Source organism: Sebastes umbrosus, chromosome 3 (assembly GCF_015220745.1).
Source record: "Sebastes umbrosus isolate fSebUmb1 chromosome 3, fSebUmb1.pri, whole genome shotgun sequence".
Taxonomy (NCBI): domain Eukaryota; kingdom Metazoa; phylum Chordata; class Actinopteri; order Perciformes; family Sebastidae; genus Sebastes; species Sebastes umbrosus.
The window spans coordinates 12,927,705-13,066,404 of NC_051271.1; the positions used below are offsets into that span (position 1 = coordinate 12,927,705).

A 138,700-nucleotide genomic window follows, 5' to 3' on the forward strand; every position below is an offset into this window, starting at 1 on the left:
TTTACATTTTATACTTTGGCCAACATCAAAGCACTGTCAAAAGTTTGTTTTAGTTAAGAAAGCTACTACTAATACTTATAGATAATTAATACTGACAAGCCCATTGACCTATCACATTCAGACTCTGGTGGTGGTTTGGCCCCGCCCCTGAGTACATGGACATGCATGCAAAAACAAGATAAGCTGGAGGATGTGTGTGTATATCTGTGTGAAAGAGAAACAAGTTGTCTAGGACAGCGGGGGGTAGGAATGCAGAGAGGAGGGGGGTGAACTCAGCTGGAATGACAGAAGTGGGCGTTTTTCTGGCACGGACTCATCCATGCTCGGGCACGGAGCCTTCATCTCCTCTCCACAAGCCTGCGTCTCTTTTGCCTATAGGTGTGAGAGCTACCGGTTATTAAAACTTGCTGGTTTCCTGCCAGTTCGCTGCCTCATCCTTCCTTTCATGTGTTTCTCGCTGGGAGCTAGGGAGCGGCCTGGCATATAACCTCATCCTCTTCATTCCCAGGGTTTGACCCTTCTTTCCTCTATCCGTCATGTCTTCTTCAATTTTCTTCTTTCTCACTGACTATGTGGCACAATAGTTCTTGGAAAATGTTGCTGCTTCCCTGTAAGATGCATTCCAGTGAACACACCAAGGAGTGATTAAATATGTCTTAGCCTGTCATACCAAAATTTATGTACATTTATGACCTGTGTGTTTTCTCTCTTTGCCTGGGAGGAATTGGCACATAGATCTTGCATGAATCCAATGCAGATTGACAATTTTTCAGTCAGAGTATTATTCATTGGGTGAGAAAACGCTCATTTGCAACATCCGTTTGATTATTAAATCATTTTCAGCGCCTACCACGTTATCATAATTCACAGTGATCCATGAGGATATTGTCCCTGGTTACAGTATCACTTCCCGGGGTATCCATAACTGCCTGAATCCCATTTCCTCTGCAGTCGGAGCCGTGTATACATTAACGCCCCCCACCCCCCGACTCTCAGAGCGTACAGGTCACATTAGGCCACTCTGTCACTCTGGTACTAACTTGCACGCAGGGTTCAACATTAACGCCTCGGTATAATGTCACAAGGAGGCCTCTGGGATTCACAACTCACTCAAGTACTAAAAAGCCGATGCCAGCTACAGTCACGCCTGCAAAGTGGCACGTCAACATCATCACACAGATCATAATGCCGGATCGTAACGTAGAGTATAAAGGCGATATCTTTGTTATATGCTGTTTATCAAAGGTAGATATACAGTATGGATTTTAAATGAATGTTATGGGAATAGTTTGATATTTTGGGAAACAGGCTATAGGGAATGGGAATCGCAGAGCGTTCTAGGGAGGGTAGGAGGGCAGCGTACAGAGCTACAGTAGTTGTCATTATCTGTCAATCGTTCATCATCAGAAATGTATAAATTACATGTGAAAGACATATGAAGAGAAGCTGACAGAGGCTAAGGGGCGATATATTACAAAACTGAAGTTAGTTAATGATATTGATCCTTATGAATTAGGAAGACCTTGACAGCTTGCCACCCATTACGGTCACTGATGTGTTCTGGCGTTAGTGAACACCTGTCAGCAGTTCAAAATATGTAAATCTTTGGAGGTCGATGTCCAGTTTACAAACGGGTAGGTATATGATATTAAGATCTAAATGCCAACTATACAGTCATCTGGACAAAGATAAGCTGGCTAATGTTATGTTAAATCAATACGAACAAAACGTCGGCTAATACTGCATATTTAATCTACCGGTATCTTGCAAAACCATGACGTTAACCTTGTGTCTGGTTGTATACTATATATATACTACATTTCGTGTTTTGAATCTTATTCACTGTATACTGTTTTGTGTCAGTTCAGCAGTTCTTTTGAAACTTGCAATAAACAGCCAGCGTGTGGCACGCCGACCCTTTATCCTCCAAGAATGGCCGACTTTCTGTCGATGACTTCACGTTCCCGTTCCGTATTCGCCTTCTTGCAGAGAGTTACATGAGAAGATGAATACCACTCTCTTCAGTATGCTGTTGTTTGTTTTTCTCCTTTCTTCTGTGTTATTTTAACTTGCTCACTTTAACCTTTAACTTGTTGACTTAATGAAACCTCGCTGGAATCAGGCTTGAACATGAATTCCTCTTCAAAGGAAATCCTTTTCCTGAGTTGGGTATATTTTATTCTTTGAAGCAATATGAATGAGCCTGAATGAATTCCTGTTGCAATAGGAGAAAATCCCTGTTGCCTCATAGACAGTGATCTCCAATATAGTGCCAAACTGCTGTCAACAGTGACGTCAGTGTGGTTAGCATTCTTCAATCTCCCACTTATGCACTTCACTTTCCAACTCCTCCTCTTCTTCCTTCTCGCCGTCCCAAATCTCACTCCTGTTTTTAATTTTCATCCTCTTTGTTTTCTCTCTTTCCCCCTCAAGAAAAAGAGGGAGAGCTTCACCGCAGACCTTACGCTGACCGACGGTCGTCTGGTGTCCGTCCCTCCTCCTTCCTCCCAGCTGGACACCAGGGACAAGCTCTGGCGTCTCCACTCTGCTCTGCTACAGTGCCGCAGCTTGCTGGAGCGATCCATCGCCAAAGAGGATGAGGAGCTGGGCGATGGGAAGAAGGGTGATTATGAAACCCGGAGGAAGATGGTGAAGGACAGGCTGTCGCTTCTCTTGATCACCACTGGAGAACTCCTCAAAGCTGCCGACGGCGCGGCGGCCCTGACTCCCAGCGTGGAGGGATTAGAGGTAGGTGCTGATGTTGACAGATGATGATGTTAAAGATCTGGAGAGGAATTAAGGCAGAGCTTGGTGATCTCTCCCCTTCTTGTTGACAGTTAGACGTTCCGACCGTCACGTTTGAGCTGAAGCTTTGGGTGTACCGGATCTACAAAGAGGTGGACTACTGGACCAAGACGGCCATCACCACCTTGCAAGCCCTGCCCACGGTGATCGCCAAGGAGCGAGCGAGGACCACCGGGCGAGTCAGGAGCACGAGAAGCGCTCGGAGATGAGACGTGAGAAGAGTGTGTGGGTGAAGAAGAGGACTAATGAGAGAGAGGTTAGGGAGAGAGAGAGAAAGAGGTGAGTGAAGGAATCAGAAGATGAAGCGAGGTGTTCAGCCAGGAGCCAATAAAGTGAGAGGCTGACATATATGGTGTGAAAAAGAAAGAGATGAGTGAAAATAGCCAGCCGAGAGAGACACAGATCCCCACTGACACGGGGAGATGAGAGGGTTGGGTTATTTTTAGGGCATGAAGCCCCCTTTACATGAACAGAGGCCTCAGACAAAGAGGGAGCGAGAGACAATAACCACGTTTATCAAGTTTATTTTAAGTATGGCAGAGTCTAATACAACTTTATATTTATTGTTTAACTAAAGTAAGATGAAATTCAACAATTCATCTAGATTCAGAATTTCTTTATTTCTTTCTTTCACATTTTTGAGGAAACATAACATCATTAACGGCGACTCAAAATGCACGAAAATGTTGTTTTCTCACATGCTAACATCAACATCTCACGTTTCCCTCATGCATGCCCTCCTGTGATACAGCTGAAGTGATTATTTAAGATATACTGCCTGCAGCTGGTGGAGGAAGCAGTCAGCAAGGGGAACATTCAGATAAAAATGAGAACATTTGAATTCACGCCATGCAGCGCTGATATGTGTAGTTTTTGACTGCCGTGGGTATAAATCATTCCACACATAGGTTATTATCTGAGGATGTTCAGTGTATGAAGGGAAGACACAGGTGTAACAGCACCCTCTAGTGTTTACATACATGTATTCCTTCTTTCTTTCTTGATTTTCCTCAGTAATGCTTATGTCAATTTATTTGTTCTTAAAGTTTTGTTATGTTTTTAGGGCACTTTATTAGCAATGAAATCATCATCATCAATCATCAAGAGTCCAAACTGATGGGAATGGGCACATAAGCAGGGAGCGTAGTGGAAATACGATGTTAATAGTAGAAGTCTGCAAACGTAATGATAAAAGAACATTTTCATGAAAATCTTAGTCTACCTTCATTTATTTGTGATACTGATTTTGATTGTTTAAGGTGAGACACTACAGGCAAACACGTCTTTCAGATAAGTGGAAAGAAAATATCCAAAATACACATTTAGGTGTTTATTTTACTACACTTTGTCTGTTTCCGTTTGTAGATTTCTCCTATATTCACCAAAAGTCATCATTAGATAATGCTTCATTTGTATATTTAAACATAACATTTCAGAAAACTTGTAATACAAAATGTATGCATTTTACAATACATATCTTTAAAGGCCGTTCTCTCAAGATGAGTTATTCTTACTATGAGCCATTAATCTCCACTTCAGTAGTACTTACATTCACCAAACTTTCCAGTTTCATTCCCATCTACAGTATGGAGGTTTTAACAGAGGGATTTGATCATATATCATTCATAGCCTGATTTATACAAAATTGCTTCTCTAAAAACATGGCGAAAATAGATTTTATTTATGGCTGTTGACAGTATTTTCTGATTTATGGAGTTGTAAAAAGAGATTCTGTCTGTAAAAACCTTTGACTCTTAATATGTCAACAAACCTGGCTTTATCCAATGTTCAGATTTCTGTTATGGAAATGTATGCAAATCGGCATATATTTGATAAGAGAATGAGAATTTGCATAGTTAAACATAAAGTTCCAGAAAACATAAGTAATACAAAACAATAATTGCCTTAATTTAAGAAATCAACCGGGGAAGTTTCATGCTTTCATTCATATATATTAGTTACATTTTTACCCTATTCACCTGTAGTGTCTCCCCTTAAAATAACAGAAAAATGTAATTCATAAAGTGAAATGGAAAAATTAAATGTTTATTGATAAAGATATTTGTTTGTTATCAGCAGGTCATGCTAAAAAGCCCAGCAAGAGCGACACAAAAATCATGTTCTGCACCACAATGGTCAATATGAACATATATTTTGACTGGTTCTGAATTCAGTCAGCTTTCCAATGATCCGTTATCTATCCGTTGGGCAGTTGAAGCTTGCAGTGCAATAATCAAATTATAGTTGATAAATTAACTTGTAGTAGTTTGGTTGAATTGTGATAACGTAACAGAGAAATTAATTAAAAAAATTACCGTCAACGTGTAACTCTGTCAGTCTAACCTGGACTGCGTTACTAATTAAATATGCATCAGCCGTAGACTCTAGATGAGATGAACGGCGCTTTGGGGTAAGAAAAAGAGAAGATACTGTAAATGAGATTGAATCCTACATATAGAAGTCTTGCCTCGATAACCAATAAGATCCATGTTAATGTGGAGCACAAAGCAGGAAAAAAAATATACCAAGAGGTGTTTGTGTAAAAATCAAGGAAACGTTTGCAGTGTTTACATTTTTACGATGAGGGGACCATTTGGTCATTTTACAGTTTAACGTATATTACTGTGATTAATTCATGGGCTGTAGATTTAATTGAGTTCAGATGTGCCGTGTCACATGCTGTGTTTAGTTTATGTAGGTTGATAAACTGTTGGTAGGTGCACTGGGAGTAGAAACAAACCTGTGTGAGATGTGAGTGATGCAGGGCACTCTAAACTGAATGTTGTTACTGAACGCCAACGTGAATGCATTCGGTCGTTTGATCAGAGTCGCAGTGATTCATTTCAAAGATGAAATCTCAACCCTAAGAAAATAAGAGCTACTGTTCATGTTGTGCATAACAAAATACATCATAGAGCACAAATGCATCCTAGATATATAATGATGCACTTTTAATGTGATATACTGTAAATGCAATATTACACTTACTGCATTTACTTGTTCTGTGTACGGATTTGGGAGGTATTGTTGTATCTTTCCTCTTTTTCCATCTACTATAGAAGAATCACGCTGTACAATATATTACATCAAGACTGGGACTGCGTCCAAAATCGCATACTATGCATTTGATACTCAATATACTATCGTTCAACATACTTTTGTGTGAATAAACAGTAGTATGTATCTTTTCGGAGCTGTAATTTACGTAGTCACTTCCTGAGAGCCTCCTTGTCATTTGGAGATGTGTAACCATGGTAACCCGTACCAACCTAATGTGACAAAAAAACGACCGTTTGTGAGAATCAAAGTCTGAATTAATTTAAAATATATATAATGCCTAGCAGAGTGGCATTTTATACTTACAGTTAAATTGAAGCGTCATTGATGTTACAGAGCTGTCTGTCAATGTTTGTTATGAACTACCGCATTGCATTATGGGATATTTATGCCGCCGTAGTGTCCAGCGTTGCATACTGTAATATTTCACAGGAAATAGTATGCAATTTGTGTAATATAGAGCTTCAGACTGAGTAGTTAGAGCCCTGTCTGTCCTCTTCCTACAGATTACAGGAAGTACAGCACCGTGGTTACATTCCTACCCAACAACATGTTTTTGTTTGTGTTTGTTTTATTGATTGATTATTTTCCCAACTAATTATTTGACACTTTCACTGTGTGGGTCTTCTTTACGAGTGTCGTTTGTTGCACCACTAGGTGACCTCTCTTTTGACCTCTGGTGGTGAGAGAGAGAGAGAGAGCCGTGCACAAATGGCTCAAAGCACAAAGAGAGGATTAGGTTTCCATCACATCTGTCTATGAGCAGCAATCACACTGTAGGAAACAGCCACACTCATTAGAGTCGTCACAACAGTGGTGGGATTTCCACATCGTAAAGACTGTATGATTAACAGCTTTGTCATAACGAATGTGTGATTAACCCCCTTTTATCCGCGATGGTTTACCAAATATTTGGATGTACTTATGAATTGTTCTCTTCTGCTGTTTATCTTTGGAGTTTATGGTCAAGCAGCAATAATCCCCCGTCCTGCAAATGTGGCGTTATCTGTGCAACTATTGTCTTGCTGGATACACTTTTGGCCCTCGATAAAATGTTGACACAAGAGACCAGACACCAAAGCTAGATTTAATCTGTGGGCTGACAAATTTGTTTTGTGTTTCCCTACATCACTGCAGTCCAAAAGTCTCTTTGGTGCCTCAAATTAAATCAGTTTCTGTGGAATGAAAACCATCTTCTATTGAGCTTTTTAAGTTAAATTCCCTTTCAGACATGGAATCTTGCTGGGTTCATCTATCTGTTTAAGTACTGGCTTTTAAACATACAGTAGGCCTCAGTACATCACATACAGTAGGATACAGGATGGATACAGGGATGCAAGGCAATGAGGCAATGTCGTAGGGCTGCAGTTACTCATGATCATTTATTACCAATTATTTTCTTTATTGATTAATTGTTTTGTCTAGAAAATGTCAGAAAATAGTGAAAAATCACAATTTCCAAGAGCCTACTGTAAGTTGACATATTTCAATTGCTTGTTTTGTCCAACGAAGGCAAATATTCCTATTTTAGAAACTACAGTAAGTGGCATTTTTGTTGAAAAATTACTTAAAAATGCAACTGAAAATAAAAATGTCAGCTTTGGATCAATGCACCACTGAGTCAAATCTGCTGCATCAAAATGTCCTCTGTGATCAAAGCGCTCTAAGCTGCATTATCTCATGATTGTTTGCACACGACACTCAAATGTCACATGTATGTAAGAACACTGTAGTCCTGACTTTGCCTTCACTGGTCTGCTTTTATTCAAACTGCAAGCCACGAAGAAGAAAATGTTGCCTTGTAAACGATTCAGGCCCTTTTTAGAACGGGGTTGGTTGTCATATTCATGAGATCTCGCTCCCTAGAGGGCACTGTTAAACATATTGGTACTGAAATTTTCAGAATTGGGGTCAGAGGTCACTTACAGGGTCATTTCAGGACTAAGACACTTGACATTGAGGTGAGAGGACTTTTAGTGTTTCTCCATGTCAAAATGTAAACAGCTGTTTCTCTTCTAGGCTTACACAATGAGTTTATAATAATACAATTCATCACCATTAAAAGTATGAAGGGAGAGCTAGAGTCTGGATAGGTTCTTTTTCTTAGCGAGGCTACAACATGTGGTTGTTAGCTTAGTCGCTAGCAAAGAATCCCAGTTTGGGATGCTTGGCACATTTTCTTTGGGGTTGGTTGTCACATGTGACTGACATAAAGAGTTGATTATTATTATACTGTATAAGGATATTTATATTCTGTTCATGCAGGAGATGTTTGGTTGTTTCATTTCAATTAAATGAAACTTTTTAAATTGCCTCCAGTTTTTTATTTTTCCCCGTTACAAGACCAGTGCATAACATTTCAGGGGCTCTATAACAGAAATTTAATATAATATTCATAACTATGTTTTCATTAGTGTATAAACACCTGAAACTATTTCACGTTTTTACGTTAGCTGAAGGCCACCGTATTTCTAGGTCTAGTATCCTAGTTTGACAGCTATAGAGCCTAGAAGAGAAACAGCTGTTTACATTTTGACAGGCATCGCTCTGGACGGGCTCATTTGCATAAAGGAGTGTTTCCCTGCCTTTTAATTTTGAAAGAGCAACGGCCAATGAGAGAACTCCAGCACTCAGCTGACCAATCATGACAGACTTTTGCGTCTGTAGAGCTGGTTTGGTTAACGTTCTTTCTCAAACAGAGAGCGGGGGTGTGGTTAATAGTCAGGTGTAATTTATTACCATGGCAACCAGATTGCTTCGTTTTTCAACCCAGTTTAGATGAAACAAGTTTAGATGAATTTACTGTTTATCGGCCCACGAATGAGACAAGAATTAGCGCAACACACCAACCGTCTCATTCGCTCTCTTCTTTACCGTCTCCTCCTGGCGAGGCGGCCGTCTGGCTGCTGCTGCTGCACCGAGGAGCCGCACCGCCACCAGCAACAGTACACCAGAGGATGGATAGACATGTTGCTGTGGTCCGCCGTTTGAATGCAGTTTTGGAGGTGCACTGTCCACCAGCACTGGCCGCTCTCCCCTAAGCTCCAGCACCGACACCGCACCTGGCTGCACTGTGATTTCCTTTATTTCTCTAACAGAACTTTTCTCTTGTTTTCTCTTGAGCTGAAAGTTGTGCGCTCCCGTCGTTAGGACCTGTTGGAGGCTGGCAAACCTCCAAAACGGCATCGGCTGCTTTCCGTTAATTTATCTCCAACAGGAGACGGTCAAGAAGAGAGCAAGTGAGAGAGACGGTCAGCGTGTTGAGTTAATTCTGTCAGTGGGATTTCGTGTAGACTAATTCACAGCGTTGATTGCACCAGATCACCGCGCACACAAATGGCATTGTGAAAATAAACACACTAAACTAAGGTGGAGGAAACTAAAAAATAAAATGAAAACCCTGTTAGCTAATGCAACAAGTTGGGCTAGCTAACTACACTTAACTAACTAGAAAGACAAGCTGACAGACAGAAGAACCGATTTGCCGCTGCTCAGACACAAACGAGCACGAGTGCGCCTGCGCAAGCTTGGAGGATGACGTATGACCTGCAGCTTCTACTATAGTCATATGTAAGATCCCCATTTTAGCAACAACCTTCTTTTTTAAACTTTGAGCACAAAATGTTGTTATTTTCGTCAAAAAATGTTTGGCAAACAGTGTGGCTAATCAACTTAGTCAGGAAATGACTCAAATAAATATGACATATCATAGGAATGTCAAAATACACTGGAGGGGGGCTTTACAGTTTTTGAGGGATCAAATGAAAGTAAAAAGTGTGATGACCAACCCCGTTCTCCCCTATCACATTACAAATAATTTTATGTCTAAAAGAGGCTTAAATCGACCACCATAGAAAAGCACCAGAGCAGTTTATTTGTGAATATAATACAGGGTCAATATGGCAACCAGGACATATATTTTTGAATCTAACCTAAATAAATGATTACTTTAGATCACAGAGAGAGCATTGGTCAATGCATTGTGAATATGAAATGAAAGTAATGTACAGTCTTTAATGTATTTTTCTGAAACTTTGGTGGTGGTGTAAAACATATTTATTATTAATTGGATTCCTGAGTGGGTTGAAATAAATTGACCTTGGCTATAATGTTGAGTCGTCTCTTGTATCTGTGTGACTTAACAGCAGATTGGCTCCCAACTGTTGGTGATGAGTCGTGTGTTTTGAAAGATTGGATGCCTTTTTTTTTTACTGGTGCAAGAAAAAATAATGTGAGGAAAATGTGTTATTTTACATTTTAAGTTTGAATATGAGCAGTGTGTGTGTGTGTGTGTGTGTGTGTGTGTGTGTGTTTATGTCTAACTGTAAGAAAAGGCAGGATGTGTGTTTGAGTGAAAGGGGTGGGGTATGTGTTTAAAAGGGTGTGTGTGTGTGTCTGTGTGTGTGTGTGTGCGTGTCTGTGTGTGTGCGTGTGTGTGTTTGTGCATGCGTGCGTGTTTGTTTATAAGTGTTTATGTACATGTGCACGTGTGTGTGCATCTTTTCGTTTGTGTGTGTGTGGTTGTTAGGGAAGGAGTGGCAGCCAGGATGCCTGTGGAAGAGGGGGGAGGTGTGTGTGTGTGTGTGAGAGAGAGGGAAAGAGAGAGAGAGTGTGTGCAGCGAGCGAGAGAGAAAATATGCGTGTGTGTTACAGAGACAGAGAGAAAATGTGTGTGTGTGTGTGTGTGTTGCTCTGTATGTGCTTGTGCGCATGTGTCTGTGTGTACTTGTGCATTCGTGTGCATGTGGGTGTGTGTGTGTATGAGAGAGATGAAAAAAGAGAAGGGGAGAGAGGGCAGGAAAGAGTGTGTGTGTGTCTGTGTGTGTGCGTGTGTGAGAGAGAGTGAGACAGACAGACAGACAGACAGGGAGGGAGGGAGGGGAGAAAGAGCAAGCAGGAGACAGACTGTGTGTGTGTGTGTTTGTGTGTGTCTGTGTGTGTGTGTGTGTGTGTGTGCGCCTGTGAATGTTTGCGCAAGCGTGTGTGTGTTTCTGAGTGTGTGTTTGTTCCTGTGTGTGAGAGAGTGAGAGAAGCAGAGCAATAGAGGGAATGTGTGCGCATGTGTGTGTGTGCGCATGTGTGTGTGTGTGTGTGCTCACATGTGTGTGTATGTGTGTGTGAGAGAGTGAATGAGCGAGCAAGGAAGAGAGAGAGGACGTGTGTGTGTGTGTGAGAGTGAGAGAGTGGGGGAAGGGTGTACAAGAGAGATGTGTGTGTGTGAAAGGAAAGAGAGGCTGTGTGTGTGCGTGTGTTCGTGTGCACGCGCTCACTTTGTGTGTGTGTGTGTGTGAGTGCGCCTGCGTAGGAGGGAATGCGCGTGTACTTGTGTGTGCTTGCGTGACTGTGTGTGTGTGTGTGTGTGTGTGTCTGACAGAGATAGAGGGGGAGGGGTGTGTGTGTGTGGGGAGAGCTAGGAGCAAGCTCTGCAAATGGTGTGTGTGTGTGTGTGTGTGTGTGTGTGTCAGTGTGTGAGTGTACGTGTGAGTGTGTGTGTATGTGTGTGTGTGTTACAGCAGCACAATATGTGCCTGTGCTGAATGAAAGGGAAATGAATGCGGTGTGTGTGTGTATGTGTGTGTCTGTGTGTGTGAGTGTGTGCTGTGGAAGAGGGTGTGTGTCCTTTATTGGAACTGTGTGTGTGTGTGTATCAGTGTGTAGTTTGTGAGCACTGTATAATTGTGTGTGGCTGAACATGTGCACTGTGAGTGAGGATTGTGTAGCTGTGTGTGAATGTGTGTGTGTGTGTGTGTGTGTGTGTGTGTGTATTTGCGTGTTTGTGTGTACGTGAATACACACACACACGTATTGGGGGTATTGGTGCGGGTGATGAAGTGTTCATGATAGTGTGCGCACGCAAACAGAGCAGAATTACAATTAAACCAAAGTCATTCAGCAGCTCCCAGATCTCCATACATTTACTCTCACATCCTTCTTCTTCTTCTTCTGTCTTATCTCAGCAGAGCATCATCTCTGAGCTTCTTGATGACAGTTACATCCTCCAGTGTGCTTCACTATTCATCAAGTGGTTCCACCAGTTCAGGATCTTCATCATTTATCATCATTATGAGAAGTTTTAAGTGAGTCTGGTGAAGCCGACAGCAGGGGTTGGCTGTTAGGTTCAGCCAGAGGCAGGTCAACAGGTGCAGTGGAGACACAGCTGGTTGTATGTTTCACATTCTCTTCTTTATTTGAATTATATATTTTTTGAGATATAAAAAAATAAAAGAACGATGTTGGCTTCTGTATAAGTCATGGCCTGAGACCTGTAATATAACTTCTAACTATAACGCAAGAAATCTCTGACTTTCCGTATTTCCTTCAACACGTTCTCACTCCCAACTCGTACTGCTTGACACATGGGTTGCGTCTGAAATTCCTACGCTTAAACACTCTGTGGGATATTTTAGTATGTCCAAAACCTTCTTATGAAACCAATATTGCGTGAATTGCAAACTATTTCCTGTGAAATATTTCAGTATGCAACAATGGACACTACGGCGGCATAAATATCCCACCATGCAAAGCGGTAGTGACGACAACGTTCACAACAAACGTTGACGGACAGCTCTGTAACATCAATAACACTTCAATTTAACTGCAAGTATAAAATTTCACTCTGCTGTGCGTAATATATATTTAAAATTAATTCAGACTTCGATTCTCACAGTCGTTTTTGGTCACATGATGTTGGCACGGGTTACCATGGTTACACGTCTCCAACCAGTAAGGAGGCTCTCAGGAAGTGACGACGTAAATTACAGCTCAGTGCGTTCGAAAACATACACACTACTGTTTATTTACACAAAGGTATGTTGAATGTTTTGAGTATGTAGTACATTTCGGAGGAAGCCATGGGGTAGCCCTTTTGCATTAGTCACGTGATTAACGACTGACGTGACAAAGTAAGTTACTTTTAGTTTCACACGGGACACGAACAGCGGTCTCCTGGTTGAAATCCTGTGTTTGTTTGACCCATCCACCATCCCTCGCCCTTAGCAGACTCTCACGCTATTAATACTACGCCACTTGCTCTGACCGTTGAATAACGCCACGGGTGGGTTTACATTGGAGTTAGTTGAAAACCCGGTTCGTCACATACTGTCGCTAAAGGGTGCCTCGTTGCGTCGATCTCCGATGCCGAGGGGCGCTGCCCAATCGGCGGTATTTGAAGAGTTGGGAGTGAGACCGGGTTGGCATATCTCGAGAACCACTCGTCAGATCTACTTCACACATGGCTGATGTATTGCTGGGGATCCCGTGGAGTGCGATGTCGAATTTGGTGCAATTTGGACCTGTGACTTGTTCAATATTAATAAACTTTGAATAAACAAGCGACCTCAACTTTGTGCAGCAGCAGAGGCGGGGCTTCAGAGTTCTACAGACTGATGAGCATGTCGTCAGCAGCGGGCAGACCGCGGCTCATTGACTCATTGACTCATCGATTGATGCTGGATATACTAACATTACAACCGACCTCTCCTTCACTTCCCTCGAGTCAACGAGCACAGAGCGGTTTTTGACAACGCTGCAAGCAGCACTTCCTTGGGGCCAAACAATCGGCATACTCTGGACGAACGGCATACTCCGAACGGCCATAAGCCCTCGACAACACTGCAAGCAGCAATACTGGGAAGCTACCAGGGGCCAAGCAATCAATAATAAAAGTTTGTTTGCCATAGAGCTTATTTTCTGCAATAATCCAAAACCCAATAGAAAAATCTCATTGGGTTTTTGTCGAGGGAACCAGGGGGATGCTAACTTCCTGGTTGGCCTACAAAAATACGTCATCCCTGGAGCACTCTATTAATTGACAGTGCCAGTGACATTCCTGATCGGATGTGAATGCAGCCTTTATAGAGCACAGGCACACTCATTCTGGATATTATATTTGTAACATTAGCGTGTGTGAGAATTCTGCTGTTTCCTCAAAACATACCAGACACTAGATACATGCCAAATGTGTTCACTCACACAAGATCATGAAAAGAGACTCTGCACACCTGTTTGATTCTGATTGAATTATAAGCATAGCAACATGATACATCTTCCATCCAAAGTCATCAGTTTCCACTGCTGTCACCAAGTTGCACATTGAAACACTAAGACATGTCAGGCTGATCACCAAAACATTGATCACAGAGCCTGACAAATGGTCGCACAATTCAATAAACAGCCGTTACAGTGTGAGCTGTCTTAAAATAGGCCTTTCTTCCTCTCCGTATAGAACACATGGCTCTGACCACATAGCTGGAGCTAATGGCTAATTATACTCTCTGAGCTAACGAGAGGTTTTCTTCTTGCGATAATGAACATTTTCCAGCCATTACTTTTGCGATTCATGGCACACAAAAAGGTTTGTTTTCTACCCTGCCTGCATGTACATCTTGTTGATGACGTCGCTCGTAATCCCTTCTGTGGGTCAAGCTCCAAATATACTGGGTCTTTTATAATGACATCATCAGAATCATCATTGCATTATTTTCAATAAAACTGTTGATGCGTCATTTGTATTTGTGAAATGCTTTGTTTAAATAATACTGAGGGATTAAATATGTGTTTGAATTGGTTTAATCATGAATCTGTTATCTGATAGTTTATTAGACCTAATTTTGCAGGTTGTTCTCATTCACTGTTCGTAAAAGTAATACGCTGTAATTTGTACAACCCACGTAATTGTGTGCCAAGATGTGCAGGGCTGCCGCTAAGGAAGGTATGTGACGTAGTATTAAGAGCGACAAAGTGCGTAGGAAGAAGGGTGGGCGGATGGATGGGTCAAACAAATACAGGACTTTCACCCAGGAGGCCGCTGTTCATGTTCTGTGTGAAACCAATTAACGTTGACTTATTTTACCTTACTTTTGTTACGTAACTTACGTACTTAACTGACGCTACCTACATAAGTTACGACAGCGGAGCTGAGGGGTCTCTCAATGCCTTGAAGGGGATTCTTTCACAACAATGACCCGCTGGCTGTACATTATCCCATTTATTACACGACTACTTACTTAAGAAATAAAAAATTTGACACAAAAACGGTCCGCCAGAGTCTGACATCAGAACTGCGCCCATAGCAACGGTCTGCTATACATAGCAACGGTCTGTTATAAAGAAATAACAGACCGCAGAATGCTGCGATTGACCAATCAGAATCGAGTATTCAACAACGCCGTGTAATAAACATAGTTATTTTAACCCAAACCACGGTCTTTTCCTAAACCTAAACAAGTAGTTTTGTTGCCTTTGGTGGTCCCCTGGGATCCTTGAGTGGGTTCCAGGGGGTCTCCAGCAAAAAGGGGAATACTTTATTGTCACTTTAATTCCATCTATAAGTAACACAATGACAGAATGTATGACTATTTTGATCATGAGGTTCATGCACTTTCTGTAATAAAACATCTAAAAGCAAAAAAAACATCAGATAAGGGGACCCTGGGACAAAATCTTATCAAATGGGGGTCCACAGTTTAGGGGTCCTTGATGTGAAAAAGTTTGGGAACCACCGGCCCAAACAACAGGTTCTACACTGCTGGGGCTTACACAAGCACACTGACTGCTCGTGCTGCTGCCGGACATTCGTAGGAGAATACAGGAAAAATTTGAATTTACTTTTCATAAGATATCATACGAACCGTTGTGTGAGGACGTTGACTTTTGGCACCATGATCTGTCTAGTTGGACCTGTTTGAGTCCAGAACAAGGAACATTAAAAGTTTGGTCAACACATTGGGATTTTTTATTTCTAGGCTATTATATCTACAGAACATTTCTGAAACTTCATGTGGAAATGCCTGAAAGTTTCCATGTAGCCCTCTAGAGTTGCAAAGTACTGCAGGTTCTGCAAGTATACCACTATAAATTCCTCTGGGAGTTCTTTTATTGATATCCTCAATGTTCCTCAGGATAAATGAACAATGGTATCGGTGACTTAATATCTGTGAAACAGAATTTGAAAAAAAAAGTTGAATGAAGTTGATTTTTTTTAGAAATCATGGTGCTTTTCTCTGAATACTACAATAGCCATGAGTCTCAGCTGCCGTTGCTATGGCGACGAGGCCAAACAGGGCAAATTCAGAACCCTTTTGTTTTTACAATTGAGAAGGAAACACGGCACCATATCTGCTGAATTCATACAAAATAGACCCAGAATCACATAACACCGGTCTTTAACTGCTGAATGAGGGCCAATTATCAGGTTTCCACAATGCATAATTTTTTTCCTTCCACACACTGAGTTTTAATTTAGTGTTTTTTCTAACAGAAATGCTTCCTTAGGTTTTTGTGTACACTGGCTTACCTTTGATATTTTTCAAGGATATTTTCTTACACAGTTGCTCATGTTTTGTATTGATGATTCATGAAGGTTTCAAGTCCATCCAAGGCTTGGAAGGGCTCCAATTGCCAGTCGCCCACCATTGTCTATGCAGAAAAATGAACAGGACTTTCATACTGGATACCTGAAATAAACCCTCCCGCTATGATAGTCTGCGATAGCCCACCAATAAAATTCAATCTTTCATTGGGGGGGACCAAACATTTTTGATGAAGAGCCAGATTTGGCCTATGGGCTGCTATTTGCTGCCTCCCAGCCTTCAGTATTATTTTTTGTGTTTCTAAATGGGATACTCTGAAGTGGTTTAAATCTTCAACTGGACAACATTAACATTAAACATTAAAGTCAACCTGTCTGCAAACACCTCACCAAACCAGCCAACCAGGAGTTTAACAGAATCCGTCACATGGACACCGCTGTGTTTGCAGTTTTTAACGTCTCCAGTGTTGTCCAGTTGAGGATTTATTGATAGGTCCCAGATCAACCAGTTTGGAGACCATGACTCGGTTAATTGACAGGTTAAATTCAATCAATAATCAATCAATTAATCTATCTTTTTTTCTTTTTTTTACCGTTATTTAACCAGGCAAGTCAATTAAGAACAAACTCTTATTTACAATGGCGACCTGGCAAAAGGCAAAGCCTCTTGAAGGAAAGAAATATCAAAAGTTAAAAAGACAGCACTGGCATATATGACAAGCATTACATAAAAGAAAAATGCAGACAGGCACACAATCGACACACAGTACCACACTGTTAAGAATTTCCCAGTAAAATAACAGTAAAGAACTGGCAGCAGGGTTGCCTTTATGTTACTGTAAAATTAACATTATTATACTGTCGCTGAAATTTACAGCTTTTTACTGTTAATGAAAATTACAGTTTGAACTATTTTTTTTAATTAATTTCACAATATTTTACAGTTAATTTACTGTTTAAAGATACATTATATAGCGGTTTTTCACCTTTCTTTTACATTATCTTACTGATTTGTTTTAATGCACCATTCAGGTTGTATTTTTTACATACATTTTAATAAACATTATTTTTTTTTGCCTAGACTTAGCAGATTACAGACATAGGAATAGTCACACTAAATACAATTAAAGGCACTTGTTAGGAAAAAGGCTATAATAGACTTGTTGACACTTTTCCCAAAATGTCTGTCTGTAGCTGGCTACAAACACAGAATGAAACCAGAACAACATGTGAGTGAAAAACAATAAAGCTAATTCACTGATTTTACAATCATGTACAATGTACAAGCCTCACATGTGCAGATCTGGTCCCAGAATTATAAAAATACTGCATGAAACTGTTACTGATGATACTTTAGACAGCTGATCAGCAGTAAAGTGCTGTTTTTTAAGAATGCATTATAGTTCAGTTAAAAAACGGCCTATGAGCGTAATTTAACAGGTTTTCTTTTGTATTAACAGTAAAGCACTGTTTTTAGCAATAACAGGTTAATACTATTGAAATCCTGCTGCAAATTAACAGCAACTGTTTACAGTACAAACAGTATATAGGCTATCAGGCAATACAACAACAGAACAAGAGTATAGGACGAACAGGCAAAGACACATGGCAACAACCAGAAAACAAAAACATGCATGGGTTAACAGTAAACAGCAGACAGACAAAGTTTGGGGGAAATTATTTAGTCGGGAAACAGCTGCATGTATCAGCCAGAATGTCCATAATAGAGTTTTTGAAAGCTGACTTTGAGGATAAAATTGTCCAACTTTAGTGTTTTTTTGCAGATCGTTCCAGTCTTTGGCTGCAGCAGATCAGAATGACGACAGACCAGATGCAGTATTTGTATTAATATTCTATGGCTCTGTTGTGGCACCACGTGAACTGTTATGGGTCGTGATTTAGCATCAAAGGTCAGAGGCCACAGAAAAAGTTTAATTTGCCTGACAAGCATCCGTCCAAATGCATGTATTTGGGATTTTCTATTATATTGTAAGACCATACAACAACCATGTAAGGGATAATGTACAGCGAGCCGGTTATTGTTGTGAAAGAATCCCCGACAGCGGAGCCCTGAAGGGGTTTCTTTCACAACAATTACCCGCTAGCTGGACATTATCCCGCTAATTACACGGCTACTTACTTAAGAAATCAATAATTTCACACAAAAACGGTCCGCCAGAGTACGACATCAGAACTGCGCCCATAGCAACGGTCTGCTATACATAGCAACAGTCTGCTATAAAGAAATAACAGACCGTAGAACGCCGCGATTTCACCAATCAGAATCGAGTATTCAACACAGCCATGTAATAAAACTACCTTACAACACAGCTTATTGTGGTCTGGCAATGCCGTGGATGAATTAGCTTGAGACTGTTCCGTAGATCTTTAATAGTTATCTCAGTTATTTGAAAAACAAAACATGATTTATAATGTTGATCTCTATATGTAGGGTAATATGTAAGGGATAATGTACAGCGAGCCGGTCATTGTTGTGAGAGAAACCCTGACAGGGCGATGCCGCACAAAAACGGTCCTCCAGAGTCCGACATCAGAACTCGTCCATAGCAACGGTCTGCTATACATAGCAACGGTCTGCTATATAGAAATAACAGACAGTAGAACGCTGTGATTGACCAATCAGAATCGAGTATTCAACAAAGCCGTGTAATATTTGTATATGTTGTCTCTCCTTCATTCTGGTTTACCTCCTTATACATTATTAATGAGCCTTTCAGAGCATTGATGGAAGAGTTTGACCGGTGTACCAACGGCCACAGTGTACAATGTATTTCTATGGTAGGTTACTCTGTCAATATTATGGCTTTAAATTTGACATTGAGAACAAATGGGTGGTTTAATTAAAAATCACAGAAAATTCACTATTGAAATAAAGCCTTGAATGGGATGCAATACACTCAGAAAACTATACCTATAATATACAATTAAATAAGATACATCAAATAAAACCACCTTTTACAGTTTTCTTTCTTTAGTTAGTTTTTATATTGATTGCTTTCTGTTGAATACTGTATGGTTGGAAAAGACATTTACAGCTATGTGGCAGTTTTATTATACAATAAGCTAATAACACTAACAACTATAATTACTGCTCAAAGCAATGTGAAAAGCTTGATAATTGGGACACCCTAAGTGCCCTGAGAAAAATAATATGACAATATATCAATACACTTTCTTGCAATATTTTACTGATACCTGCAGTTTGCCATTTGGACTATGGATTTTACTGTTTCTCAAGCAGTTTTTCAGTAAAAAAGAATAGATTTGAGTTCATTTGAGTAATATTTTCTATATATTATGATTGTCTTCTGTTCTCTGAAGCCTGATTTTACATTTGAATGATGGAGGACATCCACACATGTTGCTGTGTGGGTAGTATGTGTTTAAAAACAAGGTTGTGCACTGTTACAGTACATGTCGTTTCATCTGATTTCCCAAAAAACATGTAGTGGAACAAATATATGTATATAATATAATAAATGATTGATTTGTTTTTTGAAAGTAGCTATTTTGTCATTTCAAATATGCCCCCCTCTTCAGGCCCAGAGGTATCATAACGGATCATATGATTTACCTGCAGTACTGTGCAAAAGAGAAATGCCTTCATTATTGTTAACGTAGGCAGTGTATTGTAACACTATCATATTGTGAATTACCTTTTGATTTTCATCCTTAGTCCAGAAATCAACGTCTTACAACATAAATTAGAGGTAAAGGAAGTAGCTAATCAGTGTTACTGCAGTCGGCTCTCCCCAGTGATTAGCATTTCATTAGCAAACCCCTGGAACACAATGTAATGTAAGCCACATGTCTGTCCAGCCTTATTCTTTCCCTTTTAAAACCAGTTTATTGATTAGGCCACATTTTTTTTTTTTTTCAATCCTCACAACTTTTGAGACCCTGTCTTGCATGAAAAAAAAAAAATCACATTTCAGTGTCAATAGTGAAGCTGTGCCATATAAATACAGCCTGGCCTGTGTTTCAATTGTATTCTGCATACTAATTCCCTAATAGTAGGCCAGTGGTTCCCAAACTTTTTCATGTCAAGGACCCCTAAACTGACACAAATTAGACCACAGACCCCCATTAGATGGGATTTTGTCCCAGGGTCCCCCATCTGATTTTTCCCTTTTTTTTCTTTTACATGTTTTATTACAGAAAGTGTATGAAACCCATGACCTACAGATGGAATTATGGTGAAAATACATTTTATTCTCCTTTTTGCTGGGGACCCCCTGGAACCCCCTCAAGGACCCCCCTTTGAGAACTGCAGTAGTAGGCTACGTTCCCACTCGAAAAATAAGAAAATCACAAAATGGTGTTTAATTGTAACGGTCAAAATCAGTTAAAGCTGCAGTAGGCAGAATGTTTTTGGCATCATTAGGCAATAATAACCTTTCAGCATATTGTGATTCAAGTGTTCTGAGAGAAAACTAGACTTCTGCATCTCCTCATGGCTCTGTTTTCAGGCTATAAAAAAATCTAGTCCGTGGCGGGAGACTGACCAATCACAGGTCATTTCAGAGAGAGAGAGTGTCACTGTTGAGCGTTCCTATTGGCTGTGCTCCGGCTGGTGGGCGTTGCTTGGTATTTCCTCAACACCCACCCCATGCAGGGCACCATCTCAGCACTGGAGAGCTCCTTCACCGACAGGCTGCTCCATCCGAGGTGTGTGAAGGAGTGCTATCGCAGGTCCTTCCTTCCTGCAGCTGTCAGACTTCACAACCAGCACTGCTCCCAGTAGACCACATACACTTACACACCAAAAACTGACAATAACTGCACTATACTGTACACCGACTGTCTATCAATACTACTCAGGTGCAACTTCAATCATACTGTGCAATACTTTGAGGTGCAATTTCATTCCAATCACTGTGCAATATCATATTTCCACCTGTGCAATTGTGTTAGTAGCCTGTTTATTGTCAATACTGTATATATTGTTCCAATTTTGAATATTCCCCTTGTTTATATTGTTCCTATTTTTTATATTCCTACTATTTAAATTGTTCATATTTTATATGCCTGTCTACTTTGTTTTGCTTTTTGCCCTGTGTTGTATCTTGATTTTTGTCTTTACTGCTGTTTTTTGTTTCTGCACTATCCCCTTTGCTGCTGTACACTGCAAATTTCTTATCTTATCTTAACTGTTCTCAACATGACTGCGGGGTCACAAACGTTCTCATTTTACAGCTAAACAGTACACTACAAGATGTTTCTGAAAATATTTGAGGCGAGAAATAGGCATTACAGTAAAAGAATATTGATTCACATTTGATAAGCGCTGCCTAGTTTTACCGTTTGATCGGAGTTTGTGAGTGATTGACAGCTGCTCAGAGACGGCAGACTCCAGCTCGGCTCTGATTGGTTGTTTTCCTCCGGTTTGTGAAATCTTGTAGACGTCTTTAGGAGCACCGGAGGACACCAGATATTACCTGTCTCATGCACTACTGTCAGGATATAGTGACCGTTTTATAAAAATAACTTTTTTAATCATATTTGCTCCATTTACCCACTGCTGATTTAATCGTTTGGTTTTAAATAAGGTGTTGGATGCTGTTGTTAAAGACAATATGGTGTGATGGCCTGGCACTTTCTGTTTTTTAAAAAGAAGATTTATCTAGATTTTTGAAAGCCTAAATTTCTTCCCCAGAGTACAAGCTGCAGTATGGTTTCTCATAACTAATAGACTAACAGATTCTTCTACGCATTGTTATGAGGGAAGGATTTAATAATTTATTCCTTCGTAGTTAGCAAATGTGGGTGCCAAATCTCTGAAATCTTTGAAATGTGTCACCTTTGAACTGACCTTTATACTCAAACGTTTCTTAAAGGTGCTATTAATAACTTTCAACCACTAGATGTCGCATTCTCCCTCCTCTCCTAACTGGACGCTATGTGCACGAGCGAGCGAACCTCAGATTGTTTTAGTTTTTCCCAATGAAGATGTCCTAACCTGCTCCGTGCGTCAGCGAACAAGCAAAGCGATGTGTTGCTTGTTTGACAAATCGCTCGCCCTGTCTCTATTTATGCAAAGTTTCCCACACCTCTAACCTATTTTCACTTGTCAAAATCAATGCTGACAGTAACTGACAGTCAACCAAATGTCAGATATCTTCCGCAGAGATAGACAAAACATTCATTTTGGACCCACCAAATTTTTTAAATTGATTAATTCACAAAGAGAATAAAGTCATATTACGAGAATAAAGTCATAATATTATAAAGTAGTAATTTTACGTGTTATTTTCTTCTTTTCTCGTAAAGTTATGACTTTATTCTCGTAATATTCCGACTTTTTTCTCGTTAAGTTATGACTTTATTCTCGTAGTATTATGACTTTTTTCTTGTTAACTTATGACTTTATTCTCGTAGTATTACAACTTTTTTTCTCGTTAAGTTATGACTTTATTCTCGTATTATTATGACTTTTCTTTCTCGTTAAGTTACATTTTGTATAAGTACATTTGCACTTTGGCCCTCACTGCATTAGACTTATTTACTTTATACTTAGACTATAGACTGTGTTACCTTCATCACAATGCTCAAATGTTTTGTGGCTCCAGACAGATTTTTTTTGTTGTTGCCTAAAATGGCTCTTTTTATAGTAAAGGTTGCTGACCCCTGGTATAAGCTAATACTACTGTGGTATATTTTAAGTAATATTGATCACATTATAGATTCTGGAAAAAATGTAGCCTAATTTTTATGCATCCTAATGTTAACTGGGAGGTCAGTAATCTTGATATACACAAATCACACAATTTATGGATGAGGGTAAACCTGTGGATAAAATAAGGAGTGCATATATGCGTGATACCAACGTTGTTATACTATTTGCTCACAAGTCATGTTAGAAGTGGGAACCAAACGTCAGATATTTTCCACAGAGATAAACAAAACATTCATTTTGGACCCGCCAACATTATTAAAATGATTAATTCACAATCACAATATTTTTATTTTATTCTGTACCTTTCTAAAGGCTCTGCAGATGTATTTTTTTTATTTAATATTCGTCTACATAACAATGTTATCAAGAACATCTTTAATATCATATTGAAATGTTTTTCCTCATTTGAGGTATTTTGACATAAATTGTGACAAATTTCTAACAAAAGTTTATCCGAGCACATGTAACAGTTTCTTAAAATCTGTAGATTTTTTTTTTTAATATTCGTCTACATAACAATGTTATCAATAAATTCTTTAATATCATATTCAAATGGTTTTTTTCATTTGAGGTATTTTACACAAATCACACAATTTGTGGATGAGGGTTAAAACCTGTTTCTCAGCTTAATGTTATTCTGTTTAAAAGAAAAACTTTGACCTGAATTTGGCTTAATTTCCATGATTTCTTCTCTAAAATAGGGAGCTAATTCAATTCAATTCAATTCAATTTGCTTTATTGGCATGACTGTCAGGTGAACAATATTGCCGAAGTGTCAATTCAATAATAAATAATAATTAAAAAAAACATATGTATACATATATACAATCCATTAAGCAAATTATAATATATAGATATTTAAAAAGAACATGCATGTAAATGGAAGAAAACAATAAAGAAGTAATTAATGTTTATTGTGTCAATAAAACAAACAAACAAATAAAAAACTAATAACAATATATTGCAATATCAAAGGATAAATGTAAAAAACAACAAAAAAAAACCATGAACAGGTTTTAACCCTCATCCACTGGTGGATGAGGGTTAAAACCTGTTGATAAAATAAGGAGTGCACATGTAACCAGTAAGTTGCTGTAACATGTTTCTCAGCTTAATGTTATTCTCTTTAAAAAACAAACTTTAGCCTGAATGCCACTACTTAATTTTCCTGATTTCTTCTCTAAAATAGGGAGCTAATAATCACTCTTCTAAGAAACTACTTTTTTTTTGCATCTGCTTTGTGGTGGGCGCGTCCATTCTATTTCGTAGGGGTGGCCAACATCAACGTATTTATTAAAAGTAGCCCACAACTTGATGTTGATGATTTAAATATATTGTTTAAAAATCACAACTTAGTCGTGTTTTCGACACGCTAAAAAGAAGGCCACGTTAACCGACCTTTAACTATAATGTCGTTGCCTTGCCGCTCGCCGCCACCCCTCCGCCTCGCCGCGCGGTGGGAGCGGCTGTAATAACCTTGGTTGTGCTGCTAGTAGCCGAGCGGCTGGAGAGAGAAGAGAGCGACAGAAAGAGGCTGAACGGTGAAGCGGCGGCGGCGGAAGATCAGCGACTCGCTGCTCGGTGAACATGGCGGAGACCGTACGCTCTCTCTTCGACTACAGAGAGCAGACACACAGCCTGGACAGCGACGGAGAGGGCGTCAAACCGACACCACCACTACGAGGGTGAGAGGAGACTCCTAATATTAACATATATATATATACTATAGTATAAGTGTTGTCATGACAATGTTTTCCTGCACAATGACAGTTGTGGTGGGTGTGTGCATGTATGTGTGTGTGTGTGAGGGTGTTTTTGATGGAGCTAAAGTTGTAAACAAACGTTATTTAGTCAGTAAAAGTCCAGTTTAATGAAAATATGTGAGAAAAGTGGCTGGTTTGCGTCATGCAAGCTTGTTTTTTGACCCTTAATTCCACCTTTACCAAGCAGCAGCAGCTCTGGAGAGAGGTGTGTGCACTATGTGTGTGTGTGTGTGTGTGTGTGTGTGACACTGAGTTCACCTTTTTGAGTGTTTTTTTTTTTTGAGTGACAGGATGAAGCAAATTTTAATAAATACACACTATATCAACAACAATTAACATGCACTTTTTAATAGAGTTTTTAATAGCATAATGGTGTTGTGTCTGTGTCTAAACTGTTTACCAAGTTTTCAGGAACATAAAACCCATAATGCATCTGTACAATATGGCAAAGTTATAAAAAAATGTTGGGATCAACATACTGTCAGAGCTTGTGTGTGTGTGTGTATGTGTGTGTGTGTGGTAGTGTGTGCGTGTGTGTCTCACTCTTTCTGTAGTGCACGCTCACGCCTGTGTGTAGTTTGTGTGTGTGTGTGCATATGTGTGTGGTTGTGTGAGAGTGGGAGAGAAAGACACACACACACACACACACACACACACAGGGAGGGAGGGGGGAGAGCGTGAGAGAGAAAGGAGCAGCTCTGTGTGTGTGTGTGTGTGTGTGTGTGTGTGTTTGTGTATGTGTGTGTGTGTATGTGTGAGAGAGAGAGAGAGAGAGACACACACAGAGGGAGGGGGAGTGGTGTGTGTGTGTGTGCTAAAGCAGAGGAAGGAGGAGGGAGTGTGTGTGTGTGTGTGTGAGAGAGAGAGAGAGGGATGGGAGGGGGAGAGAGTGTGTGCGTGACAGAGACAGACACTGTGTGAGTGTGTGTGTGTGTGTGTGAGAGAGTGAGAGATGGGAAGAGGGAGGGGGGGAGCACAGTGTGTAAGAAGTGTGTGACAAAGAGAACAGGAGTGTGTGTGTGTGTTTGTGTGTAGTATTGAGTGAGTGAGTTTGTGTGTGGTTGAGAGAATGAGTAAGTGTGTGTTGGGAAGACAGGGTGTGTTTGAGAGAAGGGAAAATGTGTTTTTAAATGTGTTTTTCAGAGTGAGTGTGTGTTTGCACGCATGTGTGTGTGTGTTATTGTGTGTCTGTGTGAGAGAGTGAAAGAGTAAAGGTGTGTGTTTACTGTAAGGCAGAAGAGAGAGGGACTGTGAAGGACATATGTGTGTGAGTGTGTGTGTGTGTGTGTGTACGTGAGAAGGAGCATATAAAAAGTGTATGTGTGTGTGTGTGTGTGTATGTGAGAGAGAGACAGAGATAGAGGGGAAGTGTGTTAGAGGCACAGGGAAGGGGAGGGGAGAGTGTGTTTGCGCATACGTGTGTGTGTGTGTTAGGAGAGTGGGGGAGGGAATGTGAGTGTTTGTTTGTGTGTGTGTGTGTGTGTGTGTGTGTGTGTGTGAGGGAGAGTGAGAGGGATGGGAGGTGTGTCTCTGTGTGTGAGCATGAAGGATGGTGTTTATGTGTAACCAAGTGGTGTGTGTGTGTGTGTTTCAGTGTGTTTAATAATCACATGTATGATTGGTAAAGAGAGAGTGTGTGAGTGTGTGGTGTTTTGGATTGTGTTAATTATGTGTGTATGTGTGTGTGTGCGTGTGTGTTGCCTTAAAAGTAAAGAATTTCTGGGGTGCGAGAGACGATGCTGTATTTCCCGATCCGATACTTGGGCGCCGATTCGATATGTATTGCGAATCTACAAATATTGAGATTCGATTTTAAGATTTATTGCGATTTTTGTTAACTTTTTAAACACTAGACGATGGGGAAAAAGTTAAATCATACACTTCTAGGGACTCTTACTTTGGAAAATATCTAAATTAATACAGTACAAATTTTTGATTTTCAGTATGTATGTAGTCAGAGATGTCCTGAGGTCAAATACTCTATCAGTCATTGTCAGGAATTATTTATTACATTTTTTCCAGCAACCCAAAAATCAAAGAATAAAGACTTTTCTCTCACAAAGTACTGGTATTTTCTTCTTAATTTATAAGGGTCATGTAATGTTTTATACTTTTGGTGAATACAATCCAATCAATCTTATTTCTATATATGTATTTTTATTATACAGTTCCCTTTGTTAGCACCGTATTTTGAAAACCGGACGTAGTCACATGTGTAGGGCTGACCCGAATGCTTTGAAACTTCGACCTTTGCCATGGTATTCATATTCAACCTCCAAATCAGTATTCAAATGCATAAGTATGTAATAATAATAATGTATAAATCTCCAAAATAGCCCATGAAATAAGGAATAATCCCACAACATTATTACTTATTATCAGTTATTCTCAGATGGATATCGCTGTTTGTTGTGTGTAGAGGTGCGTGTGTGTACAGTAGTGCGGCAGCGGCGCCGACACAGGGGAGATGGAGACAGACTGACAGAAGAACATGTGATGTCATGCCACGCTGTGCTGCTCCGCGAAGCTTTGAATAACTTCGAATATCTCTCACCGAAGCTTCGAAGCCCAAAAAAATGGTATTCGAGACAGCCCTACGGGCGTGTATACTTCCGCTAACTTCGCCAAGTCCGTCGCTAGCAGCTAGCAGCTTCCGTTCTTTATACATCCATGGTCAGCTCGGTTTGAATGCATTTAACATAAATGTCAGTATATGGGTGCTCTACTGTTGTAGCGTCGGCCAATCTGACCACGGAGATGAGAGTGACTGGCTGGCTTTACAGCACGTTACCGCAATGCGATAACGTTTCCTGTCCGTGACAGAGTTAGCGTGCAGCTCTAGCCGTGATGTCTAGCTCTGCTTTTCCTGGCAATGTGTGAAACCCAAAGTGTTTCCACACTTTTACTGATTTAACATGTGAGGGTGCAGGTCGTATCCACGCAGACCCTCCGCTCCGTTTTCTACTTTCTCGTTTCGGCTCACTGCTGCCGACTGCGGTTCGTTTTTTCGAAGATGGATACGGAGCGGATATGACATCACGTTACTAACAATAAAAGTGGTACAATCAAAATCGAGTAAGTAAAAACAATACAGAAAGTGTTAAAGGAAAGGGTGTGTGTCTGTCTTTAAGAAACTGAGAGATGTGTGTGTGTGTGTGTGTGTGTGTGTGTTTGTGACGAACAGAGAAGAGAGAAGATGGAGGGTGTGTGTTGCAGAGAGATAGAAAGAGAGCACAGAGTGAGTGAGTGTGTGTGTTTAAGAGAGGGGAGTGTGTGACAGAGGGTGAGGATGAGTGTGTGTGTGTGTGTGTGTGTGTGTGTGTGTGCATTCAGTTGCGTGTGCAAGCTTTTGAAACAGAAGGGGAGGGTGAGTGTGTGTGTGTGTGTGTGTGTGTGTGTGTGTCTTGGAAACTGAAAAAGAAGGCTTGGTAGCTAGTGCATATGCCGTGTGTGTGTATGTGTGTGTGTGTGTGTGTCTTTTCTGTGTTTGTGTATTTGTTCTGGAAGGAGAGGTGTGTGTATGCCTGTCTGTCTCTGTCTGTGTGTGTGTGTGTGTGTGTGTGTGTGTGTGTGTGTGTTTGTTCTGCAGTCAGTAAGAGAGGGAGGGGTGTGTGTCAAGGGGGAGAGACAGACACAAGGTTTGTGTATGTGTGTGTGTATATGTGTGTGTGTGTGGCTCCTAGACAAGGGCAGTGTGTTTGTGTGTGTCATAGGAGAGAGTGTTTATGCATCTACTTTGTTTATGAAAGAGGAAAGGACAGTGTGTGTATGTGTGTGTGTGTGTGTGTGTACGCATGCTCAAAGGAAAAGTATGTTTGTGCGTATGTGCACACTGTGTGTGGGTGGTATGGTATATGTGAGAAGGGTGGGGGGGTGGTGGTGGTGGTGTGTGTGTGTGTATCTGCTGTATTATTGAGGATGGTGTGTGTGTGTGTGTGTCTGCATGAAGGACGGAGTGTACGTGAGGCTTATTGAGTGAGTTTGTGCATGTGTGCCTTGTGTGTGTGTGTGTGTGTGTGTTTGTGATCCAGACGTATGTAGCAGAAACAGTTGCGTGACAAGTGGTTGTGTGTGTTTGTATCCGCAAGAGAAAGAATAATGTGTTTGATGGAACGTATGTGTGTGTGTGTGTGCAATATATTGTACCAGATATGCATGAGTCTGAGAATCTGTAATGTGCAGATTGTATGCGTGCTTGCCTTTGTGTGTGTGTGTGTGTCAGAGAGGGAAAAAGTGTGTGTGGAACATGAGACTGTGGGTTTGGTTATGTGAGAGAGAGAGAGAGAGAAAGAGAGAGAGAGAGAGAGAGAGAGAGAGTGTGTGTGTGCACTCGAGTGAGCTTTCCTAATGTGTGTGTGCGCATGTGAGCTTTACAGAGAGGGGGAGGGGTGTGTGTGTGTGTGTGCGTGCATGTGAGCTTGGCTAGAGAGAGGATATTTGTGTGTACTCTGTGTGTGTGAGTGTGTGTAAGCCTGAAAGGGAGGGGTGTGTGTGTTTGCGTGCCTGTGTGTGTTGTGCATGCATGTGGGCCAGATAGGGGGAGGGGTTTGTGTGTGTTTGTGTGTGTGCACATGTGGACTGTACAATCTGTGTGTGTGTGTGTGTGTGTGTGCTCACGCATATGTGGGTCTTGACTTGTTTGTGTATTTGTGCATGCATGTGGGTTGGCGGGAGGGGGCTGTGTGTGTGTGAGTGTGTGTTAGTTGGAGTGAAGGAGTGAAGAATGAGAGAATCGATCGGGAGGGTGAGACAGACTGAGACAGGATTGGAGGGAGAGACAGAGGGGTCAGCTCACTGAAGGAGTGGAGGTGAGACAGATTTTGGTTGGCAAGAAAGTTCCCAGAAACTCATTGAACCAGAACTGAATACACAGACACACATAGACACACACAGACACACGCACACACACACACTCGGAAGACCCAAAATAATCCAGCAGAATATAAACTCTGAAGAAAACAGTGTTTTTCTGGGAAAAGCCGGTGACCTGTTGGGATCTAAGCCTGTCTGTGTGAGCACGTACGGTATGTCAGCGTGGACAACTGTTGAAGCTTCACAGCTGACTCTATTGTTATTTTTCTTGTAGGTCTGGGCAATAATTCAATATTATCACGAGGGGTGTCCTCGACCTGAGAAATTCTTAGTCGACTAACACTTAAAGCTTCAGCAGGCAACAATTTTTTCAACATCATTGGGCAAAAAATCCATAATAACCTTTCAGCATATTGTAATTCAAGTGTTCTGAGAGAAAACTAGACTTCTGCACCTCATGGCTCTGTTTTCAGGCTTTAAAAAATCCAACCCGTGACGGGAGACTTTGACCAATCACAGGTCATTTCAATGAGAGCGTTCCTATTGGCTGTGCTCCGGCTGGTGGGCGGTCCTTGATATTTTCACAGCAGATCTCAACATGGCTGCTGGGTCACAAACTTTCTCATTTTACAGCTAAACAGTACACTACAAGATGTTTCTGAAAACATTTGAGGAGAGAAATAGTCATTACAGTAACAGAATATTGATTATTGAATATTGATCAGCGCTGCCTAGTTTGACCGTTTGATCAGAGTTTGCGAGTGATTGACAGCTGCTCAGCTCATCTCTCATTGGCTGTTTTCCTGAAATTCTGCAGATGCCATTAGGAGCACCGGAGGTCACATGTTTTTTTTTTTAAATTACCTGTCTCATGTACTACTGTCAGGATATAATGACCGTTTTATAAAAACAACTTTTTAAAATCATATTTACTCCAATCTCGCCTACTTCAGCTTTAAACGATTTTGTCGACTAATCAGTGAATCAATTGATTAATCAGCAGATCTGTAAAACTGAGTTTCGCCATAAAGAATCACACAAAAGCACCAGTTTAAATCTTGTATTTACCAGAGATGTGCTCATAAGTCATTCAGCATGAAAAAAGTAGGGATGCATCGATCTGACTTTTTCAGTCCCGATACAGATAGCGATACCTGGACTTTGAGTATCTGCCGATACCGAGGACCAATCCGATACCGGAGTTTAATCAATAAGCTGTATGCCTCACTGTATGAAAGTTACTGGGATCATTCTTTTATGTGCAAGGCAACATCAGGCTTGACTTAAATATTGCTTTCTTAACCTTGTAAAACAAAATGTAACAAATAAATTGTTATTTATTATTAAAACAATAAATCGTACACCAGCAACTTGGTAAAAAAATCTTCAAAATGAACAGGAACTACAATTCAAGTGTAAACCTTTTTAATGCAGCAACAAATTGGTTAAAAATTTAAACAGGAATTAAAATTCCAATATATAATGTATATAGTATATGAACATCGAATTGAAATGAATAGATCAGCCCCACTATCACCAAAACCCGAACCAGCTATTTGAGTCGGTATCGGTCAGATATCGGTATCACTATCGAAGCATCCCTAGAAAAAAGCATTAAAAATTACTAAGGCTGTCGGTGTCTACACAAATGTAACCTGATAGCTAATGTAATGATTCAGGGAGTTTTTTAAGAAATTTCAAAGAAGTTATTTGCTAATTATTATTATCTATTTATCAGCAGACATGGAAATAAAGCATATTAATTAAGTTTGTATTCTTTTCCTGGAAATGTATTAAATAAATGACCAGCTATTGGGAAACAGCTCCCTGAATCATTACATTAGCTACCAGGTTACATTTATGAAGACAATAAGTCACACAATGGTGAGATTTGTGCCTGATCAGAAGTGTCTTCTATTAGTTTTGGTTTTCCAACTCTGATGAAGAGCAGCTGCTTCTCAAGCTTAAGGGCCCTATTTTAATGATTATATGCTATTTTAGCATATAATCATTAAATAATGTTCATAATAAAGTAATGTTTGATAAACTTTGAGGTAATTTGACAGTAATTCCAAAGAAATTTCAAATAGGTTACTTGATAATTATCACCTAATTACCATGACATTTGCGGACCTGTGAAATGAAGTGTTACCGATGTTTCAAAGCAGATATTTTTTCTCATGATTTCTTGATAGTTATCAAGTTTGATTGTCTATTAGATTTGTGTCGTTGCGGAGGAAGAAGGGGGGGAAATCTGTACATAATGTGAGCACAAAATGCTGCACACTCTTCTTGTGCACTCTCTCAAACACACAGCGAGAGACATGCGCGCAAAGTATCACGAGTCCAGATGAGAGCGGAGTGGATCAATACAAAGACAGTGGGTCTGGTTGATATCTCTGCTGCTTCTCTCTGTTCTCTCTCTGTCTTGTTTTCTCCGTTTGCTCCCTTTTCCTGTTTCTCTCCCTCCGTCTGTTTTCTGCTACTTCACTTTTTTTTCTTTTCCATCCAGTTTTTCTTCTTGCCTTTCTTCCTCTCCTCTGTTTTTTTTCTCTCTCTTGTCTGCATGCAAACACACACGCGCACGCACACGAACACACACACACACACACACACACACACACACGCAGTAATGAACACCTCAAAATCCAAAGCACGATCTTCGTATGGCCTAGATTTAAGAGCCTCCAATGTCATGCGAGTAAAAAATAGACTGACGGAAAACAATATTGAGATCTGTGGTAGCAGAACAAGCCTAGAATCGGCAGAGGCGGGATCAGTTTGGCTCTTCTGAGCGTGGCGGTTTTGGCATGGATTTAGTCTGAAGAAGATAATCTCGCCTGGCCACGCTGGGCTCACACAGGTGGCTGCGTTTGAGCACCCTGGGGGTAACGGCACACTCCGTAGTGGTGATCCAGGGTCAGAGCACTCAACTATGAACACTAACTAGATGGCATGAATCTTACTACGGTCGGTGTGGTCGTTATTCAGAGGTTACTGTTCACGTAATCATCATATCAAGATGGATTCAGTGTGTTGATTTGCCTCAAAAATGTTCTGATTTGTGCTGAAACTGTTGATTTGTGAAAAGATGATAGTGTGTGGCAGGTCATTTTTTACTTTTTTGCCCTATTTTCTGAAGTATTTAAAGCTGCAACTAACGATCATTTTTATTGTTGATTAATCTGTTGATTATTTTCTCGATTAGTTGTTTGGTCTATAACATATCAGAAAATGGTGAAAAATGTCTATCAGTGTTTCCCAAAGCCCAAGATGACGTCCTCAAATGTCTTGATTTGTTCACAACTCAAAGATATTCAGTTTACTGTCATAGAGGAGTAAAGAAACCAGAAAATATTCACATTTAATAAACTGGAATCAGAGAATTATACTAAAAATCTGGCATTTTATAAACGTTCAAGGGTACTTTTGCCCTGAGCTCTTTATACCTTAAAAGAACAGTGTGAAGCATTTAGGGGGATCTATTGGCAGAAATATTATAATATTAATAAGTATGCTTTCTTAAAATTAGAATCGTGTTTTCGTTACCATAGAACTGACAAACCAGACACTGGCTCCAGAGAGGGCCATTCGCATTCTTGTGTCAGCCTCCGTAGTTCTCTTACACGCTTGGCGCACGGGAGAAGTTTCAGTTTGTTGCAGTCTGCAACCTCACCGCTAGATGCCGCCAAATCCCACACACTGCACCTTTGACATTAATCTGGTGTGTGGCGAGGAAAGATGGCAACGTTTAAAATTCAGTATGTTCAAGAATCTCTTTTTCTGGACTCAGACTGAACTAATTTCCTCCTGTTCAGTCAGTGTAGAACATATAAATCTAAGGCCTTATCTGCCTTATCAGCCCACCTGTTCACACCTGGCACTAGAATGCATCTCAAGTGACCACTGCTCTTTTTAAAAATATTTTGAAGTGAAATAAAATAGAAAATTGTGAAAAAACACATCACAATCTCCCCAAACCCAATGTGAAGTCTACAAATATAAAAAAAATCTAATATTTTGAAATGAAATAAAACAGAAAATTGACTTCACAATTTTTTTCCCAGAACCCAATTATTAGGCTATATCAAAAGAAAAAAAAGAAGACTTTTCTTGCAGGATTTGCTCATCTTTCATTTGAAAAAGCTGTCAAAACACTGTCAAAATAAATGTCGCACAATCATGAAACCAGAGTTTTTCCTTATCTTGGGTTGGTTGCTCTGTATTTATTTACAACTTCTTCACTCTCCTCCTCCATGTCTGCCCAAATCACATTACCTTATGAAGCAGCATCACGAGATCACGCAGTGGAAACGGTGTTGCCAAATCACATTTCTGTAGTACAGTATACATACCGTCATATCGTCCAACGCTACAAGGCGCATGTTAATGCCAGGTATGAAAAAAGGCCTGAAACCACGCTCCAGTCACACAGGAAAGAGCAAGACAAGAGTCGTCTTTGTTTCAGTGTTTTTTTGGTATTTTGTTTGCCTGTATGGGAGGGCTAAACACAGTTTGTATTGATCCATTAGGTGGCCATCAGCTTATTGATCACTCTCTGACCTGATTGAAGTTTGGCCAGTTGCTCGATTGATTAAATGATAATTGTGTGTGTGTGTGTGTGTGTGCGTTCTCTGCAGGCGCGGCTGTGGAAGGAAAAGGAAAGGGACACCCGTGAAAGTCTTTGTTACACACACGGAGGAAGAGAGCGTGCCTGAACACAGCTTCAGCTCAGGTCTGTGTTTCTGTGTGTTATATCTGCATGCCATATTCTCACTGCCATCAACTGTGTGTGTGTGGTGTGTGTGTGTGTGTGTGTGCGTGCATCTGTGTGTGTGCGTCTGTGTGTGTCTGTGTGATTGGTATGGGGGTGGAGCGTGTGCAAGTGAGTGTGACCTACTTTTGTGCATGTGTGTGTGTGTGTGTGTGTGTGTGTGTGCTTGCCTATGTATGTGCTGCGATGTGCACCTGTGTGTGTGCTCCAGGAGATGAGGTGATGACCTTTGTGTGTGTGTGTATGTGTGAGTGTGTGTGTCCCTGCATACTTGTATGTAATCCTTTTATACTGACTGTTGCTGTGCTGCTCTCAGGTGATCGTAAAGAAGCAGCAGAGAATAAACGGCCCATGCTGGATGGGCCTTTCTTCAACACAGAGCCGGCTCCACACAACTGGTGAGTGTACATTTGTGTATTTTTTTGCTGTTCATAATATTATGTTCAACGTTTTGTACATATATCAGTGTGTATGCAGGCTAAAAAAATGGTTAACGTCCCTGAAGACTACTTCTTTCGCTCAGCTTTTAGATTTAGAAAAGAATGAATGGCTGCTGATCTTAACTCAGCACTCGAGGACAGCTTTCTCTGAGAGCAGCACTTCAGAAACCCGGTCCTTAGGACTCGCCAAGCCTGTAGGTTTTCATTTTAGCCACATAATCAGGCTGATTTATACCTGAGATGTCAGAAGACTCCAGTTGACTAGCCAGTGGGATAGAAAATCGGCAGCACTCTGAGGACTAGGATTGAGAATCACTGCCCTGAAGCTCTGGCATGAGCTTATATGTGTGGATTCTCGCTGTTTGCTTTGCACTCATTCAGCTGCAGTGGATCCCTACAGCAAAGAAATGAACCCTACGGCTAGAAGAATGTAAATACGATGAGAAGACATCATAATTACAATTATGTCCTTCCTGCTCATACGTATACCTTGTTTGACACACCCCTATTACTGCTATTTTTGACGCACGGCCAAATCATGGAAAAGCAAAGCTGGTTCTTAGAACCAGTATCAACGTTTAACCCCTCTACATACGGTTCATTCACATTCATTTATTTCACAATGAAATGGATAAATTAGAATATGACAAAACAGAAATTAATAGGGCTGCAACTGATGATTATTTTCATTATCGTTTAAATAGGACAATTATTTTTCTGAATGAGTCACTGAATCACTCATTTAGTTTTTTCACAGAATATTGTGCAATAAACCCCCATCACAATTTCCTAGAACCCAATGTGAAGTCTACAACTACAAAAAAAGCAAACATTTTGCAATGAAATAAATCAGAAAATTATGAGAAAAATAAATCACAATTTCCCAGAATACAATGGGAAGTCTACTAATACAAAAAAATAACATTTTGAAATGAAATAAAACAGAAAATTGTGGAAAAAACAACCCATCACAACTTCCCAGAACCCAATGTGAAGTCTACAAATACAAAAACCAAATATTTTGAAATGAAATAAAACAGAAAATTGTGAAAAAATACTATTTGCCAGAACCCAATGTGAAGTATACAGACAAAAAAAAACTAATGTTTTGAAATGAAATAAAACAAAAAAACAGCAAACTGGAATCAGTAAATGTTAAACAATTAACCAATTGTAATCAATTATTGTTGATTCAATTTCTGTCAATCAACTAATTGTTTAAAAAATAAAAATGCATTATAGATACACAACACCAAAAAACAAAGAGCATAGCATTCGAGCAGAATAGAAATAGACCAACAGCACATATTGTCTGATGAATTTAACTTTCCATCCTCCCAGCGGTCCATCAGCGCAGTCTCATGACAAGGTCTCCACCGGATCCAAGACCGGCTCCTGCTCAGCCTCCACACCAGCTCCAGCTCCTGCCGTTTCCTCTGCCCCAACCCCGACACCGCTCTCTGCTCCCGCTCCGGCCACGGCGACTTCAGCTCACGCCCCGTCTCTGACCCCTGCGTCCACGGCTCCGGCTGCCCCGACGGCTTCGGCTCCAGCCCCGACGGCCAGCTCCTTCCCCCCCTCCCCTAACTGCCGCATCCGAGAGGTCCACTGTGGCAGCCAGGTGCGGTTGGTCGTCATCGCCATCCGAGACATCACCAAGGGGGAGGAGATCACTGTGGACTACAGCCTGACAGAGTGGGGAGAGAACATGGTCAGTGCCTTTAAAGACCGATCCATACACACTTATGTTTCTGGTATTACACTTGTGACCACCTTTGAGGACAATTAGTCATTCATTATCAAGGAGAGCAACGTTATAATAGTTTTTATTTTCAATTAGTTTGTTTTTTATTTAATTTTAGTTTAGTTTTAGTTAGTTGTCAGAGCACGCAAACCCCACACAGAAGGGCCCCAAGCCGGGTTTGAACCTGCGACCCCCTCTTGTTTAATATTTGCGCTACTTTATTGAAGCAATCGCGGCATAGCGCCGTCTCCTGGAAGGTCATGTCCGTTCAATTTCTGTGGTACGATGTCACGAGAGTTGACAGAAATTCATGCTATCTCCTTTTTTTCAGTTGTGATATATTAGAGCTTAAAAACTACAACTGAAATGAATTTATGTTTATTTTAATTTTATTTTCATTAATTTTTAACCTGGAAATATAGTTTTAGTTAGCAATATTTGTTATTGTTTTATGCTGTTAATTGATATCCAATTATAAATATATACATACATTTGCATAAAGTAAGCATATTTGCCCACTCCCATGTTAAGTAAGAGTATTAAGTACTTGACAAATGTCCCTTTAAAGTACATTTTGAACAGATACAAAATGTGCGATTCATTTGCGATTAATCATGGACAATCATGTGATTAATTGCAATTAGATATTTTAATCAACTGACAGCCCTAATCAGAACACAATGCATCTACAGGACATTATGTTTGGATTGAGCAGAGCTACTCCTGTATGATCTCTCTTTATGGTCTAATTTTCTTGTTTAATTTCTCTAAACCTAGCCTGAACCAAAACCTAATTTGAACTATAAATTTCTAATCCATAACCTGACACGTCAGCAGGAAACAATCTCACTCTTCTTCACTTCTTTTAATCTGTCTGTCCTCGGCTACTTGGTCCTCATAAGTATAGAAATACATGTGACTCACTGTGCATATCTCTGATGACTTCACATAGCCGACCATATGTGTGTTCACACACTGTTGGTCTGCTTCACAAACTCATTGTCTGTCACACACACGTATTCACACTACACGCTGCGCACACACTCATGCTACACACACAAAGCTAAGCAAGGCATGGGGTTACCATGGTGATGGTTGAGCTCCAGCTCTCTCTCTCTACCTATAGTGCTTTAGCAACAGTAACCATGGTTATTACACGACATCTGTTCCTTTAATGGATCTCATTAGATTGGATCAATTTACTCAACAGAATGATGATACCAGAATCCACTTAAGGAAATGGAATTGACAAAATTGAGAAATTGACATCAATTCATCATCTAAGTGGAACCACAGTTGCTCACAGGTCCTTCGAAGCCAGATTTTAATATCTTAAATTTGTCTGTGATAAAGTCCAATACAGCTTTTTTTTTTTCTATTACTGGCTGATGGATTTGTTCTGTACTTAGTATTCCAGTCTGATCGATGTGTATTGCTCATGAGATGTTGTTTGAGAGAATATCTCTTTTCACGTCTCGTTAGTGGGAGATATGGAGTCCTAATCAACCTCTGTGCTTGTGACCGACTGTGGAGGGGTGTCCTCCCGCTCTCTGAGTGACAGCTGAGGCTGATTGTGATGGCAAACATTAATGAGCGGCTGTTTTAATGCGACTGCTTTGTGTCTCACAGGGTTTTCGTGGAACTGTGTCTCCAGCGCAACAAGAGTGTAACTCAGACACTGAGAATAACAACAATATTAAAAAGGTAAGAGAAAAAAACACCAACTTTACCCTAAAGCTGCCTTCAGATGATACGAAATTTGCTCTTCGCTCACTGCGAGGTAGGACGCAGAGCATAGTGCAGAGTAGGGCTGGGACGATTCACCTATCTCCCGATTCAATACTATCACGATACTTGGGTGCCGATTCGATATGTATTGCGACTCTACAAGAATTGCGATTTGATATTACGAGTTATTGCGATTTTTGTTAACTTTTTTAACGCTAGATCATGTGAAAAAGTTGAATCATACACTTCTCGGGACTTTTACTTTGGAAAATATCTAAATGAATACGGTAAAAATGTTAGATTTTCAGCAAGTATTTGGTCGTAGATAGATATGTAGAGATGTCCTGAACTCAAATATATCAGTCAAATAAAAGAATAAAGACATTTCCCTCACAAAATAGTGGTATTTTCTTTTTAATTTTGAAGGTGTATATATATATATAGTAACGTATTTTTGCAAAACAAAAATCTAATTTGTCAGAACCTTCACTGTATGAGGGACTATATTGAATACAGTAAATACATGCATTGCATCTGATACTTAGTTCTGCTCTGCGATGCATTTCTCACAAGTGTTGTTGCCTGACATCTATGCAGTAAAAAAACAGCACTGACGGACTGTACAATACAAACAGAATATTAGCGAGCAAATGTAGATGCGGTTGTGATGCGCTGCTGTGCCGGCAGGATGCCACCTGTCTGGATGTGGGTGGACAACACTGATGTTGGACTCAACATGATAATTATCATCAACTCTTCCTCACCCTGCTCTGGATAATTGTTTTACTATGTGTGTTAATGATACAAGACGTCATCAAGTTTTACAGTTTTACTCCTTTAAAGTAAAACACACATAAGTAACGTAACCAGCTTATGCTTGTTGTCATTGTGCTGTCTGCTGTCTGTCACTCACTCAGTGGTCTGGTTCACTGTCGATTCTCTTGCCGGTGATGCTCACCTTTTGCTTATTGCTTTGAAATGTAACGGCTCTCCTGACTGTGTATCTGATTAATCTGCTGAAAGTTTATCACATCCGTGCAGTAATGTCAGTAACGATGGAGCCGGTCTGTGACATGGTGGGGACATCTTTGGGCAACGGTTGTGATTTGAGCCCCGTTTCAATCAAGAAGTTCCTTGTAGTCTTAGTCCCAAAACTACTTTTCCTTCAGCCCATTGTTGTCTGCGTTTCTATAGTGATTTAAAGACCTGCTAAGATTAGACAAATTAGTCCGATGACGTATGAAAATACATGACTTGCCGCGAAATACACTGCAGCCGGCAGTTCAGTGTGCCCGACCATTTCATCTAAAAAACATGTTGAAACCCCGCCCCCATCAGCCCGCTCGCACGCACGCACAATCTCTCTTTCTTTTTCTCTCTGTCTTTTTTTAAAAGTAGTTAGGAAGCCGACAGCAGAGCCTAACTTTACTTTTAATATTATCAAACAAAGAGAAATGCTCTCCCCTCGTCCTAAAATGATCCGAAATCAATACTAGAGTACTTCTTTGTTTATGAATGAAGCGGTACACAAGTTGAAGCCGTTTAATCCGTTGAAGCAGCGGTGCTGTGTGTGTTTTGCACACTCCACACTGAAAGTTCCAATATTTTCAGAAAGTACTACCTCCGGACCAGGGCCTTTTTGGGGGGTAAAAAGGCCCCGGAAAATGTCCCCGGAACTTAATTTGGACCCTGGTTCCTGCGGTCGTAACGCAATGAGTTCCTCAAAAGGTTCCTAGTTCCACGGGAAAATTCCCGCGGTCTAAACGGGGCTTTGTTGGGTAGTTAGTTTAAATATCCTATCCCAGTGGTTTACAGTGAGCGCTGTTGTTTAGGAAAAACACCTCTGGGCAGCTGGGCAGTAGGTTTTCCCCCCAGATATTTAGCGTTAAGGTCTTATAATACTTACTATATTTATTTACTCGTTATAAAATCCATCCATATTAAAAAAGTAATTTATTAGGTTGTTAAAACCAAAAAATCATTTGAGTTGAACATGCTATTAATACTACAAAAATGTCTCTGGACAGCAGCTGACATGTTTTTTTTCTCCAACCTGTCACTGTTGCTCACTTCCAGGAGGATGAGCCTCTCTCTCTGACAGCCCAGCAGCAGCAGCGGCAACAACCGCCGCAGCAGCAGCAGGAGTACGTCACCCCATCTTGGTCCCTCTCCCCCTCCTCCTCCCCCATCTCCCACTCTGACGCCAGTGACTCAGACGCTGGAGATGAAGATAACGCCAGCCCCCGTGGGCGGGCACCACGCCGGCGCAAGAAACGGCGCGGCACTCCTTCAAAGAAAAAGACCCCCCATCGGACTCCACCTGGGCGGCCTCCGCCGGTCTCCCCCGCCAGCGTTCCTCATCACAATCGTCCGCTTTCCTCATCCCACCCTCCAGCGCAGTCCTCCCCTCCCTGCTCGTCCTCCTCTTCAGCTAAACCTGTGTTCAAAGCTCCGGCTCCGCTGGGCTCCAACACCAAAGGCAACGTCAACATAAATGTCCCCAGAGGAGGAGTGTCCATAGACTCCATGCGCCAAACCTGTGAGCACTGTGGACGCCACTTCCGCTCTCTGGGACGCCACTTGGATAAACACCATGCCCACCAACCAGAAGTGTGCTCCGCCCTGGTGGAGCGCTACACACAGATGCCCCGTCTGCAGGCACAGAACACAAACCCTACCACGGCTCACGTACACACTCCGCAGCACTCAAAGTCATCACAAGCCACGGGACAGAGCCGCAGTTTAGATCTTCCACAGATTGGCGTCCAGGACCTCTCCATGCCTCCGCCCACACTCACAGCAGCTAACCAATCCCCCGCCTCCTCCGGGAGAAACTCCACTTCACCTGTGCTGACTCCTCCACGAGGACAGAACGCAGTGCCGGTGTCGGTCCTAAAGAGAAGCCCGCCCCCCGTCGCTGTGACGCAGTCCAGGAAGGGAGCAACGAAGAGGCTAAAGACAGAAAGACAGGAGGAGGAGGACGAGGAGAACGAAGATGAAGACGACGTGGAGGTCGTGGAGGTAAAGATGCCCAAAGAGGAGGAGGATGTTGAGGTGGTTTGCCCTCAGCCCTTCATCAGCAGGTTGGCCAAAGAGATGGAGCCACCAAAAGAAGAGGAACAGGAGGAGGAGGAGGAAGAAGAGGAAGAGGATGAGGAAAATGGAGTGATGGAGGTGGAAGATGAAAGTGGGACAGAGGATAAGGACAAGGACATACTGAGGTAACCTGAGGTCTTTGCCTGCTTTGTGAGCAAATTTGAGAGTAGGGCTGCAACTAACAACTATTTTCATTGTTGATTAATTAATTAATAATTTTGTAAATAAAAGGTTTTGTCCAACCAACAATCCAAAACCCAAAGATAGTTTACTATCTACCAAAGATTTAGTTTACAATCGTGTATGACAAAGAAAAGCATCAAATTATCACATTTGAGATGCTGCAACCAGTGACTGTTTGCCATTTTAAAAAAATGATAATTTGATCATTAAATAATTTGCTGATTAACCCTCTAAAGACGGACCTTCTGCGGGCGGCCGAAGGAGATCGTTGTTTGCATGATCCTGTTTAAATCGATGTAAAATAAAAACCATAATAGCTAGAGCATTCATTCTTTTTGCAGCAGAAATCTAAGGCTTCTGTCTTTCATCATAAGTTAATTGGAACTAGTACTGTTAGAATGAATGAATGAACTAATTGCTCACCCTCTCTGTTGTTTCAGTGGTTCGGGGCGTCACCACATGCTGCCCCTCCTCTCGTCCTTGTCCTCTCTGGTGCTGTACCTCCGGCGGCTGCAGCACTCGGCCTTCTTGTCCCTGTCTCGGCAGCTGCAGTCAGCAGAGGCCTGGCGCCTTCTTTGCCACTCCAGCCTGGCCCTCCTCATCCTGTACAACCGGCGACGCGAGTGTGAGGTCTCCAAGCTGTCCATCGCCGAATACCGCGCTCGCATCACTCCCCAGTGCCCCGTTCCGGTCCCACCTGGTGCCCCTCCAGCTCTCACTCCACTGGAGGCCTCCCTGTCCCCCTTTGAGCGCCTGGTGCTTCCTCACCTCCCTAGAGTCGGGGTCCAGGGTAAACGGGGACGAGTGCAGCCCCTCATCCTCCCCCCTCACTGTGAGCCCTGCCTAGAGCTCCTCCTGCAAACACGGCAGGATGTGGGAGTCGACCCCACAAACCCGTACGTCTTCGCCAGGCCCTACCACTCCCCCGCCACACCACTGCGAGGCACCGACCTCCTCCGCAGCCTGGCCCGCTCAAGCGGTACCCGCAATCCCCGTGCCCTGACCCAGACCAGGGTTCGCCGGCAGGTAGCTATACTGACCCAGCTGCTGCTGCTGGGAGAAGGAGAGGAGCCCGGGCAGCCTGGTGGCAGCGCTGTCGAGAGGCTGGAGCACTTCCTGGAGAGGGAGTACCATGTGACACAGAACTGTGCCGGTATTGGCCAAGACCCAGGCCTGATGGGCAGAGTGGGCCGAGTGGTGCTTTGTGGAGAGAGAGATGGAGTGCTGTTCAGAGGAATGAGCCTGAACCACATCTGCCTGGAACTGGACGGTGAGATGTGTGAATGAATGAGTGGGACTCTTTTTCTGTTGTCCAAGACGAGCTGTACGATCCCTCCCTTCATGGTGTCAAACATCCCCTCGCTGGAAAAGGATTATGAACCTTCTTCCAGTTTTTGTGGATGTTTGTGTGTGAATGGGAGGAGTGTGACAGGAGAACATGGGGAGTAGTGACAGGTTAGACTAATTCATTTCTGCCTCCTCTTTCCAGTTATGTCAGGAAACTCTGCAGACTCGTACTCGGAGGCAGAGTCTGAAGGGGAGCAGGTGAAGGAGAAGCCTGAGGCGCCCGCCCCGGCTCCAGCTCCGATCCCGACGCCCACCCTGCTGTACGTCAGGAAGGGCAAGAATAACGGGCGGGTGGGACGACCCAAGAAGATCAAGAACACCCAGCAACCCCCTCCAACTCCTCCTCCTCCACCCGCTAACCGCAGGAGAGGCTCAGGTCAGCCCGCATCAGGTTTGTTTGGGTTTCAAGTAAAAGTGTAACTGCACAATTTAACAAAAACAGAGGAAGATAAATAAATACAATTGTGCAGGTGAGATTTAAAAAAACTGTTTGACACAAAAGTCAAAATAAACAAAAGCAAAATAGAGACGAGAAACAAACAAAAAACTAAATAACAGTGGAAAAAAGTAAGAATAGATTATAGAATAGTTGTGTGTGTTTTTGTGCGTGCATCCAAGGAGAGAGAGAGGAGAAACAACATTCACATCATGGGCAGTTCAAGCCGTTTGCTTCTTCAGACAGACTCCAAGTCAATAACTGAAGGTGAAGCACAAAGTGTACTGGTACATGTTTATCCCAGCAGGCAAAGTTCACCGGTCAAATTGCAAGAAATGCACACAGAAACAAAATAGTGTGTGATGTTGTCGTGTCAGGATCCTCTGAAGAAGTTTGATATCCTGGAAGATACAAATTAGTCTTCATAGATAAAGGCATTTTTGATGTTCAGTGACTTCAGAGATTCAGATTAATTGTAAATCTGACGCCTGGGACACACTGGGAACATGAGCAGCGTGTGTGCGTTGAGGAACCTCTTGTTTTTATTTTGGCACCCATGTAAACAGGTTAGAGCAGCCACAATGCTCGCGTGATTAGGGTGGCTCAGGCAGGTGGCTCTGCTGCGTCTCAGCTGCGTGTCATGTGTGCATTTCTGCAAGTGAAAATGATCTTTTGACTGTATATTAACATCATACCAGCAACATCACAACAGTTTCAATGTCCACATCTGTAGAATATGTCAGACATGAAAAATAGTAAATAAAAAAGAAAAGAATATTTATTTTTAACATCACTTTCTGTTCATTTCAAAATAAAAGCCCTCTATTGTTTTTCTGTGGACAGAATTCCTTCATTTGTTAACACAAGGCTTTTATTCTGAAATATTTACCGAGAGTGTTGTAAGAAATGCAGTGACTTGCATGGCTCCGTATATGAATAGAGAAATCGGCTTTTAATTGTGGATTATTACTATTATTTACAAATGAGCACACAATTCTTAACCTTTTTCTGTCTAAAATAAATATAAATATAAATTATATTTATAATGAAATGAAATGGCCATTATGAAAGGCAAACTCTATGTAGAAAGACACCAAACACGTAAGAGACGCAGCAGTTTAACGAGGCAGCCGCCACACAGTCACGGATAAATATTTACAATTTAGAAACTGGAACCAAAGAATGTTACAAATTCTAATTATTAACTAGTCAATGAGATTAAGATTAAGAGATTAAGATTAAAAAAGTAAGGGATATATATAATATACAGTATATGAATACAAATGAAGTGAGGAATGCTAGTGACTGTAGTTGATTGAAAAATGACCTAGATCTAACTGGAAGTGGCCTAGATCTTCATCAATCACTACAATGTGCTGTAACTGTGTCATTTAAATGTCAACATTAGAAGAAATTGCCATCCCTAGTTCTAATATTAATATACAGTCAGTTCTTTCTGACCTGAGAGCTGAGGGCAAACTACCCTGAACTTCAAACGGCCAAAACCATGAAGAGTTTAAACTCGTGACAACACTGTTGTTAGGCAACCGTTAGACACACCGTTAGATTCCTCCTTGTCTCAAAATTGTTGATCTTGTATTTTGTTACAGTACCGTGGAAAGGAACAAGAAGGCAGCAAACAGCAGTTTTAACTTTTAATGTCAGCAGACATCAAAACCACTGAATGTGGAGTTCATAGCCAACATTTATACAGTGAACAGAGTAAAAAAAAAAGCCTACTTGAAGGCTCCCGTTGTTGCAAAACAAGCAGCCTGGAATCTCAAAAGTACAACTCAAAGGGATAGTTTGGGTGTTTTGAAGTGGGGTTGTACTGTACGAGGTACTTATCCACAGTCAGTGTATTAACTACAGTAGATGACGGTCGGCACGCCCCCAGTTTGGAGAAACAGACAGTAGTACCGACACGAGAGCAAAGCAATGTACTGCTGTGGACGGGGACGGCAGCAAAACATATTTTAGCCACATATCCGTTTAAGTGTACACTATATTTAGAATATTTCTGACTGGGAACTCTGCTGGCTTTGAAGAGAGCATAGATAAATTTCACTTTAAGTTCAGTTCCCCCTTGGAAAGGGCTGTCTGACGGCAAGGTAAAGCAGTGAAAATATTCTAAATATAGCGTACACTTAAACTGATATTGATTTTTTTAGGAGAGTCTATCTTTTAGGTGGCTAAAATACGATTGGCTGCCAGCCCCGTCCACAGCACTTTATTGCTTTGCTCCTGTGTCGGTACTCCTGTCTGTTTCTCCAAACTGGGGGCGTGCCAACCGTCATCTACTGTAGATAATACACTGACTATGAATGAACGTTTCACTAACCTCGTGCCAAATGAGAGAAGCTGTTAAAACTCACATCATCTCTCCTCCCTCGTAGGAAAGCGAGGCGTCCTGAAGCGTCCCTGGTCAGAGGCGGAGCGTGCGGCAGTCGAGGAGCACCTGACCCAAAACATCACCGAGCTCCGAGTCCCCGCAAAGGCCGACTGTGAGCGCTGCCTGCAGCAGTGTCCCCTGCTGGTCAGCAACCACCGCGACTGGCGAGCCATCAAGTTCTACTGCCACAATCGCATTCAGCTGCTGAAGAAAAACCAGCGGCGTGAAAGTGAGCCCCTATCCCTGGCTGTCTGCTGAGGGAGGGATTGAAGGAAGGAGGCTAGAGGCAGGGGGGGGGTGTCTGGTGTGGTGCAGCTGATCAGAGCAGATTCTCAAATGGTACCCTGCTGCCCAGGAAATGCACTAATTTTGAGAGGACGGTCCTAAATTTCACTCTTCTGGTAGCGTAGTTTGTTTTTTGACATGACTTCTAATTTGACACCTGATGGCGGTTTTATTTTGAGCCACACAAGAACAGAAATCTGAATTCACTTTTTTTTTTGCTGCTCTACTTTAAGGTCTTAAAAGAAATGACACTAGAGCCTTTATGGTGCTCCTGGTTTGAGGGTTACGGCGCGAGTCTTGTCAAAAGCAGTGGACGGGTGCCGTTTGAGACATGCGTTACGGGGACTTCAGAGACCACGGCACCGGCCGCAGCCTGTGTCGTGTTGTACATGGACATTTCTTTCTCTCCTCCCAAAATGGATACACTAAACTGAAATGTAAACAAGGGAGGCAGTTGAGCCCTACAGTGTTGTTGAGCGTCGTGAAGTAGCATTAGTGTTTTATGCACTTGGAGACGTTGATAGGACAAATGGCCCGTACTTGGGCCACACTTTTCTTAATAGTGGATATAATTAGAATAGGCCTAACTACTGCTAACCTAGACGAATAACCACATATTTCTGCTTCTTTTCATACTGTGCAATTCTGACAATGGTTTTATTATATTTGGACCATCATTTACATGTAAAGGTACTCGGTGATGATTTTAATTTAATGTGGAACATTACGATGGAGACGGTTTTTTCGATAAACTCCAGAGTTTGGGTTTCACGAGAGAGACGATTAAATGGCCGCAGAATGTTGTGAAGTTACTTATCTAAGATGTTTAGTTAAACCACAAAGTTCATGTTCAGAAAACCCGTTGGACTCAAGATGTCAACAGCTACCATTACCCCCCCTCCCCCCAGAGCAACAGTATGTTCTCTTTCCTAATGTTTCTTTTCTGCCTGTTGCACATTTGTTATTCAAAGCAGGTGCCACAGGCTAATAAGCTGGATATCACTTTATATGTGGAGAGGAGGTTTCCCTTGGTTGTGTTAAAAGTTTAAAAAAAAAGTGGGCATTTATCAGAGAAGTTGATTGTTCTGTCGCCGCGTTTGTTTCATCGTCTGTGTCGTCTTTTTCCAACGGCTAGAGCTCCTCCTGTCCTTTCCCCGCCACACTACACGCCGCTCGACCAGATTTGTTTGATTTCTTTTCGGTGTCGCTGAAAATCTGCGTCCAATCAGACTAAAAACCTCCGTGAAACCTCAAGACAAGATACTTGAAGTTATTTAAAACCTTTTTGCAGAATCTTTATGTTCCTTCTTGCTCTAGCCTTTGCCAGTTACATTGTACATAACAAATATATTATCATTATGCTAACTGGTTGTTTGTGCTAGACTATATGTAGCTTTTCTTTTTTTTTTTTTTTTTCATTTCTGAGTTATTGCTATCTGTAAATAAGCCTGTTTGTAAATACTCATCAGAGAAACAAAGGAAAAACACAATGTATGACATGCCTTGGTTATTGTGTTATGTTTTTTCTTTTTTTTTATAAGTCTTATAAAAATTTAAAGCTCCAAGTTTGTGGTGTAGTTCTTTATTTCAATGCGCCTATTTCACCAAGAATTATGTTGAAAACGTTGCAGTGATTTGTAATGTATTACTTAAATGTTTAGGATTTATGTTACTGGAGCGTTTGTTGGCAGTAATGGCCAGAAACACGGTATTTCCGAGTATTACAGGAGGCTGCAGTTTCAGAACCGAATGTCTAGGATGCTAGTTTTTCACAAAGCCTACTGTCCTCAGTGTAAACAATACTCATTGTTTTGTCATTTTATATATAATATATTATATTGTTTTCGTGGTGGTGGTATTCTGTGAGATCACGTTGCAACGGACAGAAAGTAATATTTGGGTGGAGTAAAACTAGGTTCCTATAAACTGTGGTCCTGAAACTGCAGCCTCCTCTATTACAGGGACATAATATTGGTATTTACATCTTTGTCTCCCACATGCAGTTCACTGGTAAAGACACCAGATGGAGCTGATGGTTCATAAACTATAAATAGTTGTGAGAAATCAAAGGTCGGCTCTGAGAATACAGATTCCTTCTACAGTGAGAGGTTCTCAGTTAAAGAAAATGTTTTTTCTGCCCTGGTTGTAGACCTGCTAACTGGATTCATGTACTGTCTGTCAGTATGACTCATGTATAGATGCGTGATAAAGCAGCACAAGGTAATATCAGCCTCTGGCCTCCATCCTCATGGTGACTCACATATTGTCTGTGTGTAACCAGTAACCTTGTTTTCAGATCCAGCCTATGACTTCTTAAATGAAAGCCAGTGTGTGAAGTTGTCATCTGAGGCAACAAAAAAAACTCCCGTTACTTTGGAGAGGACCAAAATTCTCAAACGTCCCAGCTAAGTAGCCTCCAGGTGAGGTTAAAGGGAAAATTCAGCATCTACATTTGAGAGACAGGTCTTAATCCCCCCAAAGAGAAAGACTGAAGTGATGTATGACATCACTTGCAACAGCTGAGGGGAACCCTACATCAGTGAAACGACGGGGACGTCCTGGTGGTAAGAAGTTCAACCACTGGAGGTCAGCAAAGACTAGATTTTCAGTGGCTCTCTATGACGATTAGAGAGTTAGTAAAGCACACAAAAACCATTAAAAGCTGATCACTTGGGTTGTCAAACTCACAGGAATCCCTGAAGATTAACAGACTGCTTAACAGCTGGAATCACTGTGTTGAGTTCCGTGTGTTTTGAGATCCTGTCTTCTATTTTCTCTGTTTTTTTTATAATACATAACAGGTATTACAATAATTTGCTATATTAACACAGACAACACTAAGTATCATTACTTAATCAAAATACACATTATTTTTGGTGTATACTCTTGTATAGTTTTGTATAGTTTCTACTCTTATACTAGTTGTACATTCCTCTTATTTTATTGTATTTATTATTATTTTTAGCTTTACTTGTCTGTTTTTTTTGTATTATTCTGTCTCTGTGCTGCTGTTACACCTGAATTTACCCTCTAGGGATCAATAAAGGCTTATCTTATCTTATCTTATATGTTATATTTTATTTTGTGTTGTGTTATGTTGTGTTATCTTATATCTTATCATATCTTATATCTTATCTTATCTTATCTTTTATCTTATCTTATATAATCTTATTTTATCTTATATGTTATATTTTATCTTATCTTATATGTTATATTTTATAGTATCTTATATGTTATCTTATCTTATCTTATCTTATCTTATCTTATATGTTATATTCTATCTAATGTTATCTTGTGTTATGTTATCTTATCATATCTTATATCTTTTACCTTATCTTATAAGTTATATTTTATATTTTCTTATATCTTATCTTATCTGTTATGTTATGTATTATCTTATCTCATATGTTTTATTTTATCTTATCTTATATGTTATATTTTATGTTTTGTCATGTTATGTTATGTTATGTTATCTTATCTTATCTTATATGTTATATTTTATCTAATGTTATCTTGTGTTATGTTATCTTATCTTATCATATCTTATATCTTTTATCTTATCTTATATGTTATATTTGATCTTTTCTTATATCTCATCTTATCTGTTATGTTATGTATTATCTTATCTCATATGTTTTATTTGATCTTATCTTATATGTTATATTTTATGTTATGTTATGTTATGTTACGTTATGTCATCTTAGAGCCAGGGGGGCCTTGAAAAAGCCTTAATAAAGTCATAGCCCCGGGGCCCATGCAGCGTTGAGCAGCACTACATGGTGACTGACTTTTTCCAGGGACCACACAGATGAAGTTGAAGAACTCAAGAACTCTTTTTATCTATGATTCATGAATATAAGATGTTCTCACCCAAAGCTGTCAACAAGGTGAGTACAAAAGCAAACTCAAGTGCTGCAGCAAAATACAGATTAGTGTCAACGAGGAGGGTCACCGATTGTGTTTAGCCTACAATCAAACTCAAATAACAGAACTGAACAGTGGATTGGCAACGAAGTCACTTCTCAAGAACTATGACATTCAAGAGACGTCCAACTTTCTCATTATTAAATGTCAGCGCTTTGCTTTCAAAAGAGTTTGAAAGGACTATGATTATTTTTGAAATACTGAGTGAATAATGTCAAAGAATGTTGTTTACCATCCTCAGAATACCTTAGCTAGAGACCTTTTTATTGGCATTCTGGGCAGCTGCGGCTCAGAGGGTAGAGCAGGTTGGTCGTCCACCAATCGGAAGGTCGGTGGCTCGATCCCTGGCTGCTCCGGGTCACATGTTGATGTGTCCTTGAGCAAGACAGTTAACCCCAATTTGCCCCCGAAGGCATAGCCATCGGTGTGTGAATGAGTATTTATGTTGGATCCTGATAGGCAAAGTTGGCACCTAAGCAGCCTCTACATCAGTGTGTGAATGGGTGAATGCTGACATGTAGTGTAAAGCGCTTTGAGTGTTCAGAAGGTTAGAAAACAGGAAACAGCTAACGGATGGCACTCTTTATCCTCCAACAATGTCATCACATTCCCAAGTCATAATCCATGTATGCTTATGATGTGTTTTCTAGGTTCACATTTCAAGGTTGTGATTTGGACTGTTTTTTATTGAATTGGCTGGGTTTTAAAGGTCCCATATTGTAAAAAGTGAGAAAAAGTTTTCATGTCTTTTATATTATAAAACAGGTTTAAGTGCTTTATAAATACTGTTAAACTATCAAAGCACTCAATATACAGAGAAATACACACAGTCCGTATTCAGAAATTGTGCGTTTGAAACAAGCCTTTAGGATTTCTGTCCATTTGTGATGTCACAAATATACAATATCTAGATCATCACACGGTTCTAAACTTAAACATTCTAAATGTGTCCCAGTTTATTTCCTGGTTGAAGTGTATGTAAATAACATCAGCTGACAGGAAGTAAACATGGACCAAAGCTGTTGCCTAGAAACGCAATTCCGTTGCAATTCCATTGAAATGTACTAAAACGGAGCGTTTCAGACAGAGGGTGAATAAAGGTATATTCAAGCAGACCATGTGAGGAAAATAAAGGGTTTTTAAAACATTAAAGCATGTAAACATGTTCTAGTAGAAACCCAAAATACAAGTTTGAACCTGAAAATGAGCACGATATGGGACCTTTAAGTTGTGATTGGGCTGGAAACTGTCTGATCTGGCAACCCTGGTTGCCATGTTGGAGGGTACCAGCAGGCGGCACTAGAAACAAAGAGAGGATGTCCTACGGTGGTGGTGTGTGTCCACACAGGTGCTCTTTGGATGCGCTTTTTGGGTAGTTTACAATCAAATATATAGCATTTGTTTATGGTCTTTTCTTCAACATATTTTCAATAGTGCAGGATTGTATTCTCATCCATAAAGTAGACTACTAGTGATGGATAAATGTCAACGACGTTTACTTTCACCTGCAGCCACCAGCAAACAGGAGACATGTTTCAAGTTGTACATATCAAGTTACATCCACAATTAAGAGGGTGAGTATTAGTAATTAGTCTGTAGTCTAGTCTGTAGTCTAGCTTGATGTCTGTAACTTATTGTTTGACATTGAAAGACAGAGGAGGGACAGTTTGTGCATTTTAATGAACCGACTTTGTTTTGTTCTCAGTATCAAAGAAAGACCAGACACAGGTGTAACATTAGTGTGTGTGAGGGCTAATTTACATTATCTACATAATTTAGTAAATGAACATCATGCTGTATTGAAGAAGACTTGAAACTAGTGATAAACTTATGTTTACAATGTTTACTGAGGTAATTGGTGAGGTATTCAGTTAGATAGATGCCACTAAATCCTACAGACTGGTCCTTTAAAATAGCACAATAATATCAAACACATTAATACAAAGCAAACTAAAAGTATTTTGTTTTCTTTTCTTACAGGTGCGGCTGAAGGACTGGACTCTGTTGAGCTGGTGCATCATAGCTGCACATGTGTGGATGGATCAGTGTTGTGTTTCTCTCCTGGTCCAGTCAGCCCATCGCTATCAGTGGTTCCCCCAGTACTCACCTGTACAGAGGCTGAGCAGCAGGGGCACAAACCAAGAACTTTGGCAAGTGTGAGAATAATGCAATTGTGATTGAAATACTAAAACTACACCCACATCATGTTACATACACTCATCATCTCATAACATCTATATCTTGCTTAAATTCACAGGGTGTAAAACCAGACCCCGGTAGAGAGAATGGCTGTGATATCCGCAAAACCAAAGCAGAGAATAACGACAGAGTGAGTAAGGTGAGAGATTAGTAGTTATGTGAATATGAACATCCACTCCAATTAGACTCCAAGTAATCCACGTAGTACATTACTCTGTGCTTAGTGGAGATTAAAAACGCTTGAGCTCACTGTAAAAGATCATGCCAGTCAGCATCATCATATGAGCAATTTAGATCCAACTCCAATTTGTGTTTTGAGAGAGGTTTCTCATATTCAGGATGATCTTTGTTGAGGATATTATAAATATCTGACATTAGACCTCTGGTGTCTCCTCTGGTATGCCAGGAAAGGTGAGTTTGCTTTCACCTCAGTGTCTGATTTTCAAGTACTTAAACAGGTTGTGATGAGGCACGTTGTATTTTCAGGACAGTTGCTGGAAACTAGAGAAAACACCCTCTGTGTATAACTATTTTAATACCTTTATCCACCCAACTTTTGAGTGTGCTGTCTGCTATGGGGTTTGGGATATTTGGGTTGTTTCATGTTGGAGTGTTTTTAAGTAGTGACCCTTTAGATCCAAGAATTAGATGGGTCTCCGACAAAGGTGTTTTGTATTATTGGGTTCTAGGTAGGGGTGAGGGAAAAAAATCAATACAGCATAATATCGTGATATTTTGCGTGGCAATATTGTATCGATACACAGATGATATTTTATTATATAGACTATTAACCTCTTCAAAATCCGACGCTATTCTAGGTCGCAGCGGACTCAGTCTTAATGCTAGAGTGAAACTAGAAAAGGAATCATGTGGAATCATGTTAGGTTGTCGGGAAGAACGCTAAATAACGCTCCAAAATTACGCTAAATTTTGGCGAGGAAAACTGGCATGGCCATTTTCAAAGGGGTCCCTTGACCTCTGACCTCAAGATATGTGGATGAACAGAGTGAAAACTGTATCTTATTAGGTAAAACAGATGTTGACAAACTGCATAATCGTAATCATTCGTATCATGACTTTAAGTATCGTGATAATATGGTATCGTGGGGCCTCTGGTGATGTTCTTTGTAATTGTACTTAGTTTGTTTTTATTATCCCAAAAGAAAACTACATTCAGCGGAGTTGTTTGCAATTCTTGTTTTTCCATTGATATTCATCTGCGTTCATTTTCTTCTGAATGTCCATATGGGTCTAAACTGTGACACAAGATCATTTTGTTTTTTAAACTGGGGAGATTTAAACCACCTTTTGCATATGTGGGCTCTGTAGCGTCGTAAGATTGACACATGATTGTTTCTTGCGCCACAAAAAGGATGTCAATGACAAACTTAAAGCCCGATGATGCCCTGTATTCAGTCAGACATTGTGGTAGTGGTGGAAATTAAGTTATTTACTCCTTAATGAACAATAAGAGAATCAATACCGCCCCCGCAAGCTCTTTACATGTGTTTGTGTGTGTGAGCCGCTCAGCTGAGAGGTAGAGAGCTGAGTAGAGAGTGGAGAGTCGTCTTCAGTGTTTGACAAATATGAGCAAAAGAATTGATGTCAAAGCACATTAAGAGTTGCATTGATTGTACAGACAAGAGGCATCCTCATTAGACGGACTACTTCAGGGAACACCGGTGGCAACAACTTGACGATTGCGCTGTAATCATTAAAAAGTCCACTGAAAGCGTTGCATTTTCTTTAAACGCCACACAGATGTTTATGGGCTTAATGAATGAACGAATTAATGAATTATCTTTATTTACATTGCGGTTTTAGAAGTTGATTTAGTAGATTCACATGATTTGTTATTTTAGAGTTTAGACTATAAATTTTATTTTATTTAAAACTAATACATGGTTAATAAGTTGAATCGTTGAATAAGAGTACATTGAAGTTTCTATTTAAAAAATACATTAACCATCATTGTAGCAAGTCTTGATAAACCTTTCAATGAAGGTGTCAATAAAATAAATGATTAATAAAATAATAAATATGATTCTAATGATTCTTAATTACAAAAGTTGTGATCAGTCAGGAGTAGGCGTGGTTTTAAATGTTAATATCTATTTACAGACTGTGTGGGCTAAAACATACTAGAAGCCTGATTCTCCTTTACATCAGGCAAATTCAATAAAATATGCATTAATTAAGATCAGTGTTTATGATGAATAGTGGCATTATAATGTGCCAGAGGAACCAAATTTTGGCTTTTTTATTAATGACATTTTTAGAGTCTTTTTATATTATACTGTAATATTTATTACGACTCTTTTATGGCATACTATGCTATAACTTATTAATGATATTTTTTTAAGGCATACTATGACTTTTATGGCACACTATACTACGACTTTTTCAATGACATACCATATCATGATTTTTTTTTTTTAAGGAATACTATGTTATGACTTATTCAATGATTTTGAAAATGAAAGGACATGCTGCTACTTTTCCTTTGGTCCAGAAGATGGCAGTAAAGGGACGAAATGAACCATCATCTCATAATCAAACATCTTAATTTAGATAGACAAAGAAGGTGTTGGTTGATATTTACCCACTAAAGGTGGGACTGTATAGCTGCAAACAAATCAGACTGTGAGCCTCTTGAAAAAACTTGACATTTAACCCCACACTTCATGCATCATCGCGCTGAAGAGTGTTGTGTTTTCACTCCTAAACGCAGGATATCAGGAAGATGTATCTAATATTTTGTGTACTAATTAATGGGTTTGTTGATGGATTTCTTTACAGCTTTTCAATGTGCCCATGAGTAAGCCGCTAACCCCCGAAACACCTCCAGATGCACATGTCATGGGTGTATGAATACACAGTACTGCATGTGTGAGTGTGGGTGGATGTGAAGCATTGTAAGGCTATTTTCACTGCTGTCAGGACAAACTTGACAGATAATTGAATATAAATGCAGGCAATTTACCGTTATATATTCACCACAATACAATACAGTAACCTCAAGGATGCAGCAGCTACTGGGGATCCAAATTAAATACAGATGAAGTTTTTATTTGGGGTCAAAGGTGAGGAACAGCGACTCTCTGGTTTTAATAAAAGTCTTAACAGAATCCAATTTTTCATTTACCTGACAGACAGAAGTGAGTGAGTAAAGGTTGAAACCTCTGAAACCTCAGGTGAGCACCGAGCTCGTGTCAACGCATGTGACAAATACTGGACAAGGTCTCTTCTTAACTTTCAAAGATGATTTCACTGCATGTACTATACATCTATAAATCAAATGTTCCAGGTATGGTATAAATGGATCTCTTACAGGCTTAACAGCAAATTTAAAGAAATATGACAGTGTCACACTCCGTCTCAGTGGCTGCAGACTCTCAAGGCTACAGCAGTGCTTTGAGCTAATGTCCTATGTCTGCAATGACAATGTTAACGGCGTTATCATGGTTTTGCACTCAGTGGCTCAGCCTTGGAAAGGGAGAAGTGAGCGGAGGGGAACTCGTTTGTTTGCAACCACACCACTAGAATCCGCCAAATCCTACACGCTGTACCTTTAAGAAAATGTGTTTACTCAAAAGTTTTTATCTGGTCATTTGACGTTTGGTAGTTGATTAACGAGACATTTTCATCCTTTTCTCTCCACATTTAATTACTGTTATCTTTATCGCTGGCTTGCTCTCCCGGGATGATCAGACACACTTTATATGATTTCACTTCATACTGGAAAACAAAACAATAATTGTATAATTGTCAACTGTGTAATGACAAATTCTACATTATAAAACATGCCTTTCTGATTAAATCCACCAGAGAATTTTGATTGAATAGCTGCAACTGTGGTCATTTTAGAAATTATTTTTATGATTGAGCAGTCCCACAAGCTGTGCTGTGCATGCGTCAGTGACCATGTTTTTGTAACTTGCCTAACGTGGTATTTTTATACTTTTGATTTCATCCGGGCAGCCCTTCAGCAAGGTTTTTTTTTTTATTTTTTTATCTTTGATCCTCAGTCTCAGGAGCTTCAGAGCAGCTTTGGTCCACTGACTGACTGTAGGCTCTGGATATATTCTTATCATTTCCACCACTGCTTTAGATTCATGCTGAACACCTGAAATGGATGTGCTATATGACAGGCAATCTATTTACGGTATTTATGCAGGTCTATACTCCCGTAGTCCCTCAGTGAATTAACAGATATCATCATATTGTTGCAGTCCTTGGTTATGTTGTAGTTTTGTTTTAACAATCAGCTTTTACATCTGTTCAAACTGTGTTTCCAAACACACCCAACTGGAACAAAAACACAATTAAATGTGATTTTCTACCACTGATAAGGGCTCCTAGGAGGGTACTGTATGTCAGGTAGTGAGAGAGTGAACACACACACACACACGCACACACACACGCACACACACACACACGCACACACACACACACACACACACACACACACACACACAGTCAAGCACTACTTAATAGCCCTGAAGCTGAGTTAATTAGACATTCTGTTTACTATAATTTCTTCCAGCGTCACGTCCTTCCCTTGAGAAAGACTGTGGTCAAACAAATGCAACATATGCAATTGTGAAAATGATATTGTGTAAACCGTTGCATGAATTGCCAGAGGATAGATTTAAGAGGTTTAAGTAATTTACGTCACACCCATAGAAAAACAGAATATAGGACTAGAACGGACATTTACATTCAAATTAACGTAGCAGGATGGTCAGAGCGGTGGCCATTTTTATGTTTACCGTTGCCATAGCGACCGTTGTAGCGGGCTGACTTCCATGTGAACTAAACCGACTTGCGGCAAGTTGCTGAGTCACTGAGGTGAAGTTTTGCAGTAATGACTAAACCAGCAGTGGAGTAATGACATCACATCACTTTGCATCTGTCAGATTCTCTTAATATGAGCATTTGTCTTTCGCACGTACTTTATACAGTTCTGATGATGAACGATTGGCAGATGAATAGACCGGGGATGGATAATGATAGTCTACAGTAGCTCCGTACGCTACCCTACAAAAATGGTGGTGCGCCCCAGAATGCTCGGCGATTCCCATTCCCTATTAGAAAAGCTAGCTAGCAACAAACACCAGACTTTCCCCCTTGAGACTTCTGTTCGTGCCCCGTGTGGAACGTAGTAATCTTAAGCCAAACCATGATGTTTTTTTTATTAAACCTAACCCAGTAGTTTTGTTGCATTTTTGTTTTGTTTTGTTTCAATTTACATTAAAGGGACTGTTTGTAACTTTTTACACGTATAAATCTACTGGGTCGGGATCCCATGCGCGCTCGCATATGCACGCTCGCATGTGGCCGGAGCCTCTGCTCCTCTGCCTGCTTGCCTTCACTGACACACCGCGCGCGTTCTCACTGTCTCGCTCCACCTCTACACGTGCATGCGCGCTCACTCCACACTGCAGAAGAGTTAGTAGCTCTGAGAATATCTAGTGAATGTACAGTGGACGTTTGTGCAGAAATAAATGCTTCAGCTCCTCCAGACCAACAGAGGTTTCCCGTGTCTTGTGAAGAGACGGAGCTCCGCAGCGAGAAATGTTATCGTCTCGACCGGTGTCTCCCTGCGGGCGCAGTCGGGAAACGATAATGTTTCTCTTCCTGCTTCAGCCCCGGCACCGACCCGCTTTTCCTGCTTCAGCCCCGTAGGCTGAAGCAGGAAAAGCCAACACTAGGATCAGCATTGATTCATGGAGAGACCTCCGTCTGGTCAGCTAAAATTACTGCCAAGCAGCTGAAATATAGAGTGATATTGTGATTTAGCTGACGTGTGTCGCCTCACTGTTTTGAGCGATGCTTGTTCATGTCTATGTAGAGCGAGCAAGCGCGAGCAAACGCTGAGTTTAGTTGACTTAACGGCCACAGGTGTCGCTGTTGACAAGCATTTCTGAAAGTTACAAATAGTCCCTTTAATCACATGTTTAGAACTTCCTAAAGCTGTGACCGTAATCTGGAGAAAATACGTTTCCCTCAAAACATATTTTGGTCATCCAGTTAAGTTGTCTGGGAACGTAATTTTGAGAGAGACTGGCCTCCGGGAGCTGCGTCCATTCTCTTCGTGGCGAGCTGCGCTGCTATCGATGCCATGCCATTGTTTTCCGACAGCCCAATAGTCAGAACAATGCACCATTAGACTGAAAGCCCATTATTCCAAAAACAAATACCCATTGTTCCGAAAACACAATCTCCCTGCACCGCCGACTTAATGCACGGGCTTACCGGGGCTAAAGCCCCCGGGCCCGACGACGTAAAATGAGGCTCCAGGGGAAAAAATAAAAAATTAAATTCACAGTGAAAAGCGTTACCGGGTGCGCAGCAGGATACTCCACGCGTAAAGACGCAACGACGGCGATGTTTTTTACTCTGACACAACCTGCCAGGGGAGAATTAAAAAAAAAAATTCTAGCAGCTGTATATCTGACTGAGATCTGTTTGTCTTACTGAGTGAAGGGCGAGAGGCGACTGACGGTTGATAGAGAACATGTGGCTGTCGGCGCTGGGGGTGCTGAATTAATGCCGTGGCTTATTGTGAAGGGAGGGAAGGGCTTTCAATACATCCGTAGCCAGAGGGCCTAAAGTAATGATAAGGAGGATATTTTATTATTGAGTAATATTGAGTATAGCCCTCACTAATATCACTGCTGCATAGAACGCTACATGATGCCTACCAAGGGTTGTTAGATTAAATATCCGACTGCGAGTGTGTATTTTTGGAACAACGGGTGTCGGGCTGTTGGACTAAAGGGTTTTCAGACAAACGCTGCATTATTCGGACTATTGGGGTGTCGAAATAACGGGCAGTCCCCCGGAGACCACACTTTACAGCCCCACTGACGTGTTCTGTTGTCACCATAACAACTAACAACAATCGCCATTTACTTTTGTACTAATCAAATTACCACAACAAATCGTTCAATAACCCTTCTACTCCTATTTTTTGCTATGGTCACACCAATGATTTTATTTTCTTTAGATAAAACAAGACATGAAAACACTGATACATGTTTACTGTAACGTGTCTGAATGCAGTGCAGACTACACTCAGAGAACAGTGCTTTTTTTTTTTTTCAGACATGAATTCTTCAAGGTGATGAAAATCTTCCGTGTGTTATCCGAACCCTTATTTAATGTGATCATGTTACAGGAAATTGCTTTGGAATGGATAGATACTGTGCACCAGTATCTATCCAAGCAATTTCTTTGCACACTGATATCAAAGTGTTAGATTATAACACACGTAAAGAAATCACATACTGTATGTCGAACGGTAATTGAACCCATTTGCAATCATCTTCAAATGAAATGACTAAGTCACGGCTCTGTGACTCACAGGCTGGAGGAGTAAGACTTCTGTGTAAACAGGGTCTGAAGTGCAGCATTGTGTCTCATATGTTTTTTTATACACATTTAATGAACTTTCCTCATTCCTGAGAAAATGAATTTCCCTATTTTGAATGGGCAGACATAATTTCATGAAATGAAAGTAAGAAAGTCTGTAAAGAAATGGGGTGAATTTTTTATTTAGCATCGCTGTGCAAACATACATTGATATTTTGAATTGTCGAGCCCAGGGTGCACTGTTATATGGTTCTTATATTCCTTTTAAATGCATTTTGAACTTATAAACAACAGGTTTATTCCACATTTAGCTTCTGCAAAATGAAAAGGCATCAACACAACATATACATAACTTACATGTTCAAAGACAGCAGGATAGGTGGAGTCACATGATCTCAGCAGTGGTGGAGGAATATTCAGATATTTTACTTAAAGAAGAATTTTTTTTGGCATCATTGGGCAAAAAATTCCATAATAACCTTTCAGCATATTGTAATTCAAGTGTTCAGAGAGAAAACTAGACTTCTGCACCTCCTCATGGCTCTGTTTTCAGGCTTTAAAAGATCTAGCCCGTGACGAGAGACTTTGACCAATCACAGGTCATTTCAGAGAGAGACACTACAAGATGTTTCTGAAAACATTTGAGGCGAGAAATAGGTATTACAGTAACAGAATATTGATTCATATTTGATCAGCGCTGCCTAGTTTGACCGTTTGATCGGAGTTTGCGAGTGATTGACAGCTGTTCAGAGACGGAAGGCTCTAGCTCGGCTCTGATTGGTTGTTTTCCTCCGGTCTGTGAATTCTTGCACATGCCGTTAGGAGCACCGAAGGACACAGAGGCAACATGATTTTTTTCAGATTACCTGTCTCATGCACTACTATCAGGATATAGTGACCGTTTTATAAAAATAACTTCTTTAACTATATTTGCTTCATTTCTACTCACTGCAGCTTTAAAGCCCTCTTTGCCAACTCATCCACCCTCTCATTACCCCTCACCCCCTACATACGCTAACCCACAGAAATGTTACCTGACCTCCCTGATTTGCTATTCTTGTGACTGACTCAAGGAGTTCATATCGTACATCTTAACGGCTGTTTGGGGATTACATTCAATTCAATACTTTTATTGCCATGTCAACACACACTTGATTGGAATTTGTTTCAGTGCAGTGCTCATTAAAAAGACAAAAGACAAAAGCGTGTATATAGTGTACATAGGAGACAACCACATACATTTATAAAATCATTCAAAACAATAAAATCCTAAAATGCTAAAATACTGTGAAGAGCCTTGTGCTATTGCAACTTCCCCTAAAGTGTCTAGTGCAAAGCTTTCCTAAAGTGCGTGTTGGCAGGAGCTTAATTTCCTCCTGCAAAGTGCTTATGCATTAGAGTTTAGGTGCCTAATAGCATCAGGGTATGTGCTGTTCCTGAGGCGGGATGTCCTACACCTCAGACCCTGAAATCTCCTTCCAGAAGGAGGGAGATGGAAGAGAGAACTAGCAGGGTGGGAGGGGTCAGCAATCACCTTCTGCGCCCTGTGGCTGATCCGTGTGGCGGAGGCCACAGATGGAATGTCGCATCCTATGAGAGGCAGTCCGCACCACTCTCTCTAAGTGTCTCCTCTCCAAGGCGGTTGTGTCTGAGCATATCAATACTGTATCTTATCTAGTTTTTTCCATCCATCGTAGTGCAACCAACACTGCCAGCAAAATAACTTTTTTTAATCATATTCTCCCCACTTTAATGTAGCAAAAGTAAAAATACTCATTATGCAGAACAGCCTATTTCAGAATATTATTGTGTTATGATTCTTGATGCATTAATGTGTACATCACTTTAATATTGCAGCTGATAAACGTGGGGCTAATTTTAATTTCTATGTATATATATTTATATATTTATATATTTATTACATGACTTTGTTGAATACTTGATTCTTATTTGTATGTTATTTCTTTATAGCAGACCGTTGCTATGTATAACAGACCGTTGCTATGGACGCAGTTCTGATGTCGGACTCTGGCGGACCGTTTTTGTGTCAAATTATTGCTTAATGAGAAAAATGAGAAGAACCTTCGGTGTTTTTCCTCTTGACTTTACGCGTTAGCTTGCTTTCTTCACTTCACTCACAGAGCTAACGGAGACTTAGTGCAGGTTTAAAGTATGTGCACATGTCTCAACACTTAACACATAAACAGAGTTTGACTTCAGCATATCTCAGTCTTCATCAGTGAATCCTCAGTTGTCTCGGAGATAGGCCCAATGAAAACTGTGAGGTGCAGTTGAAAGTTTTGTTAGTGGACCTTAAGTGAAAATTTGACTGATCTGCTGATCTGACTCCTGGTCCAGGACATAAGGCATATCACGTTTGCAATTCTTAACTCAGAAAGCTTTGACCAAGAAAAAGAGCCCGATGGAAGAACAACAAAGCCTTAACTTCAAATACTTCTGTCATTAGAAGTATTTGAAGTTGTCCACGAGCATTAAACCAGCTTTCAAGGGACGGCCAAATGAACCCACGATGCAGCCACCTCTCTCTTATCCCCTTAAGGCCCCTCTTTGTTCTCTTCTTACTGTGAAATTTGCATTCAAACACAGACTTTATTCTCCCTCGTGCCTATTCAACTACCAGCCAATTATGTAGTCTGCTGTAAAAATGTAATTGCTAAATTAAATAGATTCCTGGCTGTGATGTTATGAAAATTACCCAGAGCTATCCATCTGAAAAATTATAGCTCAGCTCTGAAACATTGTGTTTGATTTTTCATGGTGAAATGTGTCCCCCTGTCATCATCCCAGATACGTCAATCACTAAAGTTGCTCTCAATATACCTGTGCTTGTTTGACCTATAAATCTTCGATTTTTATCTATTCCCCAGTTCATATGTTGATTAGAGAAAATGCCTTGAAGCTACCAATAAAATAATCGTTCCTGTTTGCCCTTTCCTTTTGCAAATTTATAAGTGCTAGAATAACCTTATCAAATAACAGCTGCAATAATGTGATGTTTTCTCGTTATCAGAGTAAAAACAGCTTTCCTAGGTAGATGCTAATTCTTATGGAGGAAGGAATAGTGTGACATTTTGCGAAATGCGCTTATTGGCTTTCTTGCAGAGAGTTTGGTAAGAAGATTGATACCACTTACATACTGTATTTGTGTGTTAAGTATGAAGCAGGAGGCAATTAGAGTAGCTTAGTATTATGGTTGTTGCGAGCTTTATGTCTCGTTTACTCACGCTGAAGAACTTCCACACCGACAACATGTTGTGTGTGTGTGTGTGTGTGTGGCTGTGACGTTGCTGTCTGTGCTGCTGTGTGCCGATGTTAACTAACTAGAGGAGGCTTCACCCGTGTGTAAATGTGAACAGCAACAAATCAGAAATATGACCAATATACACAACCAGAAAGAAGGAGGAAGTGAGTTTGGTGACGTGGGCGCGGGGGACTATTGTGATTGGTCAAATTTGCAGAAAAGTTGCGGTGATTGGACAAAATTGCAATGTTGCGCAAAATTCACAGGGTTTGGTTGAATTTTTGTTAATTGTTGTGATCGCAACTTCCTGGAGGGACTGATATATTTTATATTTATAGGGGTGTTGCTGAGTCTTAAAGCTGTAATGACTTCCCAAATATACTTGGCATTGTAATTTTGGGTGCTATAAACTTGTGCGTAGGGTGCTGTACATCAGAGATGCAAAAAGATGAACTTTTTTCCTTATCTTGTAAATTAAAAAGTTTGTTGTATGCCAAATTGTATGAAGTTGGCTTATGACGTTTACATGAACGCAATGTACAAGTCCAGCCACATAAAAAAGGAAAAATAAAACCTCGGTGACTTCCATCATGTGGTGTTTGCCAGCTGGAAGCAATTAAAACTGATCGACAAGGACACGTGATATAAAAGTGTAAGCACCACAGTGTCAAGAGTGTAGGATTTAGCTCAAGGGCTGAATACTAACTAAGGCATACTTTAAATGCAGAACATGTAAACATATATATCAGGATATAAGTACAGCTCTGTTTCTACACATATTCAATCTAAAAGATGGCAGCTATTATCGGATGCATCTGTCACCACAGTTAATTGTGTCTGTGTGACTGATGTGAACAGAATGATACGAGAACACATTATTCATACCTTTCTGTCATTCATTTATCAACTGTTTTTTTTTTTAGAAAAAACACATTTAGCCAATTTCAACGAGAATTGTAATACGATGTATGCTGTCTCGACACTTAGAGTGATTATATTGTGATTACTCTTGTTTGTTTTTTTAAATTAGCTGAATAACAACAAAGACAACTCTGAAGAATGAGGACATTTATGCCATCACTTGTCTGCAGTTATTGACCTGAGCAAATTGCACGCCAAGAAGAAAGCTATGTTTCGAATATTATGTTTATAATTATGTGCACAGAGTGACAAAGAATAAGCTGAAGAGTCTAGGGATGTCACGATACCAGAAATCTAGTAGCCGATACCAATACCAGTGAATTTCCAAGATTCTCGATACCCAATTCGATACCACGGTAAAAAAAAAAAATGAAAATGATGAGACTTTATTCCTCAGGTATAGCTCAATGACTGTAAGAAAACAGCAGAGACTGTACACACACACAAACGCACTCTCTCTCTATATATCCTCAGATTGCAAGCAGTAGTTTAAATTCACTGACATGGTGACAGACCATTAGACCATTCAATATTTATTTAAAATGCTAATGTTATATTTTGATGACAATAAAAAAAGCACCACTTTTCAGAGATTTAGCAGTGGACAAGAAAAGATAGAGGTTCAGTTTGTTCAGTTCAGTTCAGTTACATCTTTTCCCACACGAGTGAGTCATCTTCTCGAACATAAAGGATGTCTGAAAAAGTAAACAAACCCGCCATCTCAACGCTGTTGCATGAAGCTGTTGTGTGTGTGAAGAGCAGAGGACAGAAGCCTTCAGAGAATTGCTCGGCAAACAGAAAATCCACACGCATCTGGCGCTTGGCGGGTGTTAATTTCGGACCCTGATGACAGGCATCGTACGGTACCTTCGGTACTGTAGAAAATGAGTAACGTCACGGTTTTAGAATTTTGCCATCGACTTGGTACCGAAGTATCGGTTCTTGTGACATCCCTAGAAGAGTGACAAAACCCATCCATCCATCTTCAACCGCTTATCCGGGATCGGGTCGCGGGGGCAACAGCTCCAGCAGGGGACCCCAAACTTCCCTTTCCCGGGCCACATTAACCAGCTCTGACTGGGGGATCCCGAGGCGTTCCCAGGCCAGAGTAGAGATATAATCTCTCCACCTAGTCCTGGGTCTTCCCCGTGGTCTCCTCCCAGCTGGTCGTGCCTGGAACACCTCCCAAGGGAGGCGCCCAGGAGGCATCCGTGCTAGATGCCCGAACCACCTCAACTGGCTCCTTTCGATGCAAAAGAGCAAGGACTCTACTCCGAGTCCCTCACGGATGACTGAGCTTCTTACCCTATCTCTAAGGGAGACGCCAGCCACCCTCCTGAGGAAACCCATTTCGGCCGCTTGCACCCGTGAGTGACAAAACCTCAAATGACTATTGCCTCATTTACACTGCATGTTTCAGTTCAACTCACTTTTGGTACCAGGTAGGGATGTTAATAATTAACCGTTTAACCGTTAACCGACATTAGGAATTTTAACCAATTAATGCTATCGGTTAAACAGTTAAAATAAATACTAAAGATTAAATAATAAGGTCCACCTTAACACCCCACCTTAAGAGAGTCTGAGCCAGTGTTGTTGCTACGCCAGCGCAAACTCCTTCACTTTGGTCAGCAGGTGGCTGGCAAGACACGGGAGCTTGGCTTGGGTCTGAGGAGTTGTAGCATTTATTCAAATAAATTGTACACACACTGTGTGTACAGCTACGTTCACAGCTATAACGCCACCGACAACCCCACACTCACCGACGCCACACACACACACGGTGTGTCAGACACTTGCTAACGTTACGCCGGGTTGACAAGAGTACATCGTCGACACACACACACACGCTCTGTCTCTCGACTGGACACTTGCTAAAGTTACGCCGTGCTCATTGAGTACGTCAGGCAGACAAACAGCTGACAACCTCGCAGCTAAATGATGTGGTGGAGACTTACTGGGACAATACACGCAGCATCAGGGCTGCTACAGTAACTCTCCCAGTCTGGTGAACTGGGGACTCAGTTGTCTGTTTTGTGCGTACACTGCAGCTGGCGATAAATGATGGATTTAACCTGATTGTGCATCGGCTTTTCGTTGCAGCTGGGCGGCTTGTTAGGCACTAAAAATAGCACCACTGCATGAAACACATTCATCTTGTCGGTTAACTGTTAATAATCTGATTTGTTTAAGGTGAACCGCCAATCAGAGTGATTATTCTCACCGACGAGCTCCGCCTCAGATTCAACATGCTGAATCGGCCGAAAAAACTGAGACACAGGCAGATTAGAGACGACGTTGCGGGACACATCGAAAAAGCTAGGCTGACGGACGCTCACCGACGGCCGACTGTCGGCTTGGTGTGTCAGGGCCTTTGGCTGACCGGCATAGCGACGCCGCATGAAACTGCTGTGATGTTCAATGCGAGACCTTTCATTGGCAACCAAACAGAGGAACGTCTACACTTCGTCAATTGATCACGGCGTGGTTTTGAGGGCTGCCATTTTTTTTAAAAATCTGGGTTGAGTGAATGAAAAAAATTGCGGCCGGTATTGACGGTAGCTTGGCTATTTAGAAATGGCAGGTTTGTGCAGGATGTCCCGTGCCACGCTAGGGTTGATTCTAACTGACCAATCAGTGGTCTGCAGTGTTTTAACTCCACCTTCTAGTATCGGCTCAGCTCGCTTGGAACCTCGACCGAGGCGGTACCAAAAAAAGTATCAGGTACTATCCACAACTTTTGCCAGTGGAAAACGGTTTCAAGTGAGTTGAGTCGAGCCGTGTAGGTACCATGCAGTGGAAATGATGTGGTGTCCTTAAAGGATGTGATCAAGAGTTAGGATTAATTTGCAATGGGTGAGTGTGTTGGCTCAGATCCACCAGCTGCCTCACTGATTAAATGTTAAACCATTCAGCAACCATTTACCCTCCAAAGTAAATAATTACATAAATATACCTCATCAAATACACGTTGCAACTTTATTGGTTGTCCCCCCCCCCCCCCCCGTTGACTGTCATTGGCATTTGGAAAGGCGAAACCAACCGCGGACTCCTGTGTTAAAATCATAGATTGTATATAAGAAGTGGACTTAGTCACCGTGACGTCACCAATTGGTTTTCCGGACTGCCGTTTTGAAGCCTGGAGTTCAGCATTTTGGCCATCACCATCTTGGTTTTTGCAACCAGAATTGACACGAGAGGTTGGAGCTGAGCACCACCGAACGCTGAATAAGACACTTTTAGGCGACCGAAAGATTAAAATTAACTTTCATAAACTGAAAACACACTGTGAAAGGGTTAAAGTTGTAAGACAAAAACACGGGACAACACCCAGACCGGACAACGCCATGGTAGCGACCTGCATCCCCTGCTTTATGGTCTATTTGGCTCTAAATGGGGCCATAATTTACTAAATGAACATCATGCTGTATTGAAGAAGACTTGAAACTAGCGATTGAGGCCATAAACTCATGTTTACAATGTTTACTGAGGTAATAAATCAAGTGAGAAGTAGGGTCATTTTCTCATTGACGTCTATGCAATCAGACTTCTTTTTGCAACCAGAGGAGTCGCCCCCTGCTGGCTGTTAGAAAGAATGCAAGATTAAGGCATTTCCTCATTGGCTTCACTTTTCAGACCCATAGGGTGCCAACGATTGACGTAATTGATTGAAGTAATGACGGTTTGAGGAAATATTATCATAATTATACATCTGTCCTTGTAAGGACCCTCATTCACCCCTTTATCTGAACCTCATCACCACTTAAATGCCCTACTCTAACCTTAACCCTTAAACTAAGTCTTAACCCTCAAACAGCCTTTTGAAAATGTCATCATCTTCAAAGACAAAATGTCCTCACTCTCAAGGTCAGATTGGTCCTCACAAAGACAGATAAACCATTGATTTTAAGCAGATTTCAAGCAGTTTTTTTACAACACCAGCTTTTGTTCAGCCTCTCTCTACAGAAAGAGGGCGAGGTAGAGCGACCGATGTTAAATGGCCCCTCTACTGTGCTGGAGAAGAACATTAAGGACACTTCATGGTTGTGCACATCACATAAGAATGCACTAATATGTTGTGTTATCTTATTATAGCACATCCAGATCTCAAACTCAGTCCAAAGTGGACCAACAGAAAAGGAACTCTGTTCATCTTAAAGAGGACTCTGTTCTCTCTTTGGTCCATTTCAGCTCTGATGGGGCCTCAGTCCTCTTTCTGTTCACACTATAGTTCCCCTGGAGTTCAGACCTTACTTTAGATGTAGTTTTTTGGCTGGACCACAGAGGGTCAGCCCTATAACCTCAAAAGTCTGTCATTGAGTGACTGAATGATGAAGTTAAGTGTTGGAGTTTCTTCATTGGCCGTTGCTCTTTCAAAATGAAAAGGTCGGAATAGTCCTTTGTTTGCGTTTTCAGAGGGGGCATGTCGGCGGTTTCACTCACCGGCAGAGTGCTCCTCTATTGGCGCATTTCCACCAGATCCGGTGACAGCGGGCGTCTCAACGCTTTCACTTCATTTCCTATAGAAAGCAGAAGAAGCAGTTGCCCAGTGCATGGTGGGAGTGTTGCGAGTTGGAGAGGGTATGAGCCCGTCCAGCGCGGCGCGTCCGGCTCACGGAACTTGGAGAAAGCTGTCAAACTAGGCGATCTAATTCTAAAATGAAACAAGATTCAACCGTGGCATAGCCTTTTTCTCACTTAAAATGTTTTCAGAAGTAGATTTTGGTGGATTGTTTAGACAGTATAACAGAAAGTTTATGAGCAGGCCGTCGTGTTGTTTCCTGTTTGAAACGGTGAGCAGAAAACCAGGGACCAATCAGATGCTTTAAACAATAGGGTACGTCACCGCTTGAACGGCCAGTTCCACTAGTGTCCTCGCCGGACCTGGTGGACATGTACCGCTGGATTTAACATTATAGACATGACCACTGACTATTTGTGTAACAATTTAGCCACAAATTCACAGACTGACTTTACAAAGTCCAGCCATATACTCGGTTTTGAACGGGTCTTGTTTACTTTGAAGCACTGCAGTGCGGTCCTAATGCAATAATTCCATTAAGCCCATAAACGTCTGTGTGGCGTATATGGAAAATGCAGTGCTTTCAGTGGACTGTTAAATGCTTAGGGCTCCTGCACAATTGTCAAGTTGCTGCCGACGGTGTTTTCCGGTGTTTTAGGATGTCCCCCGTCTGTGCAATCAGTGCAGTTTTTACTGTATTTTGTCATCAATTATTTTGCTAATATCTGTCTAAAGACACTAAAGACGACGCTCAGCTATCTGAGTCTGATATCTGAGTCCTTTTTCAAATGAACGCAAAACAATCCCTTTTCTGTTGGTCCACTTTTTGTACGCTTTAAGAGGACTCAGTTTGGTTTGTTATAAAGGACTCTATGTGAAAACACGCTTAGTCACTGATGGGTTGGAGGGAAGAAAAATATCCTGTAACCTGTTGACCAGCAGAAGCAGCATTTTGCTAAATTCATCGTCCAAATGTACAACTTGTACTAAGACATGTAATCAGGTTGTCACTTGCCTGATAGTTGGCAGATCCAAATGTCTGGGACCCAGGCAAGGTTGTCACAGCTGTCATATTCATGTGAAAAATGTTTATTAATGAGCTCAAGGAAATGACAGAGGCAGTTGTCCTTGCACTTGAAGCTTGCATATGTTAATCAGAGAATACCTGTCAGTGGACTTCTGTCAGCGGTGAACTAAAAAGTAGAAAAGACTGTTTTCAAAGAGCTGGGGACATGGAGTGCCCTGATGTCTGAAAGGGGTCAAGACTGGATGTTGTCATCATCACACTCATCACACGGAGCGACTGAATCATCTGAGAAATCAATATACATCCAAATAAACTTTCTTCAGCTACTCTTATCACATTACATTAGACGTTAGAAGATGAAACTGCTCATTTAATTACCAATAGATCAAAACTCCATAGTCAAGGTTGAAATTTATCCCAAATTTGATAATCTATTCTACATGTCGCCAGTCCCATAATTTCATAAAAATTTTATGGAAATGGAGACAATGTTCTAAGACAGCACACCGAGTAAATACCCACTTATTTGGAAGGAATCTGTGTTATTATTTTTACATTTTTGGAGACTTCCAGAGGAATTAAAGTTGAAAAGAATAGCTACAATTTTAATTACTAGGAAAAACGATATCCATTTAAACACATGTAAATACTGATTTACTAAAGGCCTTTGTCTTTTGCGTTTTTGCATGTCCATCTGACTTGTAGTGCACTGAATAAAAAAGACATCTCAAACTGGACCCTCCCCACTCCCAGTCCGTGACAGAGTGAACTCCGTTTGTAGTCAGGGTATAAATACAGCAGCAAGCTTTGGGATGAACTTCCCTCACTCCGACGGAAACAGAAACTGTCGTAATGCTTTGTAACCATGGTTGCGTATCAAGCAGCAACTATTATACACAGCACTAATAATGAGTGACATAAGTAATAGTGTGGGTGGCAGACTCATTACATTCACTCCACATAAAATGTATTGCCAAGTAGATTTTCACATACAAGGAATTTGGTGTTTTGGTGCATAAACAAGAAAAATAAATATAGAATAGAACAAAATTACAATGAAAATATAAAAAAATAGGCCTACTATTTAAAAAAATATGTTCGATGTATCGGTTTAAAATGAAAGAGCTTGGCAGGAATGTGGAAATGTATTCTCTGGGATGTGCAAAGGTTAACAACATAAAAAAAAAACTCCAGCCAGTTTTACTTCGTGTTTTTTGGTTAACGATCTTTCTCAAACAGAGAATGGGGGTGTGGTTAATAGTCATACGTAATTCGTTACCATGGCAACAAGATTGCATCCTTTTTCAACCCAGTTTCGATTAAACCAGTTTAGATGAATTGACTGTTTATTAGACAAGAATTAGTGCAACACACCGACTCTCTCCGACTCGCTCTCTTCTACACCGTCTCCGTTTCTTTTTTGCTGTTAATACTTTTGTACTTTTACTTTAATGAAATCTTGAATGCAGGACTTTTATTGTAACAGAGTATTTTTACAGAGCGGTATTTTTACTTGATAAAAGATGGTGAGGATTATGAGGATAGATCTTTGAGTCTGACCGTTGCTTTTTCCATTTCCTAAAGAAGTCTTTTGTTTTCTGAAGTTCTTACTGAATACTTGCACTATTATTAGTATTAGTTGCTGTTAGACACTGCTGGCTGGTATCAATCCCTCAATCTTTCAGGCTTGGGATTTACTTGAAGATGCATTTTAATTTCACAGGAGTCTCAGTTGCTCAAAGATAACATGCCTCTGGGAAAGACTTATCTAAAAAACATTCAAAATACCGGTTGCTATCTTTGCCTTTTGGTTTGTATATATATATATATATATATATATATATATATATATACAGACGTAGGCAAAGTTGTTGGTAACGTTCCGTTAAAGAGAGAAAAACCCACAATGGTCACTGAAATAACTTGAAACTGACAAAAGTAATAATAAATAAAAATTTACTGAAAATGAACTAATGAAAATCAGATATTGTTTTTGAATTGTGGTTCAACAGAATCATTTTAAAAAACAAATTAATGAAACTGGCCAGGACAAAAATGATGGTACCCCTAGAAAAGATGTAAAATAATGTGACCATAGGGACATGTTAAACTAAGGTGTGTCCTGTAATTAGCATCACAGGTATCTTCAAACTTGTAATCAGTCAGTCTGCCTATTTAAAGGGTGAAAAGTAGTCACTGTGCTGTTTGGCATCATGGTGTGTACCACACTGAACATGGACCACAGAAAGCTAAGGAGAGAGTTGTCTCAGGAGATCAGAAAGAACATTATAGACCTTCATGTTAAAGGTAAAGGCTATAAGACCATCTCCAAGCAGCTTGACGTTCCTGTGACTACAGCTGCACATATTATTCAGAAGTTTAAGGTCCATGGGACTGTAGCCAACCTCCCTGGACGTGGCCGCAAGAGGAATATTGATGACATATTGAAGAGACGGATAATATGAATGGTAACCAAAGAGCCCAGAACAACTTCCAAAGAGATTAGAGGTGAACTCCAAGGTCAAGGTACATCAGTGTCAGATCGCACCATCCGTCACTGTTTGAGCCAAAGTGGACTTAATGGAAGACAACCGAGGAGGACACCAAATCATAAAAAAGCGAGACTGGAATTTTCCAAAATGCATATTGACAAGCCACAAAGCTTCTGGGAGAATGTCCTTTGGACAGATGAGACAAAACTGGAGCTTTTTGGCAAGTCACATCAGCTCTATGTTCACAGACGAAGAGATGAAGCATCCAAAGAAAAGAACACTGTACCTAATGTGAAACATGGAGGAGGCTCGGTTATGTTATGGGGCTGCTTTGCTGCATCTGGCACAGGGTGTCTTGAATCTGTGCAGGGTGCAATGAAATCTCAAGACTATCAAGGCATTCTGGAGCGAAATGTGCTGCCCAGTGTCAGAAAGCTTGGTCTCAGTTGCAGGTCATGGGTCCTCAAACAGGATAATGACCCAAAACACAGCTAAAAACACCCAAGAATGGCTAAGAACAAAACATTGGACTATTCTGAAGTGACCTTCTATGAGCCCTGATCTAAATCCTATTGAACATCTGTGGAAGGAGCTGAAACATGCAGTCTGGAGAAGGCACCCTTCAAACCTGAGATAGCTGGAGCAGTTTGCTCACGAGGAGTGGGCCAACATACCTGTCGACAGGTGCAGAAGTCTCATTGAGAGTTACAGAAATCACTTGATTGCAGTGATTGCCTCAAAAGGTTGTGCAACAAAATATTAAGTTAATGTTACCATCATTTTTGTCTAGGCCAGTTTCATTAGTTTGTTTTTTAAAATGATTCTGTTGAACCATAATTCAAAAACAATATCTGATTTTCATTAGTTAATTTTCAGTGAATTTTTATTTATTATTACTTTTGTCAGTTTCAAGTTATTTCAGTGACCATTGTGGGTTTTTCTCTCTTCAACGGAACGTTACCAACAACTTTGCCTACGTCTGTATGCATGTATAGGCTGCAGTGACTTGTGACTGTGTAAAAGTGATTGGTGACAGTAAGGTACTGTAGAAAACAATGATTGTTCTCTTCTGCACAAGTGTGAGTCCAACAATAGTCACGCCATGAGTGAAGAATCACCTGTTGAGATCAAGGTGTCTGGACAGAGGAAGGAACCAGCAGTTGTGCTGTCATTTCATCTAAGATGGCACCACGGATGGCCGCCTCTGCGTGTTGGTTAGCATAGTTTAGTCTTGTTTAGTTAATAAATTCAGTGTTTTGTCAGATTACCCGGAGCTCTTTCACCAGAGATGACTTGGTATGACTACATAAATTAACAGTATATTTCTGTGCCCATCTCTCTGACTAAGCGGAACATTGTAGGCGTAGGCACTCTACAATTACAGGGAAAAGACATGGTGATCCCAAACACTCGTCATCACCATATCTCTGTTGACATCAAAATGTTCTCATAAGGTTTTGTGAGTCTGGAGAAAAATGCCTTAGTAATCTGTTTATCTGGGTAACGCCTGCACACTGATTCCAATCTACAAAATTATATATTAAAATAGACAATATTTCGAGCCCAGTCAGATCTTCTCTGGGCCATAAAAGTCCAGTGATGGCAAGAAATGAAGTACATTTACTCAAATACTGTACTTAAAGGAACAGTGTGTAACATTTTCGGGGTATATATTAAAAGAAATTGAATATAATATCCATAACTATAATTAAACATCATTTTAATAGTCGTTGTTGTTTATAAAGTTGGTTGGACAAAACAAGCATTGTGAAGACGTCACTTTGGGCTATGAAAACTTGTGATTGGCATTGCTCACTATTTTTATATTTAAAAAAAAACAATAATCGATTGATTAATGGAAGAAATACATCTCAAATTAGAGGCACACATAGTAAAACATTCACTGTAGCAAAGAAGTCACTGTCGAGGTGTGAAGCTGCTGCATGTGTTGCGCAACCTTTGCTCAAGTGCGTCATTAGACTAATCAGGAGACATTCAAATGGTCGTTTTAGTCTTCTGTGAAGAGGTTACAAATTAGGTGCTAAATACAGAAAGTGATGGTGATGCCTGTGAAAGAAACCTTGAACAGGTCTAGTTAGAGGTTGTTAGTTTAAGTAGGGGGCTGGATACGAATCAAAAGGCTGAAGAAAATACTCTACAATAATTACTCCCCTTTAGCTCTTTGGATTTCTACATTTAAAAAGCTACTTTAATAAAAATAAATCCTGAAAATCTGCACTCAGCATTAGAGCTTCTACCACACGACAGCTTCTGGTCAATTCTATGAAACAACCAGCAAAATCTGCTCACAGACAGACTGAACTAATGGTCTATTCTAAACATGGAGAGAGAAACAAGTGTGCATCTGATTTCCAAGATCATTTATTCAATCAACATTTCTCGACTCCGGCCATCACTCTCCGACTCCGTGGCAGAGACCCTCATCCACGCCTTCATCACCTCCCGTCTGGACTACTGCAATGGAGTCCTGTCCGGGGTACCCAGCAAAGCCCTGGACAGGCTCCAGTATGTCCAGAACTCAGCTGCCAGGGATCTCACCCGCACTAGGCCCTGGCAGCACATCACCCCGACACTCATCCACCTTCACTGGCTTCCAATCAAGTCCCGCATCATAAACTGTTTAGCATTGGCAGAGAATTTTGGCAAATTTCACTTGGGAGCTCCCCACATAATCAGCTGTGCTGCTCATCCCACAAATGCATGGTCCTTACAAGTTGGACATCATTGTGAAGGTAAATAAACAGGCTTTCCAACCATGTAAAATACAATGCCAATTAGCATTGAAACAACAGAGAAATAATCGCCCAAAAACAAATTTCCAAACCTTTTTTTCCGAGTTGATAAACTCCTCCTCCTCACATACAAATCCCTCCATGCCCTTGCCCCTCAGTACCTACCCAACCTTTTTTCACCCTTATACTCCATCCCAGAAACTATGATCCTCCGACAATGGTCTGCGCTCCTCCCCCCCCCCCCCAAACACCAGGCTGCGAACCTTCGGCGACGGAGCCTTCAGCGTCGCAGCCCCCGCCCTCTGGAACTCTCTCCCTCCTGAGATCAGAAATGCTTCATCCCTGGACACTTTCAAAAAACACCTCAAGCACCGCCTGTTCATCAAGGCCTACGACCTCGGCTTACTCTTCCTACACATCACTCGTTTTAATTACCTGGCAACAGTTTTTCCTCCGTTTTATTTATTAGTATGATTTTGAGTGCCATCTCTGTAAAGCGTCCTTGGGTTTCTTGAAAGGCGCTATTTAAGTCCAATTTATTATTATTATTATTATTATTAAGATCAATGATGCCACGAGAACATTATTCCAAAGATACGACATTCATTTATTCTGATGCTTCAACAGAAAACGTGCATTGCCTTGAGAACATGACCATCAACATCAGCACAGCTTTAGAGGCAGTGAAAGGGACATCAGCATATTCAGAGTATATACTCACACCATGAGCAGTTTCATGTGTAAACAAGTATTGAATGGCAACTGATATGAAAACTTGCACCCGTGTTTTTCATTCATGAGATGGTACCACATTGACACAGTCTTCTACCATCTCAAACAGGGCGTGATGTGGGCCAGTACGCCAGGCCACCTCGCTCGCCGTCTCCCCGCTGTTGCTGCGGAGCTCCGGCTTCAGGTGTGGCTGAGAGAGGAGGAGCTCTAACGTGCGAGGAGCGTCCGTTCTGAAGGCGGTGGTGTTGGAGGCGGCCAGGTGTAGCGGTGTGAGCCCGCCGTTGGTCTGGGCGTTCAGTTCGGCTCCATATTGCAGGAGAAAACTCGCCACGACGACGCGGCTCCAGCGGCAGGCGCTGTGAAGGGGCGTCCAGCCGTCGTTGGTGCGAGCGTTAACCTTAGACCCAGCGGCGATTAAAGCGGAAACCACATCAACATGGCCGTTGTAAGCTGCACGATGCAGTGGAGTGTATCCGTCCTCGTCACGGCAGTGCACCAGCGAGGGATCAGCAGTTAACAACCTGTGGACTGTTGACAGCTGAGGGAAGAGGCAGAAATACTGAGGGTCAGTAAGCTACAAACTAATAGTCTCAGGAGATATGTTTTACTTGAGGAAGTCCTGTAATTCGAATAAGTACCTATTACTTTGTTTATTTTAATCCTCTTCCAGCCTTTCATGCTGGTAATCTTCTATTCAAATCACACTTAAACAGCATAAATAAATCAGTACTTTTAAAGCATAATTTCTTTCTTCATTCGTATGAAGACTTTCCTTGTTCCACCGGCTCTTTGGTTGTTTCAGCTGCGTACTTTCTAATGCAGGATGAGGCTGTTTATCAGAGAGGGAAGGCTCTGAGAATATAGCCTGTCTTCAGGTCTTCACCATGCCCTTATCCTGTTTATATCTTAAATAACAATCCAAACTTTAAAAATATCAATTTCATTTAGTTTTCTTCACAGAAATGAATGAAATGTTGAGATATAGGCCAACTGTATATTTTTTAAAAAAAAGGTTGTGTTATACCCCTTACAATCAAGAACGCCTCGCGACCCCCCCGGGAATTTTTGGTGACCCCTTATGGGGGTCGGGACCCCCAGGTTGGGAACCAGTGCTGTAGAGCAATTGTTTGATGAGCAGGTCCCAGTATTGTTTGTATCTTGTGTTCCACAGCTAACCAACACAGTGCTGGTTTGAGATGGGTGGTCGTGGTTTTCACTCCATTTGTATTTAAAAAAAAAATAAAATTAAGTATTGTCATTTTAGTAAAATGTAGTATTGCGGTTGCATTCCAAATCACATACTTTTTCTTTTTACAATTCTTTATACGTACATACTGCAACTGCCCTTACAAAGTACGTACTGTTGCATTCAGTATGCATACAATTGGGACATACTACTTCGACATACTACTTCATCATAGTATTGTGCCTTGAACTTTGACCCTCTTGCTCATATCTGCTGCGCAGAGGATTGTGGGTCAGAATAGACAGGAAAGCATGCTGGCATGCATACTCAAAATACGAGCAGATGTAGTAGGACATCCTGGTATTTTTGGCATACTGCATTTGATATACTACAACTGGGGACATACTAAATCTTTTTCTTTCATACTAAATAGTTTGGTAGTACGAGTATTGGAACAACAGTGCACTTCCATAAAGTTGGGGGCCTTGCAAGAGACAAAGCAGAGACCGAGACAAGCTGAATTTTAGTCCCTCGTATGGGTCAAACTCCCAAAACGCTGGACCCTAAATTTCCCATAATGCAACGCAGTAGCATCTTTCATTAGATCTTCACTGACTGGTACAGGCCCATTTCTTTCAAACTTGACATCCCAAGTTTGCATCACAGGGTTTCTGTAATACATTTCTAGCCACCGAGCCCAAGCGGAAATGATTTTCTCAGACTTGGTAAAAAGGTCCCTGCAGAGCCACACAACACATTATACAACTGTTCGCACAGACTGAGTGGTACTACTCATGACTAGTAGACTCATCATCATGTGTAAAAGCAGTGCCAATTTAAAAGCTGTCTCATTCTGCGTCAAATCAGATAAAGATTTTTGTTTACATTTTAGATTTTGTTCAAATCTTATGTAAATGCTGTTTGAAACCAATAAATTTTTTTTGCCGCTGGGAATCAGGGCATGTTGTCATTTTCAACCCCTAAAACACATTTCAGGCGTATAGACATTTTTAGCCTTCAATGTCTTCAGGCACACATCTCCTACAGCCATGAAATGTGGTAGAGAAGCCAAATGATGGAAAGGCAGAAGCAGATGTCTTATTTTTCATTACTTGCCTTTGAAAATGGAAAAAAAGTACAAAATGGGTTTGAGGCCCCAGGCAGTCTCGCAAAGTACATACATATGGATGTTTCAATATTTCCTGTTAAAATCACACTATTTGATTGATGTGTCAAAATTCAGGGGCTCGAACATAGACAGAATCTGAGATATGACAAGTATAACAAGCCATGGTCGCAAGTGACTCATTCCTAGGACCATTAAAATGTGTGTGAAGAAGGGCCTAAAAAGTCTTCATGTTTAAAATGAATAAGATATTAGGAAGACCACCTGAGACTTTGAAGTGGCTTTTGAATTCTTACTTTCTGAACATAAGTGAATATACAATCAATTGAAGTATAATCCCATTTTGCATCATTTTCCTTTGTTACTTGTAGTACAGCATTAATCTCCACGTCACTTGCCATATTATTTCAGCGCAATGATGTGTTTAATTAAACATTAAGTGAGTTTGAACATTTCAGTTTCTGTTTTCATTGCTCAATACAGGTCTATGCATGGGTGGTCAGTTATGTATAATAAGCCTCACATCTTGTTCAATTTAAACATGAAGAAAACATGGAAGGGACTTACACACCAAATACCCACATAAAGACCACTTTTCACACAAATGTTCATGGTCCTAGGAATGAGTCCGTGTTGGCATTTTTGGCATCTCAAAAAGGCAAATTGCAACCTCGGCTTGTTATACTTGCCATTTATTGGATTGTGTTTATGTTAGAGCCCCTAAATTTGGTATACAATAATAATAATACATTAGTCAAATACTATATTTTTAACTAGACATATTGAAATGTACATATGTATATACTTTGGGGGACAGCCAGGGGCCCCAAAAACAACCCATTTTGCACTTTTGCTGTTCATTTCCAAGGGCCAGCAATTAAAAAAATGACATCTGCTTGTGTCTTTCAATCATTTGGATCTATTGTACATCATTTTATCTATGCAATTCTATGCCACTATGCAATTCTCAAAATTCAAATAGCATATACATAAGATTTGAACAAAATCTAAAAAATATAAACAAAAAGCAGTGAAAAGATTAAAACCACATCTCCACCACCTGCTACTGTTTGATTGTGAGCTGATAGAGATTCAGTGTCAGACCTGCCGCCTCACACCACCTGCACTCCATTTAATTGGGTATCTTTTCAAGTTTGGTGAGAGACGTTGAAACCTCTGAGGGTATCTTTGGGTTATATTGAAGGGATACAGCTCAAAATGCTTCATTAGACAGACATACTGAGTAAAAAACTACAGGACCTACTTTAGAAAGAGGAAAAAATATATTGTACCTAATTAGTGATTTGAAGACACAGGTGGCTCTTAAATTAATCTAAATGCAAAGTCACTGCACCAGAAATTATCCCAAAGCACAGGCTGGCACAAAAGAGCTCACAACTAAACAGACGAGCCAACATTTTTTTTTTTTTAATCCTTGTGCAATTAATTTGTTATTGTGAACATAATGAATTTTGATTAAATTAACTTGGGGCAGATATTCCCCCCCAAGTGAAGCGTTGTTAAATACTCCACAGGGTGCGTATTGTTTTTCATGGCCTTAACGCCTTTGAGAGGTTTCAGGGTTCATTAAACGTGTTCGCTCACTGTCAGCTGTTCCCCTCTGTGCCATGTATTGCCTCATGTTATGCAAAGTCACGCAGCTTTTCGATTCTTCGGCCTAATTTCTGCATTTATTTACAACTCAATGTTGACTTTGCTGCAAGGGACAGCTGTGTATAAAATAGTGTTTTATTTATTGATAATTCTGCTCTATCAAAAGGTTTGAACTATTCAGATTGAATGGCACTACATGAAGTTTCTTTATTGTTTTTTCTTAGATGTTTACAAAATTGGAAAAATATTTCTTTTGTGAAAAGTCTTTGTGGAAAGTTTAAATAAAGGACTTCTGTTGTGCATAAACACAGCTTTTGTTACCACACAAATTTCTCAATATAAATAAAAGGAACCAACAACAAACACATCAGGTTTTCCAACCTTGATATTACAGAGCAATCATAATCATTAGCAAATGAAAATGTTGCTTAGTGCTTTCCACTATATCAGATTTTGAAAAAATTTAATTTTGACTCTTAGAGGACATCTAACATTAAATCAGCCACTTCAATGTGTTCAAACATTTTTTACAAAATACAAATGTGAAGGTGAACCAGGCAAATCAAAAACCCCGCTCACGGCTGCAGTCCAGGGACCACTTAAGGAAAATTAAATTTTTTACCACCTGGCTTTTGCTTCTTCTACAATCATTTTTCAAGAACTCAAACCAGTTTCTGCTTCCAGCTGTTTTATAGTATTCTATATATCTGGGTTATGGACTGTTCGTCCGACAAAAAAAAGAAAAAAAGAAAGACATTTGAAGGTGTTACATTGCGCTCTGGGAATTTGTGAGTTTTATCACACAGCACTACGTTGAACATGTACCATTTCTTTAAATCAAATTAGCACAAGATAGACAGAAAATGTGTGCTTTTGACTTGTGATTCACTGCTTAATGTTTTCTCTTTGCAGGGATGTGTCTCTTCAGTAACATTAAATAAATAATCCTCTAATGCCGGGCACACACTACATGAGAATCAAGCCGATTTTGATTTGCCCCTCCCGACAATCATCCGCAAAGCCCCGGTTTTAATGGTTCTAAAGATTATCTTTCCAGATATTCTTGCAGTGTGAGGTATGTTAAGAGTGTTTTTTACATGCTCAGATCGGCTCGGAGGTCCTTCCTGCCCGCAGCGATTTCAAATTGTAAATATTAAACACGTTCAATATATATCATGTTGTGTGTGTGTGGGGAACCCCGAGGACAGCTGATGACACAGTCACTTGGGAAATAATGATAGCAAATTGAGAACCAAGCTGACAACCAAGGACAACCATTGCCGTCAAGGTGGCCTTGACTAATGCATGAGCTAATGCAAAACGTGTAGCATAAAGTAGTAAGATGTACCACAGAAATGGAGGACCAACTCCTTTGTGGCAACAACATGAGTGTTTATTTAACATGTCTCCATGACTTCATCCATCCATCCTTCTTGAATTTTTCGGTATAAGGTAGAGCAAAATCTAACATCACTAATTCTTCCTGCCCCTTGTCTGTTGTTTACACTTCAGTCACGTTTCATCGCGAGAGATTTTGTGTGATTTCCATTTTTTTTTATTGGGGACTCTTGTTGTTCATGAATGAATCTGTTAGTGTGTGATGTTTTTTTCCAAATTGTTGCTCTCCACACACTATAGGAATAAAACTGCTGAAATTAACACAACATGTCGTTAAGTGTTGGGTCGCTCCCATTTTCAAAATCTGTTAATATTTGAAAAATCTTTTAGTGTGGGCCAGCCTTAACATGGGCACTTTATTCCTAATCAACATGGCAGCCAGTCTCTCAGTAACACATTTATTAGGCTCCAATTGCTTTTCATTAAACATAATTAACTGATGATATCAAAAAGCAGGCACACGAACAACATCCAGTAGTATTAAATAATTTCATGCAGTTTACACACTGTGTCTTTGCTCATAACAGTTTTGAGAAATGGGGTGAGTGAGGTAGGTGTGAGGGCTGCAGCGGGGGAGTTGCTGCACATCCTTGTGATTGAGGAGCTCACTCGTTAAATACAGCCTACACACAATGTGCTTTGTTAAAATACAACTCTGTTGGGCTATAATGATACAGGAGTCTCCAGCCTTTTTTCCTCTGAAAGCTAATTTGACAAAAAGTGAAAGTGGTCGAGAGCTACTCATAGCACCAAGATGTACATCGCCATAAGCAGACAGAATTTCTGTTTCACTTTTATAGTCCTTTTAATAATGTTTTCACCCACCGCGGTCATCTCCTCCATTACAATCCCGCCATAGGCGAAGGACTTCTTTTGTTTCGTTATGATGTGCGCCACTAAACGAGGCCTCTGTTGCTGCGTTGGCCTTCTTCTCCAGTTTGCTAAACAGAGCCTGTTGTCTTTTAAGCATTGTTTTCAGCTTCTTTACCTTCTCTGTTTATAGGCTGTTAACTGCCGGAAAGATTGGATAGAAATTCTCAGAAACGGGTCGCAAGCTACCTCTTTTTGGAGACCCCTGCAGTTTATACTGTGAGACAACAGAAATGTGTCCACCATCAGAGCTTTTGCCACTCTTTGTTCTTTGTTTTAGTATTAATTTATATATCTTACATGTTTTTTTTTTAAAATGTGATTTGTCAGATATTTAATTCACTGGATTGGCCGAATCTGGTTATTCATTACGATTTTCCTGAAAATATACTTTGATGATGATACATATTGATATTGTGATATAAAATGACTGTGATAGACAATTTTATCAATCTTGTCCACGATTAGTATACTGATGTTTTATTTTTTTTTCTTATTTTACCATCATGTTAACACATGGACAAGCAGCAAATCCTCACAACTGAGAAGCTGGAACCAACAAATGTTTGGCATTTTTGCTTGATGAATGACTTTGAACGATAAAGTGATTATCAAAGTATTTGCAGGTTATTTTTCTGTCGATCAACTAATTGATTAATCAACTAATCATTGCAGCTTTAAATGGCTTACAAATTTGAGCCAGACCTTCTAACATGACAATTAGAGGTCTATACCCAAATATGTACTTGACAAATTGTATTGCGGCAAAGTTTTGGTTTCAGTTACTTGTGTTTTAGACAAAATAACATTTCACAGTTTGGCTTCTATTGTTCAATGAAAAAAGAGGTATGGTAGAAAAACATCCATATTTCTCCTATTAAGGTATGAAAAAGTATTGTTTTGATATCTTCCCTTTGTCTTTTATTTAACATTTATATTTACAACTCTGAGCCACATTAGGGAACCTGAATGTTCGTACTATTCTAACAATTGTAGCCTACATTTAATCTAATATAAAAGGCTAGCATTCTGTTTGTTTTACTGATGAGAGGTAAAAAACAAGAGCCCGTTAACACGACCTAAATGCATTTATTTGGTCTCATTTATAAAGTATTTAACATGTATATATGTTCTCAATAACACATGCAAAAAACTAAGTTGTTCAAACGTATATCTCTTCAAAATGGCAAGTAAACCTGTTCAAGATAATATAAGGTGATGTGGAAATGGCGGTAAAAATGGTCAGGAACGTTCATTTACGCACAAATTTGCTCTTCTCATGATTTATGTATAAGGGCTATTGTGAACTGGGTCACAATGGTTTGTCATTTTTTAAAAAGTGGATCCCCAGAGAAAAAGGTTTGGGAAACACTGATTTAAAATTTTTAAAGTGCAGCACTTTCTGTTCATAATATTCCAAAGTGGACAGTATGAGGACTTATGGGTAGCAACATGTCTCTCTATACAAGCTAGATGGACTGCTGACCTTGTGGTTATTCCTGCTAAGTGGTCTTGAAATTATTATGCTGAATCTTTTTGCAAATTACAGTAATTAGCTTGCTGTTATCTTCATGCAAATATTCACTTTATGGGAGAGCGAGAGAGAGAGCAATTGAGGGAGAGATAATGACAATGAGGTCAAAGAGACCTAAAGCCAGTACTACAAAGCGAGTTCAACATACCCAGGGTATCTTTTCGTTATCTGGCTTAACTGACCCTAACAAACGCGATCCTGCTAAACAGTCCAACGACGCTGGTTATCAACTTGGTAAATCAACCCAGGGTTTCTCTATCCGGCTATGAGCGCGTTCACATAAAAGGGGCGGTGTTTGCAGCATGTGACCAATCACAAACATGGACAAGTCTACTGTCAGCAGAGCGGCAGATTTTACAAAGGAAGAGCAGACTATAATATTAGACAAATACGAAGAAGTTAAACACATAATCCAGACGTGTGAATGCGTAAATTAACATCAATTTAGGAATATTCAAAAGTCAGATATAGTCGTCTAGATGGGGCAGTGATGGCCAATTATAAAAAGCTTATAGATTACACTATTTCAGCCTTCTTTCAGCTGCGTCCCTGACTCCGGTGGTGCAAACGGACTTGGGAGCAAATATTGATAATTGAAAGCGGTAAGCACCCACAGCATACATCCAGCTGTCCTTTCTGCATTTGTCAGTTTAAACTGTGTTGTTTTTAGCCTGGATTATGACTTTAACTTCTTCGTATTTGTGTAATATTATCATACAATCCGCACACCGAGCTCTGATTAGTCACTAGGCGATGCTTTCATATGGGTTGATCTTTTATCTGGAACATAACCTGCTCCGGAGCAGGTTAGGTGTTCAGCATCAGTTACCATGGTGATCTACCCTGGTAAGAAGTGAATCACTGTCGTAGGACTGTTAACCCTGAAGTTACCTCGCTAATCCCAAATCCTGCTTCATAGTACAGGCCACTGAAAGGTGTTACTACTTGATCCTGTAGCAGTCATCTTTTCTCCTCAAACCCAGTTTAAGCCTTGTTTACCACTAGTGGGGCGAGACCGGTAAAGTCTGAGTTCTGAGGCTGGAGCGAGAACAAATAATCACTTACGCGATTGTTTTCCGCTGCCCACAGAATGAGCACCTTTGGATGGTCTTTGAGAGTTTCCTCTTTTTCTAGACACCACTCTTCGCTCTGGTCCCCATTCTCCTCTTCCACCTCTTCCTCCTCATCCTTGCTTCCCGTCCACAGGCTGCTGGCCCCTCGGGGGATCAGGTGTCCATGTGTATTCAGAAGCTCAAGCTGGTTGAAATCTTCTGGAAACTCCATCACTTTGACTTTTTGTCAGAGAATCTAAAACATAGAAAGACACAGAGAAATTAGACAAATATATTGACCTAACTAATTAAGAAGAAAATAAAATCAGAGACAGAGATGGTATGAGAGAATGTTGAAACTGAACAATTCAGAGGAATATTATTAACGTTTAATAACTTTTACTTGAGCTGCCCTTGGATTGATTGACACAAACCCCTGTCGATAATTTCAATGTGCTTATTAATTTTTTCTATTTAGTGATTTGTGACCCTCATAGACATTTTAAATATTCACACTGTCCCTGAAAAGCTGAACTGCCTCAAGATGTCTTCAGTTGTCATTTGTTACCTTGATTCTGAATAGTCAGACTAATGTCTTTTTTCAAATCTAGTGATAAAATCTTTATTTCAGTTTAGTTGTTTTATGAATAGAATAGAAAATACTTTGCCTGCTTTTCATGTACTAAAGGCAGAAATTTGTCTTTGGTTTGCATGTGCAAAAACTGCTATTAAAAGAGTACATTAAAACAACATATCACATTAAAAACACAATACGCCAATAGAAACTACATTAAAAAGGAGCACCATTTTTTTATATATATGTTTAATATATATATATATATATATATATATATGTTTGTATATAAGCTGAAAGTGTTGATTTAAGGGATGCCTGTGGTCATCTAAGATTTTGCCACTTAAGCATTGGACTGCTTTGCCATGGTAATAGACAGCGGGGTCTGTTTGCAGCCTGTAATTGTGCTGCCCAGTTTGACTACTTTGGAAAGCTTTGTCTTGCTTTATTTTATATTATATGTTATTAAATGTATATGTGTAATCAATCAAGGTGACCAGCAGCTCTAATTATATAATAATTACATTAAAATCATATATAATAATGCAGATTATTAGAAATGGTTAGTTGCAGCCCTAGAATCTTGTACTGAATTGTATTTTGTATTGTACATACAAACAACTGTTGTTTAGTGGAACCTCAAGACATGCCTACCTATTATTATATTGTGTCTGTTTATATCAGGGGTCTGCAACCTGAGGCTCCGGAGCCACATGCGGCTCTTTAGCTCCTCTCCAGTGGCTCCCTGTGGATTTAAAAAAAAAAAATTAGTGGAGATGAATGACTGTTTTTTTGTTTACATTTTCAATTTTATTTATCATTGTTGTAGGTTTAAAAGGTACGACGGAGTATTAGGGCCACATTGTGGAAAATAATAAATCTGAGATTTTGAGAACAAAGTCATAATATTATGAGAATAAAGTCATATTATGAGAATAAATTCATAGTATTATCATAATAGTCATAATATAAAGTAGTAATTTTCCGTGTTATTTTCTTTTTTTCTCATAAAGTTATGACTTTATTCTCTTAATATTACGACTTTTTTCATGTAAAGTTATGACTTTATACTCGTAATATTACGATTTTTTATCTCTTAAAGTTATGACTTTATACTCGTAATATTACGACTTTTTTCTCGTAAAGTCATGACTTTATTCTCATAATATTACGACTTTTTTCTCGTAAAGTCATGACTCTATTCTCATAATATTACGACTTTATTCTCGTAATATTACAACTTTTTTTCTCGTAAAGTTATGATTTTATTCTCGTAATATTACAACTTTATTCTCTTAACATTATGACTTTATTCTCGTAATATTACAACTTTTTTTCTCGTAAAGTCACGACTTTATTCTCATAATATTACGACTTTTTTCTCGTAAAGTCATGACTCTATTCTCATAATATTACGACTTTATTCTCATAATATTACGACTTTTTTCTCGTAAAGTCATGACTCTATTCTCATAATATTACGACTTTATTCTCGTAATATTACAACTTTTTTTCTCGTAAAGTTATGATTTTATTCTCGTAATATTACAACTTTATTCTCTTAACATTATGACTTTATTCTCGTAATATCACAACTTTTTTTCTCGTAAAGTCACGACTTTATTCTCATAATATTACGACTTTTTTCTCGTAAAGTCATGACTCTATTCTCATAATATTACGACTTTATTCTCGTAATATTACAACTTTTTTTCTCGTAAAGTCACGACTTTATTCTCATAATATTACGACTTTTTTCTCGTAAAGTCATGACTCTATTCTCATAATATTACGACTTTATTCTCATAATATTACGACTTTTTTCTCGTAAAGTCATGACTCTATTCTCATAATATTACGACTTTATTCTCATAATATCACGACTTTTTTCTCGTAAAGTCATGACTCTATTCTCATAATATTACGACTTTATTCTCGTAATATTACAACTTTTTTTCTCGTAAAGTTATGATTTTATTCTCGTAATATTACAACTTTATTCTCTTAACATTATGACTTTATTCTCGTAATATTACAACTTTTTTTCTCGTAAAGTCACGACTTTATTCTCATAATATTACGACTTTTTTCTCGTAAAGTCATGACTCTATTCTCATAATATTACGACTTTATTCTCGTAATATTACAACTTTTTTTCTCGTAAAGTTATGATTTTATTCTCGTAATATTACAACTTTTTTCTCTTAACATTATGACTTTATTCTGTAAACATCAGATGTTCTTTCCCTCAATGTGGCCCTAATACTCTGTACTACATTAACACTTTGGCCCTCACTGCATTAGACATATATACTATATACTTAAATTATAAACTGTGTTACCTTCATCACAATGCTCAAATGTTTTTATTATTTGTGCCTAAAATGTCTGTTTTGATAGTAAAGGTTGCTGACCCCTGGTTTATATCAATGAGGCACATATTAGAAACACCTCTCAGTATATAATGCAGCACAGTTCAACCGCACCTGAAACTGAAGTCTCCAACATCCAACAGTAGAGTTCAATCAACGGCTCTTTAAAACCAGCTGTAGCTGTTAGTGTTGTAGCAGAGTAGTGTAGCTTTAGCTTTAGTACCGGCTGTCGACGGTGTAACGTTATAAAGTGATGCATTCATCGTGAAGCAAAGACGAGTTACATTAACAAACAATAACCGTTCAGATTAGCGTCGCATTCAACTCATGTAGCCGGTATGTTACCGGTAAACACACGGAACTGTTCATTTAGCTGCTCCCAGTTACAAGCCAACTCTACGTTGTTGTTGACGTTATCTTACGTACAACGGTTATAAGAAATGTACGTTGACGTTATCTTACGTACAACGGTTATAAGAGATGTACGTTGACGTTAGCTTACGTACAACGGTTATAAGAGATGTACGTTGACGTTAGCTTACGTACAACGGTTATAAGAGATGTACGTTGACGTTACACCTGACGTTAGTCGTTGAAGCTTAGTTTACATCTGAGTGACATTCCTCGTCACACGATCCTGATGTTTAACTACTTAAAGGAATAAAAGCTCACACAGTTGATCACCTTCTGGTTCTGTGTTTACCTTCTTCTGCTTCTTCTTCGTTGGAGTGTTATGGCGGTTGTTAAACATCTTTATGGTGCATTACCGCCACCAGCTGGTCTGGAGTGTGTATCAGAAGTTACACTCAGTAGTTCTACTACTAAAGAAAATAATAACAATAACAATAATAAACAATAAATTAAAAAAAAAAAAGATATATATATATATATATTGGTAGAAATTCAATTTTTTTATTCTTATTTTATTCTAACGTTTTTATCTATTCTTTTGTTATTATACTGTTTATTTTCACCAACAAAACCAAAGCAAATTCCTAGTGTCTACCTCTTACACCTGGCAATAAACACGATTCTGATTCTGATTCTGATATGTATATACAGCTCTGGAAAAAATTAAGAGACCACTTCAAAATTATCAGTTTCTCTGGTTTTACTATTTATTGGTATGTGTTTGAGTTAAATTAAAACTTTTGTTATATTCTATAAACTACTGACAACATTTCTCCCAAATTTCGAATAAAAATATTGTCATTTAGAGCATTTATTTGCAGAAAATGACAACTGGTCAAAATAACAAAAAAGATGCAGTGTTTTCAGATCTGGAATAATGCAAAGAAAACAAGTTCATATTAATTTTTAAACAACAAAATACTAATGTTTTAACTTAGGAAGAGTTCAGAAATCAATATTTGGTGGAATAACCTTGATTTACAATCACAGCTTTCATGCGTCTTGGCATGCTCTCCACCAGTCTTTCACATTGCTGTTGGGTGACTTTATGCCACTCCTGCCGCAAAAATTCAAGCAGCTCGGCTTTGTTTGAGGGCTTGTGACCATCCATCTTCCTCTTGATCACATTCCAGAGGTTTTCAATGGGATTCAGGTCTGGAGATTGGGCTGGCCATGACAGGGTCCTGATCTGGGGGTCCTTCATCCACACCTTCACTGACCTGGCTGTGTGGCATGGAGCATTGTCCTACTGGAAAAAACACTCCTCAGAGTTGGGGAACAAAATGACAAAATGTCTCCGACCAAAACTCCGATGTCTCCCCTGTTCCCTCCGGCCGTGGTCGGGAGGCTGAGGCAGGAAAAGCCAACATTGACTCATGGAGATCAGCATTGATTCATGGAGAGATCTTCGTCTGGTCAGCTAACATTACTGCCAAGCAGCTGAAATATAGAGTGATATTGTGGTTTTAGCTGACGTGTGTCGCCTCACTGTTTTGAGCAATGCTCGTTCATGTCTATGTAGAGCGAGCACAAGCGCGAGCAACAGGACGCTGACTTTCGTTGACTTAACGGCCACAGGTGTCACTGTTAACAAGCATTTTCTGATTCTTACAAACAGTCCCTTTAAGGCGGTTGGCATCCAGCTTTTTTTATCCTCAATGTTTTACAATCTAGTCCTACATTCATATTCATATTTGATCAGTGCTGCCTAGTTTGATCGTTTGATCAGAGTTTGTGAGTGATTGACAGCTGCTCAGAGACGGCAAGGCTCCAGCTCGGCTCTGATTGGTTGTTGTCCTCCAGTCTGTGAAATCTTGGCCGGAGATTCAGATTACCTGTCTCATGCACTATACTGTCAGGATATAGTAACCGTTTTTAAAAAAAAAAACTTTTTTTAATCATATTTGCTCCATTTCTACTCACTGCAGCTTAAAAGCCCTCTCTGCCAACTCATCCACCCTCTCATTCCCCCTCACCCCTACATACGCTAACCTGCAGAAATGTTATTTGATTTGCTATTCTTGTGATTGACAGAAGGACTTCCTGTCGTACATCTTGAAGGGTGTTTGGGGACGAGTCTGAGCATATCAGCACTTTATCTTGTCTAGTTTTTTCCACCCATATAGTGCAACCAACACTGCCAGCATCTCCACTGTGTAAACCGCTAAATAATTGGATGTTATTCTGCACTTGCAAGCATTCCTCTCTTCTCAAGCTCATTTGATAACCTTTCCATTATTTTGCATATATTTCATGTTAGTGCTTTTGGCCGGCAACTATTTCCTAATCCTGTCTGTATTATATAACCTATACCAACCCTCTTCTGATTTCCCTGAAGTCTTGTTCTGTGCTCACAAGTGATTTTAAATTCCACTCCTACTCTGTCTATATTTCCTAAACTGGACTGAGTTTGTAAATTATAATAGTGTGTCCCTCATTGTCTGTATCCCATTCCCACTAGTTAAGTTAATTATGGCTGTTTTAATTAATGATCTTGCCTCTCCCCTACCATAGCTCCTTTTATAATTTTGTTACATTAATTTATCTGCTTGTTCATTATCTTTAATGAAAAATGGACCAAACAAAACTGCACATACTCATCCTTTGACATCTTAGGAGCATGATGTGAATTTCTATCACGAGATCTTCTCCGATCGTTCGTCTTGATGACAAACTTCTGAGAGCTTTTGCTGAATCTGAGCCAATGACTTATTTCAAAGGCTGTTGTTCTATCTACTGGAGGGACAAAATGATTGCAATGATTTCTGCTGAAAATAGTGACAATTTATCAGTCTGTGATATATATTAACATTAAATTCTGGTGTATATATATTATATATTATACATATTTACCAATTCCCACATGCCCAGCATCAGGATTCTTTGAACCATCTGTATATATTTATCAAAAATCGATAGAATTGTCTTTGAATATGATCTTTAACAATATGATGAATGTTATCTATTACTGATCAGTTCTTCTTTTTTCTAGGACCTGTAAATTTTCATGTGGATCTGGGCGCATCCATGGAGGAACATTACTTAAAGGTAGGGTTGATAGTGCTGTTCAAATATTTTTTTGTTATATTAGTTGAAATTGTTATTACATCACGACAACAATCAATAAATCAAATGCTCTGACAAAAAAAATCTGGCATCTGTTGCTGTCGGAGAGAGTCCTGAAGGGACGGACTGTCAGTGTTGCTGACTTGGTGAATTTCTCGCTAGATTTAGGGACTTTTGGAGCTAGTGCTGCTAGCCACTTTTATTGGAAAAGAGGTGGCAACACAAGGCTGGGTTTTTCAGTTGGATCATTTTTAAAATCTAGTGCATACTTGCCAAACCTCCCGATTTTCCTGGTAAACTCTCGTTTTTATTGCCCTCTCCCGGTTTCCTCCCGGAGTCACAATTCTCCCGCATATCTCCAGAAATGCCTACTGTTTCCACCTGGACGGCAGTAGAGCTACACCAAATGTCTTTTCCCGGTGGAGGAGAGCTGCTTGCGACACTGCAGCGGGGTTTGAGCTGCGCTTGTCCAACATCATAGCAAAGCCATCATGGCGTGTTGCAAGCCATTGTAAATAACGGGTTTCAGAGCAAAGTGGTTCCGTTGTCGCATTGTGAGAGGACCATCAATGAGGGAGAGATGGAGAGTAGAAAGAAAGAAATACTCAAGCAGGGGCAAAAAATTAATGAATGAAACTGAGTATTATATTATTATATTATTTTTAAAAATTCTCTCTAATGCTTGTCTGTATAGAAATAAGTCTGTGTTAAGTGGGGCTTTCTTTCGAGTTAACAACACCTAACATGATTTAGCAACTGAGACCTTGAAAACCCAGTTATATGACCAACTTTCACAATCTGTAAAGAAGATTTTGAATCACATGAATATCATTTCTCCCTCTTTTCCAGCTCGTCCCTTCATCTGCATATAGTGACGCACTTATATATCTCTGCATCCCAAAATCATTTATCATAATAATGAAAAGGATAGGGCTGATTACACTTCCTTTTTCTATTACAAGCTCACTAGACATATCTGATCCTACTTTAATCCTGAAAGTACGTCGTGCTGAGAAATCCAATAATAATCCTAATATACAGCTTGCCTGGTTCATAGTTTTGTATCGTTGTGCTTCTCTTGCTTGTTTTTGTACAACTCATCTTTGCAAAGCGACACTATGTTCTCCTCCACAGCTGTTGCACATTTTCGATATGCATGATTCACTCCCCACCGTGCACACCTCTCCTTTCCATTGTTCTGTTGCATATTACTTGACCCATACAGTGACATATATTCTCCTTCTGAATAATTGAACATGCCCAGCAAAACTTTCTTCGGTAAGATATTATCAAAATGAAGTAAGAACCTCTCCGTTGTCTCATTCCCCTTATTACAGATCAACCTTTTAGCTTCAGCAGCTTCAACTGCTTTCTTTCTAAGTCCTGACACAATGTCTTCAATAGATAGCGATAGTGGAACACCAGATATTAGATTACACCCATTATTTTGGCGACTGCATCTGGAATGTGTGACTTGTCTTTTTCTCTATTAATCATTTTCTTGTTCAAAATCGATCTCTGTTGTTCTTCATCCTTTGCAAATATTAGTACTCTTCTGTTGTTCAGGTATTTTGCTTTGCCTTTGTGATTTTAATTGGATTGAAATGACTACCATCTTTGTTCAACTCCATGATTAATTTTCATTCATTATTGTGTTATCTGTTATTTATAAATGCTACATTAATTAACTGCTGCTTGAAGCCTTGTCTGAGATTTTTAATGTTTTGAAAGTGTTATCAGAATCCTCATTTGAACCGCTGGATCTTTCAACATTAGCTTTTTTCCTCCTTTTCTGGTAGTGGACCGGTTGCCAGTCCATTCCACCACGCAGGTGCAGAGGGGCTGAGGGTGCTTGAGCTCATGCCCCTTTGCCCGTTGATGTCCGAATTTCCCTTTTGTCAAGGCGTATTTTATGTTTTTTATTATGAATTCCTGCCCGTGGCCCTTATCAAGAAAAGCAATTAACAATTAACAATAATTTATCTCTAAATAAAAAAATTACAGTTTACATCACATGTTGGTCATCCGTGACGTGCCCTCAGTTAAGCTCGCAGCATTGACCCGGGATGCAGACAGACACTCATGGTACATGTCCACAGCCTCCATCCTTTCCACGCTTCCCATTCATTGTCTATGTAAGCAGCCATGCAATGCATTCTGGTAGCGTGGCGGCGCGATTCGAGAGACGGGGCGTCACACCGCCCGTTCCTCATTTACATAAAGTTGAGGTCTAGGCTACGTTATGCAAATCGCGGGCGTCCGAGACGACTCGCCGCCTCTGGAAACTCCCGAGAAACATTTAAATTAAGTGTTGTCGATCCAAAATAAAGACAGACTCAGCAACTGCATGGCTTATTTCTCGCCTAAAATGTTTTCAGAAACACATTTCGGTGAACTATTTTCGTGATGTGAGAGAAGAAAGTTTCCAAACGAGCCGCCATGGTGGTTCGGGTTTGAAAGCTGGGAGCAGCAGCCCACGAAGGAAAGCGTTCGTCTAATCAGGTGCTCAGTGCCTTGTGTCTAGTGGCAGCCCATCAAGCATCCAATGCTGGATTCTAGGCGATCCTTCGCGATAAAAAAATGCCCCTGTAGACGCGTACCATCACGCCTCATTTCCACAGAGCTCTGTGTACGTATGTGAGTCAACCGGAAGTTCATTCATTCCTATGGGAACCTCCGTGATCTCTGATTTGTTTGTGAAGCTCTTCCTTATTGTTTTTTTTTGGTCCGTACTTTGCCTCAAGTACATTGGAAAATTTGACTTTTGTGGCAGATTACGGACAGACCGTATACACTCTGTGCCACAGGAAGTTAGCATGTTATGCTAACTTCCTGTGGAATTAGTGGATCAATGAGGTGATTGATGAATGTAATCCCGAGCTCTATTTATACATTTTTTCTTTGTGAAAAGTTAGAATATTTAGCAGTTTTGTGAACTATTTTGTTAAGATGTATGAACCACTACATGTTACACAGCTGGCATGCTACCAATATTAGCTAAATATGCCATTGAACTTTTAACCTAGAAAAAATGTAACATTTAAACATGACTCATCTAGACTGGACGACGAAAAACAGACAAAACTGTTTTATATCTATGAAGTAACTTCTCTCCCATATCTGTGGCAGTGTTTCTATCCAACCGTAAAGAGATGCATTTCCCTGCGTTGGACACATTACGGGGCGTAATCACTATACTGTACAGATTTGGATACAAAACAAAACTTCGGATTTGTGTCATTGATTATTGATTATATAGTATTAGCGTTACGCAGCGTCACCTTCAAATTGTGCAACACAAGTTTAATAGTGGTCCTGGATCTATTTTATAAATTTTGTCAGTGTGACAATACAAACAGGTGACAAATTATACAGACAAAGTTGTAACAGGACATTAACAGACATTAATATGAGACGTATGAAACCGACGTTATGATTTGAATATGGTACAGATTTCTGATTGCTGTTGTTAGTGGGATGTATGTGTGCATGTACTGTATGAAAGTGTGTTGTGCAAGTGTGTCATATATTCAAATTCATATGTGAAGAACTGAGCAGAGGCAAGAGGAAGAGGAGGAGGAGGAGGAGGCGGAGGAGAGAGAAACAAAATAAATAAATGAGTAGACTTCTTTATTAATACCCAAGAGTATATTTGTTATGCAGCCAGGAGATACAGCATTCAGAGTTAAAACAAGACAAATGAAGTTTATGCGTAAATTCAGTCAGGAAGACTAGGGGTGCAATCTCATTCATTCTCATTCATTCTGGGTCACTCTCTCATGGGCTATTACTATGTCAGCTGATTATTATAGCTCTTGATTTTTTTCGAAATGTAACAATACGTATTCTAACATGTTTTTAACCCTAACAGTTTACTTATTAGGGCTGGGAATATTCACCTAACTCCTGATTCGATTCATGATACTTGGGTACCAAGTCGATATGTATTGTGATTTTTAAGTATTGCGATTTGATATTACGATTTATTGTGATTTTTGTTAACTTTTTTTAACACTAGAACATGGGAAAAAGTTGAATCATACACTTCTAGGGACTTTTACTTTGGAAAATATATAAATTAATACAGTAAAAAGGTTTGATTTTCAGCATCTATGTAGTCAGAGATGTCCTGAAGTCTAATATATATCAGTCATTGTAAAGCATTACTTATTTAATTTTTTCCAGCAACCCAAAAATCAAAGAATAAAGACCTTTACCTCACAAATTAGTGGTATTTTTTAAAAATTTATAATGTAATGTTTTATACTTCTGGTGAATACAATCCAATCAATCTTCTTTCTATATATGTATTTCGTATGTACAGTTCCCTTATCTGATGAGAGGGTTGCACTGTAAAGGACAGAGGGTGTCGTATCCTGTACAGATTGTAAAGCCTCCTGAGACAACTTTGTGTTTTGTGATTTTGGGCTATACAAATAAAATTGACTTGACCTTTGTTACCACCTTATTTTGAAAACCAGACGTAGTCACACGTGTAAACTTCCGTTAACTTCTCTGAGTCTGTCACTAGCAGCTTTGTTCTCTTTATACATCCATGGTCAGCTCCATCGGGGCCGTTTGAATGCATTTAACATAAATGTCAGTATATGGGTGCTCTACAGTTGTAGCGTCGGCCAATTTGACCACGGAGATACGAGTGACGGCTGGCTTTACTGCACGTTATGATGTACTCCCTGAGAGGGAACACATGCATTTATCATTTTTTCACACCATCTATATGCTTTTTCCATGTTAGTCTTTCATCAATGTTACATCAATTTTACTTCACTCCCCCTCTGGATTGCTTGTCAACTGTACATAATGGAGCCCTGACATTCAGATTTCTCATTATGACATTTCGTTTTTTCTACTGAAATGTTAAACCTCCACTTGCCTCCCCAATCCGCTCTATAATTTAGGGCTTCCTGCATTCGCTCAGTTGTATCTTTAATATTTCTGCCTTCTTTTCCAAATTGCTAATCGCAAACAGAGAGAGACCAAAACCAGCCCCAAGGTCTTGAACGATATAATTTATCATAATGTTAAATAGTATCGTGCTGATTACACTTCACTGGGGTGTTCCACTGTCAATACCTGCGTCATCAGAATAAGCATCCCCAACCCTACCCTGTATTACCCTGTTCTTTAAGTTTGAAACCAATGAAGCATGCGCCCTGGTATTACTGCTTCATACAGATCTATAATTAGCCACTCTTTCCGTAACATGTCCATTGTCTTCTCAATGTCGAGAAACATCGCCACTCCTCCCTCTTTATTTAGTCTCTAGGAACAAGCGCTGAACCCGACAGGGCATTATCAGTCATCGCCCCCTCTCTTTGGGACTCATCAAACCACATCAGATATGCCCCCACACTGTCATCATTCAAGAAGGCCTTCAAAACCCACCTTTTCAGACTTTACTTCCCCAGCTTCCCCAATTTTATTCTTATCCTTTCTTTCATTTTATTCTTATCCTTTTTCTGTCTGTATTACAGAGATTACTGCTTGTTTTTGTTCTTTATCTTCTTCTACAGTAAAGCATCTTTGAGAACTTTTAAAAGTGCTAGATACATCTGATGTATTATTATTTATTTATCATGGCTGTCTTTATGTCAGTCAAAGGAAAGCACTTTTTTTCGTTTCTCGTCCTCGGTGTTCCTCCCTCTGCAAAAAACAATTTGTATTGGAGTAAACTTACCCTCCTTCTCCAGTTCTAACACCAATCTATCTGTGACCATTTTTTCCATTACTTATACTTACTCATACCATGGCAACGGTCGAAGCTTCGAAGCATCTGGGTCCGGTGTTCTTGCAACACTGCATCCTCTAATCAGCCTGAAGATCTAATGCCATCCTTTCCAGGAGCTGTTTGTCCCCATTTCTTTACAGCTCTGCATTATTCTTCCAATGATAAATATAGATTAAAGCTTCAGTAGGCAGAATGTCTTTGGCATCATTGGGCAAAAAATTCAATAATAACCTTTCAGCATATTGTGATTCAAGTGTTCTGAGAGAAAAATAGACTTCGTCTCCTCATCATGGCTCTGTTTTCAGGCTTTAAAAAAATCTAGCCCGTGATGGAAAACTTTAATAATTTTATTTTCACTCAGTTTTGCTTTCTCCAAATCACTTGTGGAAAACACCCCCTCTTCCTTTAATGCTGGCATTTTCCTTAAAACTCCTAACATGCTGTGAACTGCTGCCCATATTTCTCCACCAGATGTTTCCAAGCCTAGTCCTTCTCAGTATTTTCTATAGCACTCTTCTTTCTCAGCTCTCAGACATTTTAATCTATGCTTTGCTCTCTGTTGGCCACTTTCTCAGTGCTCTGTCAGCACGGTTCTGCTTTATCACATGACATGATTTATTCCACCACGGTGCACTTATCTTCCTCTATAGGGGTGCATTCATATGCATTGCTGAAGGCTTTTGCACATAAGCTGTTATTCCATTCATTTATTGTTCCCTCCTTGGCTCGGGGTAACAGAACTCATGAAACGGTATTACGAAATTAAGATACAAACAAAGGTGATTGTATTCTGTTACAGTTACAGACAAAAAAAGACGTAATCAGATTACGGAGACATTTAGTAAAAATGGGTATTATAAGCAGGATTACAATTTTAGAATAAAGAACGATATACTGCCATGCACATTACAACACTTCACCACACGAGTCTCAAACAATGGCTTCTAATGTTAGTGGAGAAAAATGCTTTCACTGGGTGGAAATTTAACCATTATTTGGTTTGTAAAGCAGAAAATGGGAACATCATCACGGTTATTGCAAAGCAGGATGGTTTGCACAATGTCCTTTTTAGGGAGGCATCCGAGCATGAAAAGACATCTTCGTAGGGAATGAGCGAACCGCTTACAATTTCTGGTATGGCAAACATAATACAAGACAAACTGGGAAATTTGCATGTACTGTAGCTTTAATTTAATTTATATGGGTACTGCTGCTGCTGCTTCTCATAGTTAAATCAGGAAACACTAATGTGCCAAATGATTCGAGTTCTTGGATGATGACAGCATTTTTACAGCTGGAAAGGCATAACTTATTGCACTGTACTGTGATGCAATTTCTGCTTTACATACAAAATAATGGCGAAATTTCCGAACTAGTTGGTCTGCCATCTTTCACACATACTAACCGATATCTATCCATGAAGTCCTCCACTGTGTTACCATTAACATCTTTTATTCTACTGGTTGTGAGCATTAGAGTCACTTGCCTAAATGACTGGTGACCCTATTTGTTCCATAACATCCAAATCCTGATGCTAATTTGCAAACAGGGATTGTAGAAATTAGCAATTTTCTTCCATTTGTGCGTTCCCCATACCCCTTTTCACTTTCTGGTACTACAAATCAGATCTTACAAATGTTTTACAGTCTCCTCCTGCTTTCTTATTTCGATCCTGTCTAATACTTTGATACCCTGGAACCACAAAGTTATGGTTTCCTGAACACACAACACCTCTGGTTTATCTCTGAATACATCCACAACAAACCTTTTAACTTCCTGTTCTCTTCCAACCAAACACCTTGCATTCCACTGCAAGATATAAAACATCAGCAGCTTAGTAGCATTTATTTCCACCTGCCTGAAGGGTAACATCAGTATTTTTCAACCTGGACCCTATTTTCCCATGTTTTTGTGTCTAAAGCCCCTTTCAAACAGCCTGTTCAGGACGGGACTGTTGCGTTATCCACTGTTGTCTTCCAATGACAAGTCACATAACACAATAACAAGCAGAAAGCGAAAGGTAAGAAAAGGTTTAATTTCTCTGTAGGCAAAAACAAGCTTGTCAAATTGACGCCAGCCCGGCGCATGCACCTCTGCTACTCTAGCCGAAAAACAATTACGGCGTAGAGTTTTTGTCGTATGAAAAGAATCTGATGATGCTGAAGACGTCCAAGGCACTTCATAGTGGATGACACATCCTCAGTTTGTATAAGGCTGTCACCACTGCACTGAATCAAAACAAGACCGGCCAGGCAAGCCTATATGAGCTTGAACACTAGTCACAGTTCGTCACATTCACGATGTAAATGACTGAGCCAATCAGATTTCAACAAAAAAGAGGATCGACCCAAATAGGAGGGGAGTATTAGATTGGCCCAGTCTGACAGGCAGCGTTCTGCTCTGTGCTGTCTGACTGCAGTTACTGCTATTGGTAACTTTTTATTATCATATTATTATTGTTATTTTGCTCATGATGAATAGTTAGCCCACATAGTATAGTATAGTTGCCACCCTTGCCAAAGTGCCACACTAGGTAATTGCCTATTTCGCCAATATGGACTCGCCGGCCCTGACCGTATCCCATTTAGCAGTGTCCATCTGCACCTTCCATACTGGACCAATTTAAAAAAAATGTTGTCCCCATTAGACACTTAGACACAAAAAGATGTGACACTATGGTCCAGGTTGAAAAATACTGAATTTATCTTTTAAACCCTTCACAACAACAACAACAACAAAAACAGAAAAAGAAAAGCAAGACAGGCTCAGGCTCTAATGATACAGCATTATTGTACATTAGCAACAGGTGCCCTCAGTGCTGTGTCAGTACTTACACACATGCAAGACTACAATGACTGCAAGACTACAAAAACTGTGATTGGTTTTCTACCTATTGAACAGCATGTTTTATCATTTTTAAGACCATAGTCTAAGATGTCAAATTAATGAATAAACCATATATAATCCAAATCATGCTATATAAGATGCAAAAGTCCTACAATCATCTAACATTAAAAGCCATTCTGTTTCTATTAGCAGCATTCACTATAACCATTTAGATACATTACTTGTCCCTGTAGTTGTTGTTCAGCTGCAGAACACACTTGAACCTGATTAGATTCAACAGCAACGCACCATAAAACGCAGTGAGAAAAACGAATGAGACCTTTTGAAGACTGTACAAAAGCTTTTTTGAAAGCGGGCAGAGAAAAGAGGGACAACTTGAATACCTAAAATGCATTTAATTGACGCGCATCTCCAGCCAGAAAAAACATAACAAATTAGTCACTGCCTGAACTCACATCTCCTGTCTCTGTTGGATAGGAGCGTTATAATAAAGTAAGCACAGTGTTGCAATGAGTTAGACACGGTGCCTTCACTGCTAGGTGCAGCCGTAATGACACTGCTGACCCCTGTTAAGGCATTGTCTTATCGTTTCCCCCGCTCGAAGGATGTCAGAGCACAAACCCATCATTAAAGTATGATATAACGATGTTGTTAGACACTATGACACCTAGGACTGGGTGTCAGTACTCGATACCTTTAAGGTATTGACCGAAGTAATCCAGTACCGAGTAGTATCGAAACCTTTCCATTCCATACACCTGCAATCAACCTTTTTTGTGCCTAGATATAGAAAAAAATGTGTCAGAGCATGTGAGTGGAGTGGAGCGCAAGCGAGGTGTGAGTATGAGCAGAAGGATTTTGTGGATTTTTTATAAAGTTGGAGCGTTGCCTTATCTACGGCTCCAATTTCCCTCGGTACCCCTCACACCATGAGCTTGAAGCGTGCCCGAGCAGGCCTGACCAGAAAATGTATCTGATCACACTTTCATGGACGCACACATGAAAAGAACTGTTCAACCAGGTGTAGTCCAGCCGTCATCTGCTCATCTGAACTTCTCCCTCATTGCTGTATTTTGGGAGTACACATGGACATGTAAATATGCATACATGTGTACATGTAAATTACTACAGATCTGGTGTTGTATAAATGTAAAAAATGCTGAATCATTTATAGGATTAGTGAACAATTGCCCCCATGTCCTCACACTTTCCACGCATCCTTTTATCATTATTCATCTCTTAAGCATGGATTAAAATAACGGAAATGTCTGTGAATGGATCACACACTATTATATATTCATTGCTTTTGTATGAATTTTTCACACAAATTATTACTTGTCATGGTTTAAGGTTGTGATTCAGATGGTGGTAAGAAATGATCATCAGTGATAATACATTTTATTCTCCACATCATGTTCAGAGCAAAATCTATTTGCATATCTAGTTACAGCACAGCAATTTCCACACTAACACCCACAAACATCTGACTTTTGTCATTAGTGGTAAAGGTTACAATCTTCATTCATTACCAGGACAAATGACTCTGCAGTAATGACGGGTATTTATCAGCTCCAGCTCTGACTGGCAGTGATGGAAACATGCCAGCCAGGTGGACAAGCGTTGAAGTGAATATATAATAAATAAAATGAACAGTACTGTAATTTATTAACATACATAACATACAATTCATATATGCTCCTCAAAGCCACTAGACTCCAGTCAGACAACAGTAATTTTACCTCGCTGATCATCGAAACACACTTCATTAAAATGTAAGACAAAATAAAACTCATCAAAACCGTCTTTCCACTGTTCCAACAATCATCAACTCTGGTTTGAGCGAAACAAACCCTTAATTCACAGATTTGGATGTGAAAAGTAACAGCCGCTCTATGCGCTCCTCAAAGCCACCAGACTCCATTGACAGAAACAGTAATTTTACCTCACAGAAACAAAATAAAACTCATCAAAACCGTCTTTGATAGTCTTTCCACTGTCCCAACAATCACCAACTCTGGTATGAGAGTTTGAAGAGAGACTGAATGGACATCCACAGACATTAAAAAAAAAGAAGTAACCACCGCAACATTTTCATTGTTTACTAACTGTTTTCTGGTGGGTTTGTGACGTAGAACGTGACACACCAGAGAAAAAAAACCAGAAGGCATACTCATCTTCTGGCAATGGAGTCTATCGCCTATTTTGAGCGTGTTTTCCCGTGTTTAATAAACCTGCATATACGCACACATTTTGGTGGGAAAATTGTACAAGTAGCAGGCAGCCAAGTAATCAAAGATATTTGTACTGAAAAAGTGGAGTTCAGGAGCCCTTTTTTTCACTATTAACATTCTTCACATGTTGATGAAATTTTGATTACAGTTCCTCTTTAACCCCCAGATTACCAGTAGACAAAGTTAACACTCAAATAAAGTAACAGTATGAGCAGAGCTCAAGACAGACGTAACAGTCTGTCTGGTTTTAATTTTCTACTCACGGGAGCAGAACCACAGGCTGCAAGGGGCTGTAAGTTTGAATGCATTAAAGTTCATATTTATCTCTTCACATAGCCTCCATCTCTTCTTTCACTAATGAACGTGGAAATCAGTGAGTTGTACTGCACGGCAACAATTTGTTTTTAATACATGTGCTGATTTTTAGTTAGTTTAGTTATTGAGTGTTAAAAGTGTTAAAAACCTGAGCTTTTAATGGTGATTGATGGTGTGGATAACATCTTGTACATTCCAATACCCATATTACCATACTATTTAGTATGCCAGAAAAAGATTTAGTGTGTCATACATCATGGGTTCTATCTTACACCTGGCGCACAACGCAGCGCAACTGTCATTGCTCGTTTCAGACCGTCGCAGTTGTCATTTTCACACCTAGCGCCCACATTGTGTATATAGCAAATGTACTTTTGCCCATCTGTGTGCCCATCTGTGTGCCCATGGGCTCGTTGGAATGAGGTGTGGTTTGAGGCAGCAGAAAGCGATTGTGCCACTGACCAACAAAAACCTGGTCTAAAGTCTGGCGCAGTATTTTCCTGCTATTTAAAGGGCACATTATTCAGATAGATGTGTCTACATAGGAGGGTTCACTACACTCGACTTGTTACACACACAGGGAAGCACAGCAGCTCTCCTCCTCAATTAAATACAGTGCATTAAAACAATTCCATCCAGCCAATGGTAGACTGATAAACCTTCAACAAAAGTTGAAATGCCTTTCTTTCAATTCAGTTTGCGATACCCCTATACATTTTTATTTTCATTCTAAGATTATCCTGGAGGAGGCCGGTAATATTTACATATAAATCTCAACTAAACCTGTGTTTACTTTCTTCACTGAGACAGACGAAAATTCGAAAATTAAAAAACTCCGTCAATCAAAGTTCAGCATTGGGAAGAGAAGAGATACGGGACAAGATGAGGAGACTGAGAGACGAAGAAAGAGAGAAGGTGATGAAGATGAGAGAGGAAGAACAGGTACTGCACTACTGTGCCCAGGATAGGATTAGCATTGTGTCCCTGTGCTGTTCAACACAAAGAAAAACTGTCCTGATCCAATTCAAACAATATAATTACCACAGTGATAATCACAGTGATATGTTCTTGGGTAATAACAGTGGAATGAACTCAATTTAGACAAATATCCAGCACAATGATGAAATGTAGAAGGTGTGTATAATTTTATAATAAAGACCTCTGTAGGCTGCTCCTCATCTCTGCTGCAGGCTGACAGCTCGAGCCGAGGCTACGTTAGCTGTTACTAGCATAACATATCCGAATCTGTGACCTAACACATAGATGTATAAACAGAACTGGATACAGCGATGGAGGCGGGCTCCCGTTCATTCCTATGAGAGTTACTAAGTGGCGCGTGAAGCCAAAATGGCTAGACTGCCGAAAGATAAAATACTCAGATCATCCAGCGATCTTCCGCATCCATTGGACCCATAGAGCAGGCGCAGTAGCGTTTCCTTTAATTCCGCGTCCCAGCCCTCGCTCCAGCCTAAGTTTGGGTCTCATTCACATCAATGAAGGAAGGAAAATAACTCTGGATTCACCTATAGTATTAGTGCATTTTACAACTTTTAGGACCTAATAATTTCAATAAGGGATATACAAGTGTTAGTACTGGAGAGTTGATTTACCTCAAAAGAAATTTGAGTTACAGACGTCTCTTTCCCAATGTCAGTCTATGGGAAAAAGTCTTTTTGGGCCTAATTGCATCACATGACGGACAAGGAAGTTGTAGTACCGCCGTTTGGCCACTATGAAAATTTGCTTCAATGCCCGGCGCTCTTTCTGGGGGCTTGACCTAAGAGTTGGCAGTCGGGTTCCATTGTTGGTAAGGTTTTGACAAGGAAGACAAATGTCTGGGATATAAAAGATGATACCTGTGGTTCTGCTGCAGAAAATTATATCCTTTTTCTTAAACTGTCCATCGTGAGTCTGACAGTGTTATAACAAAGCATGCTAAATTGCTGGAGTAGTCTTTTTTTTTTTTTTTAAAGTTATTTTTTTGGGGGCATTTTTCCATTTTTTTATTGAGGACAGTGGATAGAGTCTTGAAAGGGGGGAGAGAGAGAGAGTGGATGCGGAAAGGGCCACAGGCCGGATGCGAACCCGGGCCGCCGCGGTCAGGACCAAGCCTTGATACATGGACGCCCGCTCTACCAACTGAGCTAACCCAGGCGCCCTGGAGTCGTCTTTTAAGTTTATATTGCGCCTTAGCGGTGCATACAGGATAGCCAAACAAATCTGCAATTAATCAAATTACTACAAACTTATGCCAAATTCACTCCAGGCAGCTGCGGCTCACCGCAATAATTACATATTTCCACGGCCGGGAGGCGTGTTCATGTGTTTCAGGTGGGAAGAAATTTGTTGTAACATAGGTCAACATGTCACAGGATCTGTTTACTGATCAGCTGAGTTAAACTTTAAAAGTTAAACTTTACCCAACGTTTCGTTTGGCCGCACTTCGCCGCAGTATCAGACGGCTGCAGCTTGCTGAGCTCGGGAGTGACTGCTGCAGCTTTTCATAGACCTTGCAGGGCAGCTCAGTGCAGGCCGCACTTCGCTTCTGCTCTGTGTGAATTCGGCGTGACTGATACATGGTGAATCCAGAGTCTTAAAGGCCCCCTGCGGCTCCCGTTGTCCACTTTGCCTGGTTAACTTTCTATCTAGGTATTTTATATCCACAATAAACAAAACCATTATTCTAGTAATGTGCACTCAGTGCAGACCTCCACCAGGTGTGTCTGCAATGACTACTGCTGTAATGTGTGATTTTATGATTGCAAACCACAGTTGTCTAACCCCCATTTAGACCGCAAATGAATCAGATGTGTTTTTCACTCGCACGTCTCACACAACAGATACGCTGTCATTGTAATCTAAGCAGATTTTCTCTTCAAGTCTAGTTTTTCAACAATGCATGTGTAAACGTGAGGTTGATGCCCAACAGAGGCAGACCTTTAGGGGGGCTCCGAGTTCTCTCCCAGGAAATTTTGAGCATCAAACACTTAATTTCCTTCATTCTAGTGAATTTTTATGCATCAATTTCTGCCTTTTCTGCACCCAGTTATGGTGGAAATATCTTTATTTATGTAAAGGAAAACACAAAATTCAAGCGCCAGATGACAATTCAAAATATAATGGAATATAATGCAGTAGCCTAAGGCTTTCAGTCATTCTGTATTGCTTTCAGATATTTATTCTCCTGTAGATAATTTTTTTCTCATTTAATGTTCTCCCTTTATAACCTATATCTATGGTAATAACGACCAATTTGACCCAATGTTTTCTGTCAGAACATTCAGCAATTTATTCGCTAACGTTTCAATTTATTTAATTATTTATTAATTTATTTGCCAGGGACAATACATGAAGGCATTGCTACACTTAATTAAAGTATAACCGATGCAACGTATATAGGACTTCTAGCCGTAGCTAATTTGCAGACCTTGTCCCTGGTTAGAATACATAAATACATAATGCAACATCATACATAAAATCACATTATACAACATCGTACATTACAATCAATTTACATATGTATGTTCCTGATCAATAATCTGTGATCACAGTTTTGATCAAAACTGAGCAGCTTATACTTTTTCAGAATTATACAGTGGTGCCATTTCATTGGTTTTTGATCCATTATTTTCAGTGTTTGTTTATATAGCAATGCAACAGGTCTGGCAGTTGACGTGAAGCCTGGCTCTATACAGTAACACAATAAGACAAGTGTAAAAATATCATGGCATGCATAAACAGTTGAGCTGCCTTAAGGGCTTGTTTTCAATCTGCAAAGCGTCATCGTGAAATTCACTACCCACTTCTTCTTCTCCTGTGGTTTTACTGGCAGACTATCAATGTTAAAGGTGCATGCTGCCACCTCCTGTACCGCAGTGTGTAACATCATGACTTTATAGAGAATACTGGATTTTAAACCTATCTAACTAAAGCCATTTAAACCTGTAACTGTTTGTCCCTTGTCTCTAACAGACAAGTTTACAAAATGATTTCAGAAAATAATAATAAAAGGCCTAATAATTAACCCTCTGAGACCCACGTAGACACGTTTCTGTCTTTTTTAGGGGGGACAGGGGGTCTTAAGAGGGAGATAGCAGGTCAACAGTAGATGTCACATAGAAGTGGTATTTATCATCTGAAAGCTGTGAACCTGAAGATTAATTTGAGAAGTTATAAGGTGATAAGGTGTTATGAGAAAGTGTGAGTCACTGCAACCCCGAGAGATCCTTACGCATGCAGCCATATATGAGCCCCGAGAACATGACGCAGTTTGGTGCAGCTGTATGTGAGATTAGCCATGGACAGACACAGAGGTGCACCCCCCTCACGCATGCAGTGACACAGTCACACCGATCTCATTATCTCCTCCCAGGAGATAAACACAGGATTTTCAACCAGCAGACCGCCATTTGTGTTCCACTTAAAGGGACTGTTTGTAACTTTTTAAGCGTATAAATGTAGCGGGTCGGGACACATGCGCGCTCGCATATGCACGTTCGCGTGTAGCCGCTGTCTCTCCTCCTCTGCCTGCTTGCCTTCTCTCAGACAGAGCGTGCGTTCTCGCTCAGCTCGCTCCACCTCTAGACGTGAACGCGCGCTCACTCCACACTGCAGAAGAGTTAGTTTAGCTCTGAGAATATCTAGTGAATGTACAAGGGACGTTTGTGCAGAAATAAATGCTGCAGCTCCTCCAGACCAACAGAGGTTTCCCTTGTCTTGTGAAGTGACGGCGCTCTGCAACGAGTTACGTTGTTGTCTCGTTACCGACCGGGTGCCGGCGTCTTCCTGCTCTCTCTGGCTGTGGGCGGAGAGAGCAGGAAGACTCGTTACAGAGCCTCGCTGCCTCAGCCTGCGCTGAAGCAGGAAAAGCCAACACTAGGATCAGCAGTGATTCATGGAGAGACTTTAGTCTGGTCAGCTAACATAACAAAGCAGGTGAAATATAGAGTGATATTGTGGTTTTAGTTGACGTGTGTCGCCTCACTGTTTTGAGCGATGCTCGTTCAGGTATATTTAGAGCGAGCAAGCGCGAGCCCGATGCTGACTTTCGTTGATTTCACGGCCACAGGTGTTGCTGTTAACAAGCATTTCTGAAAGTTACAAATAGTCCCTTTAAAACTAAGGCCCTGTCGTACACAGATATTTTTAAAAACGGGTATTTTTCTCTTCGTTTTGGCTTCTTATACACGCAAACTGAGTTTTGGGTCACAAAGACGGATATTTTTTGCAAACGCCTTCTAAGGTAAGGTGTACCTTGAACTTTCATGCCAATAATGAATTTCATTCAATTGAAAAGGAAAGAGAAAGATTGGCCTCTCTCTCTCTTTCTCTCTCTCTTTCTCTCTCTGTCTCTCTCTCTTCCTCTCTCTCTCTCTCTCCCTCTCTCCCTCTCCTCTTTCTCTCCCTCTCTCTCTCTCTCTCTGTCTCTCTCTCTCTCTCTGTCTCTCTCTCTCTCTCTGTCTCTCTCTCCCTCTCCTCTTTCCCTCTCTCTCTCTCTCTCTGTCTCTCTCTCTCTCTCTCTGTCTCTCTCTCTCTCTCTCTGTCTCTCTCTCTCTCTCTGTCTCTCTCTCTCTCTCTCTTTCTCTCTCTCTCTCTCTCTCTCTTTCTCTCTCTGTCTCTCTCTCTCTCTCCCTCTCTCTCTGTCTCTCTCTCTTCCTCTCTCTCTCTCTCTCCCTCTCTCCCTCTCCTCTTTCTCTCCCTCTCTCTCTCTCTCTCTCTGTCTCTCTCTCTCTCTGTCTCTCTCTCTCTCTCTCTGTCTCTCTCTCTCTCTCTGTCTCTCTCTCCCTCTCCTCTTTCCCTCTCTCTCTCTCTCTCTGTCTCTCTCTCTCTCTCTCTGTCTCTCTCTCTCTCTCTCTGTCTCTCTCTCTCTCTCTGTCTCTCTCTCTCTCTCTCTTTCTCTCTCTCTCTCTCTCTCTTTCTCTCTCTGTCTCTCTCTCTCTCTCCCTCTCTCTCTGTCTCTCTCTCTTCCTCTCTCTCTCTCTCTCCCTCTCTCCCTCTCCTCTTTCTCTCCCTCTCTCTCTCTCTCTCTCTCTCTCTCCCTCTCTCCCTCTCTCTATCTCTCTCTCCCTCTCCCTCTCTCTCTCTCCCTGTCACTTGATCTTTCTCTCTCTCTCTCTCTTTCTCCCTCTTACTCTCCCTCTCTCTCTCTCTCTCTCTCTGTCTCTCTCTCTCTCTCTCTCTCTCTCTTTCTCTCTCTGTCTCTCTCTCTTCCTCTCTCTCTCTCTCTCTCTTTCTCTCTCTGTCTCTCTCTCTTCCTCTCTCTCTCTCTCTCCCTCTCTCTCCCTCTCTCTCTCCCCCTCTGTCTCTCTCTCTCTCTCTCTCTCTCTCTCTCTCTCTCTCTCTCTCTCTCTCTCTCTCTCTCTTTTTAAGAAAGCTTTATAAACAGCAGTCGCTGCTGAGTCGCATCACACAACTTGTTGATCATGCTTCACTTCAGCTTCTCCACAGTTATGCTCCTGACACAGCAGGTGTGCAGTTTATAGATTAGAACCCAATAGCCTAATAATACTAATAATACTACTACTAATAATACTAATAATACTACTACTACTACTACTACTACTACTACTACTAATAATAATAATAATACTACTAATAATAATAATACTAATAATAATAATAATAATAATAATAATAATAATACTAATAATAATAATACTACTACTAATAATAATAATAAGAGAGGAAAAAGTGCTAAAATGATGGTTTGGTTGTGTGTGGTGTTGTGGATGTGCAGCCCTGTCCTGACAGCAGCAGCAGGACAGAGACTCAACGACTCCTCACTTCTTGGAGAGGAGATATTGTCCTACACGGAGCATTTCCTCAACGTGTCGGGTCAGCTGGATAACCGGACTTCTGGGTTTTTCCTGCTGGACTTTGACGACGGGATGCTGGAGGACTGGCGCTCTCTGGCCAGTAAGAAGCGCCGCGGAGGAGAGTCTCAGGACGGCCGGGTGAAGGCGCTGCTGGTGGCCGCCTACTCTCTCATCATTGTGATCTCTCTGTTCGGCAACACGCTGGTGTGCCATGTGGTGGTGAAAAACAAGCGCACCCTGTCCGCCACCAGCTTGTTTATCATGAACCTGGCTGTGGCTGATATCTTCATCACCGTCCTCAATACGCCCTTCACCCTGGTAGGAACACCTTTCACTCTTGAAATATACACTGTAAACAATTGCTGTTAATTTACAGCAGGATTTCAACAGTATTACAGTTTTTCTCGATTGTTTACACACATTTTCTGAAAGCATGCCTCATACTCTCAGAACTCTACACACAAATCAAAAAACACACACACAATGGGCAAAACCCCTCAATTCTCCTGCAAAATGAAACTTTACATTCAAAACAATGTTATTTCTTCTCAAAATGGTATTTTGTTTTCAAATGACACACACAAACCATCATATGAATAGACATTTATGAGAACCAGTTGAACACTGATGTGCTCAATATAAAACACTATGATGAATGGAAAACACTTCTTCTCCATTCATCATAATGACTTAGGCCTTTTTTTTGTTACTACAGACAGTACATACATAAGTGTGTTGTAAAATATTTTAGAATATTGTTTTTATACTCAGAACACACATATACACGGTAACAAATATATTTTATTTTCCCCACAAAACCAATGTACACAGTGTACATCCCAACCAACACAAAGTTGCACATACAGTGGAAAAAAAAAAAAACTATGCTGCATCCTCTCTTCTGTTTCGGTCTGGCCACAGCACCTCATCCACATCACAAGCAATGTTTTCCCTGGCCAAGCAGCGGGGGAAATATCGCTTAGCATGTCAAATTCAGCCATGAAAAGCATTAACTGATTGCTAATTGTAACACTGTGTGACAGGTGTTTGCCCATGTGATGAGTCAGTGTGCATAGTAGGGCAATTGACTTTAGAATTTTGAATGACAGTGTGTTCCTTTTGAAAACGAGATTTTCTTCATGAAAATTGTGCCAAATGCAGAGAATTGTGTGTAGTGTTTTGAAAAAAGTGTGTTTTAGAACTGCAATTTGAGTGTAAAGCAGGAATTGTGCTTGTAGTTTAGCAGAATTGGTTCAGGGGGTTGGTGCATGAGTTACATGTTGTGGTCATTGTGTGTCAAGTACCAGTATTTGTGTGTAAACAATTGAGAAAAACTGTAACCTGTTATTGCTAAAAACAGTGCTTTAATGTTAAAGGTCCCATATTATAAAAAAGGTGCGATTTTCATGTTTTTTTTTTATTATAAAGCAGGCTTAAGTTCTATATAAATACTGTGAAAGTATCAAAACACTCAATCCACAGAGAAATACACACAGCCCGTATTCAGAAATTCTGCATTTGAAACAAGCTGGGATTTCTGCCCGTTCGTGATGTCACGAATATACAATAATTAAACCCTTGACACAATTTTTAACGTAAACATTCTAAATGCGTCCCAGTTTATTTCCTGGTTGCAGTGGATGTGAATGTCATCAGCTGACAGGAAGTACACATGGACCCAAACTGTTGCCTAACAACGCAATTCCGTTGCAATCTCGTCAAAATGCTCTAAAACGGAGCGTTTCAGACAGAGGGTAAATACAGGCATATTCAGGCTGACAGTACGAGGAAAATAAAGTTTTTTTTACCATTACAGCATGTAAACATGTCCTAGTAGAAACACAAAATACAAGTATGAACCTGCAAATTAGCATAATATGGGACCTTTAATACAAAAGAAAACCTGTTAAATTACACTCATAGGCCGTTTTTTAACTGAACTATAATGCATTCTTAAAAAACAGCACTTTACTGCTGATCAACTGTCTAAAGTATCATCAGTAACAGTTTCATGCAGCATTTTTTTTAATTCTGGGACCTGATCTGCACATTGGAGGCTTGTACATTGTACATGAGTGTTGCCGTTGACTTCGACTTGTGGATCCAATGAGCCCAATTGTATTCATGTGTGATGATGTTAATCCTGATAGTGAAACTTGATCTCACTGTATAAAATGACCTGTGGTGACCTCTAGGATAATCACAGCCTCATGAAACTTTACAGCCACAAACTACAGACCTAGAGCATTCAGAGGATGGATGGCTTTCCTAGTAGATTGACAATAAGGGGGTTTCTGAGCAGTTTCTAGAACAGAAGTGCTCGTCATCCAATCGCCGAAAAATGCAATTCTTGCAGAAATCTCCAAATGTCAAAAGCTTTTGATACCAAATCACAGCATGGCTTTTTCTGTGGTGTTCCTCAAGGTCTTAATGTGGTATTTTGGAGTGATTATTGATAATTTTAATCAATTCTCTAATGGTAAAATTTTTTTAAATTTAGCACCAAATCTTTATAACAAATTATATCAACCCAAACATTGCTGCAACAACTTGAGAAATAATAGAGCATGGGAATGACCATCATATACTTCAATCATTATGTTCTAAACCTTTATACACTTGCACAATTTATTTGAATTAAATCATTAATCAAGTTGTGTTTATTACAGATTTATGATTAGAACAACTTGACACACTTGACCTGCTATCTCCCCTAAACACCCCCTGTCCCCCCTTACAAAAGACAAAAACATGTCCATGCGGGTCTCAGAAGGTTAACAGTATCAGTTAATGTCTTGATGGATGGATGAGGTTGGTAAATTGATAGATGTACATGATCTATTCTGTGTGTGTTCCCTCAGGTCCGGTTCGTGAACAGCACCTGGGTGTTTGGGAGGGCAATGTGTCACATCAGTCGTTTCGTACAGTACTGCTCCCTGCACGTCTCCACTCTCACACTGACCGCCATCGCACTGGACCGTCGGCAGGTTTGTCTACTTCAGGAGATGAAGCAGTGGTGCTCTTCTGTCCTTGGAAAGCATCACAGCTTGATACCATTTACTGTGTGACGTACAGAGCACTATAATGAGAAGTTATGCCATGAAGGGGAATGTTTTAGCTGCAAGGTGCTCCCAATATTCTGGTAATGAAATAGTAAGCCTTGATAAGATGGGATTTTTCCCCTGCCTTAAAGTACCATTTTATAAAGTTTGGAAAGTCAATAAGAACAATTACTGTGCTTAAGTAAAATGTACTCCTCCTCACAAAAAAACACCATCTATTTGAGGCCCATGTTTCAGATCTCTGTGAGTTGTTAGCAGCCGTTCTACCAATAGATGTATACAGTATATAGAAGACTGTATATATTGATGGATGACACGTCTCTACTTCCTCCCACTGTACAAAAGTGAAGCCAAAATATTCCGGATACGGGCCGAGTACGGCTGCAGCTTGCTAGCGTGAGCCACGTAGATGCTACATTAGCACCACGGTAGATGTTTGGCTAGAAAGACACAAAAACTAACCATAATATCTCTATAAATATAGTTATGCTTAAATTGACACAGTCTCGGGACGGCTATGGAAAGTTAAAGTTACACCAACGCGAATGACTCTCTCAATTGTTTAATGAGTAGCGGAGGTCATTTGGAGCAGAGCCATTGTGTAGAGTATGTGTGTACGTGGGAAATGAGTGGTGAAGCAAGAGAGAGAGAAAGAGCGACAGCGACGGGAACGAGTAACGTTATCGACTCCGGCCCAAGCAGTTCTCTGCTTCTATAGAAGCATGGCGGTGCATCATGGTGGACTCCGTGAAGACTCTTGGTTTCAGGTGTTTATACACTAAAGAAAACATACTTTTTAATATGATATTTCATTTCTGCCAATAGATCCAATAGATGTTACACACGGTTCCTTTAAAACCAAAAAAAATTAACACTTGAATATACATCAGCGTGATAAGAACATCATAAAATGACAGAAACCATCTTTGGGAAGACTTTCATCGACTCATGGCCCATCCGCTAACATGGAGGGGGCGGGATTTATGACCTACAGTATACTGCAGCCAGCCACCAGGGGGCGATCGAGATGTTTTGGCTTCACTTTTTATTTCACAAAAAGCAAAGATTAGAGAAAAGTTAAAAAATGAAAATAGATTTGTGTATCAGCACTCTGTTCCTGAATCTGAGTCCATTTTTCTACAAAATACTGAATCTCGATGTGTGCTATGTGTGGGTGTCTTCAGGTTTGACCCAGAAGTTCACATTTTCACAAAAATTACAGCAATCGGGTGCTAAGTGTTTTAAAGTACCCTAACCACCTCCATGAGCTGTGCGTCACAGCAGCTGCTGCAGCTCCAACTTCTGACCGTGTTGACACGCGGGCCATCGGCAGGCCAAACTACAAAAAACAACTTTGTTTTCTTTTGTTTGTTGTTCAACTCTCACAGTTCTAAAACTGTTAAAATTGTTAAATGGCCAACCAAAGTGATTGAAGACATCCTGACAATTTAGGGAAATGGACATTTTTAAAATGCTTTATCTTAGTGTCCTTTTTAAAAAAATTGAGAATTGAATAAATTGAGTATTTTTTTTCAGCTTCAACTTGAGTTCTTTTGTTGTATCTGAAGGTCACGTTGAAATCGTGAGCCAGATCGACTTTCCCTCTTCACTCCTCTCACCATAGCAGTGGTTAGACGGTGGAGATACCTGAGGACACTGTGCAGGTTATAAACTGTAATCTTGTTTTACAGCACTGTCTGAAATTGCCCCCCCCGTTCATTGGCTTATCCCTACATGAATCAGAACAGTGCGGTGCTTGCACAGTGAAAGCTCCCAATGCTAAAAACATGTCACGAAAATACTCTCCACATGATAAGCCCTCGTAAGGTACTAGAGTGAGTAGTAAACAGGGACTCATGAATGTTGTCTCACTGCTGCAGGTGTGTAGTGTTTTATGACAGTGATTTATGACTGTAAACTCATGCACTGTATTGTGGGATTTTTCATTTAGGCTACATGCCATGAACACTATACATCTTTTTGAGTTTATTTATGACTTTGGAAACAGCTGATGACAAGACAATTGCAAAGTCCAATTAGTAAGGCAAGGCAATTTTATTTATAAACTACCATTCAGACACAAGGCAATTCAAAGTGCTTTACAAGAGCATTAAAATATATTAAGTATATTTAAGGTGCTCTATACGATATCCAGAGCATTAATATAGCAATAAACTACTATTTGCTATGTAAAGATATAGAGGAGTAATGTCTTCCTGAGCAGAGAATGAAGTCACGCTCCCTCTGTGTATTGTAATACGAGCTTCTCAGTGCTTTGTTTACGTTGCCGGGCCGGCCGCGTGTCTTTTAGTGCATGTTAGGGCATGTGAGCGTGCCCCACTGGCTAGCTCACGGCCGCCGCTCTGCACTGTCACAGCTGATAACGCCGTCCCAACGAAGCGTAGCACCTACCCTCCGGTTCTCCCCCAGGTTAACACTGTTAGCTGTCAGCAGTGTTGCCATTGTTTTCACTGTTGGCACCGTTAGCTGCGATGTTGAGAGCCAGACGGAGGCAATAGAAATGCTTCCAATCTCGCATTTAACACCTTTAAACACAAGACTTTAAGAACACATTACAATTGCACAAAGCAGAAGGCGAGAACAAGCAAATCAGTAGTTAAATATTAGAATGAGCTGTTGTAGCTGTTCTGGAGCTTTTAGTCACAATCTTTTGCTCAGTTGTCATGGCGTTGCACTTGATGGATTTCTCGTTCAAATCGGCATAATTGGATAAAAGTAGAAAATTGCAACACTCTGCACTTCTACAGCAGATCCATTCACACATCCATACACGTTGCTGATGGATTTCAACACTCTATTATTTATTTTAGATTGTTTAATTTATTTAAATGACATTGTTTAACTGTATCTCCTGAAAGGCAGTCATTTTCACTCTCCTTGATCCAGTTCGTCCACAATACGTGGTGCAAAGATTTAAAACGAAAAATAATTCAAACACTCAGATAAGTTGGCAGAAAGTGGATATACTGAACTACAGCAGTGGTTCTCAACCTGGGGGTTAGGATCCCTAAGGGGGTCGTGAAATCATTTCTGAGGGTCGCCATATGGTTGTGGATGAAAAAAACAACAACATATTTTATACTTGGGAATGTTTTTTACATTACATTGCCTGTACCAGTTATATATTTTGCCTCAGAATAGAGGTGAACACCAACCTGATCATTCTGGGGGGGGGGGGTCGCAACTCAAAAAAGAACTACTGCAGATAGAGACAGTAAGAAAAAATACAACGCAAACACATAATGTGACCGTCAAATCCAGCCCCTATAACAAAAATATCTGGCCACAAATTTTCACAAATCTACTGTAGGTAATGTAAACCACAGGCTCATGTAATTACCAATAAACATGACCATGTAACAACAAATATAATCAATGATTGGCATCTCAAACACTAATACTATTAAGTAGGAATGGCGTGCTGACAATAACAATAGTATTTTCATTCAACCATAAATGAAACAGGTCACTGTTTATTGAGAGTGGGGAAAATGACATCTGCCCTCAAATGCAACCCTAAAACAAGTTTTATAAATCAGTTTTTATTCCTCAATTTCCTTTGTGCATAGCTTTGTGGGAGACTAATGTCCACCGAAGCCCACTCAAAAATCAAGGGTATTTTAGTACGCACACTTACAATTTCCATTGTGAACACACTTAATATTCTAAAGCTGCTATAGACGAAGTATGAATTTAGGACAAGGCTACAGTGTGCTCCTGCTGGCGCTGTCCATGGTGCTGAATTTAAAGGGAGAGAGACAGTTGAAATGCTACATGATTTCAAGTAGATATTCGGACATCCCATGATATCAGAGATGTGGGTGTACATGTGAATGGCTTATATTTACAGTCAGGTCAATTTAGGGGACAAGGGGCTTAACGCTTAAACGCTAAAAACTTAACGCTTTGGATGCTATTGGGGCCACAACTAAAGAGAATATTCCAGTAGCATTGAAATGACATGATGTCCTTGAAAATATGCAGCGCCTGCAGTTGCTATTATATTTTCCTCTAAGTCTTTAATTAAATCTTTCATTTCTAATGCCTGTTTGTGCATTTTTCAGTGCTGGAACGCCTCCCCATTTATAATGTACAATGTGTCAGTTACATACGTGAACCATGCTTCATAATGCGTACACAGCCGTCCGCCGTTGTATGCAACTAACACAGCAGAACAGAAGTGATGACCATGCAAAGGAAAACTTTGAAAAGATTAACAGTCTATATGATATACGAGCATATTGAAAAATGTTCACTCAAGTACAAGCTGTACTTAAACTTTGTAAGTTGCTCCTCCACAGCGTACACGCACAGTCACAGCATCTCAACAACTTTGGGTCAGATTGTTGGCTTTTCTGATGACTAATGGGAGCTCTGCGGATGTTTGAAATTACTTTGAGCCATCTGTATTCCTGTAGGATTTACAACTCTACAAGCACTTAGTAATCACTAACGACACCTGGGAGGAAAATTCAGCTTAATTAAATGAGCCACACTCATTGCTGGATACGAGTCTCATTTTTCATTCAGTGTATCTGCATGAATTTATGATTTATTATTCCCAGTTTTCTCCCGCAATTTAGCAGTGTTTAGATTTGCTTATTAAAACGTACAATTTTTCTTCTCAATCTTTGATAACAGCTGTGGAGCTAAATAAATGTGCTCTTCTTTTTTCATTATTTGCTGCTAGTCTACAACCATACAGCAATATGAAAAGTTGCGTTATGTGAATTATTAATACAAAAATATTGTTTTTTTCAGTGTGATCCAGTTAGTAAATGGCCTTGCATTTATATAGCGCCATTCTAGTCTTCCGACCACTCAAAGCGCTTTACACTACATGTCAGCATTCACCCATTCACACACCCATTCACACATTGATGGCAGACAAGGATCTAATCTAAATACTCATTCACACACCGATGGCACAGCCTTCGGGAGCAATTCAGGGTTCGGTGTCTTGCCCAAGGACACTTTGACATGCGAACTGGAGGAGTCAGGAATCTAACCTCCGACTTTCTGATTGGTAGGTGACCCGACCTCTGAGCCACAGCCGTTCAGTGGCAAGAGGTAGCTGTCCATATGATGTTTATATTTTTTTCTGAACGTCATTTTTCAATTGTTCCCAATGCGATGAAAGTGTAGAAAAAAAAGCTGAACCCAGCATCTTTTTTCGGAGGGCTCCGACTTTTTTTGTGCGGCTGCTCCGAGTGTTTCCAGTTGAAAATCACTGAAGTGTTAAGAAAAGTGCTGGTGTCCACTGGATCCCAACCTGGGGGTCCCGACCCCCACTAAGAGGTCGCCAAAGCTTAACGGGGGGTTGCGAGGCCTTCTTGATTTTAAGGCGTGTAAGACAACTTTACAGTTGGCCTATATCTCAGCATTTCATTCATTTCAGTGAAGAAAAGTAAAAGTTTGGATTATTATTTACAGGTATAATATACAAGAATTAACTAAAAACCAATATATAGACTGATACAAAAATAATCCCTCTCAATCATCACTTATGCCCCACTAGAAATGTGTGGCGGTGTCTGTATCTGTGGAGGCCCTGCAGTTTATCAGTTGTTCTGTACTGTTATTGTTATGCATTGAATATGATATGAAATATCTATTAAATGTGTCACTTAGTCAGGGGCTGTTAGTTTACTCAATGATAGAATAGGGGTTCCTTAAAGGACCCGTGTGTAACAATTAGGAGGATCTATTAGCAGAAATGGAATATAATATTAATAAGTATGTTTTCTTGTGTATAATCACCTGATAATAAGAATTGTGTTTTCGTTACCTTAGAGTGAGCTATTTATATCTACATAGGGACCCTCTCCATGGAGTCCGCCATGTCCAACCACCAAACCAAACTTTGATAACTTTTCCTGCATGGGCCGGAGTGATAACATTACTCGCTCCCGTCGCAGCTGCTCTCTCTCTCTTGCTTCACCTCCCACTTCCCACGTACACACACACACACACTGTACACACTGGCTCTGGTACAAATGGCTGTAGAGAGGACCATTTGCTCCAACATGCTTGGCACACAGGAGAGGCTTCAGTTGATTGCAATCTCCTCACCTCACCGCTAGATACCGCCAGATCCTACACACTGGACCTTTAAGAAAAAAGTTGGGAACCACTATAGGCTATATATAAAAGTATAAAATGAAGGCAACCATCACCATGGTGAAAAAACGATGTCAAACAAATAGATAATAAATAGCAAAGGGGTGATGCTATCATACGACGACGGTTCGGGTGTTGAGATGTTGTCAAGATGTTGTTGTCATAGAAACAAAACAGATCTTTTGATATTTGTTAATGTTGTGTAGGCCTACCAGAATCCAGGTGGTTTACATAACAGCGCAGACAGATTGAGCAAGAGGTTGATAAGCAGAAATTAGAAAAGGGTATGCTGTTTACTGTGTGTGTATGTTTGTGTTTGCGCTGACTTTGATGTGTGTGTGTTGATTTTGTTTCAGGTGATTTTGCACCCGTTGAGACCTCGCATGTCCCCGGCACAAGGCAGTGTTTGGGTCGCTGTTATCTGGATAATGGCCAGCTGCTTCTCCCTCCCGCATGCAATCTACCAGAAACTCCTGACTTTTACATACAGGTAAAATGATAAACACTCGCACATTTCCACAAGGAGAGATCCAGTGGAAGTGTATAGTAATATTTTGTGAGGTTGGCAACAGAGGAAGACCTTGGTGGTCAGATTCCACCGATGTGAAGCGTCTTCACTGAGTGAAAGCCCGTCAAGGTTGAATGTTTGTTGACTCCTGTGTATCAAAGCGACCTCCTCCCTCTGCAGACTTTATAGCTGTTGAGAAATGTTATCCAACTCCCTCATTTGCTCCCAATGAATAGGAGTCACGATCACTGTGGCTGCTAGAGGGCTTTGTCACTTTAATAATAAGGAGAATTCAGAATCGTGAATGCAAAGACTTTGAGAGAGTGGGAAGAAATAGCAGAAATTCACTCAAAATAAAGGCAAAATAGTGTATATGTGGGCTGGTGTGCTGAATATGTAAAGTATTATCAATGCATAATTACATTAACCCTAAGATACTCCCTTTCTGCCCCTGTTTTTGTCTTTTTTAGAAGGGTACAGATGGTCTTTAGGGGGAGAAAACAGGTCAACAGTAGATGTCACATAGAAGTGGTGTACATCTTCTGAAAGCTGAGAACCTGAAGATTAATTTTAGATGCAGCTCAGCACTGTGTCAAGTTTTTCTAGTCATAAATCAGAAATAAACATTAATTAATTAATTAAAATATAGTGTGAAAGTGTATAAGGGTTTAGAACATTGTGATCGAAGTATATGATGGCCATCCCCATGCTCACTTATGTCTCATAAGTTGTTAAAGCAATTTTTTTGGGTTGATACCATTTGTTACACAGATTTGGTGCTAAATTTAACTGTTTTTTACCACTCAAGAATTGATCAAAATGGTCAATAATCCCTCCAAAATCCCAAATTGAGACACCAAGACCTTGATGAACACCATAGAAAAAGCCATGCTGTGATTCAATATCAAAAACTTTTGACATTTAGAGATTTTGGCAAGAATTGCATTTTTCGGTGATTGGATGGCGAGCACTTCTGTTCTGGAAGCTGCTCAGAAACCCCCTTATTGTAAATCTAGCTAGGAAAGCCATCCATCTTCTGAATGCTCTAGGTCTCTAGTTTGTGGTTGTAAAGTTTCATGAGGCTGTGATTATCCTAGAGATCACAGCAGGTCATTTTATAGAGGGATGTCAAGTTTCAAATAACGGTCCCACTATGATCTATGGTCACCTCTATCATCACACATGAATACAATTGAGTTCATTGGATCCACAAGAGACTCATCTTTACAGTCATACCCAATTTATGTAATTCCAAGACTGTTTAGGGACCCCAGTATGCAGAAACATTCAAACACACCATTTTAGAATAGGTGAAAATAACACATTTATACTGCATGCATAAAACTGCAGGTGATGATCATAAAGTGGGCATGTCTGTAAAGGGGAGACTCCTGGGTACCCATAGAACCCATTTTCATTCACATATCTATCTTACCTATATCAAAAATGCCAAAAACACACTGGGAGCTCAAATGTGAGGATTTGCTGTTTTATCTTTTGGTCATCTATGATTATAAACTGTATATTTCGGTGTTTTGGGACTGTTAGTCAAACAAAATAAGCTATTTGAACGTCTGTCATTGGGCTCTAGAGAGTTATAATGGACAATTTCACAATATTCTGCCATTTTATAGACAAAACAATCAAGAAAATTATTTTAAAAAAGTATAATAAAGATAATTGTTAGATGCAGGCCTACACTCACCTGTGACTTAATTCTCCCCACGTTCACCAATCTGTCGTTATTGCTTCCTCTGTACTGTAACTCTCCTCACCAGTAAGGAGAAGGAGCGCAGCCTGTGTGTCCCAGACTTCCCAGAGCCATCAGATGTCTACTGGCAGTATATTGACCTCCTGACCTTCATATTACTTTACATGCTGCCGCTCCTCATCATCACCGCCTCCTACACCACAGTGGCCTGCCGGCTGTGGCGCCACAACGCCATCGGTGACACCACGACGGCTCAGCACGCCGCCCAGAGAAGAAAGCGGCGGCGGACGTTGGCCATGTTGCTCCTGGTGGTCGGGGTGTTCGCCGTCTGCTGGTTCCCACTCAACTGCTATGTTGTGCTGCTGTCCAGCCAGGCCATCCACTCGTCCAACGCCCTGTACTTCTGCTTTCACTGGCTGGCGATGAGCTCCACCTGCTACAACCCTTTCATCTACTGCTGTCTGAATCCAACCTTCCGCCAGGAGCTGCGGCTCCTCTTCCACATGTGCAGGAGGAAACGGAGGGCGGCGGTCGGGTTGGAGCCGGTGCTCCGCCCCGTAGCCGCTCCTTGTCACAGGAATGCCTGGCCCGACGACCACGAGTCCTCGAAGCCACGGCACGCTCTGTCACACTCGGGCCACGCCTCCTCCAGTCAGTCCCACGCCTCCTCCAGTCAGTCGCACAACCTCAAAGATACACATGTGCTCTTCACGGCCAGGCAGGTCCTCACAGGAAGAACTGACATCCTCTCAGTGGAGCCCATCGTGGCTGTGAGCTGACTGGGAACAACAATGGGATGGGATTATGGCGTTTGAGATTCTTCATTTTAGGGATTTCATCTTTGTTCCAAAGAGGACAGGAAATCTTAAAATCTCAGAGATGTGTGGCTGAGCCTGCACAGGATTTGATTTTAATGGCAGCAGAGAGGACGTGGTTTTTGTGACGGCGCTAAATTGAGGAAACTGTCATGTCGTTTTTCCATCAGACACTGTCATCACAAAATAATTTCCCTGTGGTTTTATCCAGTTTTTATTTCTCTTTCCACACTGCTTCTCACTCAAAAATCCCTCAAAAATACCACATTAAGACACCGAGACCTTGAGGGACACCATAGAAAAAGCCTCAGCCCTTCAAAACTGAGCATCAGTTACCAGCTTCTGGTTGTAAAGCACGATCTTCCTCATCAAATGGTGTTTGCCCAGTCGTTCAGTTTTACCATATCTGTGCACTTCAAGGTCTTCTCCATGTTGGCTTGGATTAAAAAAAAACTCAACTTTTTGATCTTGGAAACAGCAGCTGACAAAACAAGGTCCATTTAGTAGATGTTCTGGATCTTTCTACCATTTTTTTTTTTTTATTGTCTTCATACTGTTGAGCATTGACACTATGATATACATGCAAAGGATGCAATGTGATGCAATGGGCTCATTCATCATGTCAGGTACGGACACATTGAGAATAAAAACTTGTTTGCATTGATCCGCAGGCCACTTCAAATTCCTCCTGCTGCTCATACTGTTTTCATGTTTCTCTCTGATTCACATGCAGCCAGAGGGTTTATAGAGTACACACAGGGGAGGAAAATACACCAACAAAATATCACAGCAGTCTACGTTATTTATGTTCCTCATCGTACACCGTACTGTGAGATAATACTCTATAGTGTGATTTTTGGGCCGTCTGAGATGAAAGTTGACAATCCCCAAAGAAACTGAACATTTTTGGTCAGTCTATATGGCCGACTTGGAGATTTGCATATCAAACGCAGCCTGTGGCAAAATTCTGACGTGTTCTTCTCATGATGTGGCTGCTACAAACCACCCGTTGATGCAGAATAAATATGTCTACTTCAATTTGGTTCACACTGTTAAAAGCTTGCAGGTGCATCACGGTGTGCATGTTGAGGTTGAAGATCACAGCTGGCTCACAGTTCATTTTACATTGCTAAAGCGGAGTTTGTTTTTACTCACTTCCTTCACTTCACATTCATACATATGTATGAAAAAAGCGTCAGTATGTGACCAGTTGGGATGAGAACTGAAATATTTCTTTATGTACCTCAGGTGCATGTCAACAGGGCTTACAGTCTCTTCATTGCAGTGTGAATGTCATTATAAAGTATATGGGTACATGGATAGCAACAATCTTTAAAACTTCCATTCAGAGACAGAATACAACTAAACAAAAAGAATGAATGACCTCTAACATTGTGACTGCCAGCGCTCCAACCATTGCATATAACACTTTTCACGTTTTTCATGTCTTCATGTCCTCACAGGCTCGACTCCTGTCGGCACCTTCTGTACAGTGTGCATATGGTTACTTTCTTCTGCAAATGAAAGGACGCAGATTACAAGTGTTTATCCCAGCTGGTCATCTTTGTACGCACCTTCTTTTTTTTCACTATTTATCACGTCTTGTTTTGACAAACTGAATTGGAAAAAAACACATTTTCTTTTTGAAAGACAGGTCCTATTCATCACATTGCATCATGGGTCTGAGAAACATGTCCAAACATGAAAACAGGAAATGAAAACATGACACATGGTTGACGGTGTTCAACCCAGACAGCTGCAGTGCTTAAAGGACAACCATACAGTAAATTCAGCCTACTGCAGATGATTTTCAGAACATCTGGATTAAAAGGGCACTAAAGCACCTAAAAAAGATGCAGAAAAAAATGCACATTTTTGACCGAAAATCGGTTCATAAAAACCTTTTGTCACTGTGTCTTTATAGTGCAGATTTTCTGCTACACAATGTCATTGTCGAATGACAATCTCAGTTGAAAGTGAAGAATTTTGTGGTTGAAAAATGTGTTATATATTTTCAGAGTTGAAGGGTTCGTCATTATTGTGTTCCCGTGTTGTAAAATTAAATGGAAAAGGAGACTTCAGTCTTTCTCTCAGGCTGCTTTTCACAATCCTGCCTAACAGAACATTTACACATTCATGCAACAAAAAGCATGAATGGCAGCTGAAAACATATTGTTGTAAGTGTTCAATGTTTCTTGTGAACAAAATATATTCTATGTTAAAATATTCTAACATGTTTTTCATACATGTGCATGTGGGTGTACATGTGCACAGATATGTAAAAGAAGAACAGCTGAATTGCTTGACATTTTTTCTCCCTGTGATTAATGAATCAGTTGCTTTATTTTCGGTTTGTTGGTTGGCTTATGGGCAACAGAGAAAATGATCGATATGCCTCAATAAAATCTTTGTCTCTTCTTAATGTAGTTTTCCAGAGTTAATGGTTCAGAAATGTGAATAATATTCTGTGTTTTTCTGTGTCTGTGTTTTTGTTATTTTGCTGTCCCTTGTAAATGTTTGACACCATGAGATCCCTATCTTAAGATAAAATATGTTAAATAAAAACAGCAAAACCTGATTCAAAATTTTGGCTTTGAACGTTCAGACTTTTATTTCTTTTTTTTCTGGAAATATCAAAAGGCACTGATTGAACAATAACAACCGCTTTGATTCGTAAAAAGGTAACTTTTGGTATTTGTCAACCTGGACCTTATTTTCTCATGTTTTTGTGTCTAACAGACTAATAGGGACAACAATTTATGTCCAGTATTGAGAGTCAAGCACAGTAAATGCTGTTCACAGGCTGAAATGAAGCTAATCCTTCATTTACGTCCACTAAAAGTCCTTTTTTTTTTTTGCCATGACAAGCTTTGATTATTAATAAGTGCCAAAATATGTTGCACCCACGAATCTCACCAGACTCAGGATGGACATGTTTTAAGAAATTTAATTCTGCAAGAATAACTAAAAAATACAAGAAACTATCAGCTAGTTTTCAGTGGTTTTGAAATCTGAGATCTCGAGAATAAAGTCATAACTTTACGGGAAAAAAAAGTCATGTCCTCCTCCACAAAAGAGGCCATTTCCCCCCAGGTCCATGTGGTTCTTTCTTGGGAATAAACGCAGTATCTTGCACAATCTTTTCAAGGTCCTGATAACTTATGATAGTGTGGTGCTGATGTGCCAAAAGATGACGTATTTCATTATTTATGAAACTGTGCTGGAAAAATACAAACATGCAGTACATTCCTAAGGTCCAGACAGGTGACACTCATTGCCCTTGAAGTCCTTTTCAGTTTCTGTGTTGCATACCTAGTCAACAAACATGTAGTGCCTATTTGAGAAAAAACACCTTAAATGGACAGAAATGTCAGACAGAGAGGACACGTGAGATGTACGGTATGTCTGTGAGCATTCATGCAAGGTTATAAATGTCGCCAAACAGAGAGACTCGGGGCTCTCAGCCCTGAACATTTATGTTGATGTTTGTGTGCCCACTTGCAAGTGTGTATTAAAACTCTAAAAGACGCTCTCTTGTTTTTGAGTCCTTTTTAAACAGAAATTGACTCCACAGAAACCTATATTAGTATAAGTATAACCTTAGAAGATGCTCTATGTTCCTCATTCTCACCCAGGTGGCACGCTGCTCTATTTTCCCTCTAAAATAACGAGTAAAATTACTACTTTGTAATATTATGACTTTACTCTCATAATACTACGACTTTTTTCTCTTAAACTTATAACTTTATTCTCATAATGTTCAGATTTTCTTTTCACGTAAACGTATGACTTTATTCTCATAATATTACGACTTTATTCTCGAAATCTGAGATTTATTTTTTTCCTTTAATGTCTCCCTAATACTCCGTCGTATGTGATTGAAAATATTATTGAGTTTTTTTTAATTAATTTATTTGAGTTATTGTTTTTGAATATTGTAAATACTAGCCAATCTGATCCACACTCCATACCAGTCGGCGGCATTTCCATCACAGCATGCCTTCAATGACAAAGGAGAATGGGCATACTTATAATAACATGTCCGTCCTGGGAGAGGGGTCCCTCCTCAGCTGCTCTTCCTGCTGTTTCTTCCATTTTCAATTCAATTCAAACTTTATTGCAGACTCAAGGGTCCAGATAAAAAAAACAAAACAAGACATTACATATAATATATTACAATACAAGAAGCACAATAAAAAGTAATGATTAAAATACATTAAAAAATATATATATATATTAATGCCTTACATATAAAGAACTATACCAATACACAGCTGTGATTGGTACCGTGTAGTGCTAAATCCTATATTAGACAACCGCAAGTTATTTCATTCTCAGAGTCATTTAGCCGGCATTTAAATTTGTACATGAGATTTCTTTGTCCCTGTCACAGTTTTTTTTTTCACAACACAGTAAACACAGTACAACTACGGTAACTTTTGACTCTCTCAAATAAAAAAATTTAAAAATCCACCTCTTTGAATTTTAATTCTAATCAGAGTTTTAACCATCAGAGTATAAACAGGTGCACAACATTACATATAATGGTTAAGATTTGTATCTGTAACATGCAACATTACAATAATCATTTTATACATTTCGCTTTTTTTTTTTTAATTTCTACAATATTTTTAAAACATTTAAATTCATTTTCATCAAGCTTTGTGCATCATTGTAAATATTGATATAAAATCATATTTGAAAAAATAGGGGATTTCATGATTTTCTCTACACCCTGATAAATGTAGACAGTAACCATAGATGTCAGTCTTCATACAGAAAAAAATACTAAATATGTTGTGTTTTATGACAGATATTGCAATTATAATGTCTAATGTCCTTACCGCAACAAGACATGTTGTGGAAATGACATTTTTGCTTATATTGCAGATAAATGGCAGCTAGAATAGTCTGCTACATTAGCTTTGACTCTTAGCATCGAATATACATGAATTCAACAGGCAGAATATTTTTGGCATCATTAGGCAAAAATTCCATAATAACCTCTCAGCATATTGTAATTCAAGTGTTCTGAGAGACAACTAGACTTCTTCACCTCCTCATCGCTCTGTTTTCAGGCTTTAAAAAATCTAACCTGTGACGGAAGACTTTAACCAATCACAGGTCATTTTCAGAGAGAGCGTTCCTATTGAGCGTTCCTATTGGCTGTGCTCCGCCTGGTGGGCGGTGCTTGGTATTTCTTCAACTGGTCTCAACATGGCTGCCGGGTCCCAAATTTTCTCATTTTACAGCTAAACAGTACACTACAAGATGTTTCTGAAAACATTTGAGGTGAGAAATAGGCATTACAGTAACAGAATATTGATTCATATTTGAGTTCAAGAGTGATTGACAACCGGCTCTCATAGACGGCAGCTGGACGACAGACTCCAGATCAGTTCTGACTGGTTGTTTTCCTCCGGTTTGTGAAATCCTGCAAATGCCGTTAGGAGAACCGGAGGACACCGAAGGACACAGAAGCACATGATGTTTTTCTCTATTGTCAGGATATAGTGATCGTTTTGTAAAAATAACTTCTTTAAATCATATTTGCTCCAATTCTACCCACCCGCTGCTTTAAGTTATTTTTTTAAATGTAGTTCAAAATACACAATTACTAAGCTGTATAGTAAGGACACACAATAAATACTTCAGAAGAGAAGGTGATCTTAACCTTGTTTATCTTGATCTTGAGGGTCACCTATGTGGGCGGCCCAACCAGCCATGCATGTGCTCACTTGTTTACTTCTGTTTCCATTGAAACTAGATTTGTTTGGCTTTGATTAAAACCTTTAGGAAGGTCTCTGTTCAGTGTTGCGGTAAGGAATCAGAAGTGTGGGACAAGCGCATTTAGATGAAAAAATCATATAAATGATTTGTAAACAGATAAATAATTTTAATACGGTGTAAAGTAATATGTATATGAAACAGTTCCATTTGAAATAATGTAATTTTATAATTGACTTATGAACTCCCCCCCTCTTGTGATATTCACAACCTCGTAAGTGAAAAGTCTCTGAAAGCTCCGAGTTCACGAGTTGTGACGAGTTTGCTGACGTTGTCAGAAATGGCAGAGGCCATGGAAGTTAATATTTCAGTACATAATATGTGAATAGATTGTAATTTTAGTGCTATGTTGTTTTTCTTTGTAATTTCATAATAGGTTTGAGGAAAATGTTGATATTTCCAACGGCTTTATCTTCTTCCTCTGTCATTATGCCTTTGCATTTCCTGCATAATGTTACCTGCTTGCTACTATAAATTGTAAGCCTCTGTGGCTTCTAGACGCCGACAGTAACGTTAATATTGCTGTTGCTTAGCAGCGGCGTTCTCACGACTTAACCACTTCAACGCCAAGCATACCGTGTACACGACTTCCCACGTTGTAAACACAAGCTCAACAGTTTCATTTGGAGGCACTATAAAAAGCAGTGCTGCTACAATGATCTCAGGCTTTCTCTCTAGTGAGACGACAGCTGCAATCATTGATGTGAAACAGGCGTTTTATGGGATATTTGCTCTCTGATAAAGCCGTGGCAAAATGTTTTACAAAAGTATCACTGACGCTTTGAAAAACAGTAGTGTTCTGCGCAGGGTCAGACCACAGCAGTTTTCTCAATAAAAAAAAAGAGGAAAGATCTCTGAGGAAGAAACTTGTTTTGGATGCTGAGACAATCTAACAGCTTCCATAAAATCAATAGCAGCTACGATGAAATGCCATCAATTTAAGGCGTTTTGGATTCTGGCGCTGAAACTAAAGTTCAGTTTGTGTGATTGATTGGAGCAGTGTTGGGGGAAAAAATTGCTGTTGAAGACGATGGCCTCTCTCTGCAGAGTTTGCCCACCCACTGAGTTGGAAAGGTGCACCGATTACCTTGACTGTTAAGAGTCCCAGAAACCGTAAATGCAGGCGGAGTGCTTTAGCCTCGATGCTAAGAGCATGCTGGGCCTTTCTATGATTTTAAAAAAAGATTTTGGTTTGAGATTTGATTTAAAAAATGTGGACATGCTGGGAATATAAGTGAAAGGTGAGGCAGTTTTATTAACAGTCTCCGACTGAGAGTTTCTGAATAAAAGGATATGGCCTTGTGTATTCAGCTGAGCAAAGACTAGGCGCATTATTTCTCTTCACTCAGTCCACCTCTTTGCTTCAGACTATTAATCCATCTCAACAACATTAAAATGGATTACCATGAAATTTTGTACAGGCATTCATTGAATTGGCCATTCCATTGCAACATCAGGGCCCAGCACTGAAGCTGCGCTTCCGACATTTTGGACTGAAAGCGACTGCCGGACGCCAGTAAAACATCCGCCAGTAAAACGTCCGCCAGTAAAACGTCCACCTACAAAGTGCCGCACAAAAGTAAAACAAAATTCTATTGTCATACAGTTCATTTTCAGTCCAAAATGGCTGCAGCGGCTGTCAAAAAGCACCTGGAGTTTCGTGTCCTTGCTTCTAGACGGCCTCCCAGAGCCACTAGCATGGCTTAGCGTGGTTTGAAGGTGCAGTATTTACATATGTGACCTGATGGGATAAGTTGAAATTGATGGAGGGGGTGGACAGTGGTGGAAGAGATATTTTACTTAAGTAAAAGTAGCAATACCACAGTGTAAAACATACCTTTTCAGGTTTTCAGGTCCTAATTGACTGATTGTCCTAATTAGAAGAGTCTAATCTCTGCTATCGGACCCATGTGCTGTAGATAAAGCTATAAATCCTTTGTTTTTAAGGCTGAAACTGCCACTATTGTTTTCCATCAGTGAAGTAGAGCAGGGCAGAAAGGGAGAGAGGAAGTGTGAGAATTTTTGTATCAGAAAAAAAGTTGTGAATATGTTAGAATCAGATGAAGTAAAGGTGATGGAAAGGGAAGATAGCTATTTAAGAAAGGGCATCAAGAGAGATGGCATGCTGCTGCGCCCCGCCTCAAATGAAGCACTGACTACAACACTGAGATGTTCCCGCTTCCACAAAAGAACAGAACTGCTCTTACATTAGAGCTGCAGGTGATTTACTGGGACTCACTCAACCTGACAATCTGCTTCAAACTATTGTACTTTTCTGTCACCGATGGAAGACCTTGAGTAGTTGAAGTGAAGATAATACCAAATAGGTTGTCTAAGAGTTTTTGAGCCGATAAAGTCATCCTGACCAGCTGTGTCAACGAAATGCCATATACAGAACATCACTTTACCAGGAATTGCATATTAAAGGAGGGATGATGGGACAGAAGCACACTGCTCTCAGCATGAGTCAGCCTTCATTTGATTGTGCAAGCACTGACCTCCAGTACCCACGGCCATTATGAAAATGTCACAACTAAGTTTCATATTTTTGTAATGATGAAAAAAAGACTTTCTGTAGAGCACAATTTTAACAAATTATCTTCCTTTTACCCTTATTTTCCTCCGCACCGGTTCCCATAGTCACCAGCAGGGACATGATTCCTCACTGACATCCCATTTGTGATGTCAGTTAGCTGCCAGTTACATCCAGCCAAGGTGGACGAGTGCTTTCACCTTTGGCATTTTTCTAAACGCTTTTACTGAAGATGTGTCTGCCACAAATTGAAAAGAGCCTCCGCTTTCAACAAAATGTCAACGTGCCGAGAGCTTCACTGACTCTAATTTGAGCATTTTTGACCCAGTTAGTGGGGACCTGGTATTGTCTGTTACTACATTGAACTTTCAGTTTGTTGCCAAATGTTTAATGATCATTTGATTGAAATTGTGAAAGCCATTCTTATGTTTTTCTGGTGGTTCAGAGGGCCAAATGTTTTCTCTATTATGCCGGGTTGTGATAAATCAACTGTTGGAAGTGGGAGTTGGAAGTTTATAGCTTGTGTTAACCGCTGAATTAACCTTTTGTCTTTTTTTAATTGAAATTATAATTGAAAAGTACTGTACAAATTAGGAGTGACATATATTATCTGATTGAGTGATATATATTATATACACACACAAACACACTTCTGTCTATCTATATGACAACGTGAAATACCGCAGAGTGTTCTGATGATTTACAGTTAGCAGTTGTTTGCACTTGTAAACATGTCACGATCATAACTGTTGAATTGGGTTCAGCCTACATTCACGATGAAAACACATCAAATTCAAGGACTCAGAGATTACATTTAAACCCGCACATTGAGCATGTTATAAAAAAGGAGAACTTTGGTATTGGTGTTCTGTATCGCTCCAGACATTGCTTTACATTTAACGTCAGAAAGAGACTTGTTTCTCAGCTCATATAATTGACTGTGCTGATATTGTTTACCAGAATGCCTCCATAACTGATCTTAATTCTCTCAATGTTGTACATAATAGACGCTGTAGATTTATTCTAGGTTGTTCTTTTTTTACACACCATTGCACAATGTTAGATACGCTGAGGTGGCTCCCTCTGGATAAAAGATGTCAATTTCATCGGTATCAAATTATTTTTTAATTTCTGAACTTCAACTGTACATTATTTCTCTTCAGCAGCAATCCACTAGCTTTCATAACTCAAGTGACTTATTGACTATAAACAAACAATACATAATAGTGAATGTATAACATACACTTCTGCAACCAAAGCAACAGATTTGCATATATCAGATATCTATTTTATTAGTATTAGTATTTTCATCCATATATCTTCCAAGCCCACTTAACCATTTTTAGGAATTAATTATATTATGTATTACGTGTCTTTATCAGATAGACTGGCGACCTGTCCAGGGTGTACCCCGTCTTCACACAATGTCATCTGGGATTGGCTCCAGTCCCCCCTGCCAGCCTGAATAGGAAAAGCGGTTACAGATAATGGATGGATGGATGGATGGATGTCTTTATCAGGTAATTCAAAACACACACAAAGAGCTATAGAGATACTATGGAAAGACAACAAAAACTGTGACGGCTTGGGCTTGTGTTTGTTTTCCAGTGCTGATGGAGAAGTCATAAAGCAATTAGTAGAAATGCTCAGTTATTGACTTATTTTCAGGGACATACATTTAGCAGAGCCATTACCACTGCGAAATCTCCAGCTTGCCGTCATTGTGGCTCTCTTGTCACAGTCAATAAATTAATGTAAACACTGTTTCTTTGGCTATTAGTGATCACGTCTTCTATTCAGTGGTGACAAACAACAAATATGTCCATCATTAATCTGTATCACAACGAATGAAAACACATTAACTGTGGGACAAACAGGAATTATGTCAACAAGACATGTTGTTCCTACTAACGTCTGAAAGATTACAGCACAAAGTGAAAGGGTACAGGCCGTGCTGGGTTAAACCATCCCTTGGGGTCTTGGCCTAATCTTTTCCAGGGGCCCCGTTCCACGATGTAATTCTCCAGCATCCCGGGAGCATGTTTGGTCAGGATTAAATACAAATCTCATTAAAAACAGGCCTGCAAAGTTACCCATTTTTAGCAAAGTCAACCAACTTTTTGTAAACAATTTTCAACACATCTGTGAGTCCAAACACACATCCAAAGACGACTATGAGAAAGGCAACTTCATGGTTTATTTATGGCCATGCTAGCAGTGTGGCTCTGAAGGGATGTCAGTCCACCACTTTGGTGCGGACTGAAATATCTCAACAACTTTTAGATGGATTTACATGAAATTTTGTGCAGACATTCACGGAAATCAGACAATGAATCACCGACTTTAGTGATCCCCTGACTTTGTCTTCAATGCCAACATGAGGTTGATGTTTTTTTTAGAGAACTATCTTGACTACTGAACAGGGTACTGGACACAGTACTGTACTTTGTAATTGTAATCTATAGTGATTATTTGTATAAAAACACAATTCAAATTATTAGAAAATACATGATTGTATTTTTATTTGAATATTTGTTTTGATTAAAGAAAATCTTGGCATCAATAGCTTTAATGATGTATTATAAGCTGCTTAGAGCTAGTGTCTGTTAGCCTCCTGTCTGTTAGCCACCAGCCTTTGCCACAGCTCGCTAGTCCGCCACCTTCCTGTCCTGATGCGACCAGTCCAACGCCTTCCTTCCTCTGTTTTTTTAGGCTGAAGTTGCCACTATTCTTCTAGCCCTCCTGTTGTCTTCGGGTCAAATTGACCCGAAGACAACAGGAGGGATAAATCCACAGAAATTCAACATTAGGTCATGAAAAATTAACAAAAGTATGCTCATATTATTAATAATAGCCAGACAAGAAAACATTATTGTCAAATAATAGCCTTGTTCATTATCATCAGTTGGCCTGTTTAACCCTCCTGTTGTCTTCGGGTCAATTTGACCCGAAGACAACAGGAGGGCTAAAGGGGAGATGGCATGCTCCCGCGCCTCGCCTCAAATCGATCCATGACTCAACACTCAGACTCAGACGTTCCCACTTCCACAAACCAACAGAACTGCTCTTACGTCAGAGCTGCAGGTGAATTATTAGGACTCACTCTGACAATCTGCTTCAAACTATTGTACCTTTCTGTCACTGACGGAGGATATCTGATCAAACCGCTTCCACACAGTCCTGATGAAGCAGGTAAGCTGAGCTCCATCAGTGACGCTGGGTGTGCTCGGAGATAAAAACAGGCATGATATTTTCAATCAGAAACGGCAGTGAAACACTGATTAAGTTACTCCTAAAACTCTGTTTTCCTTTGATTGTGACTCATTTAGTCTTTAATATTTAATATCACAGAGAAACAGTTTTAGTTTTTGAAGCCAAGATGTCAGGGACGTTCTTTCATTACCTAGAATGGGTTATTTCAGTTAAATTCATAGTAGTCAGGGCAACTAAAGTGCAACTAAGGAGAGGAAGATCAGATTTGTGTGCTTTTAAGAAATACGAGCACTTTTATGATAGTGTTTTTACATTTTTTACATTTTGTCTACACACATTACTGATGCAAATACAACTTCAGCAGCATCAGAAAAGAGAGACCCGTGCGCAGGTAGAGGCCAATCAATATTTTCAGCTCCCTAACAGCGGTGTTAACATTGCTGTGATGTGCAGACTTTTGTTCACTGTACAAATGTGTTTGCTCTTTCAGTAACTCAAGCATTTCTGCTGTGATGAACGTACTGAGATACTCCGGGGGAGTATGAAGATTGTCTGGGGGTGTGACACTCTGACCTTCGAATGTGCACTCAGGGGCTTCAGAAGGTGTCTTTCTCCAAGAAAACAGTTTTTTTTCCTTGGGCAGTTGTTTTTTTCTGTCCAGGGTTCATCTTTGGTTGAGATACTTCATCTAAATCACCTGATTCACTACTTAACATGGCTCAACATGCTATCAGATGTTATAAAGCAGCTCTAAATCTTGCAAGGCCAAATGTTATGAAATGTATATATAACACTAAAATGCCCCATCCCCGGCCCTCTCATCAGAGGGCCGGGGATGTCATTGAGCATATGATCCCTCCACTTGTCTACTTCAGGCAGCCAAGTCGTCCTCGGTCATGCCCTCCTTTTAATGAAAATTTCTCATTTTATCCTCCTTTCATTATACCGACCTTTTCATCTTCTAATCTATCTGCAGTTTCTCTCTGGATCTGAACTGAACTGAAGTCACAGTTACATAAAACAAGCATGATGTGGGCGATGGACAACCTTTCCCTCCCGAACCTGCTCAAACTGTTTTTCAGCCTTTGCTAATTGTTGTTGCAATTAACCCTCTGAGACCCGCATAGATCCGTTTTTGTTTAGCCGTTTAGCAGGTCAACAGAAGATGTCACATAGAAGTGGTGTACATCATCTGAAAGCTGGGAACCTGAAAATTAATTTGAGATGCAGCTCGGCACTGTGTGTCAAGTTGTTCTCGTCATAAATCAGAAATAAACATGACTTAATTAATGAATTGATTCATTAAAATTAATTGTGAAATTGTATAGGGTTTGAGAACAGTATAATGGAAGTATATGATTGCCATTCCCATGCTCTATTATGTCTCATACGATGATGCAGAAATGTTGGGGTTGATACCATTTGTTACACAGATTTGTTGCTAAATTTAAACAGTTTTTACCACTCGAGAACTGGTAAAAATGATCAGTAATCCCTCTGAAAAACAATACCACATTAAGACAACCAATACCTTGAGGAACATCATAGAAAAAGCCATGCTGGGATTTGATATAAAAACTTTTCACTGTATTTGGAGATTTCTGCAAGAATTGATGATGAATGATTGGATGGCCACTTCTGTTCTGGAAACTGCTCAGAAACCCCCTTATTGTCAATCCACCTAGGAAACCTATCCATCCTCTGAATGCTCTAGGTCTCTAGTTTGTGGCTGTAAAGTTTCATGAGGCTGTGATTATCCTAGAGGTCACCTCAGGTCATTTTATACAGTGAGGTCAAGTTTAAAAAAATGGTCTAACCTTGTGGTTCCTCCACAAAGAATCACACAAAAGCAACAGTTTAAATCTTGTGTTTACCAGAAATGTGCTCATAAGTTTCTTAGAAATAAGTCATTCAGCATGAATAAAGCATTAAAAGTGACTAATCGACTAAAGAAATCTTAGTCAACTAAGACCAAAACAGCCGATAAGTCGACTAATTGACTAAGAGTGTGTTCCAATCCACGTACTTCCAGAAGTACACTTCAATGTAGTGCACTTTGTGCACTCTGTACTCATTTGAGTAGTGCGTAAATTTCAGCGGGGTAGGGTCGTCTCAAATCGAATACTCTGCGGCGCACTGACCGGAAATGACGATTGCAACATTTCAACGCGGCTCGCAACCCGCCAAAATATCTTCTGAAAGAAAATGAAAGCAGAGTGGAAATTACGTTTCCAACGTCGTCACCTACGTCTACGATGTGTCCTCCTGTTGGTTGAAAATGCAGCGGTATATTTACGTATTGTATTGTTTTATTCTGTTATCTACGTCTGTTTGAATAGTGGTCGTGGCTCCGCCCCTTCCGCTACGTAGCCAAGATGGCGACAGTTGAGTGTGGAAAGTGTCCAGCGTTCCACACTCAACGATCTGACCGTTTTGAGTACAACATCCGGGTACTTTGAGTGCACTGCATTTTGCCGTACTTCCCAGTGTGAACGCACTTATGCACTCAAAATAGTAAGTGTAAGTACAGAAGTACGCGGATTGGAACACACTGTAACAGTGGACAGCCCTACTTATTTTGATGCAAACTTAGCAGGAATGTAGCACAACATGGAAGTGAAAGCAATGCTCTGTTTATTTAAATGTGAAAGTGCAATAAAAATATTTTGTCCCTAAAATCTATGAATAATAATGATCTCAATATTGATAAAAAATAATCATGATTATCATTTCACCATAATATCTGTTAAGGGGAGACTTGTGGGTACACACAGAACCCCTTTTCATTCCCATATCTTGAGGTCAGAGGTCAAGGAACCCCTTTGAAAATGGCCATGCCAGTTTTTCCTCGCCAAAATTTAGCCTAACTTTGGAGCGTTATTTATTAGCATAAGATACCAGTATCTTCTCTCTAGCTCTAAAACTGCCTCTGAAAGACACTAAAGCCTCTGAAGAAAGGGAATATTTCAGTTACAGAATATTAACTTCAGAGCGTTCGATATGTTTGCAGGGTTGCGACTGTGTGTAGCGGAGCGGTCGTAGTAAGAGGAACATCATGTGGTTTCATAAATATGCTAGAGACAAGTGTTGCGGAGGCAATTAAAAATAATAACCTTTAATAGGCCTTTTTTTCGTCTGTTCTTCAGTTCACGGCTGTTACAGTAGAGATAAGGGAGTCTAGGTGTCTCAATACAATACAAAACGTTCAATCCTCCACTATAATGGGTAAATGATTGTTAATTACAGTACAGTAATTACCAGCTGCAGAAAAAACTGCGATAACAAACAGCTGAGTTTATATTAGGATTTTATTATTTAGTACATGTACACTGAAGAAACTGTACTCTTTTGTATTCATGCACCATTTTCAGCTAAAAGTGACACTATTAATATTTGATTTCATTCTCATAATCCATTACTTGGCTATGTTATTCCTTTTTGTGGTGCATTAAGAAAGATTCTCATGTCAGAAAGCTCATTTTGTTGACGTCTGGCAGCTTTGAGCTATCATGACACCAATTATAGCTGCACATTAACAGGTCTTTTAAATGTGGTGACTTCAATGTTTATTGCTCTTTTGTCATTTTGAAATGTTAAGTAACTGCTTATTCATCATCAGTTGAAGGTCATTATTGAGTCTCTCCTCACTCTTGTGTACTTGTGTACTTTATTGTGAAGTGTTAGCGGAATATTGTTTATATTTTTAAGATATTGAAGGCAGCCAAATTCAAGTAAAAGAAGGCTGCATTTCTCTGCTGCATTTGGAGAAGCTGTGACAGTGGGCATATTTGATCCTGAAATACAGACCTCGAGGGTGTCCCTGAACTGGGACACAGCTCCTGTGTTTGTGTTTGTTATATTTCTGATTTAATCACGTCTTACCTGTCCATCAGATGCCCCCCTTGTGTTTTCCCTCTCTGGGCACCTGCACGTTATCATACGGTGTTTAATCATCCTTTTTTCTTCCTGTTGTTTGAAAAATAGTCTGAGCTGCATTGTTTACCTGTTCACTCAGTTTGCCGTACTGACTCCTCTGGTTTCATTTCATCACGTTATTTTGTCTATTTTATACCCGCTGGCAGCTTCATGCCTGCCTTCCTTTCTGAGTAACTTTGTGTAACTTTCAGTTTTGCCTCCTGGAACTGCATTTGAGTTCATTCCTGCTGTCGCAACACAAAATAGCTCAACATACGGCAGCACAAATGGACAACAAACAAGATGTGCCAACAGGAGGGCTGCGGTCGATAGTCTATTTTGCTTTGGAAGGTTCCCAATGGAGTGAAATGACCTGGAAGTATCTCAGTAGCAGCCGTGATAATAGCTGGTCGAATCCTCTAAATGCTAAGGAAAGGTGCTTCGATGCTTCCTTTCTTATCTCCTTTAGCGTAGGATACACTGGACCATCCTTTACCAAAGAAAAGGAGATAATGAAAACAAACAATATGCCTATCTTGCACATTATTTTCATACGGTCATATACTAATTGGGATTCATGTTGATAAATATGAGTGGACAGTGACAACTCTTTTGTTTTACTTTATTTTTAATTATTTATTTTGAACATGTAACAAATACCTAAGTAAAAAAACTAAACAAGAATAACAAAGAAAGGTAACGCTTCATTTTACAGGTCCGCAAATTTCATGGTGATAATTAGCAAATAACCTATTTGAAATTTCTTTGTAATTGCTGCCAAATTACCCCAAATATTTACCTGAAAATTTGTCAAAAATTACTTTATTTAATAATTATATTCCGCGATTTCCCAATAGCTGGTAATTTATTTAATACATTTCCAGGAAAAGAGTAGAAAGATAATTGATGTGCTTTATTTCTATGTCTGCTGATAAATAGATAATAATTAGCAAATAACTTCTTTCAAATTTCTTAAAAAACTCCCTGAATTATTACATTAGCTACCAGGTTACATTTGTGTAGACAATAAGTTGCATAATGGTTAGATTTGTGCTGATCAGAAATGTCTTCTATTAGTTTTGGTTTTCCACCTCCGATGAAGAGCAGCCGCTTCTCAAGCCTAAGGGCCCTATTTTTAACCATTATATGCTATTTTAGCATATAATTATAAAATGATGTTTATAATAAAGTAATATTCGATCATTTTTGAGGTAAATATTGGGGTAATTTGGAAGTAATTCCAAAGAAATTTCAAATAGTTTACTTGCTAATTATCACCTAACTACCATGAAATTTGCGGACCTGTAAAATGAAGTATTACCAAAGAAAATGAACAGTGAACATGTAGCAACCTGTCAATAGCAACCTTGTCCATGTTAGGTCAGATAATCCTTTATTATATGTTGATAAAGTGTTCCAGCAGCAGAAGGACCTGCGGTGTCTCGCTTTCACACACTGCGGGTGAGAAAAGACATTAGGACGTAATTTGTTTTACATTTTTGACAGCATCTGAGATCATAAGTACTGACTGTATTTATACACAGTTACCTCTGTTCATCCCCCGCTGCCAAAGACTGAAAAAGATTTGACTGCTGTGAGCAATTACCCCACCGACACACACACATACTTCACACGTAGCTACCATATTGCACATTTATCAGTGTTGCACATACCACCATATATGCTGCTACTTAAAGTGGCAATTCTTCAAATTTCAGTCTTTTCAGAATTTCTATGTGAGTAAAAACAATGGAGTTGTGTTCAAAGTTTAGCAGTGTGGAGTCTTTTTGTTGATACATGAGCTTCAGGTATTCAGAATTGTGTGCATAGTTACATTTTTGTGTGTATACAACAGCATTTTTTTCCCCGGTAATGTCACCACAGACACCCATTTGTAATACTGCAAATATATAAATTAGGTATGTCAATCGATTAAAATATCTAATCGTGATTAATGGCATGATTGTCCATAGTTGATCAGGAATAATCATGCTTTTTTTTATCTATTCAAAATGTACCTTAAAGGGAGATTTATCAAGTATTTAATACTCTTATCAACATGGGAGTGGGCAAATATGCTTGTTTTATGCAAATATATGTATATATTTATTATTAATCAATTAACAACACAAAACATTGACAAATATTGTCCAGAAACCCTCACAGGTACTGCATTTAGCATAAAAGATATGCTCAAATCAGAACACGGCAAACTCAATTGTCTCATTTCACAGCTAAACCATACACTACAAGATGATTATAAAAACATTTGAGGCGAGAAATAGGCATTAAAGTAACAGAATATTGATTCATATTTGATCAGCACGGCCTAGTTTGACCGTTTGGTCGGAGTTTGCGAGTGATTGACAGCCGGCTCTCATAGACAGGAGCTGGACAGCAGACCTCAGATCAGCTCTTACTGGTTGTTTTCCTCCTGTCTGTGAAATCTTGCAGATGCCGTTAGGAGCACCTAAGGACACAGAGACACATGATTTTTTTCAGGTTACCTGTTTCATGTACTACTGTCACGATTTTATAAAACTTTTTTTAATCATATTTGCTCCAATCTCGCCTACTTCAGCTTTAATGTTGCACACTGCTGAAGAGCTGCTTATCAGATTTCCATTGTTCCAAGCACAATCACAACAAAGATCTATTCTAGTCTACTCAATAAGAAAAAATGTTTTCCAGGTTATACAGACAAACATCTAAATTCAGTGAAACATACAACTTTCATAAGCATGAGCAAAGCCACATTTGCATATTCAGCCAACTTTG

The 138,700-nt window shown here is 40.0% G+C and overlaps 4 protein-coding genes and 3 long non-coding RNA genes across 11 annotated transcripts in view; 4 read left to right on the plus strand and 3 right to left on the minus strand.

Annotated features, from left to right (window-relative positions):
• The window catches only part of cntf (ciliary neurotrophic factor), a 5,511-nt gene extending 2,332 nt beyond the window's left edge, over nucleotides 1-3,179 (plus strand). The window contains exons 2-3 of the mRNA XM_037765400.1: nucleotides 2,434-2,748; nucleotides 2,838-3,179. Of these exons, the coding sequence (XP_037621328.1) occupies nucleotides 2,434-2,748; nucleotides 2,838-3,014 (492 nt within the window). The 3' untranslated portion in view covers nucleotides 3,015-3,179. The remainder of the gene's footprint in view (nucleotides 1-2,433; nucleotides 2,749-2,837) is intronic.
• Nucleotides 3,180-6,186: 3,007 nt separating this feature from the next.
• On the minus strand, nucleotides 6,187-13,215 carry LOC119484963. The gene is made up of 3 exons (XR_005206150.1): nucleotides 13,205-13,215; nucleotides 12,478-12,481; nucleotides 6,187-6,358 (listed from the first exon to the last, which is right to left on the minus strand). It is a non-coding gene; the product is annotated as an uncharacterized LOC119484963 (long non-coding RNA).
• An 11,147-nt stretch (nucleotides 13,216-24,362) lies between these two features.
• si:dkey-117m1.4 (serine/arginine repetitive matrix protein 1) lies at nucleotides 24,363-47,433 on the plus strand. 2 transcript variants are annotated; one of them, XM_037764155.1, is made up of 9 exons: nucleotides 24,363-24,553; nucleotides 34,084-34,178; nucleotides 34,534-34,615; nucleotides 35,999-36,368; nucleotides 38,031-38,105; nucleotides 40,206-41,350; nucleotides 41,849-42,678; nucleotides 42,898-43,131; nucleotides 45,588-47,433. In XM_037764155.1, exons 1-9 carry the CDS (start codon nucleotides 24,456-24,458, stop codon nucleotides 45,839-45,841), a joined length of 3,183 nt encoding a protein of 1,060 aa, XP_037620083.1. In that variant the 5' UTR covers nucleotides 24,363-24,455; the 3' UTR covers nucleotides 45,842-47,433. The 2 variants fall into 2 exon arrangements, with proteins under 2 accessions (XP_037620083.1, XP_037620082.1); XM_037764154.1 differs by having other exon boundaries at nucleotides 24,364-24,553; nucleotides 42,898-43,146.
• Nucleotides 47,434-51,795: 4,362 nt separating this feature from the next.
• gpr83 (G protein-coupled receptor 83) lies at nucleotides 51,796-121,309 on the plus strand. 2 transcript variants are annotated; one of them, XM_037765121.1, is made up of 7 exons: nucleotides 51,796-51,948; nucleotides 52,050-52,130; nucleotides 90,207-90,262; nucleotides 108,159-108,555; nucleotides 111,099-111,224; nucleotides 117,797-117,930; nucleotides 119,727-121,309. In XM_037765121.1, the coding sequence occupies exons 4-7, from the start codon at nucleotides 108,310-108,312 to the stop codon at nucleotides 120,436-120,438; spliced, it is 1,218 nt and encodes a 405-aa protein (XP_037621049.1). In that variant the 5' UTR covers nucleotides 51,796-51,948; nucleotides 52,050-52,130; nucleotides 90,207-90,262; nucleotides 108,159-108,309; the 3' UTR covers nucleotides 120,439-121,309. The 2 variants fall into 2 exon arrangements, with proteins under 2 accessions (XP_037621049.1, XP_037621050.1); XM_037765122.1 differs by having other exon boundaries at nucleotides 52,050-52,121.
• ankrd49 (ankyrin repeat domain 49) lies at nucleotides 75,116-87,537 on the minus strand. 2 transcript variants are annotated; one of them, XM_037765124.1, is made up of 3 exons: nucleotides 87,488-87,537; nucleotides 83,871-84,113; nucleotides 75,116-75,615 (listed from the first exon to the last, which is right to left on the minus strand). In XM_037765124.1, exons 2-3 carry the CDS (start codon nucleotides 84,087-84,089, stop codon nucleotides 75,136-75,138), a joined length of 699 nt encoding a protein of 232 aa, XP_037621052.1. In that variant the 5' UTR covers nucleotides 84,090-84,113; nucleotides 87,488-87,537; the 3' UTR covers nucleotides 75,116-75,135. The 2 variants fall into 2 exon arrangements, with proteins under 2 accessions (XP_037621052.1, XP_037621051.1); XM_037765123.1 differs by lacking the exon at nucleotides 87,488-87,537 and adding an exon at nucleotides 86,918-87,243.
• Nucleotides 94,524-94,767, minus strand: LOC119485484. Its single transcript, XR_005206279.1, has 2 exons — nucleotides 94,733-94,767; nucleotides 94,524-94,608 (listed from the first exon to the last, which is right to left on the minus strand). It is a non-coding gene; the product is annotated as an uncharacterized LOC119485484 (long non-coding RNA).
• A 5,186-nt stretch (nucleotides 121,310-126,495) lies between the features above and the next one.
• Nucleotides 126,496-138,700, plus strand: part of LOC119485483 — a 29,690-nt gene continuing 17,485 nt past the window's right edge. Inside the window, exon 1 of one of the 2 annotated variants that reach the window (XR_005206277.1) lies at nucleotides 126,496-128,481. This is a non-coding gene — a long non-coding RNA (uncharacterized LOC119485483). Of the gene's footprint in view, nucleotides 128,482-131,786; nucleotides 131,879-138,700 lie in introns of those variants that run through there. The other variant, XR_005206278.1, reaches the window with a different exon arrangement.

Coding starts and splice junctions, on each gene's coding strand:
- si:dkey-117m1.4 (XM_037764154.1), top strand. CDS start 24,456: ATGGCGGAGACCGTACGCTCTCTCTTCGACTACAGAGAGCAGACACAC. Junction 41,351..41,848: donor AAGGACAAGGACATACTGAG/GTAACCTGAGGT, acceptor CTGTTGTTTCAG/TGGTTCGGGGCGTCACCACA. Junction 42,679..42,897: donor CATCTGCCTGGAACTGGACG/GTGAGATGTGTG, acceptor TCCTCTTTCCAG/TTATGTCAGGAAACTCTGCA.
- ankrd49 (XM_037765124.1), bottom strand. CDS start 84,089: ATGGAGTTTCCAGAAGATTTCAACCAGCTTGAGCTTCTGAATACACAT. Junction 75,616..83,870: donor GGGCAGCGGAAAACAATCGC/GTAAGTGATTAT, acceptor CTCTTCCCTCAG/CTGTCAACAGTCCACAGGTT.
- gpr83 (XM_037765121.1), top strand. CDS start 108,310: ATGCTGGAGGACTGGCGCTCTCTGGCCAGTAAGAAGCGCCGCGGAGGA. Junction 108,556..111,098: donor TCAATACGCCCTTCACCCTG/GTAGGAACACCT, acceptor GTGTTCCCTCAG/GTCCGGTTCGTGAACAGCAC. Junction 117,931..119,726: donor CTCCTGACTTTTACATACAG/GTAAAATGATAA, acceptor TCTCCTCACCAG/TAAGGAGAAGGAGCGCAGCC.